Source organism: Thamnophis elegans, chromosome 1 (genome assembly GCF_009769535.1).
Source record: "Thamnophis elegans isolate rThaEle1 chromosome 1, rThaEle1.pri, whole genome shotgun sequence".
Taxonomy (NCBI): domain Eukaryota; kingdom Metazoa; phylum Chordata; class Lepidosauria; order Squamata; family Colubridae; genus Thamnophis; species Thamnophis elegans.
The window spans coordinates 106,135,383-106,279,561 of NC_045541.1; the positions used below are offsets into that span (position 1 = coordinate 106,135,383).

The window sequence follows — 144,179 nt, forward strand, 5'->3', positions numbered from 1 at the left end:
AAGGGGAAATCAGCAAGGAGATGGGAAAAAATGGTCTGTGGGTAACGGTAATACCAGCCTCATAGAGGGCATCAATATATTGATATTCCCTGCCCCTCACACTCCCACCCCCAATAAATGACTTCTGGATAATCTATTTTTTTCATCAGCCAAAGAAGAAATAGCCAAGGAGGCACTGAATCTTGGGGACAGAAGGGAGAGGGGATGATCTCAAAGCAGGCTTTAAACTTCATCTTGCTTCATCCTGCCTTTGTGCCAGGCTGGCATCAAAATGTAGAGTATGTTGTGAAGACTTATCTTCAATAAACAATAAGCAGTTCATCTTAGACCCAAGGTGGAGATGGTGTGGGAATGACCATTCATCAATTCAATTGGTACTTCAAAGGGATGATTTGAAAATAGTATTTCCTTGAACTATAAGTTATCATTGTCAATCCATCTCTACAGATAACTAGCTAGAAGTTCCAGCTAAGTTCTGTTGTCATTTTGCTGTCCCTCTCCAGTATCAGCTTTGTATAATAAATATTATAGAGCACCAGGAAGCAGGAATGTGGTGGCTGCAGAATATGAATGAACAGCAACAGGCTTCGAGCTGACAATTCTTCACTTGTAATCTGAAATCAATTCCCTTCTGCTTTATGCTGCACATGAAAGATCAAAAGGGGTGGGGGAGGAAAGCCCTGCTCTGACGTATTTATTCAAATAAATAGCCTGTCACCTGGAGCTGGTGAATAATTTTGCAGGATATAAATGGCAAGGCAGAATCTAAAAATAAACTGGTTTGCTGCAAACCTGCCTGCCTTGACTGTACTATGAGAATACAAACAAGGTCTCTGGTGCAAAGAGCCAAGAAAAGGTACATGCTCATATTTTTGAAAGATGTCCTCAGAATTAAGTGCCACAGAAAGTAGTATTTACTGAATTTACATTTGCTGATTTTATCTGGTATAAAATTCCTATTTTATCTCAATAAGAACGCAATTGAATGAAAAATATCCTTTGAATTGTGTGTGACTCTTACTGACTTCAAGCAGACATTCATTTGTCATTGCTTCTCAGATTCTTTTTTTTTAAATTCCCAGGCTAACCTACAGCCCTAAAATTTCTTGGCGATGTCTCATGCCAGCACTAATGAGCACTTTACTCTAGATTTTTTTCTACATCAGTTCAGGTAGTGTAAGTGCACTGATTTCTATCAATACTCAATTGTTACTTTTGGAATTAACCTGATGCAGTTGATAAATTTTGGAAAAAAGCACAGACACACCCTGGATTAGATGTAAGTTATTACTTGGAGACCATGTGGAAGTACGTAGGCTGAAGGCTGGCATGGAAAGCAAAGAAAGAAAAAAGAAAAATTCTCCAGATGCAAGGCGAATCACTTCTGTACTGTTGCAAAGAAAATGACATGTATGTATTTATGTAGTTACCAGAAGTTCAACACAAAAAACTACAACAGTTTTTGCATCCTGGCGTATAGTAATGCTGGCCACATGACCACTGCAGCATCTTTAGTCAGTGCTGGCTTCCTTTGCTAGGAAACAGAGATGAACATTGCCCACTAGAATTGGACACAACTGGACAGGGCTAATCTTTACCTTTTCAGTTTACTAACAGCACTGTGTACATTTCATAGTGATAAGTATGTTCAGCTGTCATGACCTATATCTCGTAGACACTTAATTTAACTCTCTTAGCATAATTCCAGAAGTGATATGATATTGTACTAAATACAGAGATTGCTTTAGCTATGCAATAAGTAATATCATCTTCCACAGTGACAGTCAATGAGAACATACTTCCTTAAATAACTGGATATAAGATTAAAATGAGCATTAGTAATACAGTAAGGTAGCATGAACACACACGTTCCCAGAGAGAAACCCTTGTTTCCCTAACTGATTTGGGAAAGAGAACACATGGCTAGATGAGCAAAGCAATTGGTCCATCACAAGTTTCTTCGGAAATACTGTATGTTCCATTGTGTTCAATAGAACAAATCTAATTCAATTAAAAGTCACGACATTAATCCCATCAATGCAGCAAGATGGGCAGTAAATTTAATAAAAAGTAAATACTAAGCACATGAAATATAGGATGAATTGATATTCATGAAAAATTGAAAAAAACAACCATCAAGTTAAATCATCCCATTGTTTACAGAAGGGACAAGCAAATTTTCCATGGCCAAGAGCCATTACTATTATTTTGAGGGAAGTCTAAGGTCACAAAGGGGCAGGGCTGTTTTGGGATCTCTTTCTTCAATTATTTAAGGCTTGCATTTAAGATTTGTTTTTTGTGATTTTGAAATTCCTTTGTGTCAAAGAGGCAAAAGTTACTTATATTTTGGTTTACAGCCTTCAGATAATTCAGTTATGCTAATTTGATCCAATAGTAATATTATAGTAATGCTGGCCACATGACCACTGCATCATCTTTAGACAGTGCTAGCTTCCTTGCCCAGGAAACAAATGAACATTGCCCACTAGAATCGGACACAACTGGACAGGGTTAACCTTTACCTTTTCAGTTTACTAACATAGCACTGAAAAAACAAGGAAGGCTGTAATCTGGTGTACGATGACTAAGACGCTGAGTTTGTCCATCAGAAGGTCGGCAGTTCAGTGGTTCAAATCCCTAGTGTCGCGTAACAGAGTGAGCTCCCGTTACTTGTCACAGCTTCTGCCAACCCAGCAGTTCAAAAGCACGTAAAAAATGCAAGTAGAAAAATAGGGACCACTTTGGTGGGAAGGTTCCATGTGCCTTTGGTGTTTAGTCATGCTAGCCACATGACCACAGAGGTGTGGAAGAGATTATGGGTGTGGGCACGAAAGCTTATTGTAACCAATTGACACACTTTCTACAAGATGTAATGTAAGGTGATGATTTTTTGTGTTGTTTGTTTAATAAAAATAAAAATTACTTGCAAAAAAACCCCATTAAACAATTCTTTATAAAGTGCTCTTTTGTATTCAAGGTTGCTTCACCATTAGATTTTCCTCCTTTCCATCAGCCCTCTCCAGCTGATTTGTCCATGACGATTTTGAAGAAAATTTCCTTTAAAAACACCAAAAAATGCTTCTTTCATTTATGTTGAGTCACAAATCAAATGACAAGGTATTTGATTTTGTTACATTTAATTTGCTTAGCAAATTCTACTGGGCTTATTGATTGCCTGGAGTGCCTCTGTATAGGTTAGGACAATGAACATGTTTGAAAAAGATTCATAAAGTTAAAAAAAGTTTATATTTGCTTTATAAAAGAAAATTCTAGAGCAAAACTAATAAAAACTATACAAAATGGATAGTTTAATAAAGATCCTATGGCTACTGTAAGTAAACTCTCTTATTTTCTCCCATGCTTCTTATTCATCTACCGTACCAGAATATAAATCTCGTGTTTCCTATTTTTTCATACTTGGAAATAATTAGGGGGGGAATCAAACCACAGAGTTCTAATCACTAGTGAGATCTTGATAGTCAAGAGAAATTTATGTGCCTTCCTTGGTCACCATAGAAGGGCATGCTAATTGATCTACTTAGCTTTGGATGGTCCACTTCAGTACCTCCAAAGCAGGGGTGGGTTCTGGCCGCTATTACAGCCGGTTCGCTTGTGTGTGCGCGCATGCATGCTTGATGCACATTGCGCAAACATGCGCAGTGAAATAGAAATTGTTCTGCACATGCGCAGAACTGAAGAACAAGATGGTGACAACGACTGGGGAACCGGTTCGGGGGCATGGCAGGCCTGGGGCGCTGTAATCCACCATTGCTGCAAAGCCTCACTGGCCAGATTTCTCTTTCAACAAGCATATAATGTACTGTACCTTTTTTTTAGATTTCAGTGGAGCAGCACTGCCCTCTGCTTTTGGAGATCAGCCTTCAAAAGTGATGTCTTTGAAATGTGGAGAAAATGATAACCTTGAATCCTTATTTTTACTTCAAGTACATTAGCTGAGTTTATTACTGTGATGAATAAGACCTGGACCTGTGATGGTGAACCTATGGCACACGTGCCACAGGTGGCACATGGAACCATGTCTGAGGGCATATGAGGCATTGCCCTATGTCGGCTCCAGCCAGCTTATTTTCGGCCTTCTGGAGGGTGTGGGGTAGCTGTTTTCGCCCTCCCCAGGCTTCAGTATATTATAATAATAATAATAATAATAATAATAATAATAATAATAATAATAATAATAATCTTCATCTATTACAAAAATTGAGTTTGTTGTCTCTATAGATACCAATTGTTTTAAGATACAATGTGATTAAAAAGTCAAATTTTCTTGCACCCTGGAAGCTCTTCCTTACTGTTTAAGTTGCATATTATAGAAAATACTAGAAGAGCCAAGGTGGCGCAGTGGTTAAATGCAGCACTGCAGGCTACTGCTAGATCAGCAGGTCAGCGGTTCAAATCTCACCGGCTCAGGGTTGACTCAGCCTTCCATCCTTCCGAGGTGGGTAAAATGAGGACCCAGATTGTTGGGGGCAATATGCTGACTCTCTGTAAACCGCTTAGAGAGGCCTGAAAGGCCTATGAAGCGGTATATAAGTCTACTGCTATTGCTATTGCTATTGTTATGGTTCTTCTTTATGACCACAAAGAGGCATATAGCTAGTTAATGCCCGTTTTGTTCATGCTAAACATGATATATATTGCTCAGATTACAACTGAAGATAAAAACTTTCAATCCAAATGCCACCTACCAATGTATACATAATACACCAATGTATACATCACACCTCATGAAACACAACACACACACACATATATATAAACCTTATATAAAAATTCTGCTTCTTCTGTGACTTTAATATAGGTTCTAATATTTACTGATCATTTTTACTGATTTACTGATCATACACAAACTGACCTAATTTTCCAACTGCTATTTTTCCCCTGTAGAGCCCTACATGGCACAAATCTCAAGTTAGCTTAGAAACCGTCAGATAAGATTTTTGTCTCTTCTAGGTAAATACTAAACTCAAAATCATATCTTCATTTTCGTAATCCCAGTATTTGGGATTACAGTATTTGGAACATTTGTCGCCAAGGGTACAATTACACTGTGTACACACAAGCAGGTATCACGCCATATGTGGTTGGGAAGGGTAATCCAGTTGTGTCTGTTTTCTTAAAATATATTTGTGTGTGTGTATGTGTACACACACACAAATTAATATTATATATATATGGAGAGAGAGAGAACAGGCACAACTAGATTATTCTTCCGACCATATATGGTGTGATAATTGCTTATGTGTACAAAAAGGGCAATTATCCCAAAAGTGCTTTTTAGGAGGCAATTTGACTTTTTTTTTTCTTTGAAGATATTTCGCTTCTCATTCAAGAAGCTTCTTCAGCTCTGACAGGATAATGGGGAATGGAAGAATTTATATTCCTTTCAGAGAGCTGGTCATTTGCATCCTTTTAGGGGATAGTTGAAGCATTTGAGGGTTTATCTGTGTCCTCAAGGTCACCCGAGTAGTGCTCTTGGTTCCTATAGTCTGCAATTTTTCTTGGAAATCCATTCCTACTCCCACACCATTCAAAGTGTTCATCCCAAATTGTATAGAAAAAGTATGTAGAGATTCTCGGTCATCCAGGTCATGGTTGTCCCAATCCTTCCATTGCTGCAGTGGTTAGAGAGCAGCTACTTCAGCTGACTGCTAGCTGCAGTTCAAATCTCACTGGCTCAAGGTTGATTCAGCTTTCCATCCTTCCGAGGTGGGTAAAATGAGGACCAGATTGTTGGGGGCAATATTCTGACTCTGTAAACCACTTAGAGAGGGTTGGAAAGTGAAGCAATATATAAGTCTAAGTGCTATTGCTATCCTGTCAGAGCTGAAGAAGCTCCTTGGATGAGAAGCACAACATCTTCAAAGGAAAAAAGAAAGTCTAATTGCTTCCTGAAAAATTACATTTGGGACAACCATGACCTGGATGACTGAGAGTCTCTACAGACAAAGTGCAACTGTACTTTTAGTGGCAAATGTTCCACATACCGGGGCTACTAAAGACAACTGCTTGTGTACATACACACACATATTCCCCAAATGTAGCGTTTGTCCTCTTTCGGTAGCGACCTCTGAGGGGTCGTGGTTGGCTCGCTGCAAGGACGGGAAAAATCTCTGACCAGGAGTTCCGATAACGCCCCCTGCTCCTTGCAGTCGATTCTAGATGTTAAACAAAGACGAGCCGGCTTCCAGAGCTCGAGACGCTGTCACTCACGAAGAAACTGAACGCGCGCAGGAAATGACGTCATGCTCAAACGGAAGCCGGAAACGTCGGCCGTGGCTGGCGAAGTCGGAGGGGTCGAGGGGGACGTCTGCCCATCGCGGTCCCCTCCGCCGAGCCTCAGTCGGGCGGAAGGTCCGCAGGTGAGAGAAGTATCCCCGGCGACTTGAGGTTGTTCTGGGCCCGTCTCTTGCGGAGGGTGTCTTCTAAGAGATTGGGAAAGAGGTTTGGGGTAGGCAGAGCGGGGTGTCAGGTGGCCCCAAGAGCAGCGAGAGGTGAAAGGCTTCCACTTCTCCTCCATCCAGACCCCAAAGCCTCCCTGCATGGTGTCGGCTTCTGCGGGATAGAATGGCTGTTTTGAAATACTTGATTTCTGCCCTGCAAATTCCTTCTCCTTCACTCCATCTCACTGTTTCCTTCCTCCAACCATTATTTCGTGGTTCCCTGTCAAAAAGGAGATAACACATCAATTCAGAAATACACTTCTGGTAGTTAAGCCTCAAGTCCTATCAACTAAGGGCTACAAAACCCCGGCAACTTGTTAAATTAACAAAATGTATGAGAACTCAGAAAGCCACAAAGAAGAGGGAGTCAAGCTATTCTCCAAAGCACCTGAGGGTAGGACAAGAAGCAATGGGTGGAAACTAATCAAGGAGAGAAGGAAGTTAGAACTGAGGAGAAATTTCCTGACAGTTAGAACAATGAATCAGTGGAACAACTTGCCTCCAGAAGTTGTGAATGCCCCAACACTGGAAATCTTTAAGAAGATGTTGGATAATCATTTGTCTGAAGTGGTGTAGGGTTTCCTGCCTGAGCAGGGGGTTGGACTAGAAGACCTCCAAGGTCCCTTCCAACTCTGTTATTCTATTCTATTCTATTCTATCTCCGTTTTAATCCAAGGAAGAGTTTGACATTGATCAAGAAGGTAGAAAAACTAATAAAGATGGATAAAGCCAGCCAGCATTTTGTGTCTGTAGCCTTTTTTATTAGCTTTATTTGTGCAACATATCATTGATAAAACTATTGTTAACAAATTAATGGCTTTGTTTATCATGCTAAGCAAAGCCAAATCACATCTTGCCTTAAAGTGATGGCCTGGCTAATACAGCATGCTAGATTTATAGTATTGTGCTTGGTGTAGTTTAGCCCTTGTCGTTGAAAGTTTATAGTTAATGGTTTAGCATGTTTTATGAATCTAGCTATTGAATTTAAATGGCTTTAATGTTGAGGATTTGAAAGTGACGCCTTGAATTATAAATACTTAAGTTTCTCCCAAATGTGTTTTTCCAACAAATCCCAATTGTATCACTCCTCCCATATATAGTCCATACCACTTTCATCCTAAATTTCCAGATTAAGGTCTGAAATATTTGAATTTTTCTGTGCTTGCATTATCCTAATATATTCTATGAACCAATTCTGGGTGGCTAGCTATAATGTAGTCTATGAATCAGAACAGTGAGTTAATTTGGTAGACCATGGTTAAATTGCTTATTGCAGTGTTACTCAACCTTGCAAATTTAAGACAAGTGGACTTCAATTCCCAGAATTCTTCAGTCAGGACAGCTTGCTGAGAAATTCTGGGAGTTGAAGTCCACACCTCTTGAAAGTTGCCGAGATTGAGAAACAGTGATTTATAGTGAAGCATGATACGCAAACAAAAGCTGCAAATCTTTCATTCTAAGTATAACTGGTACTGAAAATTGCAGAAGGAGTCATTGATCAAGTTTCAGTTGATAGTGAAAGAATTTGTTTAACAGTAAAATTCTTTCTATAATTTGGTTGATGCAGAATTCCACTGCTATGGAACTATACAATCATCTCTATATGGATTATTACTCATTTGTGAATTTACTGCTATAGAAAAAAACTTTTATCTTCTGTCCAATAATATATAGATGATTAAGTACTTCCATGACAGTATAGTTGGAGGAAGAAACTATATCCCTTAGCAAATTAAAATTTGTTTCGGATGTCTGATCTTAATATGAAACCTGCTTATTCTACTGTGTATAAGGAATGAGGGAATGGGAGATTAGTTTTATTACTATGTTAAGATTTATAGTGACAGTACATTAACTATTAAACTGTCTTCATGAAGCAAATATTGACAAGATCAAGGAGCTTTTTGGAGAAATTCTGTATAGGGTAATGATTCTGTACAGAGGTAATGATTCTGTTTTATAATTCATTTGATTGCAGACTGCAAAAATGTTTTAAAAAGGCATAAGGTACCTAAAATATGATTTAAAGTTATTTATTAGCACAAGCGTAGCTTCAGTAATTCGACTTTGGATATGTTGAAGTTACGGGTGGTTTAGAAATTTCCCTATGTATCATGGAATTGTTTATTTTTTGAAAGAAATACATAAAAATGTACTAGTTATTTATGGAGCTCCTTATTAATGGATGCATATTATGTTCATTTAACACATTTTTAGAAAAACCACTTTTAACAAAGTTTGAAATCATCTTGTCTGAGAAGTTGAGTAGCAAATGTCTTTTAGGCTTTTCTTATAACATATTTCTCATTTAAGTATACGATTTTACATAAACCTTATTTAAAATTTATTTTCATTGTCATTTTGTGGGTTGCCTGGAGTGCACTTAGTTCTGGTTTGTGACTGCAGTAAAAAATTGATGGTTGCTGGAACAATCTAAATAGTTCTTCTTTCCCCCCAGTGTGTGGTGAATTGAAAATTCTTGGGAAGAAAATAGAGTTCACCACAAGTAATTACAGTGTATTTAATTGAGTATAATTAGAAAGTCTTAATTCAAAGCATGAATATTTCTTAATTTTAAAAAATGGCAAGACTCTCAAAGTAAAAAAAAATCCTAAGCTTTTATTTTATTGCAAACCATTATTGAAATTCTAAATGACAGAAATAGAAATATAACTGGGAAAATGTAATGGTTTGTGAGATAATTTTATTACTTGAATTATTTAGAGAAGACATTTGTTTCAGCCCCTGAATATATTATACAAAATGTTCCCCATATGATCTACTCATCTAGTTCTTCTGCTTTGCCATTTTGTATTTGAAGGTCACTTTGTCATCTAGTACCTGTTTTTAATTACAAATTTTCATGCATCATATTGGAAAGATTTGTACAATATAATATTTCTGTTACCACTTTTACAATTCAAATGAAAATCACAAGTCAAACTTTTGCTTATATATACTTTGGGAAAATATTACTTAATTATATTGATATCCTGTTTCAAATAGATAAATTTAACATGTGTACAACTTATATTTGAAAAAAAAAATCAGTTCTGGTAAATGAAGCCTGAAAAATATTTTTAAGTTGGGACTCTATTTCTTACCTAAAACAGATTGTTTTTCTTAATTTAAGTGGCTAAAATTCAAAACCTTTCCAAATGTCCTTATCCTTTCCAATATTTATATCCAGTTCTTTAGTGTTTTACTGCGCTGTGTGCAAATTCCTTAAATCTTCCTTTTTCACCTATGTAAATTGAGTTTCACCAAACATCCATAGTAACTCTATAATAATTCCATGACATTATTCTGTATGCTAACAGAATAATAGAATTGGAAGGGACTTGGAGGTCTTCTACTCAAAGCTCCTGCTCAAACAGGAAAACCCTTTTCAGACAAATGGTTGTCCAACTCTTCCTAAAAACCTCCAGGGTTGGAACACATACAACCTTTAAAGGCAAATTGTTTCACTGATTAATGGTTCTGTCAGGAAATTTCTCCTAAGTTGCAGGTTGGTTCTCTCCTTGATTAGTTTTCCTCCATTGCTTCTTGTTCTGCCTTCAGGTGCTTTGGAAAACAGGTTGACTCCCTCTTCTTTGTGGCAGCCCCTCAAATATTGGAACACTGTTATCATGTCACCCCAAGTCCTTCCTTTCATTAAATTAGACATACCCAATTCTTGTAACTGTTCTTCATATGTTTCAGCCTCCAGTCCCCTAATCATCTTTGTTGCTTTTCTTTGCACTCTTTCTAGAGACTTAACCTATTTTTATATGGTGTTGAATAAAACTGGATCCAATATTCCAAGTGTGGACTTACCAAGGCACTATAAAGTGGTATTAACACTTCATGTAATCTCAATTCTATCCCCTCTGTTAATGGAGCCTAGGACTGCTTCAGTGTGCAATAATTGTGAAGTCTGAGGATGTAAATAAGGTATTCTGCGGTTTGAGCTCCACCTCCTGTGATCTACAAGAAGCCCTCAACTTACAACCATTCATTTAGTGACTGTTCAAAGTTATAATGGCCCTGAAAAAAGTGACGACCATTTTTTCACATTTATTATCGTGGAGCATCCTATGGCCACTTGATCAAATTTGGACTCTGGCAAGTGACATATATTTTTGACAGTTGTACTCTGGAGATCACATGATCACTATTTGTAATCTTTCCAGATGGTTTGGACAAGCAAAGATGATGGGGGAAACCAGATTCATTTAGTGACCACATGATTCACTTACAACCCTGGCAAAAAAGGTTGTAAAATGGGGGAAAATTAACTTAACAATTCCTTGCTTAGCAACAGAAATTTAGGGCTCAATTGCAGTCGTAAATCAAGGACCACCTGTAGATATATATGCCTCTTGGCTATTCCATCACACAGAGAAGAAGTTATCTAGATGGATTTGAGTAATAATTAATTCTTTGAAGAAGGAGTAGTTCCCACTACCTTGAAGAAAGCAATGGTGTGCCCTCTCATCTTAAAAAAAATCATCTTCTTGATTGTGTTGTATAGCTTTCACCTAGTCTCCAATCAAAGTGAATAAGAAAACTAGATGACTCCCAGTCTTAGAACTATTTCTTGGGGGAAAATAACTGATTTCTCCTTTTATTAACACACTGTTTTAGATTATAAATTGGTAATTTATGAGCTGTGTAGAGTCTCTAAAGAGGTATACCAATTTTGTAATAAATGAAAAATAATAAATAATAAATTATCCTGGCCATGTGGTAAGCTATCTTTTGTTTCACTTAAATTTAACTGAAGTGGCTTATATAAGTACAAAACTATTTTTAGTTCATTATAACTGTATGAATAATGTATGCTGAAATGATACATTTAATCAGGTAGTCCTTGACTCAGACTGTAGCTTGGCCGTACATTTGCAATGTGGCTTTGAGAAGGTTGCTATGTATTAGCCTTGACCCTCCATTTTATAATATGTGTAAAATAATTACTCTGCAATTTTCCAAGGAAGATAGTGAGTGCTTTGTTGCACTATAGGACTGCACTCCATAAACTTGAGAACCCACAGAAGTTCATAAGATAGCTTAAAGATGACATAATATATCTCTTGTGGTGGTGTTTTAACTTTGTGGGGTAATTAAAAGGATTTTTGAGGAAATATTATTTATTAAATGTATATGCTGCCCATCTTGACATTAAACACTGCACATCAAAATATGTGTGTATTATTTGAAATGGTCTTAAATTAGAATGTGTTCTATTGATAATTTATGTTTCCCTCTTTAGGGTAGAAAATGCCTTATTTTTTGATCTGCTTTAGCAAAAAATCCTAAACCTAGATAGGAACCTCATATGCCCACTGCAATACTGGAATCAGAACTAAACAGGAGTAGATGACAGAATTTGGGATGTATACTTGTTGCATATCCTGTTTGCTTTGTTATCTGTTTTCCTAGTTGATATTATATGAGATAGAATTCCAGAAAAATAGATATATAAAGCAAAATCAGAAGTGCCTTTTTAAAAAAGAAAGAAATTGGATAGGAGAATGGAAGCATCTATGTAATATTTATTTTATCCGCAAACATGTTTTACTGATTTAATAATAAAATACCCCCATTTAATTTTTCTTTATATGTGTTCTATTCTACAGAAGCTTGTGGGAAGGTGGCTTTTTTCATTATGTGTGCGTCAGTCAAATACAACACTCGGGGTCCAGCCCTCATCCCAAGAATGAAGACCAAACATCGCATCTACTACATTGCTCTGTTTTCTGTTGTTCTACTGGGGTTAATTGCCACTGGCATGTTCCAGTTCTGGCCTCACTCCATTGAGTCCTCAAATGAATGGACCCTAGAGAAGCGCAGCATTCACGATGTACCTATAATCAAGATTCCTGCAGACAGTGGCATTCCAGAACGGGGAGATCTTAGCTGCAGGATGCACACATGTTTTGATGTTTATCGCTGTGGCTTCAATCCGAAGAATAAGATCAAAGTCTATATTTATTCCCTAAAGAAGTATGTGGATGAATACAACATGCCAGTCAGTCACACCATTTCCAAGGAATACAATGAACTATTAACTGCTATTTCTGATAGTGACTTTTACACAGATGACATCAATCGTGCTTGTCTATTTGTACCATCCATTGATGTTCTCAACCAGAACACATTGCGGATCAAGGAAACAGCTCAGGCTTTGGCACAATTATCCCGGTACCTTCTTCCAGAAATCTTCCAAAACTAAAATAGGAATTCAAGAATAGGGATTATAAGAAAATGTGACAATCAGGATATAAATATTGTGTTAGGTTTTGATATTGAATCACAGTGAATTTTTCAATCTTAATTACTGAGTGTCTTTTTCTCCCAAAGATTAATAATTAAAGCTATGATCCTGTATTCAGGATTGAAATACATTCAATTGGATTCTTATGCTTTCTTAATAGTTTTGTATAAGGTTGCAAACAGATTAATTATTAGTTGCTGCAGAAATCAGACAAATAAAGATAGCGTGGATATTTTAATTTTAATTAACTGTTTTGTTGTAGAATTGTTTTGGTTTTGGTTTTATGTCCAAAATTCCTGTTCTGTGTGGCGCTCATATTTTTCTTTCATTTCCTTTATCATCTTAGTTGGGATCGAGGCACCAATCATCTCTTGTTCAATATGCTGCCTGGAGGGCCACCTGACTATAACACAGCATTAGATGTTCCAAGAGACAGGTAGGTAATTTTCATTGTTGTTCATGTTGTTCATGTCTTTTTTTTTTTTAAGTGGTTGGGTGACATAGAAAATTAGGTAAAGAAGTGGAAGACTACATGCATATGCTTGGCTTGGGATATTCCATAAATGAGATGACTTTTCTGCTTGATTTTTTTTTCTCCTTCACCATTTTTAGACAAAAAACTAGACATGGAACCTATTAATGTTTCTATGCTGCTTTCTAAAAACATTACCTAGATTTAAAGTATTTGTTCCAATTTACTGATGTTCCAAAGGCATATTTTTATTGAACATGAAAAGTAAAACCTTTCAAAACTCAAATCCCCTAGATATGAGTCATAGGGATGTCTAGTGCTAGCTACCCTTAGTATGTCATTATATTTACATAGATAATACATGTCTGAGTGCTGTTCTCAGTTAAAAGTGATGGAAGTTGATTTAAGTGTACTTTGCTTTTAAATTCTAGTATGTATATCAAAATGTTTTCAAAGAGAATGTACTACTTGCATTGTTTCTATTAAAATTATATGTGCACTGGTATGGATAATTAAATAGGTGTTAGAAGTAAAATGTTTATTTTTATGCAAAAAACTGATCAATGCAACATATGTTTCTAGTAATTAACTTAAATGTAAAAACTGAAAAAGAACTTTTAATAATAAAAAAATCAAATGCTATGTATAGATGTTCATCTATAGGCTATGGCTATATATACCATGGCTAGCCTGCAGAGGGCAGTCATGTATAATTGTTTTGTAGTCTTAAGGACTTTAAGTGTTTCTCCTCAAAACCCCACTCTAGTTCTAAAAACAATCTAAGACATTAATAAAGAAAATGTAGGCCAAAAGTCTTTGTGATGTGTTTATTTGTCTTTAATTATAGGTAGCCAAACCTTTCTAGCAAGTTTGTAATCAGGCGACAATGAACGTATATGTCTTGTATTGTTTGTCTTTTACTTTTGTTAATTTGACACTAACAAAATTTATATAAATAAAAGCACAGCTTTTCTCTTCTTCATCCCAAATATACTCACTGGATCTAGTCCAAAGGTTTGTGGCTTCTTTTTTTTAAACAAATGTTGAGGATACATATGAGTTGGTAAGGGAGAGGAATCTTTTACCCTTCTTGGTTCTTTCAGAAAAAGTGTTACATTTGGTGTCACCCACAGCTAACAAATTATAAGTCTACTTTCTCAGACTGTGAAATTTTAAACCATCTTTTAAAATACCATAGAAGAATCTGGTGAGGTGGAAACCAACAGTAATCAGACAGGATGGAATTGTTATATAAACATTGAGAAAATATCTCCCAATGCCCAGAGCACAAACAAAGCATTCAAATTACCATTTATCTGTAAAAAATAGTATTTCAGTTTTAGAACAGACTTACCTTTAGGGCAGGATTTTGGTATATTGCAATTGGTTGACTTTTTCCCCTTATACATGTCTTCTGTCTTGCTAGCAGTAAAGCAACTACTTAACCAGGCTGGGTTTGTAAAGCATCTGTTATAAGAAACATTTTGAATGAGAGATTGAGTGTCTGAAGAGTTGAGATTTATAGCCATGCCTTGAATAGAATCTCACATTTATAAATCTTCATGAATTTGTATAAATTCATGAAGATTTATAAATGTCAAAATGTGTCAAAATGCTACATTGTGGCAAGAAGATTTATTGTGTAAAATTGCTTAGACTTTCTAAAGTTAATCGCAGTAAAAATTAATAGTGAATGGCTGTAATAAAACAATAATGTGATCATACTAATTATTTCCCATTAACAATATAACTGACTTGTGTCAAGTGACTGAAGCTTCCAAAAGATTAATTTATTGTAGCCACATATATATGTAAAACACATTGTAGTAATCCAAATTAGAGATTGCCAAAGGGCGAGTAATTATTGTAAGATTACCTGTGTCCCATAAATGCAAACTTATTGGTTCAGTCTAAGCTATAAAAAATACTTTGAGCCAGGTGTGATCCAAGGATAGTCTCAGACAATATTCCTATTCTGAAAGTGGGGATAGTAGTAAAATTGGCAACTGGGTGCCCTCTATATATTTTGGATTTCAATTCCCATAACCCCTAACTTGTCAGAATTTGGAGGAGCATATGTAAAAGATATTAGCCCACATATTCACTTACTTTGACCAATGAATTATCCACACTGTTGATATTTTGTCTGCATTTAACATTCCTATTATTGTCATCTTGTCTGTATTTGGTGTCAGTTAATTAGTCTTCCCTGTTTCTTTTTTCTTTTTATTATGTTTTTATAAATCTTCATAAATTATGTTTTTATACATGTTCATATAATACTCTGGTTTCTCTTCAGATCGTATAAATCTTTCATCGTGTTTCTGTAACCCTGCCCTTATACTGGTTCAGTGTGTATATTGCTTGAACCATCTAGAGCATATTGGCGGAGAATTCTGAGAGTTGATGTTCACACATCTTAAAACTGCTGAAGTTGGCAAATGCTGATCTAGAGGAAAGAAATGAATGCACACTAGACCACCCTCCCTAAGATGAATGGGAATGTTGATGTGTGAAACATATGGTATTCTGCAACATACTGGGGAGAAATGATAATACCAAAGCAGCCTTTTCTGGAACTGTCCAAATGTGTAGGAGAGAGAGTATTGCAGTTCAGTGTGTAAGAAGTATCCTGGAACCATTAATATTTTTTATTTGTTTGTTTGTATCCCACCTTTATTGTTTTTACAAACAACCCAAGGTGAACATATTCAACATATCTTCCTCCTCCTATTTTATTTCATAATATTTTACATTGAAAGCTGATGAAATGTCAAAAAGAACTAGTAGATTTATTCTTCCTTCCTTTCCTAATATAAGTTATCCTATTAAGAAAATATAGTGATAACACTCTATTGTAACAGATGGTGAAGGCAGCCAGATTCCATATTAATTTTGGGGAACTTTTTATTTACCATTTTGTATTTAGCATCCTCAATTTAAGTTGAAGAAAGTGAAATCCTTGTCTGGTTCAATTCTTAGACATATGAATATTAGTCCATTTGCTTTAGAATATTTTTTGTAATAGAAAATATAATTTAAAAATATCTGATAATGAAAAATAATTCAATTATTTAAAAACATTCTATTTACTAAATTCTTTTCCATTAACCTAGCATATGTTTCAATTCTGGATGTATCTAGAGGTCATGTTATTTTTTTCTTGAAAGGGAAAATTTAAATTTTTGCAAATTGGAAATTTGTTGTCTTTTCATGTTCATTTAGATATAATCCTCAACTTATGACCACAATTGATCCCAAAATTTATGTTGTTAAGTGAGATAGTTATTAAGTGGGCTTTGCCCCATTTTATGAGCTTTCTTGTCACAACTGCTAAGTGAATCCCTACAATTGTTAAGTTAGTAACACGGTTCTTAAGTGAATCTGGCTTCCCAATTAACTTTGCTTGTTAGAAAGTCGCAAATGGTGATCACATGACCCTAGCACACTACAATTATCATAAATCTGAGTCGATTGCCAAGTGTCTCAATATTGACCATGTGATGCTGCAATGGTTATAAGTATGAAAAAGTGTCAGAAATCACTTTTTTCAGTGATGTAACTTTAATGGTCACTAAACTGCTGTAATTCAAGGACTGCCAATATACAGCTTTTCATTTAACTATTATTCATAGCAGTTGAAAGAGATAGAAAATGTTCCGTTACAGATACCTGGCTTAAGTTTTAGATGCATTGTCTTTTGTTGTATGCTTCTTGTCTTTCGATTAGTATGTTTCTGCCTTAAACCTTATCTTACCTCTGATTATCTAAATCCTTAAATGAATGAGCATTTGAAGAAGAAAAAAAACATGTGAATCTGGTATTTTCTTTCTATCATCCTCAGAGCTCTGTTGGCAGGAGGTGGTTTTTCTACATGGACCTATCGGCAAGGATATGATGTCAGTATTCCAGTTTATAGTCCCCTATCTGCAGAAGTACAACTGCTAAATAAAGGACAAGGGTAAGCTAATATGTTAATTGTGCTTTTGCTTACAATGCCAGGAAATTCAGCCAGCCAGATCAGAATTTGGTAAAATTCTCTTAATATTGGTACTCCTTCATTCATTTAGAACTGGAGAGCTAAAATATTCAATATATTTTGATATTATGTCAGAATGACTGATTGTATAAATTCTGAATTCTCTACCCGAGGTGGCGCAGTGGTTAGGGTGCAGTACTGCAAGCCACTTCAGCTGACTGTTATCTGCAGTTCAGCGGTTCTAATCTCACCGGCTCAGGGTTGACTCAGCCTTCCATCCTTCCGAGGTGGGTGAAATGAGGACCCTGACTGTGGAGCGATATGCTGACTCTGTAAACCGCTTAGAGAGGGCTGAAAGCCCTATGAAGCGGTATATAAGTCTAACTACTATTGCTTTTGCTATTGCTATTACCCTCTTTTATTTTGAATGTGTGAACACTATTTGTACTTTATTCATTTTCCATTCCTTGTCCGGGATAATATGTAACCATTTGATTGGTTCATCCGAAAATTTCTATTGCAATTCAGCAGATTCTGGATTAAACACATTTAAAGTAATTGTGTATTTCTTGAAAGGAGTTCTATCAATCTCATGCTTCAATCTATTCCTTCATAATTATTGTACACACCCTTTTATTGGAGAAAACCGAGTCAAATAGGAATTGGGTAACTAACTTTTTTTCTATTAACATTTTGCATTGAACAAGTAGTATATGGATACTTTTCACTTTATTTTGTTTTGACACATGTTATGGGTACTCCATCACTGGAGGCTTTTGAGAAGAGACTGGACAACCCATTTGTCCAGAATGGTACAGGGTTTCCTGCTTGAGCAAAAGATTGGATTAGAAGATCTCAAATGTCCTTCCAGCTCTGTTATTATGTTAATCCTATTAATAACCCTAACTGAGGAAGCCGTTATTTTTAACATACTTTGCCAAGTCTTGAATTTTGGATCATTCTGAGTATTAATATTTTTTTTTATTTTTTCAGTTCCAAACTGTATTTTTTTTCCTTAGAGAATTGTTCCTCTTTCCATTTTATGATTATGTCTTTGCATGTTTTCAGATCTTCATTATAATATTGGGGCATCCTCACCAATTTGTTTTAATGTTTTCTTGCTGCCTCCTGTAGAATTATTTATAACTACATTTTCATATCTTCTTTTTGAGAACTTTCTTGCTAGCTCTATTTTTCTTTTATTTTTGCAACATTAATTCTATAGAAAAAACATAACATAACATAGGCAAAAAGAAAACATGTTAACTCCTGCTTCCATCCAATAATACTTACTATGATTTATTCAAATCCATTTTTAAAAACTTAATATTTTTGACTCTATATTGCTTTCCTTTCCTTTAAAATCAGTATTACATGATCACTTTTCATTAATATTTCTGTTAATTTCACTTCATTGACTAATTCTTTCCTATAGGTTGGCATAAAGGAGAGCTCATTTTCTCATTCATTCTTCTGTTCTTTGAAGAATAAATTATTAGAAGACAACTTAGGAATTGAAAGCACCAAACAGGAGGTTTGAGGTTTTGAGGTTTTATTAACACTTATAGGCCGCCCTTTTCCCTGAGGGGACTCAGGGCGGCTTACATAAAATGAGGGGAAGGGATATACAAACAATAACACATACAAAACATAAAGTAAAATAATAAGCAACATTCATTCATCATTCGGGTGGGGGCAGTTATCTTTGTCCCCAGGCCTGACGGGCTAGCCAGGTCTTAAGGGCTGTGCGGAAGGCCTGGACGGTGGTGAGGGTACGAATCTCCACGGGGAGATCGTTCCAAAGGGTCGGAGCTACTACTGAGAAGGCTCTCCTCCTTGTAGTTGCCAGTCGGCACTGACTGGCAGATGGAACTCGGAGGAGGCCTAATCTATGAGATCTAATTGGTCGCAGGGAGGTAATTGGCAGAAGGCGGTCTCTCAGGAATTTATCTTCCAATAGACTTTAATTTTCTAAAGTTCCCCTCATTACTATTTCATATATATTTGAAAAATCTGCCATTTTCTTTTTAAAATATTATTGGAATCTCCCATGTTTAATAGATAATAGAAGATATCAATTGTCCTGCCTTTATTTCCTCATTTATTTTATGATCTGCTTGCATTATTAGGCTTTAGTCTTTAGAAGGCATACTTCAGAACCAGAAACTTCTTTCTAAAATTCCAGAAATACTTCATGCTCATTTTTGTATCACATTCAGTTCCTCTCCCTTGTCCCTTACATTTATATCTAAACTATTCATCTTGAGCATGCTCTATCATCCCAAATTCTCCATCTTCTTGTCTTTACAAATTTAACAGAAGGTTGTAACTTCCACTTTCATATTATAAAGCAAAATAGAATTCTGTAAAATGAAATGTATTCATGTTTATATTTATGAGCTGTATTCGTAATAACTTTGAACTTGTAAAACTTTTAAAGAAACTGTTAAAAATTCTAACAATCAAAATATGCAGTCTAGTTTATGTTTAAAGTCTGTTTTCATTGATGACCTCCAAGGGCCCTTCCAACTCTGTTATTCTGATATATTTATCTACCTTGCAGTTCACTTGTTTATGGCTTTGAGTCAATTTTCTTGGCAAGGTTTTTCAGAAGTGGTTGGCCATTGACTTCTTTCTAGTACTGAGGATCTGCAGCTGAATTCATGTCTAAGGCGAGACAAAAGTCAGTGTCTTCCAATTTATAGGCTATGCCTTAACCACTGCACCAAAATGGCTCTCTCAGTTTATTTATTTTGTGTATTTATTATTTCAATTTATACCGTCACCTATCTTAAATTCATGACTCTGGGCTGCTTAAGCAGTTAAACATAAGAACATAATCAGTAGCTGAGGTAAAAACAGAGCAACCAACAACAAATCACCATAACCATGCACTGAATGTGTCATTCATGCAAGTCCCCAAGCCAGCAGGGTCTGGGCCGATCTACTTTTGGGAAGACAATATTCCAAGGGTAGGTGCTATATCAAAAAATGCAAAGAATTTTAATATTAAAGTTAACATTAAAAGTTTTTTTTTCATTTTACTTAAGGTATTTTCATTTTTATACAGTTCTACCCAGTTTAATCCCATTTGAGGCAATTTCAGTTATTCTTCACTCTACTGTACTAAGTTCTACAGCTATCTACGGTGCACTATGAAAGAGGCATAATAAATAAGCAGTGAGTGAGGTATTATAGATGAAGAACATTGTCTAATGGCTTATAGTTCTATTTATTTAAGTGTAAAGATTCAGTATAGTTTTCATTATTATTCAATGGGATTTTTTAATCTGAAAAATACATTGTGAAGGAAGGAATTTCTGGCTTCTTTCTACTTGGAGTTGCATATTCCGAGTGGTTCAGCTTTTTATTGGAAACTGAGCTTACTCAGGGAAGGTTTGATAGATTATTTTGAAAGAGTGCTTTCAATCATATGCCCTTTAGTTAATACTTGTGTTCATTGCTTCATATTTTAATTATTATTTGTTTTGGGAATTTATGAGTTTATTTTTATTACAAATTGTGACTTTTAAGTGCCAGTAGTTGCAAACCTAATTTACTGATGCATTTTACATGTCTGAGTAGCAAGGCAATGGCATTTAATAGTACAATAAAAAAAATATTTGCCTACAGGTGACTTATAAAGTTGCAAGTTTAAGTAACAGACAGTTATTAAAGAAAGATGATAGAATAGGAAATACTTGATATCTTGCTCCGTTTTCATAGGCAATCCACTGTTACATGGAAAACCGATCTGGCTTAAATTAAATCAGCTTCATATGCCCAGAGGGAAGAATAGATGTCTTTTCTAGTAGGCTGACCTGTCATCTTTTGAGAATATACTAATGTGTTGGTTTGTTTATGAAATTTATAAATCATTTCAATCTGAGCTAGTTTCTTAAGATGAATCAAGATGCATACCATCAGAATGGTATGATCCCAAACTGACAACAAGCTAAACCCCTATATAAGACAAACATGTGACTGCTGATAGTATTGTCATGTGGCAATGTTCCGCAAATTAAATTAATGTTACTTCTAAAGCTATAGTTTTCCATTTGAAAATTTGAACTTAATTTTTATTGTATTTATAACTTCCTGTTACTGGTATTGGTTAAATAATAGTAACTCCCTCTAAGTCTGAATTGGTATGTATTCAGTTTTATGTATCAGATGATACATTTTTAATTATGCTTATAGATCGCATTTGCCACCTACATTTTTTGTTAATTACCTGATTAAAAGTTACTTTTTTGTTTTTTTTTTGAATAGAAGAATTGCTGAACAAAACTGGGATAGTTCAGTTATAACCAGGAAAACAAATTCCATCTTCTATTGCCCATATAATATTTACAAGTTGGTATCTAACCAAAAGAAAAAACAATAAAAGAGTTTAAGAGGAAGCGTAGAAGGTCAGGGCTAACATGATGCATTTTATGTTAATCTTTTCAAAACCACTTCTAAACATAATCTTTATCATATTTATTGGAGAATGTTCTATTCTCCACATCCTTGAAAATAAGCTTAACTGAATACATTGAGAATGACACCAGTAAATTCAGAGAGTGATATAGTTTGTCTGCAGTCCCACCGTACTTATTCATGATTCATTGATGTTAGTGGCTCACATTGTGTTCAAGTGTAAAGATCAAATGTATGTATTTTTAACTGCACTACCTACTGCATTTTGCTTATTCAACTTATTTAATAATGTTTTCACAATTGTGTTGATACATAATTTTTTCCAACTATCATATTATTAGTGCACCAAAAACCAGAGGTGAACAAATATATGACTATGTTTGCTTAGTAATAGCAATAGCACTTAGACTTATATATTGCTTCATAGTACTTTACACCCTCTTTAAGATGTTTAGAAAGTCAGCACATTTCCCCCAACAATCTGGGTCCTCATTTTACTGACCTAAGAAGGATGGAAGGCCAAGTCAACCTTGAACCTAGTGGAATTCGAACTGCCAAATTGCTGGCAATCAGCAACAATTAGCCTGCAATACTGCATTCTAATCACTGTGCTACCATTATGCCCAAGTCCTTGGCAGCATAAAGAAGTGCATTTTCAATTGCCTAATGAATATATTTCTAAATTGGTATGGTTCCAATTGTTGTGTCTTCTTCAGCCTCCGCAGATACTTTCTCCTCTCCTCCCAAATTGCTCTTCATCCTGAATACCGTTCAGAACTGGAGGCTCTTCAAGCAGAGAATACAGAATCTGTGCTAATCTTGGACAAGTGTAGTAACCTTTCGGAGGGAATTCCATTTATTCGAAAACGTTGCTATAAAAACCTGGTGTTTGATTACCCTCAGGTCCTTCAGGTAATGCTGCATTTTGTTCCTATTGTTTCTTGTTGGTTACAATAGAGTATGATTTATTTTTAAAATTATGAGGGCTTCTGTAGATAACTATCTGAAGCATTAGATTTATTATACAGCCTTTCACTGATTTTATATGATGAGTTTGGTGCATTGTTACTCTTCTCGGAGTGTAAAGGTTTTATGGGTGAGCAGATGTTTTTGAGACCTAATTAAGGAGTCTGGCAGAATATGGAATTGACAGGATCCTTCCAACCTAGTCTTCCTAGCATTTTTGATATTCTTCTAAGGGATTCAAGCTATTTTCTGGAGCAGAATTTTGAAAGAAAGGAAAGGTTACTGAAATCTCAACTTCTCCCAACTCCAAAAAACAAACACTCAATTGTTTTAAGTCAGATCCTGAACTTCCATGGAAAAAAATACCTCTGCTCATGTCTCATTCACTGAGTCAGGTGAATGAGTCACGAGCAGAACTTTTTTTTCCCCATGAAAAGTCTGGATCTGAGTAAAGTAATTGAGTGTTTGTTTTTGTACTTTCAACTTAGTTTTTGACCCCACAGACTGCTTGGGATTTGCCATTGCCTTCTTCCTAGGGCTGAGAGAAGTAATTGGCCTAAGATTATCCAGTTGGCTTTATGCCCAGAGTGAGACTAGAAATTACAACAGTCTCCTGGCCTGATTCTTAACCTCTACACCAAACTGCCTTTCTTATGTTTTCAATATTGCAGCCTGACTCAGATGCTAGTATTTATGTGTTTAAAAATGCAAATCTGTAGGCATCTTATGAACCTTTTAAATATGGTATCTTTAATACAGGAAACTCTGGTATACATATGTATACCAGAGTTTCTGGTGTACATGTTTGCCACGTACGTATGGGGGTTCTTTTTTTTCCTAGTGAGATGGGAGCATCTGAGAGACAAATGGTGTCACTTGAAGCGACTGAAATAATTCTGGAAAGGGATGGTTGGGGTATTAGTTTAGTATTTCAAAATTGTAATTAACATTTATCATAATTAATATGAAGAAGGAAACCCCTGTATGTATTTTATATATATAATCATGAAATCCAGTTTCCTAAACATAAGATGATGAATAAGCCAGGTATTAGTTTTAATTTAATAAGATAATAGAAAGACAATTATGACTATTTTGTGGGTCTTTGTCCACAGGAAGCCACATTCTGTATTGTTCTGCGGGGAGCACGTTTAGGACAAGCTGTTTTGAGTGATGTTCTTCAGGCTGGTTGCATCCCTGTTGTCATAGCGGATTCTTATGTTCTTCCTTTCTCTGAAGTTTTGGACTGGAAGAGGTACCTACATACCTTTTTCTCTTTGTTGCTTGAAATTCTGGACTAAATTCTGTTATTATCGCTTTATGGCTTATTTGGAAGACTGCATGACTCTGAGAAAATATCAAAAACATATAGATTGAATCCATTTGTCTTATTTCCAAGATATACCGGTACAAGAATATTCAGATGTAGTGGATTGAGTGTTTGAGCAGTCATGCAATTTTTGATAAAGTTTCAAAAATTTAGACCACGGATTGCTCAACCCACTACAGCATAACCAACACAAGCTATGAAAAAGAATACACAACCATACATTAAAAAGGAATGACAGAAACAGGCAACAGACTATTACAGCCAAACAACATCACTGTATAACACAAACCCTCCAAAAGATTTTAAGTAAACCGAAAGATCAAGTAGCTCAAGAAAAAAAGCAGGAGTCCTCTACAATCAGGTGTAGGTTCCTGCCGGTTCTAACCAGTTCTATAGAAGAGGTTCCACAAATCTACCATGCCATATAGAACCAGTTCCAGCTCCCTCCCCCCACCCGTCCGCACCACGCTTGCCCCACCCGCCGCTCACTGATTGGCTGGCTCACCAATCACCCCGCCCGCCTCTAAGAGCTCTATCTAAACCCATTTACCTTTTTTCCTGCTTGGCTCTCTATTGCTGCCTGCCGAGGAGGTAAGTAAGCTGCAACAAAGGGGGGGGGCAGGCCAGCTGGAGCAGCCTGCCGCGGCCCTGCACTATAAGCGAGTCCGGTGACCTTTTGCAGCCTTGCAAGGATCCCGGGCTTGCTTATAGCACAGGGCCGCAGGGCCGCCAGCAAGCACAGGCGTAGGTGTGGGGATGGCGGCAGGAGCTTACGCGGTGTGGCTGGTGTCTTTGGCAAGTTTGGGGACCTTGCAAGGCCTTTGTCTTGGGATGTTCTGTGGAGCCCCCCCGGGAAAAATGCCACTGCCAGGTACTTTTAACCATATATTTTGGTCCTATGATCGCAGAATGCTGCAAAATACCACAAATGCAGGCCAGTTGTTGAGTGTTTCAAATGTGATTGGAACACTCAACAAGGTGACCACAGTATATGTGTGTGTGCGTGTGTGTGTGTGTGTCTGTGAGACAGACAGAGACAGACAGAGGCACAGAGAGAGACAGAGAGGGAGGGAGGGAATCAGAGAGAGGCTGATAGACACAGAGAGAGAGATAGAGAGAGATGGGGAGGGAGGGGGAGACAGACAGACAGACAGAGACACAGAGACACACACACAGAGTGAGTGATTAAGTGAATGAGTGAGAGACAGACAGATAGACACACACACAAACATACAGACAGTGTGACAGGAAGGGAAGAGAAAGAGAGGGAGAGAGACAGAGACAGACAGACAGAGACACACAAAGAGAGAATGAGTGAGAGACAGACAGACAGACACACACACAGAGTGACAGAGAGAGATAGAGAGGAAGGGAGAGAGAGAGCCACAAAGAGAGAGACACAGACAGACACAGAGAGAGACAGAAAGAAAAAGAGAGATAAAGAAAGAAAGAAACAAAGAAAGAAAGTGGGAGAGAGAGATGAAAGAAGGAAGGAAAGAAAGAGAAAAAAAGAGAACTTATGACCACAATTGAGCCCAAAATTTTGGTTGCTAAGCAAGAGCATCGTTAAGTAAGCGGCACCACATTTTCCAAGTTGGCCATGCCCTTTGGTCACATGACCGCCAAGCCACTCCTACCCGGTCACATGACTACAACGCCACTCCCACAAAACAGGCCACACCTACAGAAGAGGTTCTAAAGTTTTTTGAAACCCACCACTGTCTACAGTGTAAGGACTATAACAGCTAACTCTAGGACAAATATTCAGAAGATTAGCAAAGGAATCCATTAACACCAACTAGCACTTAGAAGATTGGATGAAAACTTCACAATCTTACAAGATGTGGACAGACTCAACTATAGTTTCAGCTGGGAAACTAAGCATCCTAGACCAAGCTAAATCCAAAAATGCTGGGGAATTCCTGAAAGTTCATTTTTTTCTCTGATTAAGAGATGCATAAAAGCAAAATGTAATATTAAATAGAAGAAATCATCAATATAGTAGAAAAAAAGAAGTTACATTTTTGGATTTCTCTGTTATATCATCCAGATATTGAAAACTAATTTTCATCAACAGTCCCTAGTGAAACAAAGAAAATGTTGTATTCTACGCTTTCTTCTTTGTTAGGTTAAGCAGGTACAAAAAGCATTATGGGTGTGCATGAAATAGAAAATGTTTTGACATTCGAAGCAAATACATTCTGTACCAGAAGTTCTGCCAAAATTCTGGAACAGCTATGGTTCAGCAGAAGCAAAATCCAAATTACAGGTTTCAGCCAATATGAAATTTACAAGAATGATATGTGCCAGCCTTGCTCTGCTCACTCCATAAAATAATAATAATGATTTTATGGTGTGTACATGCCACCTCTCCCTTATCACTTCCTCTCAGCAGCTCTCACTGTGTTCCTCCTCTTCCCACTGACCTCACATTCTTTTCTCACCTTAACTGCTATTGCTACTGATGTCCTTGACTTTTACCTGCTCCTATCAAAAACACTTCACCTCAGAATAACCATGGCTCTGCTGGTGTCTGGAACAAAACAGTCTAGCTTTGACCCACATTAAGATTAAACATGCAAGTTTTCACTCAGATACAACCCCCCTGAAATAGTTGTCCCATTCATAGAATAGTCTGTAGAAATTCTCAGTCATCCAGGTCATGGTTGTCCCAAAGGTGCTTTTTCAGGAGGCAACTGCACTTTCTTATTTTTTCTTTGAATATGTTTTGCTTCTCATCCAAGTGTCTTCTTCAGCTCTGATAGGATGTGGTGTGGGAGTAGGAATGGTGTGGGAATAAGAATGGATTTCCAGAGAAAAAATAAATTGCAGACTAAAGGAATCAGAAGCACTCCTCACTTGACCCTGAGGACACAGATTGAAGCACCTCCAAGTGCTTCAATGACCCTCTAAAATGATGAAAATGACCAGCTATCTCCATTCCTCACTATCTTGTTAGAGCTGAAGAAGCTTCTTGGATGTCTTCAAAGCAACAAAGTCCAGTTGCCTCCTGAAAAAGAACCTTTGGGACGTTCATAGAATACATTGCACATCCATAGAAAAACTAATGTTCATGGAATCCTGACAGAATGTGTCCTTTACCATAATAAATATTGTCAAAGCACTCTCATTTTCTAAATTTGAGGTACTGTCACCATGAGGATAATTATATTTATGCACTTTTGAAAACCGCTTTATCCTTATTGAGGCAAGCTTCAATGTATCAGATGATATCAATACATTGCATTTTCAAGCATAGGCAAAATTCTTTCATATTTTAACAATTTTATGTTTTATTTAAAAAAGATACTAGGAAATAAGTCATCTTTACATTAAAGTTTTTTTAGAACTTTTTAATCCTTTCCCCTTTTTTCATTTTTTTGGGTGGGCCTTCGGGTCTCTGGTTTTATCAATTTAACTCTAAAAAGTAACTTTCCCCATTTCCGTTAGTTAATTAACTACATGGATCTTCTATTGGATCTTGAATTTCTCCCTTTAGGAGAAATTTAGACAGAATTTCTCCCTTTCGGAGAAATTTAGACAGAATTTCTCCCTTTCGGAGAAATTTAGACAGAATTTCTCCCTTTAGGAGAAATTTGGGGAGAACTACTGAATCATGCTATAAAGCAATGTTTCTCAAGCAACTTTAAGATGGCATAGGGCAGTGATGGCTAACCTTTTTGTAAAGGCATGCCAAAATTGTGTGTGTTCGTGCCCAGACCCACAATAGAATGCGCCCCACCTACCTGCGCATGTGCGCCCCACTCACTTGTGCATGTGAGTGTGACCCTCCTGTGCATGTGCTTGTGACCCCCTCTGTATGTTTGTGTGTGGGGGTGTTTTTGCCCTCCCAGGTTATGGATGCCCTCCGGAAGGCAGAAATGGATCATTTCTGAACTTCCTGTTGGCCCGTCGGCCCCATTTTTCGCCCTCCCCAGGCTCCGGAGGCTTTCCTGAAGCCTGGGGAGGGCGAAAAGGGCCGAAGGCCGAAAATCAGTCGGCTGGCACGCATATGGCTACATGTGCCACCTGTGGCACGTGTGCCATAGGTTCGCCATCACGGGCATAGGGAATTCTGGCAGTTGGATGAATTTTACCTATCTTAAAGTTGCTTGCTTGAAAAACACTGCTGTAAATGGAAGGGACCCTTTCATTCAGAAGAGACCATGTCTAGATCTAGACCATTCTTAATTTCTCTGACATTAACTATGACCTTGGGGTAGCTTAGGTTTTCAAAGTATTTCCTCTTTTCTTTTCCTATGTCTACATTTAGAGCTTCTGTGGTAATACCCGAGGAGAAGATGCTTGAGCTATACAATATCCTACAGAGCATACCCCAGCGGCAGATTGAAGAGATGCAGAGACAGGTACAATTAATATTCATTAATGTGCAGAAATAGGGGTAATATAAATCATAGTTTTGCTTTGAGCCTCATGTGTGCATATATGTAGGATAACTTTATATGGGGTAAATGTTAAAATGTTTTGCATGTTTTTAAATGTTAGCGGTTTCTTCAGAGGAGGTGCACAGCATTCCCTATTGGTAAATTATGCACTATAGGTACACTGAGATTACACAAACATAATATTCTATACTTGTTTTGTAAAATGAAATGAATAATATGAAATGGAAACTGAATTACAATGAATAAAAAAGACATTTGATTACTTGCTTATGGGAGTTCTGAATGATTTTCACATTTTCATTAAAGTTAGGACTCTCAATTAGTGTATTTATATGTTTCATTGATTCATTAAATGTATTTGCTGCCCTTCATCCTGGCATTGAAAATGGCATACATAGCCCTTTCTTCTCTAATTTTATTTTTGGCACATCTATGCAAGTTACCCCATTTGTCCAGGTCAGAGAACATTACAAAATAACATTATAACTTATGACAATACTGTTTGCAATTTGATTATTGTTTAGCTTGATGATGATGATTTTTTAATGGACTTTGTTTCTTGGTTTTCGTACTGACTTACCTGTTTGAACTATGAGCAAAACATATTGGGGATCCAGTTAGTGCTCAGATGACAGACTTCTAAAAATATCAGGGCTGTAGGTTAGTTGAAAAATGTAAAGCTAACATGTAGAAAGAAAATGATAGGAATTCCTTTCCATATTATTGTCAAGAAAACTACATGAATAGACTCATAAAGTCATGAGGAGTTAAACTTTAATTTGAGACCTTGGTCACATTACTTCACTCTGCTCCCCTCCTGAAAATTATTATTATATTTTTATCCTTTAAAAAAAAATAACTCAAAGGAGGCAAACATACCTAATATTTTCTTCACAACAACAAATCTGTTAAGTGTGTTGGGCTGAGAGGGAGTGATTGGCCCAAGGCAGTGGTGGGTTCCGGATCCCATTGCAACCGGTACGGTGCAATGGGCCTGGCAGCCACCACATGAATGTGCGCAGCACATGCATGCGTCCTTGCCTCCTGTGACACTCTGCGACGCCTCTGTGATGCTCCAGCTGCTCGGCGGAGCATCGCGCAGGCATCGTACGCTGCACATGTTTGTGGAGATGGCCCGTTTTCTCCAAATACAGGTAAGAAACGAGGGCGGGCGGGCTCTTCAGAGCACTGTACCAAAACGATACCCGGTGCTCCCGGCAGGCACCGGTATGCCTGTACCGAGGTGTATCACCTGATACCCACCACTGGCCCAAGGTCATCCAGATGACCTTTATGCATAAAGTGGGACTATAACTCCAAATCTTGTGGTTTCTAGGCCAGGGCCTTAACCACTACACCAAACCTGCTCTCCATAACTCAATAACTACGGACTCCTCTGGGAAAGAATGATAGCACAGACACTTAAATAAATGTTGGTCTGTATATTAAACACTTTGAATCGTGTCATGCTTAAGAGTATGAGTATGAGTAGTTTATTTATATGCCACCCTTTTCCCTGAGGGGACTCAGGGCGGCTCACAATTCGGAAGGAAGGGAGGACAAACAGATTAACACGTAAGACAGTACATCATTAAAAGCACAACATTCATACAATTCGGGTGGGTTGCGGTCTTTAACCCCAGGCCTGACGGGACAGCCAGGTTTTAAGGGCTATGCAGAAGGTCTGGAGGGTGGTGAGGGTACGAATCTCCACGGGGAGATCGTTCCATAGGGTCGGAGCTGCCACCGAGAAGGCTCTCCTCCGCGTGGTTGCCAGTCGACATTGACCGGCAGATGGAACTCGGAGGAGGCCTAATCTATGGGATCTAATTGGTCGAGTGGAGGTAATTGGCAGTAGGCGGTCTCTCAAGTACCCAGATCCACTACCATGAAGGGCTTTGTAGGTGACAAGTAGCACCTTGAAGCGTACCCAGAGATCAACAGGTAGCCAGTGCAGCTCGCGGAGGATAGGTGTTATGTGGGTGAAACGAGGTGCACCCACGATCGCTCGCGCGGCCGCATTCTGGACTAGCTGAAGTCGCCGAATACTCTTCAAGGGCAGCCCCATGTAGAGCACATTGCAGTACTCCAGCCTGGAGGTCACAAGGGCACGAGTGACTGTTGTGAGAGCCTCGCGGTTCAGGTAGGGGCGCAACTGGTGCACCAGGCGAACCTGGGCAAATGCCCCCCTGGTCACAGCTGACAAATGGTGTTCAAAAGTCAGCTGTGGGTCCAGGAGAACTCCCAAGTTGCGGACCCTGTCTGAGGGGCATAGTATTTGACCCCCCAGCCTGAGAGATGGAACACTTGCCAAATTAGTGGGAGGGAAGCACAACAGCCACTCGGTCTTATCTTAATTGAGCACAAGCTTGTTAACCCTCATCCAGTCTCTAACAGCCTCAAGGCCCTGGTTCATCACGTCCACCGCTTCATTGAGTTGGCACGGGGCGGACAGATACAACTGTGTATCGTCCGCATACTGGTGGTATTTTATCCCGTGCCGCCGAATGATCTTGCCCAGCGGTTTCATGTAGATATTAAAAAGTAGGGGGGACAGGACCGAACCCTGCGGCACCCCATATGTTAGGGGCCTAGGGGTCGATCTCTGCCCTCCGACTAACACCGACTGCGACCTGTCCGAGAGGTAAGAGGAGAACCACTGTAAAACAGTGCCTTATTTATAGATTATGTAAAACAGATTGTTGCTTTTTTAGCATAGTAAATAAATGAATAAAAGATTAAATAAATGACATGCTCTTTATAGCACTTCACAGATGCTTTTAAGAAGGTGATAGGCAGCCATATTCTGCATTTCAAAATAGAAGCCATCATTTTAATGTGCAGGCAGTCTCAGGTTAAGAATGAGACACATTCCTAAATCTGACATTTCATTAACCTGTAACTTGAACTTATGAATGGATTTCTTATTAGTAATAATGGCCGATAGCATTCTGCTTCCTTTCATTAACTGCTGAAAACAGACTGTGCATTAAAAACATTCTGCTTCAGTGTTTTATGGAAACACTACACTGCTTCAGTATATTATCAGCTTGAAGGAAGAGAATACCAATCTTAGTTTTTAATAATTGACAATCCTTTCATAAGTACAAATTGTCCATAAATCAAACGATCTTAACCTGGGGACTACCTTTATGTGCTATCCAAATTCTGGGAGTGAGATACCTGTTTTTCTGTTTATCTTCTATATTTAGGCAGACATGTTCTTATGACAGTTATTATTGCCTATACTAAGTGTTAAATGATAAAAGAGGAAGAGAATGCTAAGTGAATAATTATCTAAAAATGTAAATAAAAGGAAAATTGGGTAAATAGCAATAGCACTTAAATTTATATACTGCTTCATAGTGCTTTTCATCCCTCTCTAAGCGGTTTACAATGTCAGCATATTGCCCCAAACAATCTGGGTCCTCATTTTACCGAACTCGGAAGGATGGAAGGCCAAGTCAATCTTGACAGGTCAGGATGGAGCTTCTGGCAGTGGGCAGAGTTAGCCTGCAATACTGCAAAGTTGCATTCTAACCACTGCACTACCAATAAATAATAAATGCATGTGATTCAGGAGAACTGATATTCAAAGTTCAAAGATAAAGTCTGTTGGAACTTTAAAACAACTTTGTTTCTTTTTAGAATGATAATCCAGCATTAGTTTTAAAATGTGAACCTTCTGTTTTGGACTGTAGATCAGTTGAATGCTCAAAATTTCTTTGGAAAAACAAAGTCTGGAACTTGTTTTAAAGAACTTTAATGAGGAATCAATCTATCAGTGCTATTCAGTATAAAAATAAATGTGTCTAGGGAATGTAATCAAGGTTACAAAGAGGATATTGAAGTATATTAAATCAAGCATAAATATCAGGAAAACTCATAATGTAATGTGAGGGCCAAATTTATGAGGAGGTAATAGTTTTTCTACTCAAGTCAATTGACATGAGGCAGTCCTGGAAACTAATGTGGACTTGGATTATTTATGAGGTAATTAGATTACTTAAATTCTGTGAGAGAGATCCCACAGGTTTTTGTTTTGCTATGAATTTTTGCCAATATGACAAATAGCCAGAAGAGGTCTCTGCTCCCTTGATTCATTATGATTTTCATAGCCTTTGCTAGACTCTCTGTTTGGAGATGGGTTAGTTAAAGGCTACAGTTGTGCTAGAAATGGTTAACTTCTGAGTACTATTGAAAATAGCTTAGAAGAGTTGATCTTAATGTGATCAGGTATCCATATTATTTAGCAGTCTACTTTTTTATTATACTATTACATATTATACCTACCCTGCAAGAGTAATGCATAGAACTGTAAATACATATCCTTAAATTTGTAATTATGTTTATAGATACTTCCCTTCCCTGTTTCTTTTCTTTTAGTCTATTGAGGATGCAACATCTGGCAAAAATGTAGGAATGAAATTAGAGCCACATCTGTCAGTGTTCTGAAATCACCAATTGTAGAATTGGAAGGGCTCCAATTGTTCATCTAATCAACCCCCACCCTGTCAATTCCAACATAGGCTATTCCAGACCTGTGTGAGTCCATTTTTGAGCACTCTTTATAACAATGAGATTCCTCACCTTCCACATGTAATTTGTTCTTCTGCTGAACTCTTTTCAGTCTGAAACTTTTGTTCAAAACTATTAGGATTTAACAACATAATTTCTTTATTTGTATACTCAAGAGTATTATTAATGGGTACAAAATTGCAAATGTTGATCTTTGAATCAATCTGCTGCTTGGTTATTGTTGTTTTGCAGCATTTTAGGCGGGCAAATATTCTATGTACTGTATTGTTCAATTAAATTTTTGGATTCATTTTACATTGCAGGATATATTTACTAGTTGAAACTACAAATATTCTTAAACACACACACGCACACGGGTTTAAATATTTAAATTAAATATTGTCCTAAAAATTAATGCTAATTAATACTAGATTTTCTTAAAATATCAGTGAATTTTACATTTTTTTCAGTAACCTAAATACAATATCTCTTTTACTCCTATTTTGGTATATAATGCTTATAGTTTGATTACATGATATTTTTAAAATGGATTATTAATCAGCTTAGCTATATAGTCAGTAAAGAACCTTATTTATTTTACCTTTTTTCTAAATCAGTAATTTGCTTCTTCTGAAAAGGATAAATTATTAGGATAAAGTCTAAAGCAGAGTGCTGTCAGTGTTAGTTGATTTGACATACATTATAAAAAAAATCCTCAGAATGTGACTCGTTTTAGTGTAACAAAAAACTCATGAATTTGTTTTTGATGTTATTTAACCTACCTGGAAATCACTGTTTGGGGATTTTTCCTAAATTCTATAATAACTACCATTATTTGTATCTATGGATGTTCTCAGATTATTACTAATATATTTTTTAATCTAGTTCAAAATCTCCAGTATTAATTCAAAAAATTAAATCCCCATATCTTTGTTGTGTTAATAATATAAAATTTGATTTAACTGATTTCAGATACAATATCATCCTACTGTTACTTGATTAACTAGAATCCATTAAATCAAGGGTGAATCTATTATTGAATATTTATTGACAACAAAACCTTTTATGTCAGTGACACAATTATGCAATTGGCTAAGTTGACACAAATTACTTAAATTCATATTTAACAGATTTTGGATTTAACTAATAATCCCTTCCCATGAATGATCCATTAACTCAAGGTTTTACTGTAATTGAGTCTATTTTCATTTGGATTTGCAGTATATTGTATGTGTGTGTGTGAATATATCAATAAAGCCAAAAGCATATCTTTGCATGCTTGTTAGATACAATGTATTGTATTTTTTTTCAGAATAAGTATTCTCATTTTATAATGCATAACAATATATTCTATGTTTTATATAACAGTATATAAAATATACTGATTTGCTAAACATATCTGTTACTTCAGGCACAGAATGCACTCATTTCATTTATGATCAATCTTATTTATTAATAAGATTTTATATTAAGACATCTATGGAATCTTAGACGTGATATAAAGTTATTTGATATTTGTTAAGAAATACATATTCAGAAAAAAATTGTCCAGCATAGATATTGAATGGAAAAATAGTCTATGGATGCAGAAGCTTAATTTGTGTGGAAGATGTGTGAAAACCTCTACCACCTGCTCAGCAGCTGTTCATTTTTTCTTTCTTTTTTCTGTCTCTTTTGCTATGGAACTAAATGATTGGTTAAATATGGCCCTTGACACAGAGGTTAAAAACATACTTGTTTTCTATCTAATATGAAGTGGATGAGGTGGGGATAAAACAGGAAGTGTTATGGTTCTTTGGGTTATTGACTGCAGATCCTTGCTTGGATACTGCTCTTTTCTTTCATACTTGTCTTAGAAGAGTTATACTTAACTTGATGTTGTGGAAGCATCCATGGTTAAACAAAAGAGTAGGCTATAAAGCTTTAGGAGCTGAGTTGAGACAATTCATAACTTAAACCTGATACTTGGGGTTGGTAACAAACAAAGATACTATTATTTGATGGGATGAGAACCTTAGAAAAAATATTCTTTCCTGTAGTTTCAGAATATTTTCTTCTATATTGTGATGTGCTTTGATGTCTACTAATATCCCCACTTTCTGAACTATTTTTAAGACTAATATAATGTGCTTAACGTCCATATGTAGCTTAAAAAAACATCATATACGGCTGAATAATTTTTTGAATTGCATCAAAATTTCATCCCTGCAGCAATGGATGGAAACTAATTAAGAAGAGAACCAACCTAGAACTAAGGAAACATTCCTTATAGTTAGAACAATTAATCAGTGAAACAAGTTGCCTCCAGAAGTTGTGGGTGCTCCATCACTGGGGTTTTTAAATAAGAGATTGGACAACCATTTGTCTGAAATGGTCTAGGGTTTCCTGCTTGAGTAGGGAGTTGGATTAGAAGACATCCAAAGTCCCTTCCAACCCTATTATTCATTATTTTAGATTTTTCTGGTTCATTTACTGTAATGTAATATTTAACATTTTATCTATGACATTATTTTCATGGCTATTTGTGATTGGCTGCAAGCAGATAGTTTCTTGGTTAGAACACAATTATTTGCACAAGTTTATGTAGTTATTTTCAATCCCTTGCTTCTGCTTTACTCCTCAATTTGTGCAGGAAACAAAATAAAGTAGGTAACCACAGCTAAGCGTAGTTGCCTCCAGAGATTGTTTGTTTTGCTGCTCAGTTGAAGGATAGCAAAAGACTGCATGTATGGCATGAAATTCACACATATTATAACTTATTTATATTTCCATGTTTTGCTTTTTTATTTTTATAAAAAAAGGAAGCAGGAGTATGGAGTGTGTTCACTGCCTTGAGCTATATATAATAATTGGGATTAAAATGTAATATCCTGCAACAATACCTTTAATACCATCAAACAAAACATTGGCCTATCGCAGGTTTTTGATAGGTGGATAAAAATGTCAAATCCCGTCTAAATATCTGGTTGACTGTGCGACCAACCATAATGGTAATTCTGTGACCAACCATAATAATAAGAATTCAAATAGACAAAATGTTGCATCATGGACTTACAATTATTGATAAGAAAGACAAAAAATAGTCTGGATTGTGGACATTATAGTATCTGGAATCAACAAAAGAGAAAGAACTGGAAAAAATTAGAAAATATAAAAACCTCCAAATAAGAGTATTATGACTCTGGCAAAAGAAAGCAAAGATAATACCAATAGTTATAGGCACCTTGGATGTAATCCCAAAACAACTGGAGCACTACTTTAACAACATCGGTATTGACAAACTCACCAATCAATTGCAAAAGACAGCTTTGCTTGGAACAGTTTGCATCCTGAGACGATACACTTAAACACCATCAAACGACATCTGCCTATCCCAGGTCCTTGGGAAAGACTTGATAGGTAGACAAAAATGCCAGATTTAGTCTAAATTTCTGGCTGTCTCTGATGAATCATAATATCAATAGTAAATATCTGGCTGACTTATGCGATCAGCCATAATAATAATTAATTTGAACAGGCAGTGAGCTTTGTGGGAGAAGTTCAAGTGAATCCCTTATAGTTAATACTTTAAGTTTTGAATACTGAAAACACAAGAAAAGCATAATTCTGATCCTTGTATATACAAGGCTATTTTAGCATCTAAATATTTTTTCTAAAGACTTCATGGCTACTCTAACAAAGTGCTAGCCTGCAGCATATTTCTTGATTGCTGGCTCCTTTACCCTTGTTGGTTGGGGTAATAAGGCATAAGCATTCCAACATTTCAGAATCTTCATTGACAATTCTAAGTTTGGTGGTGTTTGTCACTAGTTTGTTCTTTACATTTAATCTCATTTTTTCATTGTGCTCCGCTGTGCTTACAGAGTCAGTCAGTCAGTCTGTTTGCTGCCCATCTTGCCGTAATAATACTGTTCATGGTACTACTGCATGATTTGGGAAAGTTAAATGTAATACATAACTCTACATCCCTTTGTGTTTGAACTGTCATAATCTAAAACCAGTTTGATATTCTATTAGAAAATAGTATTTGATAATCCACATACAGTGTAGTATTAGAATACGTTCAAACATATGTATATTCATGTTTGTAATATTTGTACTGCAACCATGTAGAGTAACATAGATTTAAACCAGTAGTTTGTGGCTATAAAATGCCTGAGAAAAGTCTTAAATTAGAAGTGAGTTATTTGCACTGAGATATATTCTAATTGAAGCACTTTCTTGACTATTTGATGACTACTACATTAAATGTCTATAGTTCATACATTAAAACATATTGGTTCTAAAATTGAAATAAATTGTAAACTGTACTATTTTTGTTAAAATTGTTTGTTTTATATATTTTAAATGGTTGTGTCTCATACACAAAAATCCTTTAATGAAGAAACAGCATAAATCCTCAACAAAAACTACTGGGAAAATGTTTTTGGATAGGTACCGTATTTTTCGGAGTATAAGATACACTGGAGTGTAATATGCACCAAGATTTTGAAGTGGCATTTTTTTTTAAAAAAAACATTTTTGCACTCTGCAGAGCTCCCCAAAATGGGCCTGTTTTTTTGTCAAAAAAGGGGCATGCATAGCCTTTAGGAGGCTTATAGAGTGCTTTTAGGGGCTTGGGGGGGGGGGCAAAAATGAACAAAAAAATGGCCTGTTTTCCACTCATTTTTGCCTCCTTAGCCCCCAGGAGCACTGTGGAAGCCTCCTAAAGACTACGCATGGCCATTTTTGCAAAGGGGGTGGGGTTTCGGGAGGCCAAAGATATTGTATTCAGTGTATAAAACTCGCCCCGATTTTTACCCTTTTTTTGAAGGAAAAAGGTGCATCTTATACTCCAAAAAATATGGTATATAAGTTTCTGCTGCTGAGGGAAAATGCATTCCTTACTGTATTGGAACTAATCATTGCTATTAAGATTGGTGTGCAGTATTTTCTCATGGGTGAACTTGAATTTTTTAGAAGCAAACTTTATGCAATGTGACCTCACTTTTGAGAGCAGCCAAAAACCCACCTTGAAATCTATAAACCAGTGATAAGAAGCTGTGGTATTTTGTGATTTTAAATATGTTGGAATGTGAAAGGTGGAAGATTTTCTTTTCCTTTTCCTTTATCTCTGACTTGCACTTAGATCTTAAGCAAGTCCTACAATTTCAGATTTTCAAATAGGCTAAACATTTAGCTATACAAATCTACTTAGAAATTTAATTACTAATCTACTTGATCTAAATCTACCTGATACTCCATCACTAATTCTGCAATCTGATTTGTGTTCAGGCTTAATCCATGCATTTATGTCTTTAAAAGAATAAAAATATGGTGACCATGTGTGCTTGAAGAGTGTAAATGTCCTTCTTCTGCCCCCCATCCCCTCAAACAAAGCTCCTTCTTTTAGTTTTACAGAAACCAGAGTATTCCTCTGGCTTTATCTAGCCCCAGCAGACTTGCTGTTTGGAAGTGGCAATAGCCAATTGAATTTAAGAAAGTTAAAGCACGCTGGCTGAATACATGGATATTTCAAGACCACCCCATGTCTGTTAAGAAGCTCTATAGCCAGTCTGATTTCTACAAAAACCCCTTAGTAAACATTCTTCTCCAACTTGTCCTCCCTTATGTTAAATCCACATGGAGCCTGAAAACTAAACTTTCCTTTATGCCTGAAATAGTCCTATAAAGCTATGCTTAGTGCTGATGATTATCCCATAATCATTGTTTGACCTTTGTAAAAATAAAAGATTAAGATAGCAGGTATGCAAGAATACAAAATAAAATCTTAATGCAATCTGTATTTGTTTTTCTATTCTAATATATTTTTCCTTCTTAAAATAGCAACCTAGGAAAACTAGTTAGGAAAACACATAGTCCTGCTTTTGCCTATTTTTTCCTCCCACATCAAATCTAATCCCATTTTGTTTTTTGAGAGTTATCCTTCTGATGGATGATTCCAACATATTTCTTTTCACATTTATTCTAAAAAGAATAAAGATATTCTGTGTTTTAAGAACTATCCATAGCTGTCCATTTTTATTTATATAATGCTATTGGTATGTGTTGTGTTTTTAAGACAGGTAGACAGCTTTTTTAGACAAGGAGCAGATTTGGGATTTTGAGAGCATGAACTGGATATAATGAGAACATTTTTTTGCTATGGGATACTTCTCTGCTCACAAAGTAATCATATAGCAGGTGTGCTGGTCCCCCAAAAACTGGCTTTCTGCAGCCCAGTGGGGCCTAAAGAAATTCTTGCACATGATTATGGTGTTGAACACTACGGCTTTATTTTGAGGCATCTCAGTTTCCTATGATATTTCATTCATTCAATTTTTTTAAAATGTTGGATGGCTGAAGAGTCTGGTGGCACTAGCAGACTCTTCAGTCATCCAGTCAGGATGCCCAGTAGTGTGTCTGAGCACCAGGTTGTCTGAACCCAGTATGACAAAATAAAGTTCTGTTCCAAGTGTAGGCTTTAGTATAGACTGAATTCCTGTCAGAGAATAGGAACTATGAGTTTTAATTGATGTTTTCTTGAAATGGGTGCATTTTGAGAAGGAATTTAGAGGATACCAAAATATGACAACAGAACCTAAGAGGGGAAAAAAGAATGGCACAAAGTAAGAGGTAGTAGGAAATGAGTTAAAAGCTTTGCCAAAGGAACAGAAATATATTGTTTTTTATCATTTCAAAGGGAGAAGCAACAGAAGTGAATTACAGGCTGACTAAAAACATAATAGTAAAACCAAAGCAGCATCACTGAAAGAAAACTAGTCTACTTTCTGTGTGGGTAGTTCAGAGAATCATGAGACTTGAAGAAGCCATTCATCAATAGTGAGCAGAGAATAGAGTCAGAGAACTATACACAGTGAGAAAGGTAACATGAAGAGTTATCTATCTCTCACAAATATTAGAGAACAGCTTCAGAAAGAAAGAGCTGATAACGGACTCCTAGAGATATATAGCATGAAGTGATTAAGTCTCAAAGATTCAAGGAGCATGAAGAGGGATGTTAGTCTTTAGACCATTTGGTTTTATTATTTTGAATTACAGTAATTTATTGGGGAGCCAGAAGTGTTTTGGGGGAAGTGTATCTGTAGATCAAGATGGGCAGAAGCTAGTTCAGGTAATACCGCTAGGCCGCTGGGCAAGTTGCAGTAGTATGGTAGTTATTTCTGGTTCCCAAATGCCTAATAACAGAAATGATATAAAGACTCAGTATAAAATTAGATTTGAAGACAGAATCAGCAGTGCTTCTTGATTTCTAGGTTGTATCTTTTCTTAACCTGAGTCATTATTTTTCAGCAGTATCTAATTTATGGGCATAATGTATTCTGGAGTACTGAAATACGGCTAGCTGTGTTATTTTTGATTGATATTTAATCTGAAATAGAGACAAATAATAGATTTAAATTGAAATAAATGAATTTGTATTTACCTTCCATCTAAGTTGTTGATATTTGTTAATATCTTGGTTTTCATTTGCTAAGCTGGGATAAGGACACAATGGTGTATAATATAGATAGAGTTTCCCCTTATGTGCATCCCACAGTACTCTTATCTGTTCAGAAATGCTGAGAGGCTCAAGCAGATGATGGAAAACATACTGTTGTTTCATCAAGCATCTAATGAAGTGAGCTGTAGCTCACATAAGCTTGTGCTTTTTAATAGCAATAGCAATAGCAGTTAGACTTATATACTGCTTCATAGGGCTTTCAGCCCTCTCTAAGCGGTTTACAGAGTCAGCATATCGCCCCCATAGTCTGGGTCCTCATTTTACCCACCTCGGAAGGATGGAAGGCTGAGTCAACCCTGAGCCAGTGAGATTTGAACAGCCGAACTGCAGATAACAGTCAGCTGAAGTGGCTGCAGTGCAGCACTCTAACCACTGCGCCACCTCGGCTCTAAAATTGTTTAGATGGAAAAGGTACTAACAGATCCTCAATTGCCATCAGAGACCAACATGACTCTTCCCCACAATGTGAAGGGCTATTTCGATAACATTCTATGTCATGGGGTGGGGGGGGTGCTTGGGTGCATTTTGATTAGTAGCAGTTGAATCTTATTTTCTGGTAGCTATCTTACCATATTATTGTGCAATGAGCAAAACAAGCTCTAGGCTTTAATGGGGAAATAATTCCATCTTCCCCCTTCTCTCCATCTTTGCTGTTGTTATTGTTGTCATGCCACTTTCATTTTAATACCAAAAAGGAGAGTGAAGTTAGTGCTTTTCTAACCTTTTCATTCAGGAAAAAAAAAACCAAAAGGAGAATTTTTACTTTTCCAAATGCTTCAACTCTGACCTCCAAGTAGGCTTCAATCTCCAGGTCAAACCAGACATTTGCTGGAGTAAATAATATATGTATTTGTTTTTAATGCTACATTAACAGCATGAGTGACTGGTTTCTGTGATCCTTCCCCCTTTTAATTTAATGGGCTGCTTTTGGCTCTTCTTTAAAGAGGACTCTGTGGAGTAATTTTGGCTCTTATCAGTTTGCTGACAGCTATATAACCTATTACTGGCTCCAGGCAATGTGCGCAGGCATGAGAAATTTCTTGTTTTTAAATTTAAGGGAGGAAAATTGTACTAGGTAGATTGTGACCAAATCAGACTAAGGTCTGAAGGGGAAAATAATAGTACTGCCTACCAGCCTTTTTTTTCATCCTGTATGTAATAAGAATTTACCGCTAGTCAGACTACAATGTATTTGATCCATGATTTTAAATATATAATTTTAAAAAATCATTATGAGCAGGTCTTTAAATGGTTTTTAATTAGTATATTTGACTTTTAACCATCCATCTTTTCTCCTAAAAAAAAAACCTGTTTCTCTCTCGGGGCTTTTTAGAATTCTTATTACATTGAAAAGCACTTTTATCCATCTACCATTTGTAGTATTTTAGTCTGTGTGACTTGAACATTTAACCTTACATTAATCCTTTTTAGGCTGCCTTTCTAGAATTTTTTCTTCATTAATGTCAGGCCTTGACTTTTTTCCCCTTCGGCTTATCAAATATATGAAGCAGAAACCATTTTTTCCAATTCTGAAAGATCCTTAGCAGCAAGAAAATAGTTCTGCATTGGAAAATAGTTCTGATAGTTGCCACTTACTAGGAAGATTCCCTTAAGTGAAATTGTAGAATTTTAGGCATGAATTTGGGTGCCTTTTTAAAAGATCTGTTAAACAACTGTCTTCTAGAAAGGAGAGAGAGCATTCTGTATTCTATTGTCAGGTCACACCTGCAATTCCTTGTCCAATTCTTATATCAAACTATTACATGGACAAGGATAAGGTAAGTGGTTAAAAATAAGCTCCACGGTGCTCAGGGCTGTTTCTGCTACTTTTTAACATCTGCATGAAATGGCTGGTTTTATCCATCAACACAGGATAGGGTATCAGCAATATGCTGATGATACCCAGTTATATAACTCCATCATGGGTGAAGTGAATGATGCTATTTCATGGTGCCCGGAGGCTCTGGCCTGGATGGGGAACAATAGATATCAGCTAACCTCAAGTTAGCTGAAGTGGGTTGGCCTCTTGGTATCCAGGAGTTTTACCATCTTTGATCTTAGATGGGATTGGCCATGCATGGAGATCTATGCAACCAGCCATGTGGCTGGTTGGTTCTCTGAGAACCATCCCTTTCCTTTTTATTTTTTTTTAACCGGGTCCAATCATCCTTGCCACCTTTTAAATTTTATTTTTTTAACTTTTATATGGTTTTTTATATTTTAATATGTACATTGCTCAGAGTCCCTTTCTGAGGTGATTCAGAAATGTGAAAAATAAGTAAATAGATAAACAAATCTATAGAAAAGAGTAGTGCAGATAATAATGAACTATTAAAAAACAATTATGGGAAGTATTGAAAGTGCTGGATAAGTTTAGCCTGAAGGAGAGAAAAGTAACTATTAGTCTTCCTGAGGTTTCTGTGAATCAAATTAATATGGTTTCTCTCTGAGACAGATTTAGAGACCTTCAGATTTGACATCTAGAATTAGCAGAAATTGGACCTAATCCTGTTTCATGAAATATGCAAGAGCATCACTGAGGATGTAAAATGTTTCTGTATTACTATGATCAATACTTAGAATATAGGTTATAAATCAATTTTTAGATATGATATATAAATAAATAAATATAAATTTTATTCTTTTCTAAAAAAAACCCCCAAACATCTAGTTTTAAAGAATAGAATTCTCATAATAGATGACAATCGATAATGGAACTATTTTATAGGACAGTGAAGCTAAGCAATTTGTAAAATGTAAAGTATTTGTTTACTAGAATAGAATAAAGAACAGCTCAAACAATCACCAGCATAAGAGATTGTCAGAAGTAAGAAGGACATGGAGGTCTATGTGTATTAGAGCCAGTGAATTTGCTTTGTTTCTCTCCCCATGGGAAATCTTCTATTTTGTTAGTTTAGTGATAAATCAATTTTGTGACAGTGGGTGCTTATTTATTTATTTATGATGTTGGAAACTGATTAAAAGTTTCCAGCCACATTTAAACTGCCCAGGTCTAGTCAGGCAGCTTGTAACTAAGGTAGATGCTAGGGACATTGTACTAAATCACAGTTGGAAGCATCAGTATGCGGCTAAGAAAGCTGGGAAAGGTGTAAGCAGATCCTCAATTTATCTGCCAAGTAGGTTTTCTAAACACTGTTTTATTGGACAGTGGCTCCTGCTTTACTAACCTCTAACCTCTATGGTGCTTGGAGGTGCTACCCACTGACCAGCCTTGTCTTTGAACCTCCCTTGGTTCCTGCCACCTCAAAGCCTTGCTGCCGGATTCCTATATTTTTCTTGGGACTTCACCTCTCAGCAGGATGGCTACAGCAGGGAAAACTGATCCACCCTTAGAACATTGATATATTTGAAAGTGATACCCTCGAGACTAGAAACCTATTGCTTTCTATTTCAGGAGCTGTCCATCACCTGTCAAAAAATGTAGCTGAACCTTTTCACCTTTTTATTCAGTTGGCAATCATATTGTAACAGATAGACTGCACAGTTGTGGGCAATACAGATTATTGCCTCCTCATCCATAATTATATTTGCAGTAATTTTGGGCAATGTGAATGTACTGTGTTGCTTTGGCTTTGTAAGAGAAATAATGTAATTTGAGGTTGGTAGAACACTTAGTCAAAATAAGTTCTAGAATTTTGGGGGGTGGGGTGGGTTAGTTATTGGTTCCCTGATTTCTGAATGATGTAGTCCATATTGTTCTACCCACTTGTTCTTCAGCACTGTTGTTCTAAGATAAGTGTTCTATGTCCCAAAGGTGCTTTTTCAAAAGACAACTTGACTTTCCTGTTTTTCTTTGAAGATTTTTGCTTCTCATCCAAGAGCCTTCTTCAGCTCTAATTAGATGGTGGGAAATTTTGTTTGTGAGATCGTTCAGAGGGCATTTGTTTATTTAGTTCTTTAGTTGGTTCTGAAGGCCTAAAATATTTGATCCTTGTTTTATGATCATGGAGATGCTGAAATGATTTAGGACAGGTCATAACTTTCTATATTCCATGTCATTGTAAGTTTGAATGGCCACCAAACAAGATGTAAGTAAGCAAGAACTACCTATAGTTCCAATATAAGTAATCTGAATAAGGTCTGTCTATGTGGCTGCTAAGAGCCAAGTCTGACTTATTTCTTTATTTCAGTCATTCATAAAGGCCACCTATCTCATGACAATGATTCTGGGTGGCATGGCAAGGATTAAAACCACAGCTACAACCAAAAACTTACAGTGCCCGAGGTAAATCAGTACATCTCAATGAAAAAAAGTCGTATCAGCAATAGAGCTTGTTTAACCTACTGGCCCAAATGCCTGGGGAAACAGCCAGGTCTTTAAACTTGGGATTTGAAGGAACAAAATCAAAATCTTATTATATAATACTAAACAAACAGTGCAAGCAGAAAGAAAGAATTGGGGAATTTATATCATCCTTTTCTTTTTGTTATTCTAAATCCATCTAAAAGCTACTTTTGTAGAGATAACAATGGCAGATCAGTGACTAAATCAATAATTCTGGTGACCAATAATTTCTGATATATTATGTTGAGGGGTTAGTATAGTAGGTTTTAGAGAATGAGAAAGTCAAGATCTTGTGGGACTTCAGAATTCAGACTGGCAGGCACTTGACCCACAACACACCTGACATAACAATAATTAAAAAGAAAAAAGTATGGTTCATTGACATTGCAATACCTGGAGATGTACGAATTGAAGATAAACAGCAAGAAAAAATCACAAAGTACCAAGATTTGCAAATTGAAGTTGAGCGACTGTGGAAAAAGAAATTGCTTATTGTCCCGATTGTAATTGGAGCCCTTGGAGCAATACCTAAAGGGCTACCTTGCTATTTGAAAATTTTAAATTTATCAGATTTGAACATTCTGATTCTAAAAAAAACCACCCTACTTGGAACAGCTTATATCCTCCGATGTTACCTTAACAGTTCCTAGGTCCTTGGTTAGGACTCGAGCTGTTGAGCTACCAACCAGCCCCAAAGGCTGTGAATCTCACCAAAGATTAACATAATAATAATAATAATAATAATAATAATAATAATAATAATAATGATCCCACTATCAGTAATCTTAAAAAAAATGAAATTAGGCTACCAAACAGCCAAAAAAGCTGAAAAAATTTCGCATTTACTATATATGGATGATTTGAAACTCTATGGAAAGTCAGAAATAGAAATCCAATCATTGACAAATACAGTCCGAGTATTCAGCACCGATATTTCAATGCAGTTTGGCATGGAAAAATGCGCCACTGTATCCATAAAAAGGGGCAAAATCACTGCATCTGAGGGAATTGAAATGCCCAATGGCCAACTAATTAAATGCAAAGAAAATGAAGCCTACAAATACTTAGGCATTCTGCAGTTGGATAACATCAAGCATGGAGAAGTAAAAACTATTGTCAGACGAGAGTACACCAACAGAGTTAGGAAAATTTTGAAATCTAAATTGAATGGTGGAAATACAATCAAGGCCATAAATACCTGGGCAATACCAGTTATAAGATACACAGCTGGCATAGTTAGCTGGACACAAGCTGATTTGGACCTTTTGGACCGAAAAACCAGGAAACTAATGACAATGCACTACAGTTTACATCCACGTGGTGATACTGATAGACTATACCTGCCACGAAAATCAGGTGGCAGAGGATTATTACAAGTGAAGCAAACAGTTGAAGAAGAAAAACATGCACTGGCTGATTATTTAAAAGAAAGTCAAGAACATCTATTAATCGAAGTAAAGAACAAAAATCTACTGAAGGCCCAACAGACAAAACAAGAATACAGAAAAGATGTGATAAAATCAAGAATGGAGAGTTGGCAGAACAAAGCACTGCATGGTCAATTTCTGGAAAAAATAAAAGATAAAGTGGACAGGGAACAAACTTGGTTATGGTTAAAAACAGGTACATTAAAGAAAGAAACAGAGTCACTAATCCTGGCTGCGCAAGAACAAGCTATCCGCACAAATGCCATTAAGGCCAAAATCGAAAAATCCTCTGATGATGCCAAATGCAGACTTTGCAAAGAAGCTGACGAAACTGTTGATCACATACTCAGCTGCTGTAAAAAAATCGCGCAGACTGATTATAAATTGCGGCACAATTCAGTAGCACAAATGATCCATTGGAATTTGTGCAAAAATTATAATATTAAAACAGCAACAAACTGGTGGGAACATCAGCCTGAAAGAGTCACAGAAAATCAGATGGTCAAGATCTTGTGGGATTTCCGTATACAAACCGACAAAATACTGGCGCATAATACACCAGACATCACACTGGTTGAGAAAAATAGGGTCACAATCATAGACATCGCAATACCAGGTGATAGCAGGGTCGCCGAGAAGGAACATGAAAAAATCGCAAGATACCAGGACTTAAAAATCGAAATTCAACGACTATGGCACAAACCAGCAGTGGTAATTCCAGTGGTAATTGGCACACTGGGTGCTATTCCAAAAGCACTGGAATTACATTTAAAACAGTTAAAAATTGACAAAATCACCATCAGTCAAATGCAAAAAGCCGCACTGCTTGGATCTGCACGCATATTACGAAAATACGTTACGACGTCCTAGGCCCCTGGGTGGGGCCCGACTAGTAACCAATGCCAAATCCGGCGAAACAACTGGCCGCTGTGATACAATTGTATAATAATAATAATATAGTGCAGATGAAAACCGTGCCATAATGGCCTGTTACTACAACTCAGAGCCAGAAAAAAGAGGCTATTTAAAGCGAATGTATGAATTATGGAAACAACAATATCCAGATTCAAATGTTAGTGAACAACGAGTAGCAGATCAAAGGCGATTTATTATACGGAATAAAGTGTTTAGTGAAGTTGAACATGAGGAAATTCAGGCAAATTGCAAAACCCCAAAAACAATATCACAAGCGGAAATAACTGATATTCAAGACACAACTAAAGACATTATAGTAGAACTCCCAGAAGAAGCTTTCGGGGTGGAAATAACATCACCACCACTAGAACCAGTTATCACTGAACCAACTGATGAACTAACTCAAAAACAAAAAGAATTGAAGGATAAGATCATGGAGCATTTTCTGCTGAAAGAGGAAAGGCAACGTTTACCATCACTAAAAACTGTGCCTAAGAAAATTTTGGCCCCTATCATGAAAATAGTTAATGCAGTGTTTTCAACAATTGAACCGGGATCCATCTTGGAAACAAACCAGTTAATGTACAGCGCAGCTGTAATAGTCACTAATGAACTAGGCATTAAAATTAAAGTACCTAGTCACACAACAGAAAAATCATCAAAGCCAAAGTGGAAAATCCGTTTAGAACAAAAAATAAAAAAATTAAGGGCAGATGCTAGTAACTTAAAGAACATGCATGAGCAACGGCTTAAAAACAACGAAATCATAGATCGGCTAATCAGAAGATATAGATTGGATACAAGAAACATCAATGAAGCTGTAGAGATTGTAAAACAGCAGATAACAGCAACAGCTAGAAAAATTGAAAGATATGAGGCACGAATCATCCAATATAAACAAAATCAGCAATTTCGATCAGACCAACGGCGTTTTTATCAAAGTCTTAATGTGAATGGTGACACCAAAAGTGAAAAACCAGAAAAACAGGCCACAGTTGAATTCTGGAAAGAATTGTGGGAAAATGCAAAGGACTACAACAAGGAAGCAAAGTGGATACATGACTTTGAGAAAAGCATTGGCAACAAACAAATGCAAGTATTAGAAATAACAACTGAGATGGTCAAAAATCAAGTTAAAAAGGTAAAGAATTGGACATCACCTGGAAAGGACCAATTACATGGTTTCTGGCTCAAATATCTGACCAGTTTACATGCAATATTGGCCAGGCAACTGAATGAAATTTTACAAAAGGGCCAAATTGATGAATGGTTGACAACTGGAAAAACATACTTGATTCAGAAAGATGCAACTAAAGGAACAACACCTGAAAACTACAGACCAATAACATGCTTGCCAACAACCTTCAAATTACTCACATTACTTACTTATTGCAGATAACATGATGGATTATTTGGAAACAAACAACATCTTGCCAGTAGAGCAAAAAGGCAACAAAAGAAGGAGCAGGGGCACAAAAGATCAGCTCCTAATTGATAAAATGATATTAGAAAATTGTAAGAACAGAAAAACGAACTTGAATATGGTCTGGATTGATTACAAAAAGGCATTTGACTCACTGCCACATAGTTGGATCATAAAATGCTTAGAAACAACTGGCATTAGCAAAAATATTACATCCTTTACTGAAAAGGTGATGAAACAATGGAGAACTGAGTTGGCAATAGGGAATAAGATCTACGGAATGGTTAATATCAAGCGAGGAATTTTCCAGGGTGATTCACTTTCACCTCTTCTCTTCATCATTGCAATGATCCCACTATCAGTAATCTTAAAAAAAATGAAATTAGGCTACCAAACAGCCAAAGAAGCTGAAAAAATTTCACATTTACTATATATGGATGATTTGAAACTCTATGGAAAGTCAGAAATAGAAATCCAATCATTGACAAACACAGTCTGAGTATTCAGCACCGATATTTCAATGCAGTTTGGCATTGAAAAATGCGCCACTGTATCCATAAAAAGGGGCAAAATCACTGCATGTGAGGGAATTGAAATGCCCAATGGCCAACTAATTAAATGCAACGAAAATGAAGCCTACAAATACTTAGGCATTCTGCAGTTGGATAACATACGTTACAACGTCCTAGGCCCCTGGGTGGGGCCCGACTAGTAACCAATACCAAATCCGGCAAAACAACTGGCCGCTGTGATACAATTGTATAATAATAACAACAACAACAACAATAACAAACAGACAAAATACTGGCGCATAATACACCAGACATCACACTGGTTGAGAAAAATAAGGTCAGAATCATAGACATCGCAATACCAGGTGATAGCAGGGTCGCTGAGAAGGAACATGAAAAAATCGCAAAATACCAGGACTTAAAAATTGAAATTCAACGACTATGGCACAAACCAGCAGTGGTAATTCCAGTGGTAATTGGCACACTGGGTGCTATTCCAAAAGCACTGGAATTACATTTAAAACCATTAAAAATTAACAAAATCACCATCAGTCAAATGCAAAAAGCCGCACTGCTTGGATCTGCACACATATTACAAAAATACGTTACAACGTCCTAGGCCCCTGGGTGGGGCCCGACTAGTAACCAATGCCAAATCCGGCGAAACAACTGGCCACTGTGATACAATTGTATAATAATAATAATAATAATAATGGTGGTACTGTAAAATAGAAAAGATCATAGAAAATGAAGAAGTTAAATTGCTCTGGGACTTCGTAATCCAGACAGATAGGCACCTGCTGCATAACACCCTGGACTTAACAGTTGTCGATAAGAAAGACAAAAAAGTCTGGATAGTGGATGTGGCTGTGCCTGGAGACAGCGATAGAAGAGAAAGAACTGGAGAAAATAACAAAATACAAAGACCTACAAAGAGAAGTAGACTATGGCAAAAGCAAGCAAGGGTAATACTAACAGTAATAGGTGCCTTGGGTGCAGTCCCAAAGCAACTGGAGCACCACTTGAACACCATCGGCATTGACAAATTTGCCACCAGTCAATTGCAGAAGGCTGCTTTACTTGGAACTGCTTCCATCCTGCAACGATATCTGTAACACCATCAAAAATTCCAGATTTGCCTTACAAGGTCCTTGGTAAGGACTTGATAGGTAGGCAAAAATGCCAAACCCAGTCTGAACATCTGTCTGACTGTGCGATGAATAATAACAACAATAACAACAACACAGTCAGAAGCAGAAGCAGCAACAACACAGTCAGCCAGATGTTCAGACTGGGTTTGGCATCTCTGTCCACCTATTGAGTGCTTACCAAGGAGCTGGGATAGGCAAATCTGGATGTTTGACGGTGTTACAGATATTGTTGCAGGATGGGCTCTGTTCCAAGTAAAGCCTTCTGCAATTGACTGATGGTGAGTTTGTCAATGCCAATGGTGTTCAAGTGGTATTCCAGTTGTTTTGGGATTGCACCCATGGCATCTATTACTATTGGTACTACCCATGCTTCCTTTGCCACAGTCGTTCTATCATTATCATCATTAATTGCTTTATCATAGAGAATAAAATACAAAACAGTAAAACAAACAAACGAAATGAAACAAAAAAAACCCATACGTTCATTACTCCTCAATATTTTCTATTTCTATAGTACGTATGTAGTGTTTATATGATTAAGAAAGCACAAGCATTGGGCAAAGAGAAGATGGGCCCTTTATATTATCACCAGGAAATCCCTCAGAAGAAAGATGATATATTCTTTTATTTTTCAGGTGTACATTCTTATTCTTTTACGTCTTAAATTTGCGAATGACTTTATGTCCTTACATAAATATATGGATCAGTCTTAACATTGCTGTATGCCTAAGCAAATACAACTGGTCAATATTATATAATGCCTATTTATTGTTATCCATTTGAATAAAAATGCAAAAAGTAGAAAACAGAGTTTGTTGATTTTTAGTGAAATTCATGTAATAAAGCATTTTATTTTTCCTTCTTAATGTCACCACTGGGAGTCATATTAGTGAACAAGATGTATTTCAGCAATCCATGGAGAAGCCATAGAAAGTGGTCCCGTATGACAAATATTAGAAAGGTCATACAATGATTTTGAACTAAGAACTTTGTGGTCTTTGTAAATTTGAAACGGAAAAAGAAATGAAAATAATAGACTTTGCTTTCTACATCCAATTAATGTTAAGATCAGATGATCTATATTAAATACATTGCAATAATGAATTCTGTACTAGAGTAAGCTTGGTATGTAAACTTGTCAAATATTGGCAACAGTACTGTTTAATATACTTAAAATTGAAAGGCCTTAAGAATAGTTTTAATGCCCAGTTGTTGTTCAACTTTATTCACATGAAAATGCGATGAGCAACATCTGGCCATTAGAATCATGTGAAAAGAAGACTGGTAGATTTTTTTAAAAAAATAATTTATTTAGGGGACTGTTGTGTTAAATTCTTTACAGAAGTGGTATATTTGGTTGGTTTCGAAGCTGAGAATAATTTTTTTCTTTTAGATACATCTGTGTAGAAGGAAGTATTGGGCTCTTCTTTGTATTTATGTTTAAAGTCAATAATAGAGAGCTTTATCTTTCATCATGTATCTGGTCTAATTATTTCAAAGTAGTCAATTTAAACATTTAATTGATTCCAAAGCCTGCATAGACAAACTAAAAAGTCATCCAAAAATATTAATCTGGAAGATTTATACTCAGCACACCTAATTCAAGTTTGAGAATGTATTTAATAGTATTTAGATTGTTTAAATATTGGGTACTAACATGCTGTTAATGGCAGAAGGGAAGTTGATAATTTCATGGCTAGAAAAATAAGAAGCAAAAGTTTAAATTCAGCACGTTCTTTGCAAGACCTGAAACTTAAATTAAACGCAAAACTAATTTAAAAAATTGGACGAAGTGTAATTCTGCTAGAACTACCTGAGCTAAAGGTAATAAAATATATACAAGTACTCTGTAACTTATTTTAAAAAACAAAGCTTTAAAAACAATGTCTGTCAACATGAAAATAGCAATACTTCAAGGCCTCATAAACTGTGTGAAGTGTGTCACTCTGGAAACACTTGACTCTTGCAGTGGGGCAAAATGTTACAACACCATGGCGCCTGACATTTTAGCTTAGTCAGTTAACTTTACTGCCCTTTCACAAGGCCATCGTCTTCTTTTCTCTTAACATTTTATTTTCTTCCCAGTTAGAAGTTGTAAGTGATTAAAGGAAAAACAAAGATTTTTCCAAACTAAACATAGCTTCCATGTGCTTAATGTTTCTATTTAATTTTGCTGTTTTTTGCAACTTAATATTTGCTGATTTAGATTTGCTAACTTGAACATCTGTCATTGGTGCAATATGGCGTATTCATGTATTTTGGAGATACACTGTGGTATAACCTGATGCTCCTTATTCTGAAATGAAATACTTGTAATAGATTTTGCATATAGTTAAAGAATGTAACAATTTGCCTCAATAAATGTCACATTAAGTAGATAGGTTTCTGCTGATGCTTCTTTCAGTGAGAAATGTTTTGGTCTGACAGTCTATAGGTTTGCATAGCCTCTTAGAATACCTTGTCACTGTCCAATATTAACATACAGTTCATTGTTTATGTCAATATAGTATGAAATAGCAAACTTCATCAGTAAAGGAGAATATTTGTAGCTCAGTGTTGAAATGTTACCTAGTGAGGATAACATCTGCAAGAAAACAAGCAGGTTCAGAGAGCACCAAGACCACCTCATATCAAACTTCAATGGGCGGAATATTCATTAACAGCTCCTGCTTTATTAGAATCTGAAAGCAGTGCTGACAGCTAATATTTAGGCTGCTATCCTGCTTCCAAAACTGTTCAACATCTCCACAAAACTACCTGGGGAAACTATTTGGCGCTTAAGAGATGATTCCATTAATATCAGCCAAGCTAAACATGCTATGCTGCTTGCCTTAATTTGGAAAACACAAAGAGATTCAAGTTCAGAAGCAGCCTGGAACTGTTTATCTGCTTTTCCTGGGAGAGGGTGAACTTATAAGAATAGACTAATTTATCATTAGTGACAAATTGTCATTAGTATACAAATAGCACCCAGCTCCTCCAGTGCTTTTAAGTAACTATGGAAAAACTTTAGTATTAAATAGAGTCTCAAGAGACACCATAAAATAGTTTCACTATTTTAAGAATCACTTCCTTTAAACAAGGAAGTTTCCTGTTTTATATAAAGTGTGACTAGCAGTTATAAATTAGAATGGGACAGTTCCAGAGGACAATTGACCACTCCATGCAGTTTGTCCAAATCTATGGATATCTTAAACTAATATTGATCCTAGTTATGTAAGAGAAAGTTTAGATACCCCTACTTATAGTTGAATTAAAGATCGCATCCAGAGATTTTAACCCCCCTCTTCCAATTTGTACTTTGTAAGCATTATAACATGCTTCTGAAAGTTTTGTAATAAAACCACTGATTGTATCAACCACTTTTTCTGCGCCCATTCAAAATTGCAGCAGTGCTGAAAAGGAGGCATACAACTGTCTCTCAAAGTTGCAGGTGTCTCAATGTCCTCACAGTCATGTCACAATTCTTGCACTTGGCATTAATGATAGTTGTAGTGTCCAACAGTTATGCGATTGCCAGTTGTGACCTTGATAGATGGCTTCCAGAAGCAAAGTAAGTTGGGAAGCTAGTTGCAAATTGTGGACATATGACATCATACTTAATCACCATGGGAGATTCACTTAATGACCCCCAACCGGAACTGATGAAGTGGTGTTGTAAATTGGACACATTTCATATTATGACCATGTTACTTAGCAATGGAGTTGCCAGTCCCAACATCAGTCACTAAATAAGGACTACCTGTATACATAGAAGAGATGAAGGATAAGTCAATCCCCTTATAATACAAGACAAGATGGAACAGATTAATCCAAAAGAAACTTTACAAGATGTTTCTCAAACCTTAGCAATTGTGGATCAATAAAGTCTGCTTGTGGTGCTTCATACCTTACACCTAAAATAATAAGCTGTTATACCTACAAATTAAGATTTCTGAACTTATTCTGATGCATTTTTGAAATGAACATGGTATACGGTTGCTTCTATAATGTGTCAACATATTGATTATAAGTTGTTATTGCATCTTGAATTATATGAGTTAGGCAGTATAAATATGTTGAAATAAACTACTAAACTAATTGAATGATAATTGAGATTTTAGATTGTTTACTTTTTTATCTTTAATGTGGCTATTGTGACTAAATCTAGTTTGATTTCAAACAAATTGAGCTTAATAACAGTAGCTTAGATTGAAACATGGAAATATTAATAGGTTATATGCATGTCAGCCGTATACAAATGATTAATATTTGCTATCTGGGAAACAACCAAAGTGACATAATATCAATTATTCTTTGCAGGCAAGGTGGTTCTGGGAAGCTTACTTTCAATCAATGAAAGCTATTGCTATGGCAACTCTTAAGATTATCAATGACCGGATCTATCCATATGCTGCGACATCATATGAAGAATGGAATGATCCCCCAGAAATTGTAAGTGAGATTATTTATTTATTAATTTTAATATGCTCAACCTCTCTATAACAAAAACTTCTAGAATAAATATTTTGTTTTTTATATTATGATGTTCAACATGAAAAACATGAATTAATCTTGAATTGAGTTTTAGTTTCCTAAAGGTTAGTGTAATACCTTGTTATGTTCATCTTTCCCCTGACTTATAATTTTAATTGTTTTTGTTGTTGTTGTTATATAGAGGCATGACAGAAAATTAGATTCTTGAAAGTAAACTCGGTTTGCCTAGAAATACAAGCAGTAGGCAGTATGTATTGTCATCAGTAGAAAATCAACTTTCCTCTTTTACAAATTTTTCAAACAAGCAAACAATAGTACTCTAAAAAAATCTGAACATATATTTGGAAATGGGCTTCTAAAATGGAAGTCGCGGAATCTTTTTGAGTTCAAACATTTTAAATAAGTAATGTTGAGAATGGGATGGCAAAGCTCTATTTATATAATCTGCTTTTATTGTCTGTTGATCTGATAATTCAAGTCCATTGGCATTTCTCAATCATTAATAATTCTACTGATATTCAATTAGTTGGTCTGCAAAATACAATGTCACATTTTCAATATGAAGTTAGAACCAGCTATCTTATCAGACATTATCTAGCTTCTAGGTGCTTTCTTTTCTCTTCAAAAATTGCTTTTCCAAGCCTTCATCTGAAAAATCTTTTAATATACCTAGGAGTTAAGGTAGAATGAGAAATAATTGCAGGGAGGTAATGAGACCATGAAACACAGCATATATTTTAAATAAAAATGTTTCATTCCATTTTTTCTTTGCAAGAGATAGTTAGGGTTTTCACCAGTATTAAAATGGTAGGATTAGTATTAGTGTATTTTATTCTCCATGACACCCCCCCCATCTCTATATATAGATAGATAGAAAGAGAGAGAGAAAGCGATAAAATGAGTGTATAATTTATTAAATTAAGACAATGTAATCATTTGTCAGATATATAAAAACCAGTTTTTATTTAACTGTAATTTAACTAGAACAATAGAAACAATATTATTTATTTATATGTGATTTGGCTAATAATCAGTATCCTGGTAGATTGAAGCACTGATGTGATATTAGTATTATCACCGTTAAATAAATCAGAACTTTTAAAACATAAACTTGCAGGATCCAATCTGAGTTTGTCACCAGAGCCTATGGTTATTCTTTCAAACCTTCAGGCTTGGAATGTCAGTTTTTTTCATCCTTAGGAAATTTTATATTATGAGCTAATATACAGAATGTGTAACTCAATGTTATGGATAATTTTTAGTAGAATAAATTTTAGTTTATGCCCCATCATTTAATAATCATCTGGAGAATCACTGCATTTAATGAACTTAAATTTGTACATTGTTGTCATAAAGAAAACTGCTGCAAGACAGAAAAATGAACCCCTGCTAAATAAAAATATATTAAGTTGTGTAAAATTGAATTGTGTCAAGTATTGGAGTATAGCACAAAATGATCAAAGTACATAATAACATGGTTTTGTTACTGGAGCTAGACTGTTCTGTCTGAGTCCACAGGTAAATACTTCCTAAGAAGGTGAATCAGATTATCAGGGGACCTCAGGGACCACAAAAATCATATTTTTAAATCCTGCACTAATATGAATCCAGCACGCCGTTCGCTGAACCACCTGGACTCCCACTGATGGGATGGGGTGTTTCAGGCACTTAGCTTGGCCACCTGTTTTTGCAACCTTAAACAATCAAAGAGCCATTTGGACCCGTTTGCCACAGAAAACAAAATACCCGGAGCCACAAAACCTGGGTGGGCATGGCCAACTCGACATCACTCACTCCCATCCAGTCACATTCCCCCCCCCCAGCCATGCCTCCCCATGTTTTGTGGCTCCTGGTATTTTCTTTTCTATGGGAAACAGGTATTTCTCTCTCTCTCATCACTGTTTGTCTCTCTCTCTCTCTAATATATATATGTGTGTGTGTGTGTGTGTGTGTGTGTGTGTGTATGTGTATATGTATATGTATATATGTATATACACACACATATACATATACATATACATATACATATACATATACATATACATATACATATACATATACATATACATATACATATACATATACATATACATATACATATACATATACATATACATATATATATATATATATATATATATATATATATATATATATATATAATTCTGATTCTCCGGTGCTCTCGGGATCTCGCAGGTGCTTCTTCTGGCCTTTGTTGGTGCTTTGTTTGCTCAGGGAGATGCACAACCTGCTCTGTGCCCTAAGATACTCGCCTGACCCGGCAGTGGCCAATGCTCCTTGTCATAATGGGCTCCAAGAGGAGAAGGGGACGCTGTCTCTCCTATTGTGAAGCACACTAAATTTAACTATGCTGCACAAGGTGCTGCGAGAACAGTAGGCAGGCCATGGTGTCGCCACCGTGGTGGCGGAGAGAAATGGCTTTAACACTGAGACACTCGGGCCAGTGTCTCAGGGCAGAGAGGAACTTGTGCATCTCCCCGAGCAGCCGAGGTGCATGCAACACAAACAAGGGCTGGAAGAAGTGCCTGCAAGACTCAGCAAGAGATAAAGCAAATACAGGGGTGCGTCGCTTCTGCTGTGGAATATGGAGCGAGTCTCCATCTCCCCATTACCTTTTTAGGCCAGGCGAGGAGTGACTGGGAGGAGAGGGTGAAAGGCGGGGCCAGCCACTGGTGGGTTCAGCGAACAGTGAGCCATAGCAGGGAGACGAAAGAGCTGCGGGTTGCCAACACCCATTGTTTCGGTCCGCTGTACCACTACCACCCTTGCCACAACAACACCATAACCTCATTCTGGCCGGCGAGGGCCGTGCTACTCCTTGAATGTTTCACCCCCTGCAAAGTTTCATGTTGCAAATACCACCCTCTAGGGCGGAGATTTTCAGCCCCACCATGAGCTGCCTCGCCAGTCCCATACTCCAGAGCTCTAGTCACAGGACTGGCCAATTGGTCATCCCCGAGCACTCTTCAACTTGGATTCATTGTGGACCACCAAAAAATTTTCACGGACCACTAGTGATCCACAGACTACCAGTTGGTGACCGCTGCTTTAGAGCTTATTAAAATATATGACAATTGAATCAATTGTTTTCTAAAATGGCAAACTTTAGATATTAGCAAACAGAAGAATTGAAGCAAGTTAAAGTTGTCAATGTTTCATGATCAGTTGTGGATAAGAAACATGATAAATGTTTACTTGAAACATCCAATGAAAGAATAGCATTTGTAATCATCATGTATAAATTAAAATTTTCTTATTGGTCACTTAATTTTGTTATGCTATTTTTGTCTTTTTTCCCTTAAAATTCTAATCAGATGTACAATCTGTAGATTGCTAGTGAAATCTGGATTGAAGGAAACTATTTTGCAATGTACAACATAAAAATTGGCCGTAACTGCATGGGCAGGCAAGAGCAAATCTAAATAAGACTTCTGACTTTGTTCTACTGTTCCTATTTTTAACCTTTTTTAAATGTGCACTGAATGTTCCTTGAGGTCAGTGTTGACTCCTGGCAACTGCCTGGACTAATCCCTTCAATTTTCTTGACAAGATTTTTGGAAGGAGTTTGCCATTATCTTCTTCCTAGGATGTCTTACCTAATATCAGCCAGATGGCTTGATGCCTAATGTGGGACTAGAACTCACAGTCAATGCAGTTTCTATTCTGGTGTCTTAAACACTACAACAAAGTGACTGACTGTCTTTTAACTTTTAGTTTCTTTTTTAAATTTTCCTGTGCCTCCTATTTCTCTTCATATACCTCTCTCATCCTTTCTTCATTTTCTGGTACATTCATTTTTCCCACTTCATCTCTGCTAGCTGGTCCAGATTTTATATTCTTTTGACACCAACATCCCCTAACTCAATGATCTTTAGATGTGCTAGGATTGCAACTACAAGAATTCCCATTGTTCAATAATTCTGGTTCATAATTTTGGATTTGCAGTGCTTTCACATCGGACATGTGATTTTGATACATGAAGTACAAGCGGTACAGACAGTCTTGAATTATGACCACTCATTAAGTTATTATTCAAAGTTACAATGTGTTGAATTAGGACCAGCACTCCATGGTCATGTGATTGTGACTCAGGAACTTGGCAACCAGCTCATACTTACATGATCAATATTTGTGATCTTCCCTGCTGGCTTCCCACAAACAAAATCAGTTCCCTCCCGCCGTATCATGCACGCAACCACATTGTGTAGTGCTTGCCATGGCACCCACTCAACCCTCTGGGACTCCCGCCTCTTCCCACTTAACAACTTGCATAGTTCTGGGGTTACAATGGCAATTGGGTTTGCCAGGATTGATATCATGCTTTACAACCACATCACTTAGTGATGCAGTGATCTGGGCCCAATTGCCATTGAAACCCAAGGACTTAAGTTGATAGTTAAAATGATGACTTTTAAGAAGAAGATGGCCAGTAATAAACTCCAACGGGTCTTTTTAATTGTATAAGATTTTATTTTACCTGTGATATTTCTGTTATGTATCAGGCAATTTCCACATTAGGATCATTATTTATCATTGTGGTAAACTTAAATACTTCAATTATTATGGTTAATCTGTTTATATCAGAAAAATTACATTGGTATTTTCCAAAGAAATTAGCTTATTATATGCCACATTATAGTCCTACATGATTCTTGTTTTCTTTTTTCTTGCTGATAGGCTTTTCTCTTTTCCTTGAATCAGCTCCAATCTTTTATTTTTCAGAAAGGAAATAGTACTAATTCCCTTACTGGTGTTTAAATAGATTCAGTTTGCCTGCAGTTAAAAGAGAAAAAATAAGTTTCATCAGATCTTAAACAAACTAAATTATAGCTAAACGGCAAATTTATGGAAATGTGCCATAGGTTGTTTCTTGTGGAGCTGTACCTTTTTCTTTTAATTTCATCCACCCTCAAAAAAAAAAATCAGATTTCTCAGCCTCATGTTCTGATTCTAGAGCTTTGGCTTCCTTTGCTGTTGGCAGAAAAGAGATACTATCAAACAGGCAGGAATGTGAGATCATTTTTGCAGGGTTGACACTTGCAACTTGTTATGGCTTATGCACAAACTGATTCACAATAAGAGGTCTATCAGTCTTCAGTTACTGCGGCTCATGTAATGAATATCAGCCAGCTGATGGGGGAATGGGATAGGATTGCCTCAGCCATAGCTGAGTGTCAGCACTTTGTCAAAGAAAGTGATGGATGATTACATCATGAACGCCATTTGCTTTAGTGGGAAAGTTAGATGAACATTCAATTGGGTCTCTTCAAGGACTGGATATCCGCAAAACAAATGGTAGCTGTCACATTTCCATTTCTGCGAAGAACTATCTTTATGTCACCATCAATTTCATGCCCTGTTTCTATAATAGTGATTTAATTAGGCTTCTGTTGAGATAATCACCTGCATTGTTTGCCTTCCTTCAACAGAAGTTTAAAAGACCCAAGTAAATCATGGAAGTTTGAATTTGCTCAATTTCCTGCAGAAGGAGAGGTCAAGAGGTCCCAGACTGTAGACACACTTTTCAGGCAGGCAGCAGGGGGTTGGCTCTTAATGGTGCTTCTGCCGTGCCTAAATGTTCTTTTGAAATGTTATTCTCAAATAAAGGAACTTGATTTTTGAGGAGTTCACTCTTGGGTGTCACAAAGTTGAATGTATTCTTTAACTCGCCCCCCCCCCCCAAATTTCTGTAGGATTTTTTCCTTTTTTAAAATAGCTAGATGATACCACAACCCATCAAGGCCTGTGCAAAATGTATTTTTCAGTGAACATTCCTGCAAAAAAAAAGTGCCTCTCTCTCTCAAATAGTTAAAGCAGCTGTATCTTTTGCAAGGCTTGCAGAGTTGCCTTAAGAATTGGCTCCTGTTATTTCCTCGTGTTTCCTTATGAAAATGATCCAACCCAAGCAACTGTTAACATGGGTGGGGCAGTGTATTTTGAGTTCATTCTACTGCCAAATAAATAGTGGGTCTATTTAAGGAAGCTTTTGAGGTGATAGTATGACTGGATTATTTCTTTATCAGTGTGAAGTACTAGATCAGAGTTCTATTATGTTGTTTTTGTTGTTTTTTTGTTTGCAGTATCGCAGGGGTGTCACTCGCGGCCCGTGGGCGGATGTGTCATGCGCTGGCCCCGCCCCTGCCCGGTTTAGCAAAGGGGGGAAAATTCATGATACATCACGTGACACTGCGAGTTTGACACCCCTGCACTATAGCAACCTGAGATAGGCACTGCTTCGCTCCAGATGTTTTGGATTACATTTCTCATAAACTGCAGCCATCAAGGCCAGTGGTCAGGTATGATGTAATTCATAATCCAGAGCATCTGGAAGTTAGCATTAGCTTCTGCTATCTATTTTAATTGCCTTTGGCATTTTTAATTAATAGTTGATTTTATGAGGAAAGAAGAATAGAGAATTATAGAGGCTTCGAAGTTCGGCAGTTCAAGTTTGCTTATGCAAAAATTGGTTACTATAAAGCTGATGAGTGGCTTAGTTCTATTTAAAAGTACTCACCAACAATTATAAAAAAACCCATAGACTGATCTTCCTGCATCAAACAAGCCTTACTTTTAAGATATTCTTCTTAATCCTTAATCATATGTCCAGAACATCACAAATCTCTTCCTGTTTGGGAAGAAAACACTTCTGGAAATGGATAATCCAGCTTCAGTGCATCCTGTTCTAGGGATAAACCATGGACTTCTGCACACAGCTGCAATCATATGGACCACGTATCAGCATTTAAAATGAGGATCTAGTCATTTATCTTCTAAAGGAAATTGTTTTACTATGTTTGGGCAAAGCTATTTCCTCGCAACTTTTAAGGGCCAACATGCACACCTATGCCTCTGAAGGTAGCAGCATGTGTATCCTTGGCTGATCTTAGAAGCAAAGTACTTTCCGCTCTGGGTAGAATTTTGATGAAGCACCACTGGGTAATTATACAGCTTTTGGTTAGACTGAGAAATTGAAAACTCTCTTTCAATAGGGCCGCTGAAAAACAATGTAGTATAGATACAGTTACCAGGAGTCAACATCTACTGAGAGACATCTTCTCCTTGACATTTTTATTCATATTCAGCAAAATACATTGTATGTTCCTTTTCAGACTCTACTGAATTTAAAAAAGAGGGATTGCATAATTGCTGTTTCATTAAAAAAGAAACACAAGGCTTCCTGTATAGAGTATTACAGACGGGGAAAAGGAGGACTCAGAGGAAATACAAAGATTTTTACAGTATATCACTTTCCTATTGGTCTTAAGACAGATAGCACTATACTGTTCAAATCACTGCAATTTTCTAACAATACAGTTTGTATGTATTCTTCATCCTCTTCACATATGGACATTGTCATGCACTTTGGAGTATAATCCCATGTACTTTGAGGGTTTTAACATGGAATGAAATTTAAGACGATCTCATATGTTACGCAAAGAAATTTATTTGCCCAGATCTTTTAGATATATATGTTATAGTATTTTGGACAATTGTGAATTTAAAAAGTGAAAAATCTTTTTGGGCAGCGACAGTTTTCCTATTGTTTTTATTGTCCAGGTTCAGTGATTAATATAGCTGCTTTTTCTGTACTTATATTAAACTATTATTTTTGTCTTTCATCATACCAGTATAGTAACTAGGAATGGAAAGATATTCATAAATGTCTCCTGTAATTCTATGTTATTGTGCTAATGGCGTCTGTATCCTGTGTTTAGTTATATTGGCTGGCACTGAAAAATTAACCTTTAAAGTATTTGGAGATTATTCTTGATGAAGCCAAAGGACACTAAATAAGTGTCAACTTTTATGTATCTTCTTGTGTTCTTTTACTTCTTAAGTAGTTCATATTTAGAACAACGAAACAAGTCTATTTTTGTTAAGTTAATATTTTTTCTTCTATATAGGACAAAGAAAGTCTTTGCCTTTTATTGGGGCCTACTTTTTGTCAGGTTTATGAAATTGCCTATTTCATGTTCTTCCAAAATTGTGGCATCCAGCTTCTTATTGACCTAATTTTAGTTAATATACAGAGTATAGTTAATATAGCAGCCATTTTAGAAGAGAGGTGTTGGACAGAAGCCATCCAAAGTAGCTAAACTTTAAAACCCTCTAGTGTGTCTTCCACTAATCCTTTAGCATTTTCCAGCTTATTTAAATATACTTAATGGTTTGTTCATGAACTAAAATATATATAAAAAGTAATGTTTAATGGTCTCCTGCCTGTTGTAACAATAGCTGTTGAAAGACATGTTTCTTTGATTTGTTTGATTTGTTGTTTGGCTCAATTAAGATATTCATTAAAATGCTTTCCTTTGTGTCCCGGTTTTGAATTTTTTTCTATTATAATTAATCTGATTTTATTTTAATTTTCTATGTTTTATTTTCTAGAAATGGAGCAGTGTAAGCAATCCACTGTTTCTCCCATTGATCCCACCTCAGTCACAAGGCTTCACTGCTATTGTCTTGACATATGATCGTGTTGAAAGTCTCTTTCGAGTGATCACTGAAGTTTCAAAGGTTCCAAGTCTTTCCAAATTGTTAGTTGTTTGGAACAATCAAAATAAAGTTCCACCAGAAGGTAAGTCCAATACATACCTGAAAAGTTTGGTAGAATAACCAGTGTCATTGGGTCACTCCTGATCTTTGTTTGTATCATGAGTGCTTATTGTTAAAGCTTCTAAGGAACAAATGATTCTTGCTGTCTCAATTTTACCTGATAGTTGTCTTAATCAGAAGACTTTCTTGTGAATTGAGTTGAATATCTATCAGACAGTGTTCTGACTGGAACATTTTTCCAAGCCATGCTCACTGGACAGCTCTACATATAGATAAAAACCTGCCTATTTTCTGAGAATTTTGATCTTTTCTAAAGCATTGGGAGGGGGGCGGACGCACAGAACCTGCTGTCCTATTGGTTTACCATATTTTTTAGTTGCTGTTTTGTGGGGATGGAATGTTTTCTTGACGAATATTTGCCAGACGCCACATTGATTTGTTTTAGGCACCAGGCTAAAATGTTTTTATGTGTCTAGCTTCTAGCAATTGGTTTTTAAAGCCTTGTAGAATAGCTTTGTGGTGATTGCTATTTGTATTCCTGACATTTTAACAGTTATTTACTATGTTGCTGATTTCTTTCTTATATCCCCTTTGCATACTACATGTGAGTTATACAGACTTTTAAAAATATAAATAAACAACCTATAAATCCTCAGGTTTTCTCAACTAGGCTGTTTCCATATCACTGATAGGCGAAAATGATTTAAAAAAAAACCACCATCCCAAATATAGGTTGGGAAGTTGGAAGCATTTTAGTGGCTTCTTACTATGGCTTCTTTACTGCTGTATGCTTATATTTAAGTAGCTGAACTTGCAATGTGTCCACAATAACTAATAGCAACATGGTTGTTTTTAAAATAAAATTTTTACTATGTTGAAAATATTTCCCATCACGATAATTCCTAGAATAGCCATTAGTTAGCTGCTGATGAAAAATCAGAATTTGTTGGTGTGAGAAGTAATGGCTTTGAAGGTCATAGGTTTGCTTCTTACAGAGATTTGGTTATCTATAGGTATATATTTTAATAACTTTCTTATGTGACCGCCAATTACCCCCTTCATCTGAGTATTTTTAACACTTGGATAGCTTGTGGAATCTTTTGGTCTGCCATTGAAGGATTTAATTTAATTTGTTTTAATTCAAATGCATACAGTTCATTCCACCTAGCTTTTTGGTAGGACAGCAGAAGTTGACTTCACTAAGGCTTTCATTGGGTCTGTCTCTTGTAGCTCTTAATCCTTGGACTTCAAAGCCTCTACCATTTATAGCCTATTAAAGCCAGGAAGTTTCTGATGGATTAGGACAAGGAATGAGTTTGAAGTTAGTAATGCACACTGCTGTCAACGATAAGGTCTTGTTTATTTCCCTACGGTAGTATCTGCACTTTATGGCTATTTTCTTTTAATTGGTAATAGTAAAGCTGGGACTGTTAACCTGGTTGAGTATCCAAGCAGGATATCCTGGCTATTGCTATATAAGGAACATATTTCTGACTTGGAGCAAATCAGATCTGGGTTCTGTTGTTGTATTATTATTATTTTTGCTATGCATAGAAGCGATAACTTTTCTTAGCTTATTCACAGTACTATTATAAGGCTGCTGTATCTCTGTAAACAGAACACTTTCTGTGTTATTACTGCTTAATTATAATCAAGATATATAGTAAAATATATGTGCAAACTGTAGGCAAAGTAAAAAAACTAATGATAGTGTTCATTAGAATAGATGGAGAACAGTTTAAAGACATTTTGAGCCTGTTAGGTTCATGATCTTGTTTTTTTTTCTTGTAAAAAGGCATATAATCCTGGGCTTCTCAGAACTCAGGCAATTTCATATAAGTGTAAGTAGTTTTTCAGATAACCTGATTCTAAATCTTTAAATATAATCACCAAAATTCTTAAATGCAATCCAGAAAATGTACTACCATCTCATGTAGCCAGTTCAGAATAGATGTTATGTACTACTTAGATACACAAGAAATAGGCACTTGTGTTTGGTATCAAACAGAACTTCTGAATCATGTTTACAGACACTACCATATAAATCTAAACTGAGTATAATAAATACAGAAATAACTATGATTAGTTTTGCTTTTTCGACATATAGCCAAAGCTGATAGAAGTTCATCTTTGCCTCTATGATAGGACGAAATCCCAGAGAATGACCAAATTGTGCATTCAGTCAGGCCTTTCCAAGAGATATACTTCCTTCCAGTGTGGTATTTGCATGTGAATTTAGGAATATTGCAGGGGGTAAACTTAATTGTCTCTGTACTCCTTCTTAGTTTATAATTTTCTGGCCCAGAGTTTGCAGTATAATCAACTTATAATCACAATTGAGCCCAAATTTTCCATTGCTAAGTAAAACAGTTATTAAGTGAGTTTTGTCCCATTTTACGATCTTTTTTGCCCCAGTTGTTAAGTGAATCACTGCAATTAAATTAGTAACATGTTGTTAAGTGAATCTGGCTTCTCCATTGACTTTCATTGAAATTTGCAAAAGGTAATCTATATAACCCTGGATACTGCAACCATCATGAATACATGCCAGTTGCCAAACATCTGAATTTTGATCACATGACCACAGGGATGCTAAAACAATCATAAGTGTCAAATATGATCATAAGTGACTATTTTTCACTGTCCTTGTAACCTCGAACGTTTACTAAACAAATGGTTGTAGAACTACCTATATTTTTCCATTCTGATTGATATTCCTTTATATAGCAAATAGGGGAGTTTCTATTGAAAATAATATCAGTGATAGTAAATTAAATTCCATATACAAAACTTTGTCTTGAGATTGAGATCTAAGAAGGAGTCTTTACTGGGGCAGCCTTGTGGAATACCCTTTACCTTGAAATTTGGTAGTCCACTACCATGCTAGCCATCTAAAAAGCACTTAATATCTGGCTCTCCCCCCTCCCCCTCTCCAAGCACTGGCAGAGAATGACGTAGATGAGAGAATTTAAGGAAGATGTTGGAGGTATAACTTTGGTGGCACTTTTTAATTTAGTTATTTGTATCCATTCATTATTGTTTTACAAATAACTCAAGGTGGCGAACATATCCGACACATCTTCCTTCACATATTTTTCCCACAGCAGCAATCTTGTGAGGGGAGTTGGGCTGAGAGAGAGAATGACTGCCCCAGAGACACCACGTCAACTTTCATGGCTAAGGCAGGACTAGGACTTCTATTTCATAGCTTGGTGCCTTAACCACTAGACCAAACGGGTTCCTTTAATATTTATGAGTCACCTTGTAGGCGAGACAGGTAGCATATACATTTAATAAATAAATAATAAATGTTTTTAATGACTGTATGTATTATGCTATTGTTACTGATGTTTTAGTTGTTGATTGGGAACTACCCAGAGTTTGACATATATGGGCAGCTATAGAAATGTTTTAAATAAAAAATAAAATAAACCTTAAAAATTGGACTAAGACCTCACTGACAGTATTAAACATTTTTTAAAAGCAATTTTCTAGGGGCTACCTACAAAAGTAGGTGGAGTAGGAAACTGAAATGATATTTCCAAACCTTTTCACTCTGTAGATTTTACTTTTTTTGTTACCAAGCCAAAAAGCCCTCCAAATTCTTCCAAGGTAAACTTTCTTTACATAGTTTTTAAGTGTGGTTTGGAAAATGATACAGTTTTCCTAAGGAAGCTGTCTCCGGTATTATGTTTGGATGCCAACATCAGAAGTGTGTAGAACATTATATGCTTATTAAGGGTACTCTATGTACGTTATAGAACTATAATTTTCCTAGCAGCAAGCATGGATATCCTACCATGCTGTTTTTGCCAGCATTTCTTTCATGATGGAGCTTAGATTGTTCTATACATATATGTTCATATAATGGTAAGCTGTGACCTCTGCCAGCTTTACCTAAAGCTAGTTTCAGTCATTACTTAGAATGACATTCACATTTTCATATCCAAATGTGAAGTGGTATAGCAAAAAAATCTTATTTGGGGTAGGGTCTTCATGTTCCATAAATCAGTGTTAGCCCAGTATAGGATGCACCTTTTGTTGATTTGTGTTGAAGATTTTAGTCTATAAACCAGTGTTACTATGCAAGTAGTCATCAATTTGTGTGGCATGTTTTCTTGCTGCTCCCCATTCTCTCATACTCACTGAACAGATATGACTGAGACGGTACAGAACTCAAATTGAATTGAATAGGAAAATGTCCTTCATTCTTGAAGCATACTTTTAACATTTAGAAAGAGAGATTTCTAGAATAGCTTCATTCATCATCTATTGACAATCTGCTACATTACCAATGTAGGTCATATGTACCCTAAACATGAAGCCATTCTGAAATCGGAAGAACATACGTTGAAATTTCATTTTTAATGAATTGCATCTTACTCTGTGTATGACTCAATTTATGACTATCTAGAAACTTCAGTTCAAATGCTGCTGGGTTCTTCTGATGAGGATACCCTGATTATAGAACTCATGACTTATATGGGTGCAACAATCTCTTTGTTGCCATCTAGTGATTGCCCAGATTTTTGCAACTCAGACATGGTAGTCCTAGTTCTAGTCACTCCCCAGTATCAGCATTGAATAAAAGGACTTGATTTGGAGAGAGTTATGCTAATGATTTCAGCTAAACATAGGAATGCAAAGAAACTACTTCTGATTTTTATTTTGCAGAAACTGTTTGGCCTAAAGTTCGAGTTCCATTAACAGTTGTAAGAACCACAGAAAATAAACTGAGTAATCGATTCTTCCCCTATGCTGAGATTGAAACAGAGGCTGTGTTAGCCATTGATGATGATATCATCATGTTGACCTCGGATGAGCTACAGTTTGGCTATGAGGTAAGAAGGCTGCTACTTTTTTGTGGTATAAATTCATAGAACTAAATTCTGCACTCGGAGGGCCCTGCCATCTTGCACTGCACCACCTCAGCTAACCTTCAGTATCTTCTTGCTCTTGCTAGTGGTGAGACATGCCCAACTTGGTCCTTGGCAAGGCTGCTGCTGGCGACATGAAACCACCTCTGAAGGAAATCACCATGCACGATTTAGGGAAGGCAGCCTTGTGTGGCCAGCAACTGCTTTTGCAAAGGGCCAGGCTGGGCATGCTTAGTAGGCAGTGAGAGCCAGAAGATGACATGATCAGTTAAGAAGCCAGGGGCAGTGGAGGTGAGTGGACCCAGAAGGGCATGAAGAGAGGGGAAGATAGGCAGAGTGGGGAGAGTTGAAGTACTCCTGTAGTCCTAAGTGTGGGCAGGCTGCCAAATGTCTGGATTTTGATCATGTGACTGTAGGACACTAGAATGGTTGTAACTTTGGGGACCAGTCATAAGTACCTTCGTTAAGTTCTTCCATAATCTTGAAAAGTCATTGAATGAACAGTTATGGCTCAAGACAGCCTATAATAATAAGGAATTTTTCTCTACATTTATTATGCTCATATCCTTATTGTACGGCCACTATATACTGTGTTTAAGTTGCCTTTGTTTGACGCAAGTTGGTATGTCTATATTTCATCAAGCTCTCTCTGTCTTTCTCTCTCACACATTGTCTCTCTCTCACCCACACAAACTCTAGTAGCTAACTAGCTACCTAAATAATAATTTATTTTAAAAGGGAATAAGATATTTCAATGATATGGCTATTTTAAATGTACATTGATTTAATTTGAACAAGCCACTTGTACATTAAGAGAGTGTAGTAATAGGCATTGGTCTGGCTTATACTGAGAATGTTAAATTACCTTTCCAGGTATTACAATAATTTATCAACTGAATCAGTGAACTTCGGTTCCAAGCCTTGCACTTGAACTTCCGGGACCTTTTCACCTATTTTGTCTGAAGTGTGTTGTCCAGATGCTTAAATTGTGCAAATGCTTAACAATCTAGATAATCCTTGCATGAACTTGGTGCCCCTTGGCTGCAGCTTCTTCTATTTGAGTGGTGCCTCTTAGAGAAGCTGTTTTTGAAAATAATGAATTCCAGTTTATAAAAGTTTCGCTCTCTAAGGCAATAATATACAGAAAGCATTTCAAATAACTTCATAAAACAAATCTGGATAGATGCAAAATTCCAGCAATGTGATAAAAAATATCAAATGCCAATATAACAGAGAGTGTTTTTCAATAGTAGGGATAAAGTGTGCTCTCTAGAAAAGTATAAAAGAAACATGTATAAATGTACTTTCTACCTTCAATCTACAAATCAGTGACTGCAGATCAATCTTTCTCAGACCAGAATGCCTTTGACCTGTTTGACAGGTCTGAGCTGGCTGCCAGATGTTTAACTTGTCCTCAGCTGATAGTAATTTATTTATCTGTTTATATATTTCACCATGAAAGTGTCTAATGCATTTCTTAGAGGGGTTTTTTTTTTTTTTTTGCAAAGGAAATGTGTAAGAACGGTAGCAGCCTGTAATGTTACAAGGAGGATTTCTTTTTTGGGGTGGGGTGGGGTGGGGTTCTTCATTCAGGGAAAATATTTGGAATTGAATATTGGTAAAGTTCTGCCCCTCCTTATTCTCCAGACCCTATTTTAAAACATGTGGTTGAACTTTGTATCAGCACAGACATGTCTGGCTCTATCGATCAAGCTTACTTATAAAAAAGAAGAAAAGAAGGGAACGCTTTGATCTCTGTACACTTTCAGCCATAAAAATTAAAGTAACACTCAAAGTGTCAGACATTTTTTACTTGTTAAGAGTGAACTATTAGGATTCTTAATAATTTATTGCGTAGAGCAAAACTACTGAAATAAGAGCAACACAGCCTTTGTTTAAAGATGCAGAAGCATATTTATAGCTCTGTGATTTTAAGTGGAAGTTTTGCGTGATGGAAAAAGACACTTCTCAGAGTTGTGTTGATAGAAGATAATGCATTTGGCTCTTAAGCAGTTAGGACTATGCAACATTTCTGCCAATCACCAGCAATTTTTGTTTTACTTCACAAGAAGGTAAAAGGAAATGTGCAAAAAACAATGAAGCACATATTGAAATACTTACAATTTTTAAAGTAAGAGAATGAATCTAGTATTGCTGTCAACCAGGTTTTGCAGTTTGAAGTCTGGAAATTACTCTTTAAGAAAAATCTTAATGCCCTGTGTAAAACCGGTGATTGAAATGGCTTCTTTCCTGAAAGCAGTATATCAATTTATTGATCTTCGATTTGTTATCAAAATGTAACTTTGATAATTGGTGTTTTTGATGTCTATGTCCATTAATCTTTCTCCACGTCGGACATGCTAGCTTGATGCTTTGAAAAGCAAGTTCCTGCCTTTGTATACTGCCCAGGCAGCAATCCTAACTCCCAGACTGCTAGAAAGTAGGACAGGGAACAGATGCCTTCCTACCAGTTAGTGAAAGGAATTATGACCACCAAATGGCCCCAATTTTATCCTAGAGAAACTCATTCATGTGGTTGCTAAGAGTTTACATTGGTTTGATGGCACATAATCATAATTATCAAAGCCCCAATAATTCCTAGAGTAGATCAGTTTCTTATAATAAGGACTATTGCAAGACAGTCAGGGTTGAGTCAGAGATGCCCTTGGCTCTACTGGATGAAAAGTTTCTGCAATCCCTTAAGTGATACTCCTTTGCCAACTTTTCCATAGCTACTGATGACGCATTTGGCTTTTTCTTTCCTCTCTCCTTCCTTCCCTGCTTAAAACTGCTTCTGCTGAACCTGTTGCATTCTGATCTCTTTGGGGAATTAAGCTTTCTAGATTCAATGGTTTTATTACAGGTAGTCCTCAACCTACAACCACAATTGAGCCCAGAATTTTTGTTGCTAAGGGAGAAAATTGTTAAGTGTGTGTTGTCCCATTTTACGATGTTTCTTGCTACATTTGTTCAGTGAATAACTGCAGATGTTAAATCAGTAATCTGGTTGTTAAGTGAATCTGGCTTTCCCATTGACTTGGCTTGTCAGAAGGTCGCAAAAGATGGTCACATGACCCTGAGACACTGCAACCGTCATAAATATGAGCCAGTTATTAAGCATATGAATGTAAATCACATGACCATGGGGATGTTGCAACGGTCATAAGTGTGAAATGGTCATAGGTCACTTTTTTCAAATGGTCACTAAACAAACTTGTAAGTTGAGGACTACCTGTACTTTTAATATTGAAAAGGTTTTTAATGTTTTTTGTTGTATTTTTATATTATTTGTTGTTTTTGTTATTTCTTTTCTAACTTTGTCCACGGCCCTGAATCACATTTGTGAGATAGGCAGCTATATAAATTTATCAAATAAATTAGTAAATAAATACATTGCCACAGTTGTAGAGACACGTTTCCCTTTTGTACAAGAGCAGAAAATCAAAAAACAAGAGCTTGTGGATCATTGCTCTATGAAAAAACAGAGTCATTCCTAAGATACTTTCTCCAAGAACAGTATAAATCAGATAGGTGGTATCAGAGGTGGTCTTCAGCAGGTTCTGACCAGTTCTGGAGAACCAGTAGCAGAAATTTTGAGTAGTTTGGAGAACTGGTAAATATCACCGCTGACTGCCCCCTGCCCCCATCTATTCTCTGCCTCCCAGCTGATCGGGAGGGAATGGGGATTTTGCACTAACCTTTCCCTGGAGTGGGATGGGAATGGAAATTTTATAGTATCCTTCCCCTGACACACCCACCAAGCCATGTCATGCCCACAGAATGGGTAGTAAACATTTTTGAATTCCACCACTGATGGGTATATGGTAGAGAAAGAGATGCTATCTGTGTTAACTGAGCCTCGGTGGTACAGTGGTTAGAGTGCAGTACTGCAGGCTACTGCTGCTGACTGCCGGCTGCCTGCAATTTGGCAGTTCAGATCTTACCAGGCTCAAGGTTGACTCAACCTTCCATCCTTCTGAGGTGGTAAAATGAGGACCCACATTGTTGGGGGAAATATGCTAACTGCTTAGAAAGGCTGTAAAGCACTGTAAAGCGGTATAAAATTCTAAGTGCTATTGTTATTGCTAACTACATTGGCAATACATTCAGTCATTTCTTGCTTCTGCTCCAACACTCTCTATCATATATATTCAGTCTTAACTTGTTCTTGTAATGTTTTTGTGTTACTAAAATATATTGATTCACTTACTATATTCTGCAGGTGTGGAGAGAGTTCCCTGACAGATTAGTTGGCTATCCTGGCCGCCTGCATTTATGGGACCATGAAACAAGTAAATGGAAGTATGAATCAGAGTGGACCAATGAAGTCTCAATGGTGCTAACAGGGGCAGCCTTTTATCACAAGGTAAAGAGCTGATTCCAAAAACAGATGGGAAGCTGAAATTATGAACTCACTTAGCGTTGACTAGGACAGTATTTTTACCTCAACAATTTTAAGATGTATGGACTTCAACCCCAGAATTGTAGCTGGATAATTCTGGGAGTTGATATTGATACATCTTAAAGTTGTTAAGGTTGTCATGGGAAAAGAATCCTTATATTCAAAAAGTGGGAAATAAGGGTTTATAGAAAAATGTGGCATTGATCTTTATATGTTCTTGGACATGTGAAATATAATCATGATATATGGACATATGATATATAAAGATCAGTAATTGTATTTTGATAAAATACTTAAACATCTTTCTACATTCAAATACTATATTTTTCTTGGTTCCCACTTGTGCAGGTAGTCTCATCTAGTGAGCATAATTGGGACCGCTGTCAGGCACAAGAAATCAGGAACCAGGGTTGTTCAAATGAGTACAGGTTTATTTCATGCTACCTTTCTACAAGGATCTGAACTTAATGGTCAAGGCAAATTGGTGGTAGATAAGATTCAATGGAATTGATCAATGGAGCCCTTTGTCTCCCACAAAAAATCTAAGTTCAAATATAAACAAAAGTATAACAAAGTTTGCAGTGTTAAAGATCTTTTATTGCCACATAGATCTGCCCCATACGGTACTTACTCACATCGCCTGATTAAAAGGGATCTGTGTCTTTGGAATACTTGTTTAGATGTTCTCTTACCATCATCCTCATAAAACATCATCCTCATTTGGTTTGATTCTTTGGTATTGTATACCTCAGTGATATTACTATACCACTCGATGGAACAATAGAAATACACCTAATAGGGCACATTAAAAATATGTTTTAGATAAACTAGTACATTAGATACTCATTTCACATCAAGTTTTATTAGTGCCAGATATAAAAACTAAACATTTCATCTCTATGCTATTTTCTTATTCTTCAGTATTTTAATTACTTATACACATATAAAATGCCTGGGGACATCAAAAACTGGGTGGATGCGCATATGAATTGTGAAGACATTGCCATGAATTTTCTAGTGGCCAACGTAACTGGGAAAGCAGTTATTAAGGTGAGGTTTTATTCAATTGTTCCTTAGGTTCTATCATGTATAGAGTCATAGCAGTCATAGATCTCATGATTATGTACAGCTCAAACATAGCTTATTAAAGCTCTGTGCATCTTTTCTCATCCATTTTGAAGATGATCCCATCTATTTGTAAAAGACTTAACTCTCCACATCCATACATTTTTTGCTTATGAATATACTTTATTGCTTGTGACCACTGTGACCAGATAGTTGCAGAACTCCTTAGTTTCCTTAGTAATTGCAGAAATTTAAGCCATTTAGTTAAAAAAATAAATAAACAAGATTTAAGAGAGGTGGGGAATGTGAAGGAACAATCCATCTCTGTCTATTTCAGCTGCAAAAGCTGATTTATTAGACTGTTCACTGCAAAAACATTAATTGCAAGATCAGTTTTTATATGAACTTTTATCCCTGAATGAATTTCCTGATATGCTTCAATACATTTTTGGCCTAGAACCTCACATTCAGGTCATTTTGAGATGTGACAACTTGGAATGAGATTTAGAGGTCTCAAGGCATTTCTTCAGTTAGCAAGGTCTGTTTTCCTGCCTGCCCATCAACTTTTGCCCAAACTAGTGGTTATGGTTTTGAGAAAGGCCTTAAAAGATAAAGCATGTGTGTTTGTTGTGAGAAATCCAAACTGTGCTAACACACTGCTAAGTTGTACAGTTGGGAGAGCCTCTCAGTGTTTGCCAATCAGCAATTAAATGAGCAAAGTGTGTCTGTTGGATTAAGGTTACGGTGAAGTATGGGAAACTATATTTCATCACTTTTATGGCTGTAAGAACAAATAGTGTTTATACAGGAACCTTGGCAGTGAGAAAACAGTCATTAAACAGGAATTAAGAACTTGTCATCACTGCTACTTTCCACTTACAGCAGGCAAAACCCCTCCAATAATTTTTTTAAAAAAATTGGGCTACTTTGAGCTTTGCAGTCAGCTAAGAAAATGGTATGAATATATATTTTTCCTCCATATTTAAGAATTTGATTTTCACTTTAATATATAGATTGCATTTCAAAAATTGCATTTTTAGTAGCCAGATTAATACCTGATTGTTAAGTCTGTAGTTATACTGTCCTTATATAGGTGACACCCAGAAAGAAATTCAAATGTCCAGAATGCACAGCCATCGATGGGTTATCCTTAGATCAAACACACATGGTAGAAAGGTGAGTGTCTCATTCTGTTCTTTTCTCATTTCCAGTATTTAATGTACTGTCATATTATCCTTTAAAAGATTAGCTGATTGTGTCCAAATTTCAGCTAAATCCATTGGCCCATGTAGAAAAACTATATTAAGAGTGAGAGAATTGGTAAAATGTATCATGTTATATTGGTATAATGTATGCCACATATAATCATATCTGATTTCAGATAAATATATATGAATTCCTGTATTCCTAAAATAATACCTGCATATAGTTTATGGTTTTTCAGTTTGGGTATTACTGCTTTTTGAAACAGGGTTAATTTTTTTTTTAAACCAATTTTTGGTTTAAGATTTTTTGGGGCAGTTTCAGCAAGCCTTAATTGACAACTGTTTGTCATCATAAACAAGGGGGCAATGGATAAATATGAAGAGTAATTTTCAGTACATATATTCAAGGAAAACAGTAACAGTTTTCACACTAGAAAATGATATTACTATATATCACTATATATCATTAAAATGAAAATGGATGTTATTGCAATTGCCTCGCCTTTTGGTTATTGAATTGCAGTAACTAGGTGCTTCATCTTAAAACTGCCTTTGTTTCAACAATGATTATTTAAGTATGCTGAGAAAGTCTGATATGCATGAAGTACAAGGCTGGAGCATATTCCTTTTTGCGTTCTTGATTTCTAAGTGGTGATCCAACTATCCTGTTTCAGCCATTGGAAAACTAAGAAAAAAAATCTAAATTTGTTTTCCACTAATGAGATATAATAAACATAGTTTCTTCAGCTATAAATTTCATAAATACATTAACTAACTTGCTTCCCTTGTTTGCATGATTAAAAAGTTCAATTCTGCAACAATTCTGAGAGAGGTTCTTGAAGGCCTCATTGGGCATCATGTGGAGCCTTTTGTTTGCTCTTGGATATCAATTTTAGGTTTGAAAGCATCAACTAATTAAAGACATTTGGGACAGATTTTGCAGATAAATAAGTTTATTAAAGTGGACAATTTTTAGGAAAGAGTAACATACCTGCTCCTTAGCAGATATTTACCTTTTGCCATATTATTTCATAGTCACTGAAATGTACTCTTCAAACTGATAGCTGAAATGTATTACATCCTCTCGTGACCTGTCAAAACCGCGGTAGACAAAACCGCGCTCGACGAAAGCGCGTACCTGACGTCATCAGCAGCGCGACGAAAAAAATTAAAAATAAATTAAATTGAAATTAAAATAAAATTAAAGCAAGCCGATTAACATAAAGGTAAGGGTTAGGTTTAGGTTTAGGGTTAGGGTTAGGGTTAGGTTAAGTGTTAGGGTTAGGTTTAGGGTTACGTTAAGCGTTAGGGTTAGGTTTAGCGTTAGGTTAAGGGTTAGCGTTAGGTTTAGCGTTAGGTTAAGGGTTAGGTTTAGGGTTAGGTTAAGGGTTAGGGTTAGGTTTAGGGTTAGGTTTGGGGGGGGTTAGGGTAAGGTTTTCGCTTTAATTTTAAATTTACCGCTCACAGCACAATGTTTTCGTCGCGCTGTGATGACGTCACGTACGCGCTTTCGTCGAGCGCGCTTTTGTCAACCGCGGTTTTGTGGTGGAACCACATCCTCTAACATATATGTATTTTCTTATTTCAGTCATCCACTAGCCTTATAGAGAGAAGTGAGATGATAAGTATGGTGAATAAGAATCCAACATGCTTTTAAAAAATGTTTGCACATTTTTGAATGAAAAAAAAAACCTCATGTCATTGAGTTTGGACAATGAAAATAAACTAGTCAGTTTTGGGCTTTAGCTCTTAAAGAAATGTTGTAACTTAAGCTTTCAAACACAGGCATTAGCTTAGATAACATAAAGGAAGTAAATTCCAGTAGTTATTTTCAAAAAAATAAAAAGCCAAAGAAGTATTTTTGTATGTCTATTGTTACCTACAGGCTTATTTTTGCAAGCCTTGTGTAGTGCCAAATTTGACCTGGCAGAGACTGTTTAAGAGATATTTTGGCAATTAATTCACTGTAGTTTGCAGCATGCACATTGCTTTAAGAATCTCTGGAATTCTGCTGGAGAGGGGCTAATGAAAGTCTGACCACTCTGCATACATGTGCAGTTGATAGCATCTCTTTATCTCTTTGCCTTGATTATATACATCAGTCATAGAGATTCATATCTTTCCAGCATGAAGGGACCTTTATCCCCATTCCTACTTCTAACAGTAGGAAGGCATCATAATAACATCAATCTTTTAGATGCTACCTTTATTGAATTTGCAATGTCCTAACAGGAAACCCTACAGGGACGCTGTAGCTCAGTGGCTAAGAACCTGAGCTTGTGAGTTGAAAGGTTGGCAGTTCAACGGCTCAACTCCCTAGTTCTGCATAATGGGGTGAACTCCCATTACTTGTCCCAGCTTCTGCCAATCTAGCAGTTCGAAAGCATGTAAAAAATGCAAGTAGAAAAAGGGTGACCACCTTTGGTGGGAAGGTAACAGTGTTCCATGCGCCTTTGGCATTTAGTCATGCCAGCAACATGACCATAGAGAAGTCTTCAGACAGCCCTGGTTCTTTGGCTTTGAAACGGAGATAAGCACTGCCCCCTAGAGTTGGGAACAACTAGCACATATATGTGAGGGGAACCATTGCCTTTAACAGGAAACCATGTCCATGTGTTTTGTGTTTGCTTTGCTTTTGTTTTATTAAATATTAAATAATTGGAGAGAACATAAAAGGGGGAGCTGCAAACAACAGGTTGTTAAATAAATATACAGAGGGGCAATCTGTTTATAAGCATTTCATTTATTTCCCCCCCCCCCCAGGTCCGAATGTATTAACAAGTTTGCCTCTGTCTTTGGGACCATGCCTCTGAAAGTGGTAGAGCACCGGGCGGATCCAGTCTTATACAAAGATGACTTTCCTGAAAAGCTGAAGAGCTTTCCTAACATTGGAAGCTTGTGAAGAGCAACCATGAGTGAAGTTGGAAATTGGAATCCAGCACCCCAGACAGCAGCTGATGCGAGGAAAAACCTTCAGGACTGAAAGAATCATGCCAAGGAGTATTATAGAGAGAGGTCACCAAAAATTAATGCTTCCTGAAAAGCTTTTCAACAGAGAGTAAAATTCAGTGCAAAAAGAAGCAGTGGAGGCTGCATTGGTCTACTGAAATGTTTGTTGGCTTTATAAAGATTGCATACATAGGAATATACACAATGCAAAGTTTTTGATCACAGATCAAAAAATACTTCTTCTCTAAGGGCTGCTATACCATATCTCTTGTTGGTCCATTTTCAGACTGCTTTCCAGATTTGCTGCCCAGGTGCCCTCTTTGGCTGGTCTGCAAGGCCTGCTTTAGCATCTTTTCAAATACATTATAAGCATTAATTCTGCCATAGAATTGGCAGCTTTTTTTTTTTGACTCAGTTAACCAACCAAAAAAAGGAAAATGTGTATTGATGTTGGGTTCATTTTTAACGTTACAAGATAATTGAAGTTGAATAAAGCAGCAGTTCTTATTTTTCTTTTTATTAAGGTATCTAGTTGTTAGTAAAAGGAACACATTTCATGCTTTCTATTATTTCTGCTGAACAGAAGATTGAATAGAATACCTTCAGATTAGACTGCATTTTTAAGCATATAGAATGACTATTCCATTCTTAGCCTATTTTTATATTTCAGCCTGCTTTCCCTGCCATATTGGGATGGTTTTCAGTTGACCAATCATTAATTAAGAATACACAAAAAATGCCTTTTGTACTTTGGAGCTCTTGATAAAAAAAAATGCTGAGTTCAATGCTAACATTTATTTTTTGAAGGGAGCTGTACATGACAATTTGAATTGTATAATAGTGCAGTAGATTAATGATTCATAGAAAGCAATTTATCATCTTCCGAAACAATTTACATCCTGGTGTGTATAACTTCTTATCACAAGATAATCCACATCCATCATGTAAGCTTCAATTGATACTGAAGTAAACATAAAGAACATGCACTGGAACAGTGATGGCGAACATTTTTGGCACCAAATGCCCAAACTGGAATGTTTGTACATACCCACACACTGGAGAACTGAAACCCGAAGATCGGCTGGCTGGCTCGTGCATGCCTGTTTTGGGGGCGTTTTCTGGGCCATTTTCAGGCCAAAAAATGCCCTGAAAAATGCCCCCCAAATGCCCCCCAAAATGGCCTGAAAACACCCCCAAAATGATCTGGTTTGTGGGCATTTTTCGGGCCATTTCAGGCTCTGGTTCCAGCAACCAGAAGAGCAGCTGGCAATGGTGTGCATGTCCATAGAGAACCATAGGTTCGCTATCACGGCACTAGGGAATGAGACAGAAGGACACCTTTGCATTTCAAGTCTGTGTCACAAATAAAAGCAACTTTACTGTCAATTTGAAATCATAAGAGCCTTGCATGAAGAAATGTTAAATCTTTCTTCCTGGGGCCGCAAATTGTTTAACTGAAAAACTATTAACAGAGAAGATTAATAATAATTATTTCTCCATTTAATAAAAATATTCACTAACCTAGGTTAGCTGACCTATATCTGCAGTAGGAATCAGTTCTCTTTGCATCAGTACTGTGATATTTCAGTTAGGTGCAACGTGGAATGTTAACATATTTCTGAAGCGCCTATTTGAATTTTTAGTAACTAATCAATCTGTAATTTCTATTGCTTAGATGAAGATTCTGCTGACAATAGGAAATTTCTTCACCCTGTCACTTATGTCTGAAAGAGGAAAAAATATATAGATTTTTAAATATAAATTATAGAAAAATCATAAAATGCAAGAAGTACTGCATTACCAGGATCTAGAGCATCCAGGTAAAATATTCTTACTGCCATGATAATACAGATAGAACACAAAATTTGGGGGTGGCAGCCAAAGTGTTTCCAATTCAACTGCTCAGGGAGAATATAAAGCAAATTGTCTCAACGGTTAAAACCCTTAAAACGGTTAAAGACCTAAATTACAGTACCTTCATTATTTTAAATTTGACATCACATAAACTGCGATATTGATTGGAATGTCAGGACTTTTCTTCTACAGTACATGTTTGAGTGCTCTTCTGAGGTGGCCTAATTTTGCCTCTCTTCTGAGTAGAAGTCCATCATCCAATATCCAAAATCATTATGCAAATTCTTCAATTAAGTTGCTTCTTTGGGGCAGCCAAGGCAAAGTTCGTTTCTTTTGCTTGTCCTCATTCTTCAGTAACTAATTCAATGAGTGAAGGAGGTTTTAGAAGAAAGGTTATTAATGATATTAAGGATTAAGCTCAACTATCTCGGCATGTATAATTTATATTTTGGGTGACCTTGATTGTTGTAAACCTCTTTACATTTCCTTCCTAAGAATGCAGGTAAAAGTTCCTTAAATATCTGTCCTGTTCTCCAGCTGTGAAAGTGCAGTCTGGATGCCTCTTATTCTAAATATGATTCTATTAATTGCTTCCAGTGTTTGAAGCTGAAGCTCAGATTGCACTTGACTCTTGTCCCCTGTTGTTTCTGTGGGCTCAAGGCTGCGCAGCTGATTTTGTTTTACCTATTCCTTGCCAAAACCTTTTTCTTCAATGTGTTTTCTTCAGTGTTAGCAGGAACAATTTTCCATACAATTAGTTGTGCAGATTATTTCTAAAGGAGGGCCAGGTTTGCCACAGATTTTATTCAGTTACATCATGGTTAATTATTGGGTTTGCAATTTGCCATGATATTAATTTTTTTATCCAACATTTGGATTACTGGTAGCAGGGAACAGAATTACTGGCACAATTTTCTACAACTTGGAAATGTTCGGTATGTGTGATCAGTGTGCCTCCTCTTGTTGATTGCTCTTTGTTTTCAGCAGGATAATCATGCTAGTATAGTATTACCCCAAATTTTCCTTCCACCTGACCTTTTTACCGTGGTGGTTTATATATTCCTTTGAGGACGCTAATTGGGCATTCAATTGTATCTACAGTTTCTTTTTTCGGGAATATAAGTGGAACAGTAACATTTAAAGCAAATTCCAGTTGGTAAATTGTTCTTAGTTGCCAATTTCCATTTTGCAGAAGACACTTTTAAATCACAATAGAAAATTAACCTTTGATCCATAGTTCAAAAAATATTTGACTGTGTCCAATGTTAAAATATTTTGCTTCATTCTGTATTAGTTAAATTTAAGCGTTCTTCTCCCTTAAATGTAATATTTGCTTCCCTTTACTGTCTAACCTTCAAAGTCTCATCCTCTCCTAATTTTTAAAGAGATTTCAAAACAAACATTTATCATTGAAAGGTTTCTTATAGTTAATTCCAAAATCTTATTTAGAATCCATCCATACCCCTAGTCAATTTGTAAATTTCCAAGATAGAATCTCTTTTTGCTGTTTATTGCAAAAATTTAATTTAAAAAAAATCATTAAATTTGTACAGGTAATCCTTGACTTACAACAGTTCGTTTAGTGGCTGTTCAAAGTTACAACAGCACTGAAAAAAGTGACTTATGGCTGTTTTTCACATGGCCATTACAGCATCCCAATGGTTATGTGATCAAAATTTGGAAGCTTGGAAACTGGTTTATATTTAGGACGATTGCCATGTCCCGGGGTCATTTTATCACCTTTTGGGATCTTCTTGCAAGCAACGTCAATAGGGGAGCCAGATTCACTTAAGAACCGTGTTATTTACTTAACAACTGCAGTGATTCACTTAAGAACTGTGGCAGGAAAGGTCATAAACTGAATCAAAATTAATTTAACAAGTGTTTTGCTTAGCAACAGAAATTTAGGGATCAATTGTGGTTGTAAGTCGAGGATCACCTGTGATTAAAAATTCCTTCACTGAGAATCGAAGGAAACTCATCCAACACTGTCAAAACTTTACTAGCTGAAAAGCAATTTCTGAAAGTGTTTAGAAAAGAACGTATGCAAAGCCTATGTCCATAAAGACACCAACCACAGTGTGAGCAATGATAGCATTGCCTTGTCTCCCACAGCTTTAAACCTGCCAGAAACTGTCTTGCAAATTCCTCACAAGGAACAAATATCTGGAGCACTTGTGGGCAATCTCAAACCCTTTCCTTGTCCAGAAAGGAATAACAAAAAGCCGGTCTATTTGCTGGTGCTTGATTCCACTGCAGTTGGATTCTTCAGCTCCCCATTTCTTCTCTGGAACTTGTATGAGACACTTTTCAAAGTATATGCCAAGGGGAAAAAGGAATCACAATGCAGTTTTAAGTATTTTGAATTGTAACTTCTGTCATAGTCACACAGCAGATGGTAAGGGTGTATGAGAATTGTAGGCCATAACATGCGCAGAAGAACACATTGCTTTTCTACGATGTACATCTATGATGTTTTAAATATGTATAAAATGTGAATATAATGTGTACGTTTGTATACTTGTCTAAGAACTGTTGCTGGTTATAGCTCTTTGTTAAACATATACCCAGTTGCAAAGCCAATTTTGCAGGTGTGTCATGAGAAAATAATGAGGCATGGTCTAAATATCTACCTCTGTTCACCTGGATTCCAGAAATATTAACTGAACACACATTTGTATATTTGCAGATATAAGAAAGTTCAGTGGATGTTCCACTTTGAAATGAACTGTACATAAGGTTTCCATGCTGTAGCCCCCCCTGTTATACATAGGTTATCCAGGGACCATATTTCTCAATGTTTGTGTGCACATGTTTTCTTTAGAAAAATAATATTTGTAAAAGCATGCGTCAGTCAATTCTATTTACTTGTTCACTACATTTGTTAACCGCCCAATCATACAATTGTAGACATTGTATAAAGCAAAATTCTTGGTTTTATAAAGTGAAATGATATAAAAGAGCAAATTGATATAAAATTGCAACATTCTGTATGTTGAATTGGGAAACTACAGCAAGTGTCCGATACAGAGCTAAAACATTACATAGAGGTAGAGCACCCAGTTAGTGCAGAAAAATATCTATTTTGAAACTACAGTACCAGTGAGCTTCTGGAACCAATTCAAAATGATGCTGGTCACTTTTAAACCTACACTGCATAGTGTCAGGTTACGTTAGGAATTGCCTCAGCAGAACAGAAACTGCCTGCCTAGTTTAATCATCTCAACTGGATCCCCTGATAATCCTCATCCCGTTTCTTTTGACAATTATGGGCAATGCTGCCAACTTCCCCAGGAATAGCATCCACATGGATTTTCCACATGGATAAAGAAGTTAATATGGATATAATTCATTCTCCTTTGGTCTAAGGAGAGCATTGAAAGTAGCATGGCCTCCAAATGCCATAAGATAAATTAAAAGTGAAGATTGGACAGAAGCTCTCAAAAAATGGCTCGGTCCAAAAGAGGGTGTAGGCAGGCAGCATTATTCCCTCTCTCAAAGAAGCATCAACAATCTCCTGGATTCAGCAATTGAAGTGATGTTCACATCACAAGAGAATCTTGTCCACCCTTGGGTGATAATTTTACAAAACCTGCTCACCATTATGAAGTCTGAGAACAACTTAATGCATAAAGAAATCCACAAATCTAATATGCCAGCAGAGACTTCGCCATTTCCCCCCCAAAATGGTCCAGCTAATTCTGAGCAAGATTGCTAGTGGGAATCTGCAGAGACAATAGGCACAAAAACAGGCACTTGTTGCTCCTAGAATCACCAGGTAGGCCCATACTTAACACTGCCTAGTTTAGTAACATTTATTAAATGCCACCAATAAAGGCTTTTCTTCCAGTCACTTCATCTTCTTTAGCATATTGGTAAACTAGAAAGCGTTCGGGATTGGCAGTTGGACAAAGGCCTTACAAAATCATTCTTATTCAATGCTTTGGTGGTGATGTGGCCCGCCAATGGACAGCAGAGTTGGCAGCAGACTCGGACAGTAATGAGGTTGGAGGAACATGAGCCAGTCCTGGAGTCTGGGGAAAGCTCTGATGAGTGCTCTCTGTTGGAGGCAGAAATGGGGCTAGAGCCATCCGACAGTTATCAGCTACCTTTGGAGTTGAAAATAAGTGGGGCTGAAGAACAGCTGGAGCCTGTTCCCGATGTGCACATGTACAGAGCTGTCAGGAGAAGGGAACAATTAAGGGTCAACTTGGGAGTAAAGGCACAAGTGGGTGCTGAATGGCCCCTCCCTTAGAGAATAAATAGCAAAAGGAGAGGGGCAGGGCTGGATTTAGATGAAAAGAGGTGCTAGGCTATTCCACTTATGAGGCCCTTTCACCTCCCATTTTTAAGTTTGTAAATTGCATGAGAGACAATAAAATACATCATTACTGTGATATATATCAATATATATAGCTGGCCTCCCGACGGAGGGCGGCTCTGCTCTGCGGCAAAGGCAGCGAGGCCAGCCGTCTCCCCTGCTGCGCTCAGCTGCCCGACTTGGCCCCCTCGCCCTCACCTGCCTGGCCGCTGGTGGGCTCCGCGTCGACGGGGCGGCTACTGTGAGTGGCCGCGCCTCTCACCCGACCGCCGGTGCCGGGAACGTGGGCGGGCTCCCCAACTGCCGCGGCGCTGGAACGATCTTAACCAATACATTTTTATGTTTGTTTATTAGTCATATGTGTAGAATTTCTCCTTATTTTCGATTCAGTGTTTTAGTGTTCACTCTTTTTAGAATAGTGTAATTTAAATTTTGCTAACAATTTGAATGTAGGCCCCTCTTGATCTTGAGGCCCTAGGCTGAAGCCTAGTTAGCCTATAGGAAAATCCGGCCCTGGAGATGGGTGTTTGCAGGAGACAATTTGTTTATTAGTGTGACGCTTTGCTTATCTGAGTCCGTGCCTCACAGAAACTCCTTGCCTCACAGAGACTCCTTGCCAAGTATTTCACTGTAGAGCGTTGTCCCTGGAAGCTATTGGCTTGAAACAATTCAAGGACTGATAAGGTCTGTTGTTGCAATTCACCCTTGAAAGGCTTATTGACGTGACTTTTCTGTATGTGAATGCTAAGAATTCACATTAGCCAAATAAAAATGGCTTTTTTCGGGCCAAGGAGTCAGCCTTGTGATTTGGTGAGGCCTAGGTCAGAACAGGTTGTCCCTCTACTATGGGAATCAAGACAATTAAACTGTCAATTTATTAGGATATATCCCTCTCTAGGTCCCTTCTGGTTCCCATATGATCTGGGTAGAACAACCTAAGGGTCCAATTCCACATGTAGAAGGCAGGGCATCTGTGATTTGCAGACCAACAAGGAAGACCCACAACAAAGAATAGATATTTGTCTTTCATGTCAGAATCATCTCCAGTGTAAGGACAAGATCAAAGGTATGTATTTTTGTGCTATTAATTTAAATAAAAGCCCATGAATGCTAATGGGAGTCATGAACTCACTATACTGTGACATGATGATTCCCCTGGGGTGTGGATGTTGACATCCCCCAAGACTGGAACTCTCAGGAATTTCAGCACCAGTCTCAATATTCCATCCATGATCTCAGGATGATACATGAGCAATGGCTCCAGCTTCTCCTTATAGTCCAAATACATACATACAAAGACATTCATAACTGCTCACCTGTGGGCAGAATTCCTCGCAATGGTCCCAATCTCACAAATCACCACATTTTCATCTTTTCAATGTTGCTGTTGCCATTGATGCATCCCCAGAATCCTGCCTTAGGCCAACATCCCCAGGATACTGCCTTAGGCCAACCACCAGTCATCACAAATAGATGTGGTTTTATTTCATGCAACCCTGGAATTTATACATTCTCAGTTGTTACCACATTATGATAAATTATTTTCTAAAAAGAAAAAAATATATTAAAGAGGGAAGCTTACTTTACTTCAGTTACAGATAAATAATTTATAGGGTCTGTAACCGGTGTCCTTCCATGCCTTACAGCACATCTGTACAAGATTAGTTCTTTCCTAACTTTGCACCCATCAGGTAAGTTGGCTTTATTAATCTCAGTGGCTGCCCATGTCTCCACATAAACACATTTATGAGTAGACCCTGCTTCTTGCAGTTCTAGCGCAGAACTTGTCTAACATGGGGTTTTATATCAACTGTTACCATATTCATTAAAACTGGTCTGGTTGCTAAATTGTTCATGTCTGCTGGGCTCCTCAAATGTAGACTTTCATTCCTAAGGAGCTGCCTCTTGGACTCAAAATGGAGTGCTGGTCCTGTTAATGGACTGGATGTTTGATCTTGAACAGAAACCTGAACCCACAGTTCCAAATCAATGGAGACTGATTGATTCCAACTTTGATCCTGTGCTAAAGTCTGGCTGAATTGCTGTGGAGGGTTTAGGTGGATTGTCCTTATCTGATGTGATTAATCACTCCACTGGGCTCTCAACAGACAAGTAACGTTGCTCTTTTAAAAATGGAAAAGATGGACAAAGCATGGCCTAAAGTAATCAGTCTCAGGGAATGTACTACAATATTACTTTACTTTCCCTGATTGGAAATGTTAGAAGACTGCAAATCTCATAGTGAAATGACCATATTTAACTTACTTAGTTTCTTTTGAAGTTCTCAAAATCCAGAAACTGACTGCTGAAATTAGTGGGGCATAATCAGTTTGTTGTTTGATTGTTTCTTATTCTTCATAACCCAATGCACATAATTTCAGAAGACTTGTTTTCTGAATCACTGCTTTCTTGAGTTCTTGTAAATGCATGTATTTGTCATCAATTCTAGCCACTTTTTCGTTTATTGCCTTCAGTCCCCACCCCCAAGCATCAGGGTCTCTTCCAGTGTATTTAACTAACTTATCTGAATTTGATTCAAAGTTCCACATTTGCTAGAGAACTAAAATTCATGGCAATTTCTTAAAATAGATACTTATGTGCAAGAGAGGAAGTTTTAAGCATTTTTTTATTATTATTATAGAACATATTTTTCAAACAGCTCCCTTGTTCTTTTGGCCATATCTTATTGGAAAAAAATGCAGCTGAGCACTGGGAAACTATATTAGCTTGAAACTGGTTAAATTATAAGAATCAATACAATACAATAGCAGAGTTGGAATGGATCTTGGAGGTCTTCTAGTCCAACCCCCTGCCTAGGCAGGAAACCCTATACCATTTCAGATAGATGGCTATCCAACATCTTAAAGACTTGTAGTGTTGGGGCATTCACAACTTCTGGAGGCAAGCTGTTCCACTGATTAATTGTTCTAACTATCAGGAAATTTCTCCTCAGTTCTAAGTTGCTTCTCTCCTTGATTAACTTCCACCCATTGCTTCTTGTTCTACCCTCAGGTGCCTTGGAGAATAGTTTGACTCCCTCTTCTTTGTGGCAACCCCTGAGATATTGGAACGCTGCTATCATGTCTCCCCTAGTCCTTCTTTTCATTAAACTAGACATACCCAGTCCTGCAACCGTTCTTCATATGTTTTAGCCTCCAGTCTCCTAATCATCTTTCATAATTTTCCAAGGCACCAAGGAGAGAAAAACATTTGAACAAGAAAAAGATGGGGGAAAAAATAAAGGAGTTATTCCTTCCTCAAAGGAAAGCACTTCAGTGATTATAAATATTAGTATTAAATTCACTGTAACATTGTGAGTCTCCTCACTACAGAATGATAAGCAAGACACAGATTGCTTATTGTGTTTTTATCCTGAAGTGCATATTACAGTATACAGTATAATAAAGTGTGTGTGTCTCTGTGTTTGTGTATGATGAATGCTGTAAATGTACACACAAAGCCATAAATCATGGCCTATGATATAAATAGAGAAAGAGAATGACCACAGGGCAAAAAAGAGCGGGGGCAATGTTTTGCCAATTTCCCCATTGAGTTTCCTTGTAGGAATCGCAGGCAGCATTGGAAATTAACCTTCCTCCCTCTCTCCTTTTCAGCAGGCAGGTAAACTAGGTGGAAGCAGGAGCAAGGGATTGCAAAACTGGCTGGGAAACCGTTGTGAAACATTGAAAAAGAAGATTACATGACAGTAGCAGCACTTAACAAACACTTAACGTTCCCAAATTTCATTCCCTCAGGAATCCTAAATCCAATCCTATTTTGGACATATTCTGTATATTCTGCCTTGGATCAAGAATTGTTGCCCTATGATGCATTGCTTCACTCCGTTAAGAGTCATGACGTCAAGAATGTTAATAGTATATGGATATTCTGCTTATCAATAGCTAAAAGTTTTGAATCAGGCCTAAGAATGGAGTGAAAAACATCTGAGGCTAAGTGCCACCCAGCATTACAGGAGACATCTGAAACAAGATGGCGGTTCTCACAGCAACTGATTTTTGCCTTAAGCACTAGATAACAGTGCTAGGTCTTTAGTCTTTCTCTCCCTATTTTTTTATATATTGAAGTGGGTATGTTTGTTTTCAAGCTAACTTGAGTTTGATGCTGTTTGGAATCACATGCCTTCTCTGTGTAATTTCAGTTTGGAACAAACTGCTGTTTTACAGACCTGCATCTGTTGATCTTCAGGAATCTGTGGCCTGCCAGGTCCTTGCATTGGTGGTTGTGGAGGAAAGTTGTGTTTCTCATTAAGAGGATAACAAATAGCAACATATGAGACAATTAGCTGAAATGGAGCAGTGATGGCGAGTGGCTGAGGCATAATCCACTGGAGGAAACACAGCACAGCTCTGATAGGTATTCCCAGCAGAAATCCCCACAGGATTTCTGAGAAAGGATAGTGAATGGAGAGAGGCCCTGTTTGCCAGGTTCATTTTCCGGAGTTGGTTCCAATAATTCCTCTCTGAGTGTCCTTGACTTTATCCTCATTTGCCTTGATTGTCAGTTTGCTTGGAGTAAGAAAGAAAGTTTAACTCCTTCATTGCCTGTGAAACACAGTTTTTATTGGGTAGGGTAAATAAGATTGGAGACATTAGTGGCATCTGTGGGCTGATATTTTTATTTAATCTTAAGAATCTTTGGGAAGTAAGGAACAAGAAGGTGAACCTTCTACTAAAATGTGATTGATTTCATTAGTGACAGAGAAAATCATTTTTATTGTGAGGCCTTTCTGTTCACACAAATGGACAAAAATGACTGTGAAAGGCAGCACTCCCTTAGGAGGTGGGGAAGAGGATCCTTGCAATATCAATATAGCAGATGTGGCATTCTTAGACATTATAATGCAGACCAAGGCAACTTCAAGATGGGTGGATTATTATTGATTAAATTGAATCTGATGTTGAACTTTCTACATTGTAGAATCCAACTAGCTGCAAAAATGAGTGATCTGTAAGGAACATGAAAAAATAAGAACTTGTAAAGCTTTTCATGGAGACTACGGGCAAAAAAAGGCAGCAAAGACTGTCTTTTGAGTAGTTTGGAGAACTGGCAAATACCACCTCTGGCTGGCCCCAGATTGGGGTGGGAATGGAGATTTTGCAGTATCCTTCCCCTGAAGTGAAGTGGGAATGGGGATTTTGCAGTATCCTTCCTCTGTCACTCTCACCAAACCATGCCTACAGAACTGGTAGTAAAAAAAAATGAATTTCACCACTGGTATGAGCCCCTTATTTTCTTAGATTGAATGCAACACCAACCACAGTCTTTTTAAAAAGAACTTTGCTGTTTTCATATACTGTAAATAACATTACAGTCCGTGGTGGGGTTTGCACCACTTCAAGATAATCGGTTGTTAACTTTCTGAGCAGTTTGGTGAACTGGTTGTTGGAAGAAATCATTAGGGCAGAGAACCGGTTGTTAAATTATTTGAATCCCACCACTGATTATAGTTGTGCTATGTTTCTAAAAGATCGGTTTTTTTTAATGCAAAAACTATTCCCTTCCTGGATAGGAGGAATTTAGGATTAGGTATTCCTAAATACTGCTTTTCCATAATGAAATTTAACACCATGCCTAAGTGGGGTCAAGTTACAAAATAACTCACTCACTATTGATTTTGAGTCAATTTCCCCTGCTCTAGTTGCTCATTGTCTGGAATGAGTGTCTCCTGCTTGAGTAGAGTAGGTGGACTAAAAGACCTTCAGGTCTGTTCTGTCCTGTTCTGTCCTGTCCTGTCCTGTTCTGTTCTAGTCAAGTCAAGTCAAGTCAAGTCAAGTCTAGTCTAGTCTAGTCTAGTCTAGTCTAGTCCAGTCCAGTCCAGTCCAGTCCAGTCCAGTCCAGTCCAGTCCAGTCCAGTCCAGTCTTTCCCTATCCTATTCTTCCCATTCTATTCCATTCCAGCCTTTGCTCCTAACTTCCCCTATAAGTATATAGAGCCCTGTAGGAGATTCAGATGACATTCCCATAGCCTTTTTGGCTGTAAAATGTAACCATATAGCCGTAAAAGTAGCCCCATATTCCTGGCCAATGGATCCTACATCAATTCCCTCCCCTGCCCTCTTATGTCTATCATAACTTTGCAAGACTTTGAGGAATCAGAGGTCTTGGCCAGGCATTAAGTAAAGTGGGGGTTTATTCCTGTCAAAGTGGCACCCCTGGATCTGGTCATTAGTAAGTATAGTGGGCTATTATACCACTGTTTAAGCTCAAACAGTTTGAGTAATCTTAGGCAGCTATCATATGGGGGCAAGGGGTGATGAAAATGTGTTTTTAAAAACTGTTACATGATCCTGAATAGATTGAGGGGCTACCCTCTCTCAGTGCCAGATGTTTGCTTCCCTTGAAACTGTGTTTCTATAGAAAACTCTCAATCAGTTCATCCCCAAAATGCTACCCTATTCTAGAATACCATGGTGAGCTCCAAGACAAAGCTTCCCTATAAACCACCAGTCTTGGCCCTACAATAGAATTAACTAATTGAATTCCCCACAATTGCCCCATACTTGAAAATTTTCCTTCTTTGGAGGAGTGTATTCTCTAGACATATCTACGCTTGCCATTTAAACTGATGCTATTCTGACCTCATGCCAGCTTGATTCTAGCTGGTTTGAGAAAATCCTATCCAGATGGAGGTACTTTGGCAAAAGCTTGCAAGGAATTCTGTCTGGACCTCTGGCTACCCCTGGACAATTCTTCTTCTGCTGCTTTTCTTCTTTTCTAGGAAAGCGCTTGCCAAAGAGTATGCTCTTTCCTCTATGTGTTTGTGCATATCCATCCATCTACATAGATTTAAACCTCTCCTTCTCCCTCCCTCCTGCCTTCCTTCCTCTGTCCCTCTCCCTCCCTTTCTCCTCCCTCCGTCCATCCCCCTTCTCTCTGAAAATACAGATATGTATACATTCATGTAGTTATCTTAAAAGATTTAAATCTCAAAATGCAGATATTTGCATTTTTTTTTCTTTAAAAATGTTCCTTCTTTCTAGCTTGCAGTCTAGTTGTTTCTATGCTTCCTTTTAGTAGCACTCTGAAGTAGCAGAGTGATTTAAAAAAAAAGGGGGGGGGAAACTATTCAAGAAAGAAAATGTCAATGGGTTTTTGTTTGTTTGTTTTAAAGTTTCTGCCAGATTTTAGTCTGGTAATTTTCTCTAAGTTAAATGGAATTCTTAAGTATTACTATAGTATACTATTATACTAGTATAATAGCATAGTATATTGTTTCAGCAACGCTGGTAATGTGAAGCATGGAAATGCACGATAAGCACTGGTTCAGTTAACCTCCACCATTTGCTCTAGCCCAGATAGATAGCAAGCATTTGAGATGAGAAAACAGAGAGAAAAAAGTGTATTTGGTACTGAAATACACAAATATATCATAATGTCACTCTGAGAGAGAGTGTGGTAGATTAACAAAGCCCTTTCCAATCCTGTCCTCTATAAATTGGGTCCATCTCTTCTGGCAATGGAGCAACTGGGCTTTGTGTAAAAGTTCTGCATCCCAGAGATTGGGGGTGGAAGAAAGACTTGGACTATATCATTGAACTGGACACAGGGGAGTGAATGCCTATTCTTCTTGTGCTATGACTTTAGTAAGTTGTTTTGCCATTTCTTTAATGTTTCCGTTCGTTTAGGGCAGGGGTGTCAAACTTGATTTCATTGAGGGCCGCATCAGGGTTGTGTTTGACCTCAGGGGACCTGGAGGGCATGGTCAGGGGGTGTGGCCAATTTGACACCACTCGTGTCAGGGACGCTTGAGGTGGCCCAAGTGCTCTGCCAGCGAAAACTGACTCCCATTTTGAGCTGGGATGGCTCCTGCAAACCTCTGCCGGTGAAAACACAGCTCGAGAAAGCCCTCCTGAGCTCTACTTGAGAGACCGCCTACTGCCAATTACCTCCACTAGACCGATACGATCGCATAGATTAGGCCTCCTCCGAATTCCATCATCCAGCCAGTGTAGACTGGCAACTACCCGGAGGAGGGCCTTCTCGGTGGCTGCTCCGACCCTCTGGAACGAACTCCCCGTGGAGATTTGGACCCTCACCACCCTCCAGTCCTTCCGCGCCGCCCTAAAGATCTGGCTGTCCTGGCTGTCCTGGGGTTAAGACCCTAACCCCACTCGAATTGTGTGACTGTTGTGTTTTTAAATGATGTAGTGTCTTTATGTTGTAAAATGTTTGTCCTTTCCCCCCCCCCCTTTTTGAACTGTGAGCCGCCCTGAGTCCCCCCAGGGAAAAGGGCGGCATACAAATAAAGGGGAAATGATAAAAAATGATAAAAATGTTTTTGCTGGCAGAGGATTGCAGGAGGACGTCCCAGCTCAAAATGGAGGTTGAGCATCTGTTTTTGCTGGCAAAAGCACTTCAGGCCGGTCCTTTGCTGTTTCCAGGGTGACCCCGCAGGCCAAATCTAAGCACCCCGCAGGTCAGATCCAGCCTGTGGGTCTTGGGTTTGACACCCCTGCTTTAGGGTGATACAGTTGCTCTTATCATTCTCCTGTTCTTAGTCCTGCAGTTCAATATAGTTCATGCTCAACCTTCTCTATCTTGGTGCTCTACAGCTGCTACACTTTGCTCTCTGGGAATTATGGGATTATATGGTGTGGATTATGGTATTTGTCATTCAATCTATGTAAGGAGCATCAAACTAGCAAAAATTGATGTTATTTAACCACGGAACTGGAAGTGCTAGATTTTCTATCTAGTTTGTTGGGAAGGGGATGTTGTTTATATATTTACATTTGTAATCCATTCAATGGCCTAGCAAACCTTTTTTAATGCTTTCAGTCATTGAGCTATCCATGTTTCCTGGTAGGTTCTGGATAGGTAAAATTTGACTGATAATCTACTTGGGATTGTCACTTAACCACTTAATCACAGTGGTTGCCATATTTGAACAAAATTCAACATAGAATTTAACAGGCCACAAAAGTTCCCATGAGAATGTGCTGGTGTGATAAAATCCAAGGAATAGGAAGAAAAGAATTTGAGGTCTTCTAAATCAGAGATCATAGCTAAGAGAACGAGGTCCCATCTACTGAGACAATCTAGCCATTCTCTTCTTTTGATTGCTAGCAAACACACAGGAGCCTTTAAGAGTTTAACACTGATCTCTCCTAAACACTTTAGGAGAAAGCAATATAAATGTTTATGTATAGCATATCACCTTCTAAAAAGTTTCCTTTTCCTTTTGCTTTACTTTTCAATACAGTCAAAATCTTCCTGTACTCTCTGGAAGTTTTCCATTCAGAACCTAAGCAATCTCAATCCTATTTAAATTTTTAATGCCTAGACAAAATTCGTTCTGATGGTGGAGATACCAGGCTAGAAACCAGGAAATGGTGAGTTCTAGTCCTGCCTTAGGTATGAAAGCTGGCTGGGTACCTTAGTCTCTCAGGTGAACCCACTTCAAAGGGTTGTTGTTGACAAAATCAGAGGAGGAAGGCATGTTAGGTATGTTCATTTTGAGTTATTTATAAAAAATAATAATGCAGGATTCAATAAATAAATAAAGGATGAGACTAAAAGACCAAAAGCTAAGCTTTGTATTATCCTAATATGACGCATCCATGAACAGTTGCCCCTTTTCTGTCCAATGCAGAGACCCTTTAGTAGACAATTGGTAGACAGGAATAACTCTCTGACCCAAATTAAGCAGGCAGACCACCCCGCATAGGAACAACATTTCACCCAACTGGCTACAATTGAAAGATGCGTCTCCACATTGCATTCAGGATCTAAGATATTCAAGATGCTTTAAGTCATTCCCTATCCAAAGCCAGACCAGTAGCCTCAACAGCACGGGCAGGTATGGCCCCATGATGACTTCTGGAGGAGCACCTAAAGGAAAACAACTGTCAAAAGTGATTAGTTGTATATTGTTTCAAAGATGCGTCCTGAGAATAAACACTTAACCTATTTTCAGTCACTAAAGCCAAGTTTGGCTTGTAAAAATGAATAAGTAAACCAACCTGGGCCTGTTTCCAAGGATACATGTATTTTGGAATACTGATTTGTGAATAGCAATGCCACCTCTATATCCTTGGAAAAAATAGTTTTGTGATCAGATCGTCCCTTAATTTACCAGCAGTCTAATTTCCAGCCACATACTGGCTGCTCGGACTTTGCCTCTAAGATGTTCTCATCATTGCTTCTTGGTTGCTAAGACTCTCTAGAGGCAGTGGGTCTGGGAGCTGCCACCTGTTGTTAATCTAGCCTTGTTTAATCCATTCTGCTCTGTGTCAGCAGTTCAAAAGGGCACTGTTAGTATTTTTTGCCAACTTCAATTAACATGAGCTTTTGGAGGCCCCCCTCTGATCGCATTTCATTTGCCATGAGTCAGGCACAAAATAGACAGATTTCAGTTCAGAGCAGAGAAGAGACAGTTCATTGCAACTAGGAATGACGACAATAATAATATTTATGTGGCTTTCCTCTGCCTGCGCTCTGGATGTTTGTTCATTCTTTTCCAGCAATTTTTGCCTGTTTAACTTTTGTTTGCAGCACTAAAAAAAATTCACACCACCACTCTCAGCTCCAGGACAGGAAAAGATGATATATCCAATGATTTATTTTCCTGAAAAATTAAGGGAAAAAATAGCAACTAAGAAAGAAAGACAAGGTACAAAGCAATCTGTTCTTTTTTTTTTAATATTACAATGTAATGAATTTGCAGTACATATCTGTATAGGCAGTAAAATTGTATGGCACAACCTCACACTGCAATTTTGTAGGCTTTCCTCTCAATCCATTGCTTTACTTGTCAACATTTTTGAATGTATATTTTCATATATTCTGCCCCAGGCCATAAAGCTAAAGGAAAAAAAAAGTTGCACTTATACAAGGTTACAATATTTTACAACAATGCAATTGACTGAGGTTGTTTTCTTTTGATTTTTTTTTCTCCCATTCTCCTTTTCAGTCACTGCACACCCCAAAACAGATATATTATTACACAATTGAAAACTGCCCTTCAAGATCAGTAGTACAAAGGTCCTAGCACTATCTATTTATGCGGAAGGAGGACTGGATAGTGGATCATCCACAATTTGTTAATAAGAGTTGGGGCAGGATAAAAAGTTTACCTTGACTTCCCTGAAATGCCAGCCATGAAGCTGAAAGCAGTGAAAAAGCTTTCATCTAGGTTTCCATTTCTGCTGATTTTTCTTTAAAAAAAAAAAAAACAACCCTTCAAATGTTTGTTTTTTTCCTGTGTCAGTCAAAGCAGCAAAATAAACAAAGTTCTCAGCAGCTGTGTCTTATTGATTATTTTTTCAAATTACTTTCTAGGAAACTACCTTTTTTTCACTGTTGTTTGTTTTCAAAATGCTTTGCAATTTTGCAAACCTTGGGGTATGATTTGAGACAAGGCAAAAATCATTAAATGAGTGAAAGAAAAAAAAGAGAGAGACAGATACAAAAATGCCCTGTTTAAAAAAAAAAACAAGGGGAAAAACCCACTAACCCCTTCATTTAGCCTAAGGATGTCCAACCTTAGCCACTCTTAAGACTTGTGGACTTCCAATTCCCAGAATTCCCAGCCAGCCAGGCATGGTGGGAGTCAAATAATTTAACAACCGGTTCTCTGCAATGATGATTTCTGCCAACAACCAGTTCACCAAACTGCTCAGAAAGTTAACAACCGGTTCTCCTGAAGTGGTGCAAACTGGCTGAACCCCACCACTGCAGCCAGGCCATGGCAGCTGGATAATTCTGGAAGTTAAAGTCCACAAGTCTTACCGATGGCTATGTTGGCTTTGCTGCTTTTATCAGCATTTACCAATGGAATAGAAGGTAAGATAGGTCTCTCTTTCCTCATCCCCCAAGGAAATTTATTATTGATTGCTCCCTCTACCCAAACTCCTGGCCTATAGCTTGACAATTGAAAACCAGCTGCTACTGTTGGGCATCCAGAAAGCCTCTGGTGCTCACAATCAGTATTCTGTATAGCCTCTCATCTTGCCATTAATGGAGTTCCCTTGTTCAGGAGGTATTTCAAGAAAAGGGTTTCATTGACATTATGATACAGTTAAATGCTATGTTTGATATCATGGGCACACATGCACAAGGTATTCCTATGTTGAATTCCCCCCCCTTCCCGTGTTTCTCATATGTATGTCATTTCTTTGTCCATCATTCACTGTTGGCCAGTGTTGTGAAGGGCAAAGAGCCCTAGGTAATTCTGCCTATTAATGAGAGGAAGGCGGAGAATTAATATAATGGGCTATTCCATCATTGGTTTTTCAAGGACTTGATGCATACCGTACCATATTGGGTTGAACATCACACAGCTCCTGAAACACATTTTGAAGTATATGTTGTTGATGTACATTTGTATTGTTTACATTCAAAGCCACTTGGGAACTAACATGACATGAGATGAACAGATAATAAAAGAACTTGCCAAAACTATTATTGCCTGTTTTAAAGCTTTGAAATGCTGCAATGGCAATTTGAACAGCTCAAGTAGCAGCAGCATTCTATTTCCAGTCCTTTTTACCAGCTGAAAACAAAGAAATGTGTGCAGAACTAGCATCTCTCAGATCTTCTCCTTCATCCCAAAGATGGCAAACCTAGCTGTTATAAAATAAACATACCTGGAGTCAGCATGCACACAAATGTGTTTTCCTAGGAAAGCACACCCAGGAACACAAAAACGTGATTAAGCATGGATCATGCTTGTTATGCAATCATGTCATCATCACTTTCCTGAGAGTTCAGGGTCTGATTTTCATGGATAGCCTTAAAATCATTTGATGGCTCATTGATCTCCAGTGATGGAAAGTAATGACATCACTGCTTGGGATGGTTCAATCTTTTTTTTAAAAAGGAATGGTTGGGGGTTTTTTTTGGTGGGGGGGGGTGTCTTTAAACACAGCACAGCAGGTATAAAAGAGTTGCTCTTTCATTTTATGAGCACCTAAAATGCCTTATGAAGGTAGCCCTTCTATTGATAACTTACAACATTTTCTTAATACCATACTTACCCCATGGGGCAACAAGTTTAATGAGGTTTTGTACTCCCACTGAATGCAATGGAACTCCAAAGTATTGACTAATTTGATTTTTTAAAAATATTTTTAACTGTGGCTTTTGACTTGAAAAATGTACCTGATTTCCAAAGGAATAAAAGTTTAGGCCTTTTTACTCTGCATGCTATAGACAGATGTGTCTTATTCCTACAGCTGGTCAGAAATACTGGGGCTCCCAAGAAATGTTCTGGGATTAACAATGCGTTGAGAGGTAGAGGAGGAGATGCCTTCCTAACCCCCAAGTATAACCCTGCTTTTTCTACTCCATCCCTATAAAATGAATGCATCCTCTCTCTTGCCCCTCTTCAGATTTGACACAGATTTTTTCTTCCTTGGTGTGTTATGCCTGTTTCATTATATGCCTTCCCAGCTGCAGGCTCCCTTTCTAGCATGGCTATCCGAAGGTCATATCTCCCCTCCCCGGTGGCTTTGTGCCCTAAGGATGGTTAAAATCTTGCTTTTCCTCTGAAGCCCATTAAAAGCTATGGCAAAGCCTGCGAAGCAACTGCTCGCTAGAAAAAGAAAAGCCCAGTAGTTACTAACCGAACAAACACTCCTTAAAAGCCAGCTAAGACAGTTTTAAGCATAAAGTCTCTCTCCTCTAGTGGATGTGAATGCCTGCTGTAGAAACCGCAAAACCCAAGCACCCTTTCAGCTTTTTGAACAGAATATCAGCTTGGCTGGACCGAAATCCTCTTTGATCCTTTTTTTAAAGAGGGCAAACATATGGAAATTGGGAAAATGTGATTATCCTGATGAATGGGAACAACATGAGGCAGGCCTGTGTCTGCTACTTCGCTTTGGGCTGGGGAAAAAAAAAAGAATTTCCAACTAAGAGGGGGGGGGGGAAATCCTCTTGCTTTATTTCTTCAAGATAGGCCTTTGAGTTACCTCCACTGAGTGGAGAGGAAACCAGAGTTTGAAGAAAGAACAACTTGATAGCGACAACAGAAAGGCAGCATTTGAAGTGGGTGTATTGCCCATGGCAGTGGGCATCAAACTCTTTAGTTATTACTCCAAAGTTTGTATGTCAAATATCAATCTAAACAAGTAAATCCTTTAAACTGGCCTTCTTTCAGAACTGCAAGAGCAGGCCGATGTAAGAAATTAGGGAGACTTTTTCCTTTACTGCCCACAGATTTTCTCCCTGTTTGGTTCGTCATTGAAACCAAACATCAGGTTAGGCAACCATTAAACTAATTAATTTAACTCCCACAACTGGTTTTACTGAGGTTGCAATAAATGCATTGGTGTGATGAGGATGGGGTACCAAAGTCAGAGTGTCCCAAACATTAGGTAGCATATAAAAAAGATTGATTTGGTTTACACTAGCCTAGGTGTCCTTGATTTGCTGTCAGAATCAGTTCATGGGATTATGATTGCAAAGTGGCCCTATGGAGATGTATGTCTCTTTGTAATTTCTGCTTAAAGGTAAAGGTTTCATGTCCGACTCTAGGGAATGGTGCTCATCTCTGTTTCTTAGACCAAGGGAATCTAAAGACACCTCTGTGGTCCTGTGGCCAGCATGACTATACGCTGAGGTGCACGGAATGCTGTTATCTTCCTACCGAAATGATACCTATTAATCTACTTGCATTTGCATGCTTTCAAACTGTTGGGTGGGCAGAAACTGGGGCAAATAATGGGATCTCACTCCCACCATGTGGCACTCTGAACCCAGGCTGTCAACTTTCCAGCTGACAAGCTCAACGTCTTTAACCATTGAGCCATCACACCTCCCCAATTTCTGTTTAGGGGGAGTTATATTCTTAGCGTGCCTTTCATTGAACCCACAGTTGACTCATGCCTTCATTATTGTCTATCCCTTGTCTATGCATTATTGCATTGCAGGAGATTGAAGGGAGGGAAATGTCAGGATAAAAGAAAAATGACATAAAGCAACTCAGAAACTCACACAATTCACATGGAAGATAAGGTCTGGATGAAGTTCATGTTGCTGTATGGCATAGGGTACCCCAATCAAAATGCACCCCGTCTCCTCAGACTTTGGCACCAGCCATCTACAGTGATAGCAACCACATGCCTTTTGGTGCTAGAGATCATATATAAACCCCTTCTGTTCCATTAAAACCTGAAGGTTTCAAAAGAGCTCACATGGGAGCAATTAGACAGAAATTGTGGGTTGGCCTTTGTTTTCTTGTTTGTTTGACAAAAAGAGAGAGAGAAAGAAATCAGATGAACTTCCAGATGAAGGGCTCCTAATGCTACCAATCAAGGAACCCTGTGTAGCTATTTATCTCCCCCCCCCTCCAAGCTCCACTTTAATAGACTTTCTGTAGTCAAACATGTGAGGGCGGAGGGGAGAAGGGAGGGAGGATGTCATGGGAAAATATAGGACTATTTAAAAAGAAAGACGGCACACTTTGGAATCCTCCCTTACCCCCACCCCGATATTTCTGTGGAAAAGGCCAACGATTGCATGATGGACTCCTTGGTGGGAGGCAGCTTTCATGCTAGATAGAGCAAGAACAATGGCAAACAGGCAATTAGGAGAACAACAGCACAAGGGGAATTGAAAACTCAAGTTTGTCTGATGCAGGAGAAATATCCTCTCTTGACTTCCACATTCCTGTTCCTCGGAAGAGGGGTGGGGGAAAGGCCTACATGCTTAAAACACTCCAAATACGGCAATCGGCACCATGCCATTCTCCCTAAGGAAGCGAAAAGTGCTGCATTCAGACCTCTGAGGAGGGCTCACATGGCCACCCAGTCCAAGAGCAGAGGGTTTGGGTCATCTGTCCTGCTTGAGCTGTCCATTTCTCGAGGGCAAAAGCAGCAGCCCTGTCATGTTGCCCACGATATGGCAGCACTGTGCTCCTTGGCTTTCATCCGCAGGGCTGCAATGCTGGAAGACTTGCGGTCCGGCTCGCCGTTCAACTCATAGCCATTGATGCTGGGGCTGATGCCGGCGCTGCCAAAGAGGCTGCCCATGTGCGTCTGCCCCACGTGGCTGCCGGGACCCGAGACGCTCAGGAATTCAGAGACTCCTCCGGTGGTATGGGGATGAGCATGGGGAGACATGCAGGAAGGCACCGAGTCACAGGGCACTACACAGGCAGGCACAGGAGAGGCGGCACCGTTGTTGCCAATCCAGGACGGATTCTGTATCTGAGATATAGCCGGGGGGGGAGGGGGCGGAGTGTGGAAGGAAAGGAAGGAAAGAAAGAAAAAAGGAAAGGAAAATTAGTTCACATTGGCTCATTCCATGCTGCGAAATTCAAGAGCAGGACGTTTTTAAAGGTGGGGACAGATTGTGCATTTTACAGTAATATATCTCTTTTTTTCAGTTCAGCTAACCCTGTATATAATAAAAGAAGCAAGTATAACGGACCCAACTGGCAAAAGAAAGTTCAGAACCATCCAGATTGGAAACATGTGGAAGAGGCCTTCATCCTGCAGTGGATAGACAATGGCTAAAATGATGATGATGATGATGATGATGATGATGATGATGATGATGAAGAAGAAGAAGAAGAAGAAGAAGAAGAAGAAGAAGAAGAATAAAAGAAGCATGTAAGTATCTTTTTTGTAGTGCTGAAGGTATAAGAGATGGATGAACTTAAAGGAAATGGGTGGATAGCATTGCTGTGGTGGCACAGTGGCTCAGTATTGCAGGCTGACTCTGCTCACAGCCTAGAATTCGATTGTGATGGGCGCAACCTTCCATCCTTCTAAAGTCGATAAAATGAAGACCCAGATTGTTGGGGGAAATTTGCTCACCTTTGTAGACCACTCAAAGAGTGCTGCAAAGTACTGTGAAGTGGTAGAACAAGTCTAAGTGCTATTGCTCCCATGGGGAAATTTTATCCAAATAAACCCCATTGTAGTTTATGTTGCAACATCACTACCCAGATAAGCAAACTTCACTATGCTTAGGTAAAGGTAAAGTTCCCCTCACACATATGTGCTAGCTGTTCCCAATTCTAGGGGGCGGTGCTCATCTCCGTTTCAAAGCCGAAGAGCCAGGGCTGTCCAAAGGCGTCTCCGTGGTCATGTGGCTGGCATGACTAAATGCCAAAGGCACACGGAATGCTGTTACCTTCCCACCAAAGGTGGTTCCTATTTTTCTACTTGCATTTTTTACATGCTTTTGAACTGCTAGGTTGGCAGAAGGTGGAACAAGTAATGGGAGCTCACTCTGTTATGTGGCGGTAGGGATTTGAACTGCCGAACTGCTAACTATTCGGATCGACAAGCTCAGCATCTTAGCCACTGATCCACCACATCCCACTATGCTTACACAGATGCAAATGTGCAGTCTGGGTGCACAACAAAGTTCACTGTGAAAAAGCTGCCATAGGTAGCAGGACAAGCAGTGGGTTGTTATGGAAATACTACTATTATATACTCATGGAAAGGTAAATGGGATGGTGTTAGGATTTTCCACCTGTTCAGAAATATGTAAATGACCAAATGTGGATTAGTCATGCCATAGCATGGTTGGGAGGGCTTGTGTGAAATAGTCCTCACTTTCAGACTGCCTTATTTTGTGACTGTCCAAAGTTATGATGGTGTAAAAAAAAAAAACTAGCTATGTGATCAGTCCTTGCATTTATGACCATCACTGTGTTCCAAAGTTACATGTTGTCATTTGCTCAAACTACTTATGGGTAGTCTGAGCAAATACTTATGATACCCAGAAAGATACCCCAGTTCCTCCATAATTCCAAGCGTAGAAGATTTGAATCTTTTAAAAGACAAAGGTTTCCTATGGAAACTGAAGGAGAAGATGGGAACGGAGGCTGAGAGAACATGGGACCAAGTCTGGAATTTTCAGGAAAAAGAGAAATATAGGAAGGATACAGGATTCTTTCATTTCAGTTGGAAGAAATAGGTAAATGACTAGAGAAATGTGATATGTCTTTCATTTCTGTTTGATTGCGCTTGGATTAAACCAGTATTTTCTGCTTTTACGTTTCTATACAAAATAAGGGATTCTGTTCTGAATTATACTTCAGGTATGTTCCAGAAAATCTATTTTTTTTTAAAAAGCTTTAAAATCTTTCTTGTAATGGTGATGATGAAAACAACAATAGAAACAATAATATGTCCCTTGTGGTATGTTTTTGATTGAGGGGTGTGTTTGTTTTACTCTTCCTGGGAATTTGTCTCTTCTTTCTGTTGTTTATTATTTCAGGATGTTTTAATAGTTCATGCCACCCAGAGTTGGCATAGAATTAGGCAGCCATACACATTTGGAAATAAATAAGTGAATGGAATCTTCCAATTTCTTTGCTGAGACTTTGGGCAGAGAAATCCTATTTATAGTAGAACAGTAGTTTCTTATGATCTGCTGGATGCAGTACACTTTTGTGGTTTTTATATGTGTATATATATATAAAAATAAACCTGCTGTTTTCCTACAATCTGAACAGTCCTGTACTTCATCCCCTTCACTATTGAATACGTGCCTTGTGAGTATTTAAAGTTAAAGGGGAGATTTCATATTTTAAACTATTGTTTAAATTTATTTTTAAATAAATGTATTTATTGTTTACAATAAAGCCTGATTTCATTTCTCTCTTCTGAAATTGGCTTGTTTCCCGAGGAAGGAAGGGCCACTTCCTCATCCTCCACCCAAACTCAAATTTTACCATTTTATTACCTGAAAGCTACCAAGGTTAGAAGGCGGCATCTAGTGAGAGACGCCGTAATGGAAGATAGCAATAGCAATAGCAATAGCAGTTAGACTTATATACAGCTTCATAGGACTTTCAACCCTCTCTAAGCTGTTTACAGAGTCACCATATTGCCCCCAACAACAATCCGGGTCCTCATTTTACCCACCTCGGAAGGATGGAAGGCTGAGTCAACCCTGAGCCGGTGAGATTTGAACAGCCGAACTGCAGAACTGCAGTCAGCTGAAGTAGCCTGCAGTGCTGCATTTAACCACTGTGCCACCTCGGCTCTGTGGCCGTGGGAACTACTGAGCTGCTATCCCCAAAACAAGAGTTTTATTTTATTTATTTCACCGCCCGTCTCCCCTAATGGACTCTGGGTGATTAGAGTATGGATACAGATAGGGTATGATGACCTCGAGGGCTTATGGAAGAAGAGATTTGAGATTCCACCTTTCTAGAAACATGGAGTATACTTTTGAGAAAAGAGTCCTGACTCTTTATAAATGCATAGAAGTGTTGTTTGGGGAGGTTAGAGTTCATCATTCTTATTTCTTTCCCTTCTGGTCTTCCTGTCCCACCATCAGTCTGAGGAAGTATGTATGAGCCACAATATCTTGTGCGTTCATGCATGTACAGGCCAGGTCTCACAAAACTCTTTGTTGCTTTTGCTGCAAAAGAGTAGCAAACTCTAAGTGATCCTTTAGAAACTATTATGAAGTTCCTACTCCAGCACTCCTTTGCCCCACTACACCTTTTTTTTAAGGATATAAAAAGGGAACTATTCTTACAGTAACTAAGGATTGGGGAAGTCCAGATTCATCATGCCCAAAGGGAAAGGCAGAGAGGGAGGTGTGAAGATGAGAAGAGCGTAAGATGAAAGAAAGCAAGGGAGGAGAGGATCCAGATGGAAAGTAGGAAAACAGAGTTTTCTAACAGGCCTGCACTTCTCAGCCTTTCATCATCATTTGCTTTGGCTCCGCTCTGACCTTTCCTTCTGGCAGGCTACTGATAAGTGGCAGCTATTGTGAGAGCAATAGGATAAAACTCAAAGGTGATGAAAATACAATCCATAAAATGGCAAGAATCCTGATGTCTGTCTGTCTGTCTGTCTGCCTGCCTGCCTGCCTGCCTGCCTATCTATCTGTCTATCTGTCTCTCAGTATGTGCGCGCGCACACACACACACACATATCTACTGATGATACAATTCTCTTTTACAATATGAAGTAGAACTACAGTGACCATGTGTCCTTTATTTCAAAAAGCTGTCCTTCCACTTTATTTATTTTTCAAAAACCCGGTTCTGGCTTTTATTTTTTACCATGCAAATGGTACCATTTAATGCATAGTCTGATTACAGAAATCTTTCTTAACACATGCTTCTTATAACTCCAGGTATTTTTCATTGGAATATGCTTTTGGAATATGCTTTTGGAATAGGGTTTTTTTTGGGGGGGGTGTCTTTTTCGTTTGTAAAGCAAAATTTAACATAAACATGTTTTTCATTCTTACAAACTTTCAGATTCTCTCCCCCACTTTCAAGTTTACCATTTATTTATTTCCAGGAAAATATGATAACCCTAAGTATAACTTTACTTGTTTTCATCTCAAATGGAATACTATTATGCAGCTTGAGAAGATTAAAAAAAAACAATTAAAAGAATCAGAATATTAAGTTTAACTTGTCAAAGAAAATCTTAAAAAGTGAAGGGCTTTTGGCTTGGAGGTGAGGAGGGGCATTTTGTGGGCTATTAGGTCCATTTTTGGCTGCAATGGCCTCCTGCAACTGTTAGCCCTGGAGGCCATCTTTTTCTTTGGCTCTTCGGGGATGCCACACTTGGTGGATGAGCATGCTGTGGGAACTGGGAGGGGGTTGGATGACGATGGAGTGAGATGTATAGCCATAACAACATTCTTTCCCCTGGGAGTCAAGGATGTTCAGCCTGCATCTGGAGAGGCATGACTTGGAAACAACTCCAGTTAGGGTGGTGACCTGATTGTGATGGATGTGTGGGTGCAGGGGAAGGGACTTTGACTTTCCTTTGGGTAGTGAAAACCCTGGAGAATTCAGATTTGGGTTTTCCTAGATATGCCAATATGACATCTCTAATAAAATGGAACTTTGAGAAAATGCCTGCCTCAGAGTCTCGGTTGGGGGTTCACTTGGAACCCTGACAGCAACTCTCTTCCAGCAAAAACACAGCTCAGGAGGGCTATGGGTGGCAGAGGCACTGCAGGCCGGTCATTTGTTTCCAGGGCATCCCCGTGGGCCAGATCTAAGCACCCCATGGGCCCGATCTGATCCCTCAGCCTTGAGTTTGACACCCCTGCTCTAAGCAGTTTACAGAGCCAGGATATTGCCCCCAACAATCCAGGTCCTCATTTTCCTGTCTCAGAAGGATGGAAGGCTTAGTCAACTTTGAATTGGTCAGGATTGAACTGCTCAGCAGTCAGCAGAGCTAGCCTGTAATACTGCATTCTAACCACTATGCCACAATGGCTCCTATCACTCAAGGCACAAAAGACCAGGCTGAAATTATCATATTTTGGACATATTATGAGAAGGTTTAGTTATTTGAAACAAGTTATATTGATGGAAAAAGTGAAAAGAAAGGAAAGAAGATGATAACTACAGATGATGGACTCAGTTGCAGTGGCAATGGGTGCATTGTTGGAAGGTTTGAAGGACTAGGTTATTGTGCAAAAAAATCTATCTATATGATAGCTAAAACTTGACATCAGTTTGATGGTTCATAATCAATCAATCAATTGGCTGAGGACTCCAAATGGTTTACATATTCTCCAAATCACCTCAGCATTTCTGCGTCCTGTGGAGTACTTGTGGTGAGATGGGTGGCAAACAAACGTAACACATTATAAATAAATAAACAAATAAAAAACAGACAGACAAATAAATACATGAATTACTGTTAAAATTGAAAAGGTTAAAATGTTCATTTCTTGAACGTTAAACTCTCATGTGAAATTTCATTTGATTTACGACAGAACCTCTGATAAAACCGTCAAGAGGTTCACGACAGGTGTGTTGATGAAGAGCACTTACCTGGGCATAGTTTTCTGCTCGAGTGAGCAAAGGCAACTCATAGGCAGTGGAGAAATGTGTGCGAACCTGTTGCATTTGACCAAATCGTTCTCGTTTTCTCCATTTTGCTCTTCGGTTCTGAAACCAAACCTGAGGAGATCAGCACCAGGAAATCCACATCAGAGAAGAAACAATCAGTGCCATTTTTCTACAGACAGTTCATTCAGAAGGTTTAAACAGTACAGACAGATATACACTGTATAATATTTAGAAGGGGTGCTTTACAATGCATACAGGCACAAATGAAGCATCTCTCTTTGAACTATTAAAGCAACCATCCTTTGCAGAAAGTAAAGCAAAATAACTGTTTCTGCAGGCATATGGGGATAAGCTGTGAATTGCAACAGCAAGCTGTAGTTGTTTCAAGTCTTCCAATGATGAGGGCTACTTTAACTATTTGAAGAGAAATTCATCAATCATGCTAAGAAGTGCCTACTTAAATATTTTGTTTGGCTAGTTAATAATTTGAAGAGATCTAGTTTGTTGTAGTGAGTAAGGCATCAGGCTAGAAACTGTGAGACTGTATGTTCTAGTCTTGCCCTAGGAAGGAGGCAATGGGAAACCCCTTCCGAAAAAGCTTCCCAAGAAAACAGCCAGGGACTAATCCAGACAATGACCAAGAGACAGCACCAATTCTAAGGCATAATAATAAAATGGAGGCAGAGGTTTACTTCAGGTCAAACAAGCTGTCAAAGAAGAAAATCATGCATTAGCCTGATTATATAAAAGCCAAGAACAAACATTCATGCAAGTTAAAAACTGGAACTTAACAATGTATAGGAAACAAAAAGTGATTATTGAAATAATGTAATAAAAGCATGAACAGAATTCTGGAAAGAAAAAACATTACACAGTCAATTTATACAAAGGATTGAGGGGAAGGTGGAATAAAAATAAAACCTGGCTGTGGCTTACAACTGGAACATTTGAAAAATGAAACCGAGGGCTTGATGTTGGCTGTTCACAGCAAGTGATTTGAATTAATGCAATCAAAGCCAGAACTGAAAAATCAGCAAATGATTTTTAGAGCAAATTGTGCAAAGAAGCAGAAGAAATAGTAGATCATGCAAGATCAAAATAACAACATAACACATTTGCCAAAACGATTCACTGGAGATCTGTGAAAATGATCATGTATCAGTATGGGAAAAAATAGACTTGAAGAAATAGGAAAAAAAGGACAGGTTAAAATATTGTAGGATTTCTGAGTCTAGGCTCACAATGCATCAGATGTGACTGTGGTTGAATAGATAATTGACATGGCAATACCAGGGGACAGTAGAATTGAAGATAAAAAAATTGAAGAAGATCACGAAGTATCAAGATTTGAAAATCGAAATGGAAAGATTATGGGATACAGTGATCATTTTGGTCCCACTGAGTGCCATGTTCAAAAAATCTTGGCGACCTCATAGAAAATCTGCTCAGTGACAAAATCTCCATGTGTCAATTGCAAAGACCACACTATTGGGATCCATGCGTATGTTAAACTGATACATTGTGACATTCTAGGTACTTGGGAAGTACTTGATGCATATGAAATCCACACCAGCTAAAGAACTGGCAGCTGTGATTTCACATTGTTGTGAACAGATATAATAATAATAATAATAATAATAATAATAATAATAATAATAATAATAATAATAACTTAAAATCCAAATGAACAAACACTATGCTTTGTAATCAAAAATCATACTGAAATCATACATGTGTTTGCCCAGAGCTCAAGGGATAGAGGACTTCTACTGTGTGGTGGGGAAAAAAAGCACGGTCTGAATGATTACATTAAGAAAAGCCAAGAATCTTTGCTGAAGAAAGTTAATTATAAGTATAATCTTTATTGTCATTGCACAAAATAAATACAACAAAATTGGTTAAGGTTAATTAAAGAAACAAAGGTGAAGGTAGACTATAGAAGGGAAACAATTAATTTAATTGTAGATTACCCATATACAAATAATAATAATTTGAAGGAAAACTGCTGCTCCTGAAATCTAGAAGTGGAAGAGGTCATCTAATCATATCCCTTGCTCAGGATCCTTTGAAGCATTTCAGATAAATAAAATTGATTGCCTCACTTCATGAGACAATTTCCCTCCCCCGCAACACACTGATTGATAGTTTGAACCATCAAGAAATTCCTTCTAATATCGAGCCTGAATCTATTTTCCAGTTGTTTCAACGCACTTCTTCAGGTTCTGACTTCTGAGGCAACAGAGAACAAATCTATTCCCTCCTCAGTAGGATATGCAATGACCACATCATGAAATATTTTGTTGAATGCTTTGCTGAAGTCTGAATATATTATGTCCATGACATTCCCCTGATCCATAATGCGAACAGCTCTGTCAAAAAAGAAACTAAAACTAATGTAGCCTGGCTTGTTTGTGTCAAGCCTATGCTGAGTCTTGTGAACTGTTGCATTCCTATACAAATATATTACTTAATTATCTGCTTGAGGATTATGCGCAGTATAGACATCAAGTTAAAAGCGCTGTACTTCACAGAGCCCTTTTTTTGAAAATGGATTCAACCTTTCCTTTCCTTCAATCTTCTGAGATCTAGCCGTTCTCCAGAATTTCTTAATGAGTACAGTTAGCAGTTCTACAATCTTCTTTGCTCCTTTCTTCAGTACTTTAAATTACAATTCACATGGTTTTGGAGACTTGAATTTGTTTACGATAACTAAAATGTTCTTCTGCCATCTCCTTGCCTATCGTAACATGCAGCTCCCATCTTCCACCAGCTGATGCCATCATATTATATCCTTCCTTTTAGGTATTGGATGGATGGAGACGCAGGAGCCATGGATAGCCAGAAAGAGATCTTTATTGTTACAGAAGTAAGATAACAGCGATTCATGGTTTCACAAAACGCGCCCAGTATTTATAGTAATTGTAACAATTATAGAAACCAATCAGGGGCCGGGTACTGCACAGCAACTGCTGATGCAGTACCTCGGCCAATCAGGGAAGATTAGCTGTTAAGGAAGGCTAGCAACAGCCTCTGATGCGTCCTAGCCAATCAGGGCGCATCAGAGCTGTTGCTGGCCCGTTTGCAAGTCTCAGAATACATAACACCCCTTCTCCCCAGATCTGCGCAAGCTTGGCTAAGGAGCATGCACAGACGATCTCGGACCAGGCCTCTTCGATGTAGATGGACTTGGAGAGGTGGTGACTGTTTGATGGTGGGGGGGACACATAGGATCATAACAAGGAGCTTTGAACATTCCAGAACATTGTAAGAACATTAACTCATTTTAGTCAGTTTGTCTGTGTGTTACATTTGCGTGTGTGTGTGTAACATTTTAGAACTAAGATTACCCAGAAGCAATTCAATTCTGCTATTGTTATTACGAAGAAATCACAAGGATCATGCCCCAGGAGCACAGCCCCAGGAGCATTCTGGGATCTGTAGTTTAGAGAAGATTGTATGACAACTCCATTTTTCACTTCTCCTTTCCCCAGTTAATTCACATTTCATGTACAGTTAAAACTTCTCCTTTCCCCCAGCTAATGCACATCTCAAGTACAGTTAAATTCATTCACTTCTCAAGTACAGTTAAATTCATCACTTCTCCTTTCCCCCACTTCTCCTTTCCCCCAGTTAATTCATTCTACATTTCCTCTGCACACTCTATTTTTGACTTCTAATTTACATTACCCCATTTTAGCAAATTTCTCATTCCCTTTTCCCCCTTGTTCTACGCATGCTCACAAAACCCCATTGAAAACCCTCCGATCCTGGGCTGTAAGCCACATGGAGGAGTCCAGAGAAAAAAAATCTATTGGAGGTCCGTTGAGTGGAGGCAACCTCTGAAGCGGAGACCGGCCCTGGAGGCGGCTTCGGGAGGCGTTCTTGCGTCTGGAATTGGACCGGTGAGGCGCGGTGGCCGCAGCAGCTTGAACTCGGCTGGCCCCGGAGCTCCTCGAACTTCTCGTTGGGAGGCAGACAGTGGAGGCAGAAGGCAGGCAGGCGGTTCTTCAGGAGGCAGCGAGGCTTTGCAGGCAGGCTGGCAGGCAGACTCCATAGCAGAGAGGCAGACAGACTTCGCAGGCAGGCTGAGTGGCCAGATCACGAAGCAGTTTGTGCTATCGGGACAGCTGGCTGGATCCGTGAGGTGCATGGAAAACCCAACGACTTCGGGCCCAGACAGTTCCGGCTGAGGTTGGCTTCCACAGACTGCGGCTCGTCCTTGGAGTAGGCGTAGACCGGGGGTCTGTTGCTCGTCCTCCGAGTTGGCGTAATTTGAAGCTCCTCGGTTGCTGGAAACTGCTTCAGCTGGGCGCATGCTGGCCTTGGGTTCCGGCGGGTCCTTCACGAACTCTTTTAACTGTAGGTAGTTGTGTTTGAGCCTCGCGGTCCAATGCTCATCCTTGCGCATTGGCGGCGCTCCGTCCAAGGTGAGTGCAGAACACCCCCTCGGGCGGACGGAGGCCGCGTCTGATCGATGCCAAGTTGGCGGATACGCTGGCAGGCTCCAACGGCGGTGGCTACAGCTGCTGCTGCTGCTGGAAGGTAGCCTCTGGAGTTGTACGAAGGTAGCTTGGGTAGCCTCTGGAGTTGTGCGAGGTAGAGGTGGCTGCGACTGGCTGTTTTTTCTTGTTCCAGGCCCTGCGGGAATCGCGTATCCCACCTTCGTCGCCAGTTTTAGGTATTGGGTTGATGGAAACGCAGGAGCCATGGATAGCCAGAAAGAGATCTTTATTGTTACAGAAGTAAGATAACAGCGATTCATGGTTTCACAAAACGCGCCCAGTATTTATAGTAATTGTAACAATTATAGAAACCAATCAGGGGCCGGGTACTGCACAGCAACTGCTGATGCAGTACCTCAGCCAATCAGGGAAGATTAGCTGTTAAGGAAGGCTAGCAACAGCCTCTGATGCGTCCTAGCCAATCAGGGCGCATCAGAGCTGTTGCTGGCCCGTTTGCAAGTCTCAGAATACATAACACTTCCTTTCTCGTTATGTCATTTATATTGTGTTTTATGTTGCCTCTAATGTGTAACAGCACTATCTTTTAGTCTCACATTTCTCCTGCACATACAGACATATGATAAAGAAAATTAATAGTAAGAATAGTGCTATTACTATTTCATGAAGGGAAAAAAAAAACCAAATCCAAACATGATCAGAATGCAAATTGTAAAACCCAGATTAAAGCAAAATAATATGTACACTCCAACAGAACAATGGTGCATCCCCCCAAAAGTTGAATAGTTGTAGGCTATAACTCACTTTTTAAAATATTATATATGTGATATAGTGTTGAGAGCTGGATAAAACCAAAGGCCTATTTAAGCTAGAATTCTATTTCACCTACAAGATACATTTAAGACATTTATCATATGGACAAGAAAGTAACATTCCTCACCTACTGGTGCTCTCCAGCAACTGACATTTAATATATGCTGCCTATGATTTAGGCAATAATAAGCAGCTTTTTAAAACTATATAAATTGGTAGTTATCATCAATGCCATAGTAGAGAAAACTACAGCTAATTTGACCATATCTAGCTCTATAACTGCTCCCATATCTGCTCCCCATACAGTAAAAAGTTTTTTTAGGTTTTAAAATTCTAAGCCAAGAAACACTGATATTGTCATAATACATTATGGATATAGCAAAGCTAAATTATCAATAATAAAAAAAATCTAGAGTAAGAGTTGAATCAGAATTCTAATCATAATTTTCATCCTTTGCTGCAGTTCAGCTATTAAAAAAGATTACTTTCAGTCTTGCTGATACAGTGCTTAAAATTACTGTTAGAATTCTTATTTTTAAAAGTAATGCTGGCTGCAGAATTCTTGGAGTTGAAATCCATAAGTCTTAAAGTTGCCAAGTTTGGAGACTGCTGATATAATGTAATGATAATAACTTAAAAGACAATAATTATAATAAATCATAGCAACAAGGAAATAAAGATCTGGGCATTTCTTTGCACAAATGAAATTTCTATGTTCTAGTCTGCTTTACATATATTTTTTCCTCATTAGTTCCCATAATAGAACTCAAGAGATGAATAAACATCCCCATGAAACATAAAACAACTATGTAACACCAATGGTATAAAGGTATGAGAACTGACTTGGTTGTCAGCCCTGGAAGCCAGCTTTTACATTGGGCCTTCAGGCCTGCCACAATTTCTACTGTGGGAAAATGGGAGGGGGATTATGTGGAGTATGGGTGGGATATAATCAAAATAACATTCTTTTCTCAGAGAGTCAAGGACATCTTGCCCTGCAGCTGCAATGGTGTGACTGGGAGACATATCCACTTTTGGATAGTGCCTGGTTGGATCATGTGATGGACATGTGAGTGCTGGGCAGGGACATGAACTTTCTTTTGGGTGGGGAAAACCTGGAAGCTTTCAGATTTGGCTTTTCCCAGATGTGCCAATATTACATATCTAATAAAAATGGAACTCAGAGTCTTCTTTCATTGTGGGTGTTACTTGGAACCCTGACACTGGTTTTATTTCAGTGAATATTTTCCCATGTTGCCTCGTGTCTATGGAGATTCACAGTCATCCAGGTTATGGTTGTCCCAAAGGTGCTTTTTCAAGAGGCAACTGAACTTTCTGTTTTTTTTCTTTGAAGATGTTTTGCTTCTCATCAAAGAAGCTTCTTCAGCTCTGATTGGATGGTGGGGAAGAGCTGAAGAAGCTTCTTGGATGAGAAGTAAAACGTCTTCAAAGAAAAACCAGAAAGTCCAGTTGCCTCTTGAAAAAGCACCTTTGGGACATGTTGCCATGTATTATTTTCCTATTATTCCTATTTTGCCGTTTTCCATATTCTTCTCGCTCCTGATCGCTTTTAAGAACTGATAATAGGGGAGAATAGCAATTCCCTTTTCTGTCGTCCCTTCTCCTATTTTTAGAGTCCGACTTCCCTTTTAAACTGCTGGATTCATCCTTCACTTTGATCTGGGAGAAGAGATTTCCTTCTGCTTGCTTGAAGTTGGCAAGGAGCATCACAGTGACCTCCCCAGGCGGGGAGATGAGATGGTTTGTTGCTTATCCAACAGCATCACTCATTTGTGTGTAATGGCTAGGACTGCATTTGTAACGACTGTCTGGCAGCTGCAGCATTTTGAGTTATGGCAATTATTTTGGCCTGGCCTGTACCTTATACCAGGAATGATGATTCCCTCCCACTTAGACAGGAACTCTGAGCGACTACAAGATCAAACAGGGAGCAGGCTGGTGGGAGGGAAGAATGGGCTACATCAATGATGACGACGCAGGAACATACACTTATGAAGGGAAGGGGAGAAAAAAAAACTTAAGCAATAGGGCTGAAAGTATCTATCACCCTAGCTAGACAGACTTCCCTTCACTATACATTGACATTGACCCCCTCCTGTAAATAGTCCAGCTGGCAGCCATTTACATGCTTGGCCAAGCCTGTATCTTTGATCTGCAGATGCAGAGTCCAGGATGCTGACCCTGACTGATGTGAAAAGGAGTGGGTAACAGGTACAGAGGGTGCTGTCAGTGGGGAGCAGAACATATGCTATGCAGATGTGCCCATCTCCATAGATGGCAAACACATTTCTCCCTGTCAGTGTAAAGTGTTCCCAAAGGTCCTCCTGAATATGCATGATGTGTGCTGCGGAATTGTTCTAGGCTGCCCAGGCGTGCCCAAAGGCCAGGAGAAACCTTAACAGCAACTTTTGACGGGAAGGCTTGTGCTGGCAATATGTGTAAAAACCCAAATATCAAAGCCACTTTCATATTCACAGGTTAAGCTTTTTAGAGGAATGAAGCTGACCTTGGACCTCTCAGTAGGTTGATCTGAGAGGGAACCCAGATCTAATTTTCCATTTCAGAGTGATCAGGTATTTGAGGAAATGCAGTGCTGTGTTGAGAGCAAGTCTGCGGAGCAGATGCCACAATGGCTGTTCTGCAGAATGAATAGGAGAGCCTCTGACACAGCCTGGTTGATTTAACCCATTGCAATGTAAGGAAGTAATCGAAATTAACCTCTAAAGAAGAGGAGTCCAATAAGACAATCAAATCAAGAACGTAAACTTATGTAACTGCCCTGCAACTAGAAAAATAATTGGTTTTCTTTCCTCCCTCCTAAGTGCTTACAATTAGCATGCAACTGTTATTATTTTATATCAAATCTGGAGACAGTTCATATTGTACAGTAAGTCTGGGCAATGGACAACTAAATGTTCATATGTGCTACAATTTTTATATGCAATACAATTTTCAAGGATTAACCCAGTTGATTTTGAGATACATTAAAGAGGCAACCAGGACGTGGGGGTGGGGACAGTCCAAGCTGAATTTGGGTGCCCTGGAGTTTTCAAATAAAAGTTGTTGACACTTGCTCCAGAGATCTAAAAAGGGGTAGACTTAGGTTTGATATTAGTGTCAACGCCATGTCAATTCCTCATCTCTTCCTTTGTTTCATTTCAACAAATATGCTTCTCAACTAAGCAGTGATGACCTTTCGGGCTCCGTAGCCATGGTTTAGAAAAATAGACCATGGCCATTCATCACTGCTTCATTTATGCCAATTGTGAAAGTCTATACCAGTATATACTTCTCATACTTCTCAATTCTTTACTAAAATGTGATTGTTATATTGATTGCTAAGAATTTATGAAATACAATAAAAAAGAGAAAAAAATCGAATCCAAAGTTCTCTTTTTTCCTGCATTTTTTGATAAATATTTGTAATACTTTATGCTTCAGCAAGTAGGTTGGAAGATCTTCAGTATTGTGAGCCAGTTCTATGCTTGGATGCTAAATTTCCAGAAAATACCAGATTGTTGTCTAGATTGGGAAACAGACAATAGCAAATCACCTTCATACGGCTGCCAAGAAAACAGCATATTGATTTAATTACTGGGACTTGAGCTCAAAGTTAGGGCATTTTTACCTTTTATAATGTGACGGTAAAGGTTCATTCTCCAAACTTTTGGGTTGGTTTCGGAACATTTCATTACCAGGCTAAGTAACATTTTCAGCGGAGTTTAGGAGTTCCCCTAAACTCCGTGGAAGATGTTACCTAGCCTGGTAAGAAAAACCAAAAACCAACCCACAAGCTCGGAAAATGAACCTCGATCGTCATCCTAGAGCTGAGCTACAGATATTCGCTACTTTTATAATGTTTTGATCAGTGGTGAGATTCAAATAATTTAACAACTGATTCTCTGTCCTAATGATTTCTTCCAACAATCAGTTCACCAAACTGCTCAGAAAGTTAACAACCGATTCTCTCGAATCCCACCACTGGTTTTAATTCTGTTGAAATCAGATTGTAGTCCAAGTACAGGTGATTCTCAACTTACAATCATTCATTTAGCAACTATTCAAAGTTATAATGGCAATGAAAAATGGGACTTACAACCGGTCCTAACACTTAATGACTACCGCAGCAATACACCCGCCCACCCACTCATAACTTTGGACACTTGATAACCAACATATATTTATGACAGAGACAGCATCCCCAGGTCATGTGATTGACATTTGCTACCTTCCTAGCAGGCGTCCAACTGGCAGTGGTCAATGGGGGAAGCCAAATTTGCTTAACAACTGTAAGATTTACTTAATTAATTGTACCAAATTGCTTAGCAACCATGGCAAAAAAAAAGTTTGTAAAATTGGGCATGACTCACTTTACAGCTGCCTCATTAGCAACAGATATTCTATGCCAACTGTGATTTCTAATTGAGGACTACCTGTGCAAAAACGTCATTTGATTCCATCAGAAACTTTCATTTGCTTCCCCAACAGAGCTGTCAATCATCAGCAGACATACTTTATTTAGATCAGAGGTACCTGATCCCAGGTCCATGGACTGGCATGGCTATGCGGCATGCCAGAAACTGGACCACGCAAACAAGAGAATCCCCATTGGTGGGATGTAGGTAGCACACAAAACCACACCCAATCTGGTCCACAGAAAAAACTTTTCTCCATGGAACCAGTACCTGGTGACCTGAAAGTTGGGGGCCACTGCGTTAGATAAATGGGAAGTTCATGGCATTAATAAAAAACAAACTAGAAAAGCTATCCTCAAGTTGGATCAACCGTGATGCTTATTTCAGGCACGCATATATTCTGAGGCTATTACTTCATCATCTTTCCAAGGGCATTAAAACCACAGGGGAAAATCACCACAACTTTTTATCTATGATTCAGTGCTTTGTAACACTGCAGAAAGGCAGGTGCTGTGACTGTAGAACAAGAGCAAGCAAACAGAGTCAATCCCAAACAATGCTACTTTTAGCTTTAGTTTCTATGTGCTGCAAATTGCTAGGGTGGGGAAAGCTGGCAGAGACTGGAATGAAACTGTCCGATTGACAGCTCTATTTTCTAATCACAGAAGTTGTGTTCAGATGACATTGCTGACTAAGTCATCCACTCCATGGAGCAATTCACCCAACCCTCATAAGATGTAAGGAAAGCCACTAATCATGTAATTAATTAATCATGTAATGGCCATTTCTGAAGTCCTCCCTTGCCCCAAGCTGGGAGACTATCATGAATTACCTTTTTTTCATTCCTGGTAACAACAACAGTTGTATCATCCCTTTCCCAACACATTTATCTTCCCTTTCCTTCAGTATCAATGAATGGGGTGAAACATAAAGAGAAGCGATAGAGATGCAGATGAAACCTGTTTTCTAAGGTTTTGATAGCATGACATAGTTCAGGGGTGTCAAACTCGCATTGTCATGACATAATCATATGACATATCATGTCTTTGCCCTCCTTCACTAAACCAGGCATGGGTGTGGCCAGCATGTGACGTATCTGGCTCAAGGAGCTGTGAGTTTGACACCTCTTGTTCTGACCTAGACTTTTCAAGCAACCCAAAGCAGAGTCCTCATCCTGATAAACCCCTTTTATTTCATTTACAGTGAATTCCTCTCCAGCAAAGTCCTGGCCCATAGTCTTTCAAGATATTGAAAATAATTTTTGTGAATCCTTGCAAAATGATACTTTACTACTATCGACCATAGGTTACTTCTATGGTTACTTCTGGGTTACAACAAAAGCCTGTGGTTAACTTTCAGTGGAGCCTTAACTGATAGCAATAGCACTTAGATTTATATACTACTTCACAGTGCTTTACAGCCCTCTCTAAGCTGTTTACAGAATCAGCCTATTGCCCCCAACAATCTGGATCTTCATTTTACCGACCTCGGAAAGATGGAAGGCTGAGTCAACGTTGAGCTGGTGAAAATCGAACTGCTGGCAGTCAGCAGAATTAGTCTGCAATACTACATTCTAACCACGGTGTCACTATAGCTCTTTATATATGGAATTTAAGGAGGAGTAAAGGGGCAACCTCCCAAGAAATGACTCAAAATGTCTACTACTGGTTCTCCAAACTACTCAAAATTTCCGCTACCAGTTCTCCAGAACCTGTCAGAACCTGCTAGATTTCAACCCTGCTTATAATGCTAATGAAGATATCTAAAATAGGAAGAAGATGGGCATCACCATTGAGTACAACTATACACTATGTTATAGACAGACCTATATAATACGGACAACTACAACTGCTACTTAGAACTGCTTACAACTGCTACAGATCACCAATGTTTACTTACCCCCATAATACGGATTTTATGTGACATCTTGCTTGCTCTCACCCACAGTCTTAGAGAGAGTGGAATTAATCGCCCTGGCACCTAATATTGGGAGAAACCTTAATATTTTCCACATTGCCATTTCACAAATTTGTGAAGGAAAATTGGTTCTGGCAAGAAATCTTTCATCAGGTATATGGAAAAAAATCTTTTTCCTTTTAATAATAATGTCTCTTTCAAGTTGAATTTGATTCTTGACTTCCTATTATCCTCTCACTTTTGAGATCAATCCAAGTTGACTTAAGTTACTGCCACCCACTTTAAATTGGCCACTTTCTTTGTTTTAGATAAATGGGAAAACTATTTACAAAAAGGTTGACAGTACTTCATGTGGTAGAGAACACCATTTAGTTAGATTGCAGTAGAATTTCCATATGCTATTTCTACTATTGTTATTGCCACCACAACTATAAACTATGTATGCTTTAAATAAGAGAACCATGAACCATTCCCCAACCTGCTAGCTGGGGAATTCTGGGAATTGAAGTCTGGAGATCTTAAAATTGCTAAGATTGAAAATCACTGGAATATGCTGTTTTCCTCCAGCAGAGGAAAAAAAATGGAAGCAACCCAAGAAGCTTAATCCAAGAAGATCACTTGACAGGCTGGATTGTTCTTGCTCTCTTCTTCCCACTTCTTAGTTAAGTTTTTAATAAGGAGTTGGCTTTTTTAACCTCAGCATGCAATGGTCCTGACAAACTTTGCCTGGGCTGTAAAAGAAACAAACATCTGTTCCTATATGTTTTATTAAAGAAATGAATTTCAAGCTTGTTAGAACTTTCTCTTTGTACATCGGTGGTATCATTTTGGTAAAAAAAAGAGAACCGCACTTAATGCGGGAATATCTATCTATCTATCTATCTATCTATCTATCTATCTATCTATCTATCTATCTATCTATCTATCTATCTATCATCTATCTATCTATCTATCTATCTATCTATCTATCTATCTATCTATCTATCTATCTATCTATCTATCATTATATTTTATGACTCTTAACACATGATTCATCCCTAACATACTTCAAGTGAGTTGTCACTCATACAGACCACATTCCCACACCCACATATCATCAGGCTCTTTCTCATCATCACTGTTTCTTGCCTCATCTGACTCTTTCAAACACTTCCATAGCCCTGCTTTTCATCCAGCTTATCCTTCCCTTTCCTTTAGAGGGCAAGAGCTTTGTTCTCTTGTTTGAGTACAGGAAAAGAGCCAGAATTCATCTTTAATCACTGAAACTGGACACCATTTTATCAGTGGCTTGGAATGGGAAATTCGAGCTTGGGATAAGAGAGCCGAAAGGCTTTAGCTTATTTTCATTTCATGTTTAATTTCCTGCAGGCTTAGTTCAGCCTTTCCACTCCTTCCACTAGCCTCCCAAGGTTTTATGGGAAAAAGGAGATCAAGACATATTACTTTTTGCTTGACGTTTATTTTTCCCTCCTCCTCTTTCTTCTTCAGCAAGGATTATGCTCCAGCAAAGTTTGACATTTCACCTTGCTTTCAAAAGCCTTCCACGGGGCAGGGTCATCGCTAGAAAAGATTTTCATTAATGAGAGAGGACTCTGGAATGAACAAAGAGTTCTCAGCTCCCTACACCAGGCCCCAGTCCATGGATGGCACCAGTCTATGGCATGGCAGAAACTGGTCTGGGCAAACAAGTAAAAGCCCCATCTGTGGGATGTAGGCAGCACACGAAACCATACCCCTTCCAGTCTGCGGAAAAAGCTCTCTCTGCAGAATCAGTCCCTTGTACCCAAAAGGCTGGGCGCCTCTGCTCTACACAATGGAAGGAAGCAAAAGAGAAAGAAATGGCTTACAAACAGGACTAATTGTTTAAAAGCACTTCTATGTCTATCCAGATGTTGGCTAAGGTAGCCCAGGCCTTCACCAACCCGCAGTTAGACTACTGCAGCATGCTGCTCAGTGCTGCTTCAGAAACAGCAGTTGGTACAAAAGTAGTAACCCACTTATTGAGTGAGAGCCGCCACAGCCATGTAAGATCTTTGCTCCAGGCTTTCTTCATTGGCTTTCACTAGATTTCCAGATACAACTGAAAATACTGATGTTAACCTGTAAAGTTTGGTTTGGACCCTAGGTATCTCCAGCCAGAGTCAACAAGTCTAATAAATTCTCCTGGGAAAGGTTAGCAAGAGCCGAGGTGGTGCAGTGGTTAGGGTACAGTACTGCAGGCCACTTCAGCTGACTGTTATCTGCAGTTCAGCAGTTCAAATCTCACCAGCTCAAGGTTGACTCAGCCTTCCATCCTTCCGAGGTGGGTGAAATGAGGACCCAGACTGTGGGGGCAATTTGCTGACTCAATTTGCTAAAAATCTGTAAACCGCTTAGAGAGGGCTGAAAGCCCTATGAAGCGGTATATAAGTCTAATAATAAATAAATAAATAAATAAATAAATAAATAAATAAATAAATAAATAAATAAATAAATAAATAAATAAATAAATAAATAAATAAATAAATAAATAAATAGCATTGGTTTCCCAATTCCTATGTTGTGGGAAGATCTAAAGCCTGCAAAAGGAGTTTTTGAGAGAGCTTTTTATTGATGAAGTTGCTTCCAGCTTAAACTTAAACCCAGCCTGAGGACATTCTGGTAATTGGTTGAAAGGAAGCTTTTCTGGTAAATGTTAGAATGATTGGTTAGCATTGTTATTGTTTTTGCAACAATTTATTACTTCATTTTATGTATGTATATATGTATGTATAATGTATAATTTATCTATCTATCTATCTATCTATCTATCTATCTATCTATCTATCTATCTATCTATCTATCATCTATCTATCGCATTGTTATATGTTATACAGATAGTCCTTGACTTATAACCATTCATTTAATGACCGCTCAAAGCAACTCTTACTAGAGATGCTGAGAATTGACAGTTGAACATCTATAAGTAGTCCTTGATAAACAGAAGTAACTGGGACTGGGAACTCTGTCACTAAGCAATTTAGTTATAAAGTGTGATGTCACATGACCGGATCTACTTATGATAGCAGCTCCGTTGGTATTGTTCGAGAGGTCATGTGATTGCCCATTTCTGACCTCCTGCTGGCTTCCCCATTGACTTTGCTTTACAGAAGATTGAAAATGGTAATCATGTGACTGCAAGATGCTGTGACCATTGTAACTTCAAGTCGGTTGCCAAGTGTCCGAATCACGTCATGTGACTGCAGGGCTGCTGCAATGACTATAAATTTGAGGAGCATCCATAAGTATTGAAGATGTACACTGAAGATGGCATCTCATTTTGTTGTATGAGGCTCAATGACAATAAAGTAAACTAAATTAAGTCTCCTCATTCAGCACGATTGTCGCTTTGAGTGAAAACTGAACAAATGGTTGTTAAGCAAGGACTATTTGTACTTTCAAAGTATCTGCTACAGCACTGAGCTTCTCTGAACAATTGTGAATAATGAGTGTACCAAGAGTTGTATATAATGTCTGCCATTGTTGAATGCTAGAGATTGAACACAGAAACCTGCCTTCTTGAATTAAGCATTCAATTTGTAGTCACAGCAAGATGGGCGTCAAACAAATTTAATAAATAAATAAATACTAAATTAAAACTAATGAATTACTAAATAATTAATTAATAGGGATTTTTTTAAGCTGAAAAAATTGCTTGGAAACTAATTAAGGAGAGAAGCAACTTGGAACTAAGAAATTTCCTTAGAACATTTAATCAGTGGAACAACTTGTCTCCTGAAATTATGAATGCTTCAACACCAGAAGTTTTTAAGAAGATGTTGGGACAGCCATTTGTCTGAACTGGTGTAGGGTTTCCTGCCTAAGCATGAGTTGGACTAGAAGACTTCCAAGGTCCCTTCCAACTCTGCTATTCTATTCTATTCTATTCTATTCTATTCTATTCTATTCTATTCTATTCTATTCTATTCTATTCTATTCTATTCTATTCTATTCTGTACTCCATATATAAATTTTGGTTCTCATCAAATTCATACTCAGAGATAGAATAGTTTTCACTGCTCCTTTGCACCAGGAAACAAAAATTTAAGCTTTCCATTTTAAAAGACTCCTTAAAGATTTTCAACACAATGGACCACCTATTTTCATTGCCTCACTTTGGTGCTGACTGAAGATGCTTGTGAAGCCATTTTGGCAGGTTTCTAAACTAAACACAGAAGTTGTTATTGTACAATGTGTATTGTAGAGCACTGTACATTTTATCCCAGTCTAAGGATATTGCTTACTATTGTAGTTGTAGACGTGACTGCAACGTGGACTTGCCAATTTCCTTTCTCCTATGACCTACAGTTTCTGCCCTTACCTGTACTCGGGCTTCAGTGAGATCCGTCCTCATGGCTAATTGCTCTCTGGCATAGACATCTGGATAATGGGTCTTCTGAAAGACCTTTTCCAGCTCTTCCAACTGGTAGCTGGTGAAGGTGGTGCGGTTCCGTCTCTTCTTGCCCTTGTTGCTCTCTGAATCAGTCTTGTCCATTGGGCTGGGAAGATCATTACTTGCCCTCTCTTGGGACGTCTTCACACTGGTCTCTTTCACGCTGAGGTAACTACTATCCATTCCAGCAGAATCAGATCCTGGCTGTAGTTCAGTCTCTCCCAGGGAACTTTCTTTAGCTATGTAGGAGATGGGGATAGGGAAAAGAGAAGGACACAGAGAGAGAAGAAAATCATAAATCTATGGATAAACAAATTACTGAGTTGGATGCATGTTCTTAAAGAAAGAAGATGCAAGGAAAAGAGATGGATTTAAAGAGATGTGCCAGGAGGATGAAATATTAAGAAATAAGAAATATAAAACCTTTTGGCTTAGAGTAAAAGTAAAAGATGAAGGATACAGCTTGAGGCCTATAAAATAAATGGAATCCTTTAATTTAATTTTAAGTTTAGTTACTTAAAGAAGATCAACTTTAGGTCCACTCTGGCAAAGAAATGTTGTGCTAATTCTGCTGCAATTTCCTATGCTAAAGTAGGCTACTTCAAAATGTACAAAATATGATATATAGTCCATATAATTTATAGGCTATTAGTATATTTCCATTTTTTTATAGCAAGCACATTGGACAGTAGGTTAATTGTTGCTACTTTACCCCACCTTCCCCAATGTAGTATCAGAGGTGCTATTCAGACGGGCTCGCCCAAACCTGTAGTGGAAATCGCGGGTGGCCACCCACCTGCCCTGTCTTTTTTTGGCACTTTTTCAAGCCGTGCGCATGCGCGCAAGCTGCACGTGCAATCAAAGCACCTGCGCGGAAGGCCGAGCACATGTGTGGATGGGGCGCTCACATTTGCAAACCAGTAGGGAAAATTAATGAATACCACCTCTGTCTAATATCCTCTATATGCAGGGAAACTGCAATTCTCACAATTCCTGCATGACTTTGGGTGATGCTGTCTGAGAATTCTAGGAATTCTCCTAAGTCCTAAGATTCCTGGTGAATGTCAGACTTGGGATGGCTGCTCCACACATGGCTTTAAGGGGGAGTAATTTCCAAAACACTCTAGAAAGGAAAGGACATACAGAGAGTCAAATAAGAAGGCGTCTGGGAGCACCTTGTCTGGCTGGGGAATTCTGGGAGTTGGAGTCCACGCATCTTATTTACCAAGTTTGAAAAACACCAGTATATGTTTAATAAGCTGTGACGCAGTTCAACAGACAAAACTTTATCTGATGTTGCATGAAAGCTAAACTCTTTTAATACAATTGGTTAATCCGAAAAGGTACTCCCAAGACTCGTTCTGACTTTGCCATGGATAGGCAAACACTCTCCGACAATGGAAAGAACATTACAGTTTTTACTAATGATCTGATTTACACACGTTTTATCTAATGTCCTGCTCAGTTGGGTGAAAATAAATTCTGAATAGGCATATTTACAGTCTTATTTTAACTTATTGGTCACATTTAACTGTATTTTTTTTAAGAAGGGGAAAATCTGCAGGGGGGGAACAGATGGGAAATCATCGTGCCATACTGAGAGTTTGTCTCCCTGCTTCCTCTAGCTCCTTGGATTGTTAGCCATCAATCATTATGACTTGCTTCTTGCTGCTTTTGCTTTTGTTATCAGTTCCAGAACATATAACATTCAACGTGCAAAGAATCTGTCATACTATGCTTCTGTTTGACAAACTGTAAACTGTTTCACATTGGTTCAGTAGAGAATGGATCCTGGATAGTTGGCAATAAGTGAAGTTTTAACTCTTATTCCTCCCAATTAAAATCTGACACACATTATATGCCAATGAAGGGCTTCATGAAAGCATAATAATAATGTGGTGTACTTATACATGATTGAGCTTCTATTTGCTAACACATTGGCTTCCCAATATGTTATTCTTGGAACCAGAATTACACACATTGTGTAATTTTCTGATGCAGTGCAGTGATAAAATAAGAATAGGAAATGAATGAATTACTTAATTTGCAGTTTCAGGACAAACTATCACCTGCTCTTTTAAGTCTGTGTGTTTCTCCATTTTCTGATGCAATTGCTCAACCAAAACCTATCTACAACTGATAATTTTAAAAAGTAAGTACAAAATGTTGATTAAACAGCACACAAAAAGACATTTGCTAGGAAAAATATATAGACGCTATAAAATAATAATATTTTTTTAAATGGCAAGGCAATCCCAAATAAGAGGAAATGAACTTAAGGGTAAGGAAATGAGGATACGCACAAAATCAAAACTGAAAGAGTTGTCCATCCTTAGCTTAAGATATTTATTATGGTAAGTAATCAACTGGGCAAACTTTAATTCAAACTTCACCAATTACCAGTTTGGTACTAAATAAATGACTTAATCATAATGATAATGATTAGACTTTGGACTAACTTCAGGATTTTTAAATTTTATACAATAAGCACCATTTCTGCCCCCTGTTCACAATCAACAGACTGTTGAGTATGGAAAACTGGTCCATGAGAGCCAATTTGCTCTAGTTCACCAGGCTGGAAAGCAGTGAATTCAAGTCCTTCCTTATCCATGAAAGTCATATGGTCAAGTCAACACTTTGGGCTAGTTACTCTTTTCCACTCAAACCACCACACAAATTTTTTTGTTGTGAGAAAATAGGAGGAGGAAGATGTATTAGATATGTTTGCCACCTTGAGTTATTTGTAAAAGTAATAAAGGTGGGATATAAATAAATAATAGATCGGGGGGGGGGGGTGTTGCCTGCAATGTGGAACCTCCTGGGAGGGGGAAGAGAGTGTAACGCTCACATGTTCATGGTGATGTGGAAATACACACATTCCAAGTAAAACAAATATATGTAATTATTTATGCAGTGGAATCAGTAGCTCTGTTTTTCCAGGATTCCAGATGACGGAGAAAATGCTTTCTGGATATAAACATTGCTACAGATGCTGATGTAAGCACGGAGCATGCTTGTTTATTCACTGATCAAAATATTTGCACATTGACTATTCCTGTAACTAAAAAGTGGAGTTACGGTCGTGATCCCACTTCTCCCACCAATGCATTTTAGTGCTCGTGCAAATCACGTAAGTAAATGAAAAAAGCGATAGACGATCCCTGCGCTTAGAGTTACTTGAAGGCACCGTTGCTCCACAGGCTGAAGGCTCCTCCTGCATACAATGGGATACAAGGCTATTCAATGGCTATGTGACACTCCCTATAAAGCATACTTTTGTACTTAAGCTTCAGCTAGAGGGTTTTTTTTTGGAGGGGGGAGATTTATTTCCCAGTGACTCTATAAAGTCCCAATCTGGCAACTATTACATTGACATTTTCCAAATTCATTCCCCTGTTTATGGCCCTTTTTAATTTGTCATGCCTTCTAAGCCATTAATTGTACAAGAGCATTTACAGAAGACTCCATCTGACTGTGAAGCCACATGCCTTTTCTCCTAGATTTGGCAGCAGAGGCTGAAAAGAACAATGGCTGGAGAGGGGGTTTGCCTGCCATCTGCCAACTTTTTTTTTTCCAGAGAGCTTTTTGTCTTTTTCCCTCCTTCACTGTTGCCAGGAGAGGAGAAAGCGCACCATGGATGTCTGTGAAAGAATTGTCACAGAGGGAGAATAATGGCATGTGTGCAGAGCCCAAAGGGGAGGGGAATAATTCTTGGACTATTCCATCTTTATTGGATGGAGAACAAATTCTGGAGAGAACGTGATCCAAGAGCTTTCAGCAAGTACATGTCTCGATTGTCTGCAGACAATAGACTCACATGCACTGACCAACAGGCACACACAAACACACACCCCCACAAACACACCCACCCACACCCCAACAGTGCCTGCACATAAGATTTCCTTCTAGAATATAGCATATTTCAGAATTATTTGCATTTAATTGTGTGTGTCTATGTATCTGCTTTCCGAAAAAAAAATCTATTGTTTAATTTTAAAAAAATTGACAATAAATAGAACAATTGGGCAGTTTTGTAAGTCACATATAAGGTATGAATAATGCAGTTGTACATATTTGCCTTTATTTCACCATGTGTACTTATTTCATATACAATTCTGCTTCCAATGAAGCAACCAGAGACACTAAAAAAGCCCATATGCAGATCGTTGACACTTTACAAGTTGCATGGCAATACTATCCAAAGACTATCACTCTGGGGCATGGGGACACATTGCAAAGATGTTTCCATCCAGCCAGGCTGGCTTCTTGTGCTATTGTTCATGTACACCTACCAATCTGCTAGGCACAGAGTAGAGGCTTCTTGGTGGCCATTTTGTCCAATGTTCTCAAATCTCACCATGGTTTTCATGGTAACAGTCAGCATAACTGAGAACCTCCTGATCTCCCCCCCCCCATCATCCAGCAGAGGCCAATGCACAAGCTGGACATCGTGATTCAGTTCCATGCCAAGAACTCAGCAAACTGCAAAAGAAAAGGAACACCAAGAAATTCACATACAGCTTGGCTCTATCAAGCAGATTCCCATGGAGAAATGAGATTGCCCTGAAGCCCTTACATCAATGCTGCAGCCCACAAGGGTGAAGATTTATTTCCAGTTGGACTGTTCTGGGGAAGCATTCTGGAGGACTTCTTTGAAGACGAAGACCCATTACCTGTGAGGGATGGCTTGGAATTGTTGCAATTATATTGATAGTTGGCAACTCAGGATGGCTTTTGGGAGGCATATTTGAAATCACACACATTGTTCCATTGTGGGTTGCTTCTTCCCTCCTCACCCCTTTTTTAAAATTTGTGGAAGAGGAACAGAAAAAAATATGTGCAACAGGCTTGAAATGGGAGTTTCAAATGCCTGTAGATTGGAGACCTACTCCTAGGGAGGGGAGGGAGGAGAACAGAGTGCAAAGAAACCGCGTATGGGTCAGGAAGACACCAATATTATTGTTCTGATAAACAGAATAGTCACAGGAATCTCACACACAATGTCAATGTACGCAAAAGACAAGACTGGTAAAGGCTTTTTGGGGCCAGAGACAAATTATCCGGCCAGAACCTCTTCTTTTAGATAATAACATAATAATGCAAGATAACCATTTCACTGCCCCTAAATTACAGCCAATTTTGGTTTTCTGAGCCATGTTCTTACTTGCAGGATACCACAGAACAATCACATTCCTTGTTTGATCCACACAATATTGCTCTTTTCTTATTCCCAGCCCTTGAGTGAAACAACCTGATGCCATCAAAAGAAAGAGCATTCTCAAAGTAGGAATTCTCCTTTTTTCCAGAGGTGTCTGCAGATGTGACTTTGAAAAAACAAGATGGTGGCTACAATGGCCACCCAAAAGAATCAGGCAAAGCTTCCCTCGCCCCTATTTTTATCATATCCACCTCATCTTCAGCTAGTGCTCTCTGAGAACTAATCCAAGTGACTGATTACAAGCATGGAGCAGTTTTGCCCCTGGACCTGGATAAATGTGGCTTTGGAAACACCAGTTTTCCTGACAATCAGCAGTCTTTGGTAGAAAGGGAAAGGAAGCTAGAGAAATCCACTCATTATTTTTCAAGCTTTAAAGCAATAAACAATAAAATAAAGCAGTAAAGCAAAGCAGTCAGTTTGATGTAGTGGTCAAGGCTCTGGACTAGACTCCACAAGACTGTAAATTCTTTTTTTGTGTAAAGTTTTTTTATTTTTTCATTTTCATAACATATAACCACATGTATACTCTTACATAGCCAACATTGCATTGTATTATTAAATGTTTACATCAATTCATCTTAACATCAACTCCCCAAAACAGCTCTTCTGCTCTCCATACACCATAGTTGTTACTTTCTTCTCTCTCTCTCCTCTTCCTCCCTATCTCCTTTCTTCCCTCTGTTGTCCTTCACTACTTCCCCTTCCTCTCTCCTTTTCCTCTCTCCCCTTTCCACTCCTTCTTTCTCTCCTCCTCTTCCCCCCTACTCTCTCTCCTATCCCTCTCTTCTTCCCTTACCTCTCTCCTCTATTTCACACTCTTCATCTCATTTACTTGGTGTATTTCAGCTTCTGAGCAAGCTCCATTTTATGTTGATGGTATTTATAATTCCTTTTCAATATACATATTTAATTTTAACATTTATCTTCCTCCTTTTTTTTAAAGAGAGAGAGAGAAAAGTATACATATATAGTCATTGTGCTTTTAATCGCGCCCCCCCCCCCTCCTCCAGCCTCATTTTGACTGAGATGTAGACCTGGTTACAATTTCCAGCTATTCTCATCATTATATTTGTATAGTTATGTATCCTTAAATGCCTCCAATTTGTGATTCTGTCTTTAAATCTCAATGGTTTCCCATTTTAAGTACATTTTATGTTCTCTCCATTTTTCCATATCTTGGTTTAGGTTATCCTTAATTGTCTATAAATAACAATCCTTGCTGTTCAATGTTCATTACAATTCCCTTAAGCTACTATATAGAATAGCAAGCAGTAAACATCTCACTTTGTTCATCATCTTAGAAATTCTAGATATGTCCATGTTTCATATATTTTAACCCATGCTTAATTGTCCTTCCATTGTCATATTCATTCAATTAGCAACTCAGTTTAATTATCATGTATAAAAGTGAATCACAAACCTCTGCTTTATGATCTCCCCATATCAGTTTCAAATTTGTCCATATTCCATATGTTTTAACCTTTATTTAATTATCTTTCCATTATCATATTGAATCAATTAGCAACACAGTTTTATTGCCATATTTAGGAGTAAACCCTTTATCTCAGCTTTATATTTTCCCACATAGCAAATTGTCTGATTTTTTCCTAGTAAGTCTTTTGTCCCGCTTCTCTATTTCTGCCTTCTCCCTTTTCTTTGTTTTGACATGTCCACCCTCTTCAATTTTCCCCAAGTCACCATCAAAGAAATCTTTTATATTTTCTTTTGTTGGGGCACAACCTCCTTCTTCAGTTTTCCCCATGCCACTGTCAGCCTGTATAAAATCTTTTATCAGCTTTTTATTTTCTTTTGTTGGGACACATCCACCCTTTTCAATTTTCCCTATACCATTGCCAAACCCAAAGAAGTTTTTTGTCTGCTTTTTATTTTCCACCATTTCTACCCCTTCATTATCCCCCCCTTCTTCTTTCCCTTCTTCTTTAAATTCCTGTTTCTCTGCATTCAGAATTCCATTTAGGCTTGATTTTAATGATTTATGCTTATTTTTTTATAATTTCACATAGTTCTTCAAATTCCCACCTCTCCATAATGTCCAGTTCCAAGGTTACAATTAATTATACAGTTCTTATTTCAAAGGTCTGGTCCACCTTAAATTTAGCTAATGTGAAAACAGAAGGGAAGCTGGAGCCATCTTGATCTTTTGCAAAGAAAAAAAACTTCGTATTTTCCCAGTTCTTGATTTTATTATTATTTTTTCCCTTGCTACCTTCTACTTCTCGTTGGTTATGGTTGTTCAAACATATTAATTTGGAACAAACTTGCATACAGCCAAATTCGGGTATGTTTCTCTTCATCTCCTGCTTTTCCAAGTTCTGATTTATGGCAGTTAGTTAATTAAATCTCCCACGCAGGCAAGATAAGGTTATCAGTTATCAGTGAGAAAATAGTCCTTTTTATTGATTTTTTCTCCCTTGTTGCATTCCACCTCTCATTAATTGGAGTTGCTTAAGATGTATTAGTTAGAAGAAATTCGGACGAAGTAAATCACCTCAGGATGTTTGGTTTCTATTTCAAATCCAAAACCAAATTTAGAGTTTGCATTTGAGTGGGTTCGTCACTTCTCTGCTTTCTCCCTTTCTGACCAAATTGTTTGAAACAAATGGCTTTGGGGGGGGGGGCTAGTATTTCAACCCTCCATTTTCCCTTTCTTTCTTTCCTTTTGCCAAAATCCAGATCTGTCTATTAATATTATTTGTACTCTCAATTTTTTTTGCCTTTTCCAAGGGGTTAAATGAATCTTCTTACCAAAACTATAAATTCTAATCTCACCTTAGGCACAAAGCCAGCTGGGTGACTTTGGCCCGATCACTCTTTCTCAGCACTAGGAAGAAGACAATGGCAAACCACTTCCATAAAAACTGCAGGCACTATCTCAGGCAGTTGCCATGAGTAAACAATGACTAAAAGGTTAAAAAATGAAAAAAAAATCAGAAAGGATAACCAAGTCAGCAACATGACTGTTGTGGTAGAGTAGTGGGCAGCAATCAGGAAAGGAAATTTTAGGTTGGCATATTTTTCTCCTGGCTAAAGGCGTGATGGATATCATTTTAATGTGGCCATCTGCTGGTGCCTTAAATATAGTTTACCTTATGACTTAGAAACTAAGAAACTATTGAGTTTTGACATATAACTTGGAATAACTTGGAAGGAAACAGTAAAAATCCAATGCATTCTTTTAAAGTCTGAGCTAGAGGTCAGATTAAGGGATGATCTCCAATTCCCCCCCACCTTGTTTCTGTTTTGAAAACAGTTTTGACCAAACCCTAAAATGGAAGAAGCAATATAGGAAATAAACAACATCTAGATTACTTACTGCCAAATTTTGAGGTAGAGCAATTGCACAACATAAACTTCATCTGGTAGAACACCACGTATAACACAGAGCTAAATTTAAGTACCTCAGTGGCTATCCAATATTTGCCCTCTGATAATCTTCCTTTGCCAAAAGAAAAAAAAGAGCGAAAGAATTTGAATGAATTTGAACGAAATACATACTTTTCTGTGTGTGAAAACTAAAGAAGGAGTTTTCATACACAGGAGAAGGAAAGTTTTCCTATCCATCACGCTAAATTCTGAAAAATTGCAAGTTATATGATAAAAATATAATGACTAGTAGCTCATTTAATTTTGTAGAAATTTTGCTTCAGGCTAACGCATAAAACGTATGAATTTATTTAAGACTGTTGAATGCAATTCCATATTGCAATATTCTCAGTGGGTATGTGCTTTGAATACAATGAAAAGCACTTAAAGTACATCACAACTTTTAACAACACAATGAATGGAATTTATAGGTAACATTTTTACAACTGAGAGGCCCAAAATATATGAATTATTTAAAACAAGAAAAAAAAAATGAAAAGAAAGGAAGATCCCAGAGATGGTGTTCCATCCAAGACCTTTAGAGATACATGTACCATTACATTACATGTACCATTACGATGGAATATTTTTGTGTAAAATGTCCTCTCCCTGACAATGATTTTTCTGCCTAACTTCATTTGATGGGCAGTGTGAGCAGACATACAGAAAATGACAAAAGGCTATCTTTCGGATTCCTTGTTCCAAAGTAGTTTAGATCTTGAAAAGTTAAATTTGTATTTTACGTTATACCTGGGAGCTAGGAGCTAGTGTATCTATCAAGCCACAGACGTAATTAGGTGAAGGCATTCATTCCAAGTTAGTAATCTTGTAGCTATTTTTTGGGATCAACTGCAGTTTCTAAACTGTTTCAGATGATTATTTTTTTTAAAGGAGGAAAATGCAAGTTAATTTTGAAAATCGAGCCAAAAGAAAGATGCTGATTTTCAACATGTCCAGTTTTATTTGCTTTCGGGTAAGGGTTACGGTGATTATTATTTCCAACAATTGAAAGAAACAAAGACCATTTCAAAAACTGATTCTTTCTGAATATAGGAGAAGAGAAAATTAAAACCTGTTGTGGAATTCAAAGAAGGCTCAATTATATAAGTTCTTCTGAGATTACGAAAATCACCTGGAGCAGAGTTTTATAAAAGGCATGTCATAGCATGTGTGAGCATCTGGAAAATGTGAGCTTCTAGATTTCCTTGGTAGGCTAATAAAACTTTCAACATATGTGCAAAGTTGCCATTAATAGTAGTTGTTCATTGATACCAAATAGCTGTATCAACAACAGAAAATCACTTCCTATTTTCCCTGACAAGGACAATGCATCCAAAATGAGATGGGTAATTTGGGATTTTCAAAATAAATTTGGCATTTAAAATTGAAAAGGTGTAGCATAAATAATAAAACAGGATACAAGGCAAAGCAGAGGTAGTCAAGGAAAGTTAAGTATTGCTTTTCTTTTAACACCTAGCCTCACCAAGTTGATTCCTGGTTTATAGACACACACACACACACACACACACACACACACACACACACACACACGTATATGTAGGTCTTTGGTTATTTGGGTTTTCTCCCGCGTAAAATTGGAAGTGTCTTGGCGATGTTTCGACAAAGTCTCATTTGTCATTTTCAGGCTTGTTTGCTCGGCTTCTTGCTTCCAGGAGCAATGTGAGATCTCAGCTGTTTCTTCCTTTTAACTGCCAGTGAGGGTTTGAGCTGATTGGGTGGGAGCTTGGCTGTGTTCTGATTGGGTGGAGGTGTGTTCTGATTGGTTGGGGGTTTGGGCTTCATGTAAGGATTGAAGGGATTTAAAGTGGCTACTGGTGCAGTTGCGGTCTGGCTTCTGGTCCTTGGTCGTGCCTCATCATCAGTGTGGGTTTGAGTCTGCTGCTGCTGATGAGCCGAATAACCCGAATAACCAAAGACCTACATACACACACACACACATACACATATACATACATACTTGGGACTAAGGTATTATATAAAGTTAGGCTATCAGGAGTAAATAAAATGGAATGGAAAAAAAAGGGAAAGGGAAAAATAAATAAATAATGGCAACTACAACTAATGGCCATTCCACCATCAGATTTTCAATGGTGGAATGGCCATTAGATATAGTTGCCATTATTATTATTTACTTTACCCTTTCCTTTCCTTATTTTTTATTTTATTATTGTATTTATATCCCATGTTTTTATCTTTATAAAAAAACTCAAGGGATGGACATACTTAATACTATTCCTTCCTCCTATCTTTTTTTCAAACCTTGTGAGGTGGGGTGAGCTGAGAGAGAATGACTGGCCCAAAGTCACCCAGCTAGCTTTTATACCTAAGGTTATACCTAAGGCAGGACTGGAATTCAGAGTTTCCTGTTTTTTAACCACTAATCACTACATCAAACTGACTTATATATAGTAAATACATAATATTACAAATAATATAAATATTACAAACAAAAGTATTATAAACAAAATATATTGTTTATAGCACTTATGCCATGGTGATATCAGCTTGGCAATTAATAGTAACACCAACATATAGGAAATACAGCAATCACATGATTGTGACATGGGATGCTCCAATCTTTGTAAACGTTGCCAATTCCCTAGTCACCTAATTTTGACCACGTGACCATGGGAATGCTGCAACAGCCCAAAGAGTGAGGTGAGGGCTGGTCATTTTTTATAACTTTGATTTGTCACTAAAAGAATGGTTGTAAGTCAAGGACTACCTGTATAACTAGCCTGGATGCATTGTCTTTGATTGACAAGAAAGTACACTAATGTCCTGCCCATGGTCTTATAAGGACAATTCCGAAAGACTCCATAAAAGTTCTTGTTATGAAGGCTGGATGTGCATCTGGACAGGTGAAACATGATCCTGACTAGCTATTCCTTATGTTATATTGCGAGAATTATCAGTTTACAATTATGAGTTGACCAGTTGGGAGTCAAGGATTCCATTATCTTGCATCTGTAATGCAGCTATTTAACGACATAAAGATTGACGGAACCTAATTTCTTCATTAGAGCCGAGGTGATGCAGTGGTTAGGGTGCAGTACTGCAGGCCACTTCAGCTGACTGTTATCTGCAGTTCAGCAGTTCAAATCTCACCGGCTCAAGGTTGACTCAGCCTTCCATCCTTCCGAGGTAGGTGAAATGAGGACCCAGACTGTGGGAGCAATATGCTGACTTTGTAAACCGCTTAGAGAGGGCTGAAAGCCCTATGAAGCAGTATATAAGTCTAACTGCTATTGCTATATTCATTACTTTTTGGTTGTTTTTTCTGTACTGAAAAGATTAAGTCCCTTCAGCAAGATTTTACAGTATTCATTGGGTGAATTGCCTTCTTGAAGAAAGATGTCTTGAGGAGGATTACTTTGCAAAATATTATTTTTTATTACACAGTAAAAGAATGCTTAGAATATGAATTTTGGAAAGTTAACAATGGATTAAGAATGCAGCTGGTTTGGAATTATAGTTATGAATTAATTAGACGTATTCCTGTGGGAAATGGAGATTGGGTTTTTTTTAAAGAAACATAATGAGACTTAAAGGTTCAACACTAGAGGGAGCTAAAAGATAATACATTATTTTTGTTAAGGAAATAAAGAATGGGGCAATAATTTCTTAATAAATACTGGTCTTCAAAATTACTGGATATGATAGAGAGAGCGCATGTTAATGAAATTACAGAAGGAGAAAAAGTTACAATGGACAATTTTGAAACTAATTTGAAGGTAGATTTAAAATGGTAAAGCAATGAGAAGAATATGGAGAAAGATGTAGTAGACACACAAATGAGACTGATGGATGTCTCATTCCATAAAGTAGGTGTACAGTTTTTAAATCGGAAAAGGGATTGGGATAACTTTCTTACTGGATCCTCAAACTAAGCTCTGTTAAGATCCTGAAGAACTTCAGAAGAAGTGATTTAAGGGGGGGGGGCTTTATTTATTGGATATGCTCTGATGAATTATGTTAATGTTTTGAAGAATTCTTGGCTTAAAAAATATGAATAGAAATTAAGCTCTATTTTTGAAGAAAATTGAAAGTTAAGATTCTTAAAAATTCAGGGGAGGAATACAATGTTGTCTTATTTAATCAAGGTTAAAATTGAAAATTAGTTATATCTGGTTCCCCTTACAAGATTTATACTGACAAAGAACAAATGCTGAGTTTATGGGATTTTGTTTCTTAGTTAAGATATGAGTTATGTTGCATTTAAGAGAGGGTGATTCTCTAGTAAAATCATTTTTATTTTATGGCATGAATATGGAAGTTCCTTCTCCCCCCTCTTTTTTACACCTTTTCCCCTTCCTTCGTTTATGTTTGCAGTTTGTATTCATTGTTATTCTTATTTGTAATTCTTAATAAAACTCTTTGAAAATAAGAAACATAGCAAAGTGTAAGAATACCTAGCATATTTGGGGGGGGGGACACGTCTCAACCTTAAAAGAGAAACCATTTTAATCCACTTACATTCCAAATAATCCAAAGTGAAGAAAAATGAAGAGAGACAAAAAGAGCAAAAGATAGTGAGAAACTTTCCTAAACAAGGACAGTAAAAAAATCATTATTTCTAGCATCATTAATAAGAGCAAGCAAGGCTGTGTTGTGTACATCAAAAAATCATTCATTTTTCATTGTATGCAGCGTACATTTGAACCACAGAATGTGAAGAGAGAGGTAGAGAATTTAGAAGCTGCGAATATAACGGTATTTACAGGATATGAAGAGCATCCATGAAATGTGGCTGGCAGATGTGGGTCTTATACAAGAGTACATCCTTTAGAATTTACATAATAAATACTGCAAAAATCATACAGATAGTCCAGACAAAAGATAGTTTAAAAAACTAAGCCCCGGGGCCCCATGCAGCCCTTCAATTCCATTTCTTCTGCCTTCCCACCCAATCTTTCTAATTTATGGCTCAAAATACACACACTCCCAGAAATCCATCTGATGATAATGTCAAAAGCAATAGCACAATTGCTGAAAATATCAGTGCAAATTCTAACCTTTGTAACTGGAAAATAAATAAAAATAGTGTAAATCTTAATGTTTAAAGAAAAAAAATTCCTTGCTAGGGAAACAAAAATAATAAAATTTTGTCTCCTTCCTTCCTTCCTTCCTTCCTTCCTTCCTTTCCTTCCCTCCCTCCCTCCCTCCCTCCCTCCCTCCCTCCCTCCCTCTCTCTTTAAATTCATTGGGCACCCAAGTCACCCAGTGAACTCCATATTCATGATTTTAGGCTGCCCATTTTGCATTGTTCCTCCCTTCCTACCCTTTCCCCACCCCCAAAATGAAGCATGAAAATGAAATATGTCTCCTGATCACCAAAATGTTCTCCCTTCCTGATTTACATTACACACCCAGTCAAGGACGATGAAAGTTGAAATCAAGCTATGCCACTTAGCTTTATCACCTGATGATTCCTATTTAGCAATAAGGAACATATATAGGATACACATAAATCCACCGAAGGAATCTTTGCAATAGAAAAAAAGGTAGTTCAGGATATGCCACATTTTAGAAAAATCCAATCAAACTTAAAGAGATCCGGAGAGGGGCAACAAATAATCTGGGGGATGGAAATGAAGTTTTAGAAAATAAAGGTGTGCCATAATATGTCATAGAATCATAAATTGGATGGGAAAATTTAGGCCATTAATCTCAATTGTCTGCAGCACGCAGGAATCTAGATTAAGCCTTCTACATCAGAGGTAGGGAACCATGGACGCTTTATCACTTGTGGACTTCAGCTTTATAATCTACTAGCCAATAACCCGGCATTAGCCAGGTATTTATTTTTAGGGGAAAAATGTCTGGACCAAACATAATTTCTAATGTTGGATTTTCCCCCTTACCAGAGCCCCCTTGTGCAACTCCACTGCACAGTAGAAGCCATTTTACGGCAGTAGAGTAGAAGCCATTTTAAGGCACAACAGGCTGTATTTTAACAGAACACCCCCCCCCCCGAGAGGTTTTAGTGGTGCCTTATCCCCATAATATTTTTTTCCAGAGAGCAAGTCATCTGTGTACCAAGTTTGTTAGAAATTGCTCGAGGCGTTCCAGAGTTATGCTGGAACACACACATACATATACACAGACACACACACACAGAGCCATATATATACGTATACATCTCCACTTGCAATCTCCTAGCCAGGCTGATGAGGAACGCTTGATAGGCACCTTTGTAATACCTTTCTTGAGTCAGCTAAGTATGTAAATACCTGGTAGAATGTCACACAGAAAAAAGTCCTCAGCTTTTAATAGTACCCGCAAGCAGCTCAAGAGCCTTAAGTTAAGGAAGAAAAATTCTAGTTAAAGGCTATGAAAATTTATTAATATTGTGTTTACCGAGGCCTTATTTTCTGGGAAACAGGGTAGTAAAAATAATTCATCAGAGGAATGAATTGCGAGGAAATGGTAAACTCTCCTTCAGTGGACATGCTCAAAAAGAGGCTGAAAATAGCAATATGTCTGGTATGTCTGGAATCCTGAACCTGTGTTTAAATTTCCCATTTCATTTCTATGTTTTTATGTCTTCTTCTTGAATCACAAATGTCTGTGTTTGTGCACTTACATGCCTTCCTTCCTTCCTTCCTTCCTTCCCTCCCCTCCCTCCTTCCGTCCCTTTCTCCCTGATTTGTTTTAATGTATTTCTTCAAGCACACATACATAAATTCACATACTCCCAGATAATCCATCTCATGAAAACACATCAACAATATAAAAATTACTGGATGGGATAGATGAAAATTAAAAAATAATTTTAAAAAGATGCTGCATGAAGTTGACAGAATCACCTCTGCTCCCTTACACTATCTGCTACAAGGATAAAACCAGAGGCAAACAGGTTTGTAGCAATAAAATGATTGGAAACCCAGAGTGTACCTTGTAGCAGAAACTAACATGAATGTTTAACATATTATATGTTTTGGGCCCTGAATTGAGACAAATAAATGATTCAGAAATCTACAGGATTTCAGAGTTAAAATAACGGCAAAAAACCCCCAAATCCCTGTTCAGAAGGTGAAGAAACCCCACAAAACCCGAGAAATAATCCTTCTTTTAGAGTAGTGCTTCAGTGTTTTAACAGAAAATTATTGTAATTGTGATGCTTCTGGCACGAATAAACAAACATAGAAAATGAAGTAAAGATAACGAGGTTGGGAAAATCCAGACTCTAACCCCCAATTAGGCAGAGAAATTCACTGAATGATTTTAAACTGGTCATTCTCTCTCGTCCCAGCTTCATTTACAAGGTTGTTATGAGAACAAATAGAAGGAAGAAATGATATACACATTGCCTTGAATTTCTTATTAAAAGGCAGGATATAAATGCAATAGGTAGATAAGTAGAAGTCAGCAGAAGAGCCATACCACTGTAAGAAGGAAAACATTCCTATATATTTATAACAAAATAATAAGAGAAGAATTAGGTCACAAGTCAGTAAAATGCATAATAACGAAGACACGTTTAGCTGAGATATTAGTCAGATGGAAAGATTGATTTTAAATCTACCAAAACATGATTTAGAAAATCCTTATAAAACAGAGAAAAACTACAAATTGCAAATACTATCCAAGGCATTCTTTCTAGAAGAATAATGTCAAAGTGGAAAATCTAGAGAAAGTGTATACAATAGGAGAATGTACTCAATAGAATAGACTATAATTCTTTATTGGACACAAAAGGAATTTGTCTTCAGTACATTAGGTCTCATTGTACATAACAGCTATAAGTGATAAATAAAGCAGGAATTTGGAGGAATGAAATAGGAAATTATGTAAAAATTGCTCAGAATAGGGGTATGAGAGTGCTAGAAAGGTGCAAAACTATAGTAGAGCCAAGGATCAAAAAATAGGTAGAGCCAGGATAGAAAAATCATTTCTCCTATTTTCAATGGTGGCAATATTTTGGACAAGTTCCAGAAGTCATAAGGCTTGTATCTGTAACTTAGAATGTTACGATGATTAATAAACTGATTTAAAGATTTGTGGAAAATCAGTGAGTTAATAAAATGACTTTTGTTTAAAGTAGATCAAATAATCATATAAAATCAACAAAATTACTAGGAAACATTCAAAAGGAGACTTTGGCAAAATGTTTTGGAAGTGGTAAATATGTAATATACTATATTGATGTGGTATGGTAAGGTACCCACATATTTTATAATATTAAAAGAATATTAAAAAATTACTGGCTTTATAAAATATAATCAGAGATTAAAACATGCAATGAAAGCTGCTGCTGTATTTATCAACTGAACATCTAAGTTTGGCTGAAGAATAGAATTCTCTGTATTTATAAGTATGTACAGAGAATTGACAGGGAAATTGTATGGGTTATGATCAGATGGAATAAAGAGACACATATAAACATGCTGAGCTACAGAAATTCCAGTAATAGGTATCAGTATCTATTTGTCCAAACACAAGTAAACAAGTGGTTTTTTTTTATTTTTTCCCCAAAACTAAATGAAATAAGAAGCTTTTTTTTTTTTTAATTCGAGGTAAAAATAAAGTATGGCAACAACAACCCACAACAAAATAGGCAATCAGTTCAATGAAATTCCTCGGAAAATTCCAAAAGACACAACCTACAGATTCCCCATAGAATAAATTTTTCCTGACACCGTTCTCAGATGTATCCAGAGCAAAAAGGCAGAACAAAATAGCAAGAAAATGACTAATCAGAAAGATGCTCTATAATAAGAAACCAATCTTAAATAATCAGGAAACAGATCAAAGGCAGCATTTCAACGTGATCAGACAAAGGTCTGGATGCATTACGCACCAAGATGAGAATGGGTATTAAACAGTACTTTCAGATAATAAATAAGGGAATGTTTTGCTTTTAAAAGGGAAGTTATGGTGGCTTGAACTCTGTAGGAATGCATTATGTCAGAATACTTGGGAGATAGGCTAGGACAACCAAATTCACATACTATGATGGTCTAAAGGAAATGCCATCAGACTTTTTTTTATAAGAAAACTAGAAATAGCAGACTTTCTAGCAACCAAGCACTATTGAAACTTCTCATTTCTGAACTTGAATGCACCTGAATTGCTAAGTCGTCACAGATGGAATTTACTTTCCTGAAGTTATGAAATGGCCTTGGTTTATTTGCTTTAATCTGAATCCGTTTAAATTATATATATATATATATATATATATATATATATATATATATATATATATATATGTATGTATGTATGTATGTATGTATGTATGTATGTATGTATGTATGTGTGTATATATATATATATATATATATATATATATATATATATATATATATATATATATATATATATATATATATCATCTTCATCAAAGGTAGTAGATACTGAATGAGATTTACATTCAGTATCTCTAAATTGGAGTTAGAAGTGGCTAACATGGTTTAAAAACTTGAATTAGCTATTGTGCAATAATGTTTTAAAGTCCTTTGGAAATATGTTTTAAGAAGAAAAGGAGAAAAGTAGAAAGGAAGTAATTTTTCAGGAAGATTTGTTTGCCAGTGAAAGGAGAAACTTCCATGCTTTTAAAACCAAACATGGGAAACAATGATGTTTTATAAACAAGCAAACATCTTTATTATGGTCAGTGGCAGAGGTGGTATTCAGCAGATTCTCACCAGTTCTGGCAAACTGGTAGCAGAAATTTTGAGTAGTTCAGAGAACCGGTAAATACCACCTCTGACTGGCCCTGCCCCCATTTATTCTCTGCCTCCTGAGTCCCAGCTGATCAGGAGGGAATGGGGATTTTACAGTATCTTCCCCTGAAGTGGGGTGGGAATGGAGATTTTACAGTATCTTCCCCTGCCATGCCACCAAGCCACACCCACAAAACCAGTAGTAAAAAAAAAAAATTAAATCCCATCATTGGTCAGTGGTCACAATTATGGACAGTTTACATAAGAATATGTAAGCTAATGAAAAATATAAATAAAACTATTAGAATACTAAAATAAGAAGAGTTCAATACTAAATTATAAAATCGTGATTAAAATGTTAAAGTACTACATAGTCAAACTAAGTGAATAAAGTATTTTCTTTGTGTACTGAAACTACAGTAATAAAATACTGGCTTGAAAAGCTATTAAAATATTTAAAAACTTCAGGTATGACCCTTTTAATCCTTTAATCAATTAATCATAATTACAATTTGGAACTGGTGCCAATATTTATGTACATTTCATTTCATCAATATACCACACCATCAATCTTAAATTCTCAATTTTTTGCTTATTATGACACTGTATTTGGATCACTGCTGGAGAAAGGTTTGCTACTTGCTATGAGATTTTCTGGATCTTACCTGCCAGTAGATAAACATAAGTATTTATGTATCATTCATAGCTATCTGAATTTTTTGTATTGGTCGCTCACAAAGTACTAAAAGTATTCCTAAACAAGCATAATTTTTGAAGAAAAGGCCAATATTTCTAGCACACATTTGCAGATGGACCGAGTCTTTCATTAGTATCATATCTATCCTTAAATACTTCTGAAAGAAAAACATTAAAGAGGGCTAAAGGGCATACTCTGAGATATTTTGGAAAAGTAAATTGCTTAGATATTGAGCTACATAGTTGCATAGGTTACAATTTTTTAGGAGGTTTATAATCCTATTGCTGGTTACTTCATGAATGCCCATAATAGAGGCTATCGTGTGAAATATGTACCATAAGTAGCTACAAATTCTATTGAGTCTGATTTTGAAATTGCTTTAAATCATTACTATGTCGAGCCACCAGGGGGCATTTAGTGTAAAAATGTAATTATTGCCAAAAGTAAGCTACACAGACAGATACACCAAATTATGATAGCAGTATTTGCTTAAGTAATTATTTGGGAGAACATCCTTTCAGGAAGACTTACTTTTGCCTAAAGACATTTAGCCATACATTTAATATTTCATAGACAGAAAAGGCAAACATCTCAGTACAAACTTTTATATTCATTTTGTCTTCTCACTTAAATGGATGGCTAATAATTTTAACTCGCCTAGTAAACATGTTTTAAATACAGTTGACATGTAGAGAACAAGAAATAAGAATGTCAACTAACCGATATTTCGATTGAACTTTTGGTTATCTTCACTTGAATGCCATAAAATGTATCCACACAATGTGATTAAAAATGTATATTGCAGAAACTATGGGGTGCACAGGCACAATATCCTGAATTAGGCATATCTCCTCAGGCCAGTTCTGCACAATTACTTTCAAGCACCAGGTCCTTTTACCTGAGACAGTCCCTACATTCCAGGATGGATTTTAAGACATGCCCAATTTTTTGTGCTAAATGAAGAGATGGAAGATGCCACAGAAGGCAATTTTCCTATGTGTAGGTGCTGTGTGGTTTCCTATGAATTGCCTGGAGCAGAAACCTTTTTTGGCTGGGAAAAAACTAATGAGTTGCCTTTAAGGAAAGGGACAGAGCTCCAGAAGATTTAATCGATTTTTGTAAGACCAGCCAGAAAAACAGCAAAAAGAAGTTCACAGCAGCTTGTGCCCTCAAATTGCTGTTTATCCTAATCTACAGACAATGGAGTGATAAAGAATCAGGCCCAGTATTGCAAATATTTGGACACTTCCTCAAGATTAATTTAAAGCATGGATGAATCTATTCTTGTTTCTGCAAAAAAACCCAAAACAACAACAATTCTCCCCTCCCAAACATTGCTGTCACAAATGGAAGTTGTCCAGATTCTCAGCTCCATTCTGGTTCTGGAATGTCTAGAGTGGCTCAGTGCCAAATTTGTCTGTCTTCATTGGCAGATTTTTAATATGGCCCCTCCTTGGTTTGTCTCCTTTTCTTTCTGACATTATTATTATTTTCTCTCTGCCAATGTTATCTGCTGGCAGAAAGCATGCAGAGGTCAGGTCATTCAAACAAGGTAGTGAAAGACTGTTGGGCCAAGTTCAGAGTGATCTAATGGTAGAAAAGAAGTGGTATGTGGATGCCAGCCAGAAATTAGAGAGAAAAGACACAAGCGTACTGCCAGGATTGCTCATATTTACTGTCCTTCACCAAGGGCCTGCAAAGAAAACAGATTTTACATAGCACATTGCTGTAGTGTAACTTTATTATTTTAAGCGCAAAAGCTTACTTTAATAAAGCTTGGGATGACACAACAAAAGACTATTTCAGTTCTGGTCTGGGTAAGTGTTAGGGTTAGAGTCAGGATCATATGATTAAGTGGTAACATACTATTAGTGCCAATTGAAGCTGGGGAAAGTACTAAAAGCATGAGGTTCTGGGTAGGAATTATCACATACTATTTAGTAAATCTTGGCATTCTCCTCATATATTCCACAATTGTTTAAAGTCAGTCTATAATTCTCTTTCAAACAACTTCTAAGTAGAAAACTAGGGTATTGGAGGCATCATTGCTAAGATAATTTTTGGTGCTTGGGTGAGATATGAATGTTTTGTCCCTATATGTAATCTATACATGTGAAAATGCATTTTTTGGCTATTCTCCCTTTAAATTTGGCCTTCCACAAATGAAGAGCACAGCAGAACTTGGATCAAAATATAAAAGTCCTTTCAGTATATGGTGAACCAAACAAAACAGGAGTTTTCAGCGATCCAAGATTTTCTTGAATCATATCTTTTGATAAGATTTTATACAAATCTAGAGTTCTTTAAAAGTCAATCAATTTCAACAAATATTACAATAGTGGGATATAAGGTGTTTTTCTGTCATCCTAGGCAAGGTGCAGAGAAGAATCTGCATTTATTTTTCCTGTTTTTCAAACATCAGTCCAAAATGAAGAACAAAAAGCAGACACGATTTAAATAAAATCAGACAGAAGGTAAACTCCTTCATTGTCTAACGCACAGCTACGGTCTTTGCTAGTGGTTCCTCACTCATGTACTACTGGGTATAAGCCTGCATAGCTTTTCAAGATCAACAACATCAAATCTATTGGCCAGTTTGCAAGGCAAATCAATAAAAAAAACATAGCAAAGTACAGAAGACATATCGTGAAAATCCCAAGAGACAAATGGGGTTTTACATTACTGCCTTCAGATAATAAATAAGATCTTTTTTTAAAGTATCTCTCAAAGAGTTAGAACAGTACATTTTAAATTAATTTGGATTTTCATGTACATAGATATTTCCATATACATGGATAATTCCATATACATGGATATTTCCATATACATTGGATTTCCTTGCAGTCCAAGGGACTCCTGTGAGTCCCTTGGACTGCAAAGCGATCAAACCAGTCAGTCCTAGAGGAGATCAACTCTAACTGCTTTTTAGAAGGCCAGAGCCTGAAGATGAAACTCAAATACTTTGGCCACTTAATGAGAAGGAAGGACTTACTGAAGAAGAGCCTAATGCTGGTAACAATTGAGGGCAAAAGAAGAATGGGACGACAGAAAATGAGGTCGCTGGATGGAGTCACTGAAGCAGTCGGCATGAGCTTAAGTAGACTCTGGAGGATGGTAGAGGACAGGAAAGCCTGGAGGAGCATTGTCCATGGGGTTGCGATGGGTTGGACATGACTTCACGACTAACAACAGCAATAATACAAGATCCAATTTAAGCAGTTGTTTTTGGTTAATGTTTCTACTACATTGTTATATTATCTTGACAAGGATAGAGAGGACTCTCACTTCCCCTCCCACAAGTTACTCATGAAATGTAAGACTTCTTTGGCACTCAAGGCTGCAGTAACAAGAGAGCTCTGCAGGCCCTTTCCATTGAAGCAATGACAGCATCAATGCTTTTTAAGAAAATTGAAGGTGATGCACCATTCTAGTGACTTCCTCTCACTCTTATTCCTAGCAAGCAAGTTTATTTTTTCACATTTTAGAAGCAATGTGATCCAGCATAGCTATATGTATGACTCAGGTGAGAAAGCATTCAAGGGGTATGGATGCTTCAGATCATATCAGTATCGTCTCTATTGTTACAAAATCTGTAACAACAGCTAATATTTCAACAA

The 144,179-nt window shown here is 37.7% G+C and overlaps 2 protein-coding genes across 2 annotated transcripts in view; one reads left to right on the forward strand and one right to left on the reverse strand.

Annotated features, from left to right (window-relative positions):
• Positions 1-6,284: 6,284 nt before the first annotated feature.
• EXT2 (exostosin glycosyltransferase 2) lies at positions 6,285-80,581 on the forward strand. Its single transcript, XM_032226331.1, has 14 exons — positions 6,285-6,380; positions 12,080-12,644; positions 13,064-13,153; positions 17,034-17,150; positions 22,307-22,502; positions 23,672-23,811; positions 28,160-28,253; positions 54,351-54,482; positions 62,934-63,123; positions 67,776-67,942; positions 72,201-72,344; positions 73,302-73,430; positions 74,539-74,621; positions 77,414-80,581. Exons 2-14 carry the CDS (start codon positions 12,109-12,111, stop codon positions 77,550-77,552), a joined length of 2,157 nt encoding a protein of 718 aa, XP_032082222.1. The 5' UTR covers positions 6,285-6,380; positions 12,080-12,108; the 3' UTR covers positions 77,553-80,581.
• A 19,041-nt stretch (positions 80,582-99,622) lies between these two features.
• ALX4 (ALX homeobox 4) overlaps positions 99,623-144,179 on the reverse strand; it is a 69,604-nt gene continuing 25,047 nt past the window's right edge. The window contains exons 3-5 of the mRNA XM_032229840.1: positions 121,506-121,816; positions 105,523-105,651; positions 99,623-99,946 (exon numbers count right to left, since the gene is read on the reverse strand). Coding sequence (XP_032085731.1) covers positions 99,623-99,946; positions 105,523-105,651; positions 121,506-121,816 — 764 coding nt within the window. The remainder of the gene's footprint in view (positions 99,947-105,522; positions 105,652-121,505; positions 121,817-144,179) is intronic.

Excerpts from the sequence above, each read along its gene's own strand:
- EXT2 (XM_032226331.1), top strand. The coding sequence starts at position 12,109 with ATGTGTGCGTCAGTCAAATACAACACTCGGGGTCCAGCCCTCATCCCA. Across the intron at positions 54,483-62,933 it reads GGAATGATCCCCCAGAAATT|AAATGGAGCAGTGTAAGCAA; the intron begins GTAAGTGAGATT and ends TTTATTTTCTAG. Across the intron at positions 74,622-77,413 it reads CAAACACACATGGTAGAAAG|GTCCGAATGTATTAACAAGT; the intron begins GTGAGTGTCTCA and ends CCCCCCCCCCAG.